The sequence below is a fragment of the Dendropsophus ebraccatus genome, chromosome 6 (genome assembly GCF_027789765.1).
Source record: "Dendropsophus ebraccatus isolate aDenEbr1 chromosome 6, aDenEbr1.pat, whole genome shotgun sequence".
Classification (NCBI taxonomy): domain Eukaryota; kingdom Metazoa; phylum Chordata; class Amphibia; order Anura; family Hylidae; genus Dendropsophus; species Dendropsophus ebraccatus.
Window position 1 is genome coordinate 14,901,934 of NC_091459.1, and position 144,179 is coordinate 15,046,112.

At 43.4% G+C, this 144,179-nt stretch overlaps 1 protein-coding gene across 1 annotated transcript; it reads left to right on the forward strand.

Moving 5' to 3' along the window:
• Positions 1 to 47,552: 47,552 nt before the first annotated feature.
• Positions 47,553 to 108,886, forward strand: TDRP (testis development related protein). The gene is made up of 4 exons (XM_069973452.1): positions 47,553 to 47,833; positions 75,366 to 75,425; positions 104,938 to 105,041; positions 107,121 to 108,886. Exons 1-4 carry the CDS (start codon positions 47,756 to 47,758, stop codon positions 107,464 to 107,466), a joined length of 588 nt encoding a protein of 195 aa, XP_069829553.1. The 5' UTR covers positions 47,553 to 47,755; the 3' UTR covers positions 107,467 to 108,886.
• Positions 108,887 to 144,179: the final 35,293 nt, after the last annotated feature.

Sequence of the window (144,179 nt, forward strand, 5' to 3'; positions counted from 1 at the left end):
TCCCCCCTCCCCTCTCCATAGGTTAGATGGGGCTTGACTGATGTAAAAGAGTTGAGATTTCCTGATAATGAGCAGTGAATGAGAGAGGAGTGGGGGGGGGACCTGGGGAAAGTCTATTTGAATGCAGATAATGGCAGATTTGCCTAATAAACCCAATTACAAAGTTTCTTAAAATCGCCTGGATTATTAGATATAGGTTATGTTCCCCCACAGTATTTTTTATCAGTATTTTGCAACCAAAACCAGGAATGGATTGAAAACACAGAAAGGCTATGTTCACACACTGTTGAAATTGAGTGGATGGCCGCCATTTAATGGCAAATAATTGCTGTTATTTCAAAACAATGGCCAATCTTTGCCATTAAATGACGGCCATCCACTCAATTTCAACAGTGTGTGAACAGATCCTTTCTGTGTTTTCAATCCACTCCTGGTTTTAGTTGCAAAATACTGAACAAAAATACTGTGTGGGAACATAGCCATAAACACAAATGGAAGCTTTGCTCAATCGATTTGTGTACAGGTATCAATAAGAAAGGTTTTAGGCTATGTTCATACAATGCAAATGAATGGGAAATCTACAGCTGTAGTTTTCAGCATTCATTTAAATTGGTTTCACACCAATTTCATTGGTGCACACTATGTAGCACACAATGGCCATTGTTCTCTAGTATACATTTTAGCCATTTTAGGTTTTAGGGAAGTTGACTTTTAAGGATCAGCAGAATGAGGAGGTGTCCGCTTTGGTTTCAAAGCCTTTGCACATAAAAATGTGTGTGTGTGTGTGTATATATATCAGATCCATGGTAGACGAATCTAACCTGCTGATATGTCCTAATTGCACAGGAGACGCCAAGGAGGAAGCTATGTCTCTTACCTTCATCCTCAGCGCCGTTCCTGTGCACTTTTTCGTTTACTCTTAGGTCCAGTACCCATAGCGCCGATCCACCATCGTCCAGCCCCTTCTAATGATTATCAATGGAGCGTTGTGGCTGAGGATAGCCGGATCAGCACTATGGGGGCGGGCAGTGCTCCTAAAGGTCTTACTGGACCATGGAGTAAACAGCTAAGTGCACAGGAAAGGCGCCAAGGAAGGTGAGAGGGACATATCAGCAGGGAATAGGGACATATCAGCAGGTAATAGGGACATATCAGCGGGGAATAGGGACATATCAGCAGGTAATAGGGACATATCAGCAGGTAAAAGGGACATATCAACAGTTAAAAGGGACATATCAGCAGGGAATAGGGACATATCAGCAGGTAATAGGGACATATCAGCAGGAAATAGGGACATATTAGCAGGTAATAAGGACATATCAGCAGGTAATAGGGACATATCAGCAGGTAACAGGGACATATCAGCAGGTAATAGGGACATATTAGCAGGTAACGGGGACATATCAGCAGGTAACAGAGACATATCAGCAGGTAATAGAGACATATCAGCAGGTAATAGGGACATATCAGCAGGTAATAGGGACATATCAGCAGGTAACATGGACATATCAGCAGGTAATAGAGACATATCAGCAGGTAATAGGGACATATCAGCAGGTAATAGGGACATATCAGCAGGTAACATGGACATATCAGCAGATTAGATTTGCTGATAGTTCCCCTTTAAAGGTTGAATAAAAAAAATTATTTTTTTTTTCTATTAGATTTATTATTTTTGTTGTTATTATATATTATTTTCTTATTTATTTTTTCCTACATTGCCAATTAAGTGTTTTTTATGCTCATCCTGCCCATGGACTGTGAACTTAATCCTATGTCAGAGCATTCAGCCTTAGTGTCCTGTTATTAGCTCTCTATGTTATAAGGAGCCCAGACTTTCATTTCCTTTTGTTTTGTAAACTTTATTGGCAGATGACTACTACTGCGGAGGTGCAGCGCTTCAGGCATGGCATTTGAAGTATTCTGCCAGCACGTAAGCCCTTCTTATTGATAACATGTGACAGCTTATGCAATTTGGTTTAGCATATGCTTTATATACAGGGAAGACATTGAGATATAAAGGGCTTAGGAGCCGAGCCGGAGAAGGTCAGAGTATGTAGCTCACACATACACGCCGCCTCCTTACTTTCTCTAGTGCTCGCTCCATGGTCGCTTAGTAAAACTTTTTTTTATTTCGATATTACAGCAAACTTTTTGGCAGTCTTTTTGTGAACATGGTATTGTGCTACCGGAGAATAACTCCTGGATACATCCGCTTATTGCAGGTAATTGTTCTCAAACTTGATGTATTGTGATCTGCATAGAATGTGATTCATCCAATAGATTCTAAATTGTTTGCAACATATCGGTGACTATGTGAAGGAATAGTAATGTTATTACCGGAATAGACTGGTAACATCTATCCAACCTCACAGCCACTTCTAGCACAAAGTCTTATTCATATACATTGTATCCTTCTTATAATGTAGAAGGTATATACTGCCGGGAGTCCCCTGCAGAGTACAGGTAAGGCTGGGTTCACACTCCGTTTTTGCAATCCGTTTTTTTTCATCCTTTTTTTGAAAAAACGGATGCATTTGTGTGCATCCGTTTTTCCATTGACTTCCATTATAAAAAAAAAAACGGATCAAACCGGATCCGTTTTTTTTTTACGGACACAAAAACGTTGCTGACACAATTTTTTTTGTCCGTTAAAAACGGATCCGTTAAACGTATGCTAAAAACGCAGTGTGAACCCAGCCTAACTGCTCAGAATCTCTATATTCTTCTCTTGACATTTTGATTTGACCCATTAAGTTTATTGTATGGCATGAAGGAGATGAGGCAGGTTCCTATCTATCATCTATGTCTTGTATTGTGGAGTCTAGTGATATATGTATTCATAAGGGAGCAGTAACATTTAGTGGAAGAGACGTGAGACGTTAATGTAAATAGGCTTGATGCGCTATTCACGGCACCTAATGCTATAGATGAAATGGGACCTTTACCTAATGATGAATGACATCTTTAAAGGGGTTTTGCAGATCAGGAAGTAGATGTCGACGAGCATTATATAGTGTCGATCCGCGGATCAGAATTGGCAGTGATCTGTGCCAGTCAGTAGACTGAAAAGACATTGCTGTTTCCGGCCTTTATAATCTTTTAATCTGGTATCACACTTGTATGTTAATGGATTATCTGAGGGCGAGACTAAAAGTAAATCAACCATGAACTTGTTTCATACTTCCAAGTGCCCATAGATTCTTCCCATAGTACCACTTCTCAGGAGTAGTTTGTATCATAATGGCCCCTTAAAGGAGAAGTCCGGTGAAAATTTTTATTAAAGTATTGTATTTCCCCCCCAAAAGTTATACAAATCCCCAATATACACTTATTATGGGAAATGCTTATAAAGTGCTTTTTTCCCTGCACTTACTACTGCATCAAGGCTTCACTTCCTGGATAACATGGTGATGTCACTTCCTGGATAACATGGTGATGTCACTTCCTGGATAACATGGTGATGTCACTTCCTGGATGACAGGGTGATGTCACTTCCTGGATAACATGGTTATGTCACTTCCTGGATAACATGGTGATGTCCCTATCCTCTCCAGCAGCCACAGGCGGCCCAGCTCTGGGAGTCAGGTTGTGACATCACCATGTTTATCCAGGAAGTGACATCACCATGTTGTCCAGGAAGTGACATCACCATGTTGTCCGGGAAGTGACATCACCATGTTATCCAGGAAGTGACATCACCATGTTATCCAGGAAGTGACATCACCATGTTTATCCAGGAAGTGACGTCACCATGTTATCCAGGAAGTGACATCACCATGTTATCCAGGAAGTGACATCACCATGTTATCCAGCAAGTGACATCACCATGTTATCCAGGAAGTGACATCAACATGTTATCCAGGAAGTGACATCACCATGTTATCCAGCAAGTGACGTCACCATGTTATCCAGGAAGTGACATCACCATGTTATCCAGGAAGTGACATCAACATGTTATCCAGGAAGTGACATCACCATGTTATCCAGGAAGTGACATCACCATGTTATCCAGGAAGTGACATCACCATGTTATCCAGGAAGTGACATCACCATGTTATCCAGCAAGTGACATCACCATGTTATCCAGGAAGTGACGTCACCATGTTATCCAGGAAGTGACATCACCATGTTATCCAGGAAGTGACATTACCATGTTATCCAGGAAGTGACATCACCATGTTATCCAGGAAGTGACATCACCATGTTATCCAGGAAGTGAAGCCTTGATGCAGTAGTAAGTGCAGGGAATAAAGCACTTTTTAAGCATTTCCCTAATAAGTGTATATTGGGGATTTGTATAACTTTTGGGGGGCAATACAATACTTTAATAAAATTTTCACCGGACTTCTTTGATGGCGGACCACGGCAGCCTGTCATTAATAGTGAGGACCTGGCAGCCAGTCCCCACATGCTATGAAGTGAGCTCAGTTCCTTAGGGGTTAAAGGGGCACTTTGTGAAACCAGTTGATTTGAAAGAATGATTTTTGCCAAAGTTATAAAGATTTGTAATTTACTTCTATTTTAAAATCTGAAGTCTTCTCCTACTTATCAGCTGCTTTATGTCCTGCAGGAAATTGTGTTTTCTTTTCAGTCTGACACAGTGCTCTCTGCTGCCACCTCTGTCCATGTCAGGAAAGGTCTTTTATGGGGATTTGCTGCTGCTCTGGACAGTTCCTGACATGGACAGAGGTGGCAGCAGAGAACACTGTGTCAGACTGAAAAGAACACACCACTTTCTGCAGGACACACAGCAGCTGATAAGTACTGAAAGACTTGAGATTTTTAAATAGAAGTAAATTACAAATCTATATAACTTTCTGACACCAGTTGATTTGAAAGAAAAAGATTTTCACTGGATAAAATGTTGTGCTTCCTCCTCCATAAGCCTTATGTTTGAGACTTAGACATATAAAGTAAAGCGTCTTAATTAGAGATGAGCGAACCTGGAGCATGCTCGAGTCGATCAGAACCCGAACGTTCGGCATTTGATTAGCGGTGGCTGCTCAAGTTGGATAAAGCCCTAAGGCTATGTGGAAATCATGGATATAGTCATTGGCTGTATCCATGTTTTCCAGACAACCTTAGAGCTTTATCCAAGTTCAGCAGCCCCCGCTAATCAAATACCGAACGTTCGGGTTCGGATGGACTCGAGCATGCTCCAGGTTCGCTCATCTCTAGTCTTAAGAGATAACCTCCATAGTGTTCTTATAATAGTAAAGAATTATTTTGTATTACGTATTATCAGCTGAAATATTCAAAACAGCAAGACATGGTGTGTACGTTCATTCCTCTTGCATATACAGCCTGAATGCTCATAAACCTACGTGTTTTTTTTTTATAATTTCATGTTGTATATATATTTAAGCACATTGGGGGAGATTTATCAAATATGGTGTAAAGTGAGACTGGCTCAGTTGCCCCTAGCAACCAATCAGATTCCACCTTTCATTTTCCAAAGAGTCTGTGAGGAATGAAAGGTGGAATCTGATTGGTTGCTAGGGGCAACTGAGCCAGTCTCACTTTACACCATATTTGATAAATCTCCCCCTATATTCATATGCAGAGTGTCATGTGATGGGTTCTCATTCTAAAACCTTTGGCTGATTCAATGTAAGACCTTAATGTTATTATTATAATTTTTTTATTTATTTCATTTAATAGATCCAGACTGCTAGGAAGATAATCATACATGGAACAGACATTCTCGTGGAACGTGTCGCCATGTTGTTGGGAGCTGGCGGAATCTGGATCTCTACTTATAGTACCCGGCAGATGATTAAATGAGATCCTAATTCACAGACTGAGAAGATCTAATGGTGCTTTGTAAATTGCATAAAAATGACAATGAAATAAGCTGAAATTACAGCTACTGACACTACAAGGCCGCATCACATCAATGGGCTAGACGTTACTACCTATTTTCTTTAAATAAAACCTCTTTTTATATTTATTTAGTTAGAATTTTGTCTAGAAATAAGGGTTTGTATAGCTGTTTGCTTAGGAAGACTCTCTACGATGGTATAAATAAAGGCAATAATGTCAGTAATGTTTGTAGGTGACTATTTCTCTGTCTCTTTCTATGAAGAACAGGAAGATATACTGAAACAATATAGAAAGTTTTATGAGCCTACATGGTGACTTCAAGGGAAATTATCATCAGAAAATGACTTATTGTGTAAATAATATTTTATGTTAAACATATTTCTTTAAAGAACTTTTGGTGACATTTTTTCTCATTTTCCATTTTTCTATATATTCTAAAATAATTCTTGCAGAGATCTTGCAGTTTTCATTCTCATCACTGGGGTTAAACTAATACTAAGCTGAGACATCCTGTTGTGTCTGTAGTTATAAAAGGAGGCTGCTGTAAAGTGTAAAGTGAAACAGCATTGCAGCGTCATGTGACACCAGTAGATAAATGAGACAATAGCAGCTCCCTGAGGAATGACCTTTTCAAAAGGTCACAGAGCGCGCTCAGTAATGTTTCACATTCATCTCAAGGGGACAGAGTCTGTCTATTGTCGTCTATTTCCATGAGTATTGTTGTAAAGCATGTCACTAAATGCTGTTAAGAACAGCCCAGACAGTATGGCAACCCCCATAACATTGTACAAAAAGTGAAATAAAAAAAATTATTCAGAAAAAAGAAACATTAGAATAAAAAAAAAAAGAAAAAAGGAACAATTTTTGCATCTGACTCTAATCAGTAAAATAAAATTTAGGTGACATATACCCTTTAACCCCTAGACGACTTAGGACGTCCTGGAAGTCTGTGCCCAGACGACCCTGGACGTACTGGTAAGTCCTGAGCTATGAAGCTCATAGCAGGTGGGAGCCTGCTGCAATCAGCAGCCGGCACCTCACCGTAAATGACAGGCTGCAGCGATCGCGCTGCAGCATGCCATTAACCCCTTAAACGCCCCTGTCACTTACTGATCGGGACCCCCCAGTGTGACTGCGGGGGTCATGATTGTTAAAACGGACCGCCGGAGGTCTCTCACCTGCCTCCGTGCGGTCCGATCGGCGATCTGTTCACTGAGCCTGCATAGGCAGGCTCAATGAGCAGAGCGGCGATGACACTGATCAATGCTATGCCTATGGCATAGCAATGATCAGTGTATAAAATGAAACTGATGTGTGTACAAGTCCCCCAAAGAGACTTACAATGTATAAAAAAAAGTTAAAATCACTAACACATTACCCCAAAACCCCTCCCCCAATAAAAGTTTAAATAACCCCCCTTTCCCATTATATAAATAAAACATATAAAAATAAATAAATAAACATATAATATACCGTAGCGTGCGTAATTGTCCGATCTATTAAAATATAACAAGTGTCATTGCGAACGGTGAATGGCGTACACGAAAAGAGGGAAAAAAGTGTGCGGATTACCGATTTTATGTTACATTATATACTTTAAAAAATTTATAAAAAGTGATCAAAACGTCCAATCTTCACAAATATGGTATTAATAAAAACTAGAGGCGGAAAAAATGACACCACATACAGCCCCGTAGGTGAAAAAATAAAACTGTTATAAGCGTCACAATAGGCCCATTTTATTAATAATTAATTGCCAAAAAAAAGGATTTCATAAAAAAAATATATATAACATTAGAGAATCTGTGTAACCTGCATATGGTTGTGTTCGGGCTGACCTATAGAATAATAGTGTCATGTCGCTTTTACCAACAATACGCAGAGTTGCTAAACGGCACTGTGTGGCTCAAGGCTCAGGTAGGGTGCTCTGCCCCACGGTCCCACACCCAGGTCCCGGAGATAACTCAAGAGGAAGGCAAGAAGTGGCACTCCGAACTTAAAGTGTACAAAACGTGGTTTTAGTTTATTCACCCAGTATGCAACGTTTCAATCTACTCAATGAGATCTTTGTCAAGCACAGAAGTGAGCAATAGGGGGCTGGTATATAACACACCATAAGACAGCCCACTAATCAAGTGACATCATATCAATCAATAATGTAAACATATATAAAAAATACATAACTGTGTAATACATAGTAACAACCATGTCCCCATGTGATGTGCACATAATAAAATACATAATGGTAATGACCGATCATTATTAAAACGTCCTGATCTTTCATGAAATAGTCCAAAGTATCATAGGATAAATTCACAGTTAATGGAGGAGGCCGGTGTCACGGCCGCGGCGGCGTCCCATGCTCCGGGCCGCCGCCGCGACCTCCCCCCATCTCATGCAGCTGCCGGGGTCCCGGTGCAGGGACCCGGCGCTGCTACATGTTCGGCCCCGGGGGGCGCCTTACCTGGTCCCGCTCCTGCCTCCGTCTGTGCCGGCCGGCGCGCGCGTCCCCGCCTCCTAGGGCGCGCGCGCGCCGGCTGTCTCAGATTTAAAGGGCCAGTCCGCACCTAATTGGCCAGTTGCACCAATCACTCCCTATTTATTCCAGCCCTGCCCCACTACAGGTGTTGGAGCCTCTACATGCTTCCCATAGCGTTTGGCCCAGCTCCCTGTTGTTCCTGTGTCCTGTCCGTTACCTGGTCCCTAGTCCCTGTTCCTGAGTCCTGTCCGTTACCTGGTCCCTAGTCCCTGTTCCTGGTTCCTGTTCCCCTGTCACTCCACCTGTTCCCGTGTCCAGCCTGTCACGTGCTCTCTCATCTGCAGACTATTGCCTGTGCCATCTCCTGCCACGCCTCGCCTGCCGACACCAGCAACCAAGCCAGGGGTAGCGACCTGGGGGTCGCCTGCCGCAGCAAGTCCATCCCGCCTTGCGGCGGGCTCTGGTGAAAACCAGCGGCCCCTTAGACTCCGCTCCCTGGTGAGGTTTGTGCCATCGCTGGTGCCGGTCCAGTGGATCCACTACTCCGGGCGTTACAGTAGGCTCCAACCATGGATCCCGGCGAGGTGCCTGATATCCGCGAGGTAGCCCGAGTGGTCGCCCTACAGGCTCAACAGATTCAACAACAGTCACAGCTGATTCAACAACTGACTGCAGCCGTTCAACAGCATACCACAGCTCAGCAGTCATCACCTCCGGCAGCCTCTTCAAAACTACGATTGGCTCTCCCAAGTAAATATGGAGGTGACCCCAAGTTGTGCAGAGGGTTCCTGACCCAATGCACTATGTACATCGAACTTTTAAGCAGTCAGTTTGCCACCGAGCGCTCTAAAGTGGCTTTCATTATCAGCCTATTGGAAGGAAGAGCTCTGGCCTGGGCCACGCCACTATGGGACCGTAATGATCCGGTTGCTGCCAATTTTCGAATCTTCCTGGACGAGTTCCGCTCTGTCTTTGAGGAACCTGCCCGTGCGTCTTCGGCTGAGACTGCTCTCCTCAATTTATCCCAAGGGACTTCCTCCGTTGGTGATTACGCCATCCAGTTCCGCACCCTGGCTGCGGAACTAGACTGGAATGAGGCCGCTCTGATTGCCACCTTTAAAAAGGGCCTGTCCAGCCAAGTGAAGGATGTGCTCGCTGCCCGGGATCTGCCTACCTCCTTGAACGATCTTATTCTACTGGCTACCAGAGTCTACACCAGGTTTTCCGAGAGAGAGGAGGAGGTCCGGCAAGGACGGCGTCTGAGTCTGCCCCGTCGCCATCCTTGGCTGGCACCGGTGTTCCAGAATCCTGTTGCTCCTATGTCCCAGTCGCTTCCAGAGGTTCCTATGCAGGTGGAACGTGTTCGCCTGACGACTGATGAGAGGAACCGTCGACTGGACCAGAATCTCTGCCTCTATTGCGGTGGCGCGGATCACTATCGACAGAGATGTCCCCAACGCCCTCAGCGTCCGGGAAACGCCCGCACCTAGGTCCGGTGGGAGAGGCCTCCCTAGGTGTGAATGCCACCTCTCCAAGGTTGACTATGCCCGTCTCCATCCAGACACCCTCTGGGCAAGTTTTCCAGACTACTGCCCTCATCGACTCTGGCTCTGCTGGCAGTTTCATCTCTGCTTCGTTGGTCCAAAGATGGCGGCTACCCGTGATCCAGCTAGCCCAACCCCGGTCTATCTCTTCGGTTACGGGGGAGGTTCTTACCGAAGCGGTGTACAGCCAGACGGCACCCCTAGTCCTCCAGGTGGGAGCCTTACATCAGGAGAAGATCTCCTTCTATGTCTTGCGCCATTCCTCTTCCAACCTCCTGCTGGGTCTTCCTTGGCTGCAATTCCATACCCCTAGGCTGGACTGGAGAACTGGGGAGGTTCTCAGCTGGGGCCAGGACTGTCATAACCGGTGTCTGAGATCCCCTCTATCCAAGTGCTCTACAAGGTCACCTGCTAATGTCAAGCCTCTATCCGGGCTACCAGAGGACTATCAAGACTTTGTCGATGTTTTCTCGGCCAAGGAGGCGGACTCACTACCACCTCATCGAGCCTATGATTGCCCTATAGACCTTCTTCCAGGGGCTTCTCCTCCACGTGGTCGAGTATACCCTCTCTCTGTGCCCGAGACTGAAGCCATGTCCTCCTACATCCAGGAGAACTTACAAAAGGGCTTCATCCGTAAATCCACGTCTCCAGCTGGCGCTGGATTTTTCTTTGTTCAGAAGAAGGACGGTTCCCTCCGCCCATGTATAGACTATCGGGGCCTGAATAAGGTGACCGTTAAGAACCGCTATCCTCTTCCGCTTATTCCTGAACTATTCGACCGTCTTCGTGGTGCTAAGATCTTCTCCAAGCTGGATCTCAGGGGAGCGTATAACTTGGTCCGTATTCGTAAAGGAGACGAATGGAAGACCGCTTTCAACACCAGAGATGGGCACTACGAATATCTGGTCATGCCATTCGGCCTATGCAATGCCCCAGCGGTCTTCCAGGAATTCGTGAACGATATCTTCCGAGACCTCCTCTATGTCTGCGTCATTGTCTATTTGGACGATATTTTGGTCTTCTCCCCGGACCAGCAGACTCATGTGGCACAAGTGCGTCAAGTCCTACGAAGACTACGGGCTAACCATCTATACGCCAAGCTAGAGAAGTGTGTTTTTCATCAGCGCAGTCTTCCATTTCTTGGCTATATCGTTTCCGACCAGGGTCTACAAATGGATCCAGCCAAGCTCGCAGCTGTCCTTCAATGGCCATGCCCTGTGGGACTTAGAGCCATCCAACGTTTCCTTGGCTTCGCCAACTATTATCGGCAATTCATCCCTCACTTCTCTACCCTGGTCGCACCCATAGTGGCTCTCACTAAAAAGAAGGCGGACCCCAGACGTTGGCCTCCAGAGGCCGAACAAGCCTTCAATAGCCTCAAGTCTGCCTTTGCCTCTGCTCCTGCCCTAGTCCGCCCGGATGTCTCCAGGCCGTTTTCTCTCGAGGTCGATGCTTCTTCTGTGGGCGCAGGAGCCGTTCTCTCGCAAAGGGACACATCAGGCAAGACCAGAACCTGTGGGTTCTTCTCTAAGACTTTCTCCCCTGCCGAGAGGAACTATACCATTGGGGACCGTGAACTCCTGGCCATTAAGTTGGCACTGGAGGAGTGGCGTCATCTATTAGAGGGGGCTAAACACCCGGTTAACATCTACACGGACCACAAGAACCTCCTCTACCTCCAATCGGCTCAACGCCTCAACCCCAGGCAGGCTCGGTGGTCCCTCTTCTTCTCTCGGTTCAACTATACCATCCACTTCCGTCCAGCCGAGAAGAACCTAAAGGCCGATGCATTATCCCGAGCATCCGATGTCATGGGGCAAGAGGAATCTCCTCGTCACATAATACCTCCCGACCGCCTAGTACCAGTTGCCACTTCTGCTCTGCAGAGACTGCCTCCCGGGAAGACTTATGTGCGCCCCGCACTCCGTAAACGCATCTTGAAGTGGGGGCATTCCTCTTTGGTAGCCGGGCATCCAGGAGCCCAAAAGACCGGGCAATTGATCTCCCGTCACTACTGGTGGCCCAATCTCCTCCAGGATGTCAAGGATTTTGTGGCTTCCTGTGCAGTCTGTGCCAGGAATAAATCTCCCCGTCTAAGACCTGCCGGCCTACTATTGCCCTTGCCAGTCCCGGATCATCCCTGGCACCACATTGGGATGGATTTCATCACTGACCTACCTCCATCTGCGGGCAATACAGTTATTTGGGTGGTGACGGACCGCTTTTCTAAAATGGCTCACTTCGTGGCCCTTCCTGGTCTGCCCTCTGCTCCTCGTCTGGCTCAGTTGTTCTTCCGACACATCTTTCGCCTGCATGGACTTCCTCTTCACATTGTGTCCGACCGAGGCTCCCAATTTGTCTCTAAATTTTGGCGTGCCCTATGCTCGCAACTCCAAGTGAAGCTGGACTTCTCATCGGCCTATCATCCTCAAACTAACGGGCAAGTGGAGAGAGTCAATCAGATTCTGGGCAACTACCTACGCCATTTTGTTTCAAGCCGCCAAGACAACTGGTCCGATCTACTCCCATGGGCAGAATTCTCATATAACCATTTGGACTCGACTTCCACAGGCAAGTCCCCTTTCTATGTGGTCTACGGGCATCATCCTCGTCCTCCTCTGCCTCTCTCTCCATCCTCTGAAGTCCCAGCCGTGGAGGAGTTGTTATCTGACCTGCAATCGATCTGGGAACAAACTCGACAGTCCTTACTCAAAGCCTCGGAACGCATGAAGGACCAGGCTGATAAGAAGAGGAGACCTGCCACGAATTTTCTCCCAGGTGACAAAGTCTGGCTCTCGGCCAAATATGTCCGACTCAAGATCCCCAGCTACAAGTTGGGTCCTCGATTCCTCGGTCCTTTCTCGGTGCTAAGACGCATCAACCCTGTCACCTACAAACTCCGCCTACCCCCCACTATGCGGATTCCGAACTCCTTCCATGTTTCCCTCTTAAAACCAGTGGTCCTGAACCGGTTCTCCGATAGATCTTCGTTCTCTACTCCTCAAGCCGTCTCTGACGACGTCTACGCTGTTAAGGACATTCTGGCCATGAAGACTGTCAGAGGGAGAAGGTTCTTCCTGGTGGACTGGAAAGGATTTGGTCCTGAGGAGAGGTCCTGGGAACCCGAGGCTAACATCCTGGACCAAGATCTCATCAAAAGGTTCCTGCAGGTTAGAAAGAGGGGGAGGCCAAAGGGGGGGGGTACTGTCACGGCCGCGGCGGCGTCCCATGCTCCGGGCCGCCGCCGCGACCTCCCCCCATCTCATGCAGCTGCCGGGGTCCCGGTGCAGGGACCCGGCGCTGCTACATGTTCGGCCCCGGGGGGCGCCTTACCTGGTCCCGCTCCTGCCTCCGTCTGTGCCGGCCGGCGCGCGCGTCCCCGCCTCCTAGGGCGTGCGCGCGCCGGCTGTCTCAGATTTAAAGGGCCAGTCCGCACCTAATTGGCCAGTTGCACCAATCACTCCCTATTTATTCCAGCCCTGCCCCACTACAGGTGTTGGAGCCTCTACATGCTTCCCATAGCGTTTGGCCCAGCTCCCTGTTGTTCCTGTGTCCTGTCCGTTACCTGGTCCCTAGTCCCTGTTCCTGAGTCCTGTCCGTTACCTGGTCCCTAGTCCCTGTTCCTGGTTCCTGTTCCCCTGTCACTCCACCTGTTCCCGTGTCCAGCCTGTCACGTGCTCTCTCATCTGCAGACTATTGCCTGTGCCATCTCCTGCCACGCCTCGCCTGCCGACACCAGCAACCAAGCCAGGGGTAGCGACCTGGGGGTCGCCTGCCGCAGCAAGTCCATCCCGCCTTGCGGCGGGCTCTGGTGAAAACCAGCGGCCCCTTAGACTCCGCTCCCTGGTGAGGTTTGTGCCATCGCTGGTGCCGGTCCAGTGGATCCACTACTCCGGGCGTTACAGCCGGACTCACCAGGATCCTAACAAGCCGCTGCTCCGTCACGTTCTCTTCCACCGTCGGTCACTTGTTTGTACACAAGCCGACTGCGCATGCGTGAGGAGCGCACCAATAGGGGGAATAGTGGGAGTGTCATAGCGTCCGATAGACCAATCGGGAAAGTCTTGGGAGGTTCATAGCTTCCAGTGGATATAGAGCAAATAGCGCATGCGGTCTGGCGTCTTGATACCCCTCGCCACCATCTTTGATGTTGGCAAAGTATCCGAACAGTACGGGAATAGCCATCCCACCTGTGTGGTATCCAAGGTTTCAGCACCTGCGCACCGCAATGTGTCTCTGCGCCATCTTTGACAAGGGAAGATAGCCCATACTTGTTTCTAGCGGCATCAGTGTGATCATACATAGAATTACCCGGGAACCCAGGGTGCTCCATCTCGGGGTCCTTCTAGGTCATCCCAGGCTGGTTCATCCTCTGGCGATCATCTTCGCCATATCTCGAGGTCTCCCAAATGAATTAGCAAAGTGAGCCGCATCTTAAAGGGGAACATCCATAAATATACTAGTCCTCAGAAGAAGTCTAAGTCGGTCGTCACGACACTCCATAATCTCCACTTAAATTAAAAAGATATAAAGACTGTATACTGGTGAGTCGTCGGCCAAGCTCCATTATCAGATCTGTAAAGAAAAGAGAAGCCCCTTATTGCTCACTTCTGTGCTTGACAAAGATCTCATTGAGTAGATTGAAACGTTGCATACTGGGTGAATAAACTAAAACCACGTTTTGTTCACTTTAAGTTCGGAGTGCCGCCTCTTGCCTTCCTCTTGATGTCACTTTTACCATATAGTGCATTACGTAGACGCAGGAACCCCCCAAACGTTACCATATTGCTCTTTTTTACGATTTCACCTATTTATATCTTTATAAATAATATTTTGGGATTCCGTCATACATGTTATGGTAAAATGAAAGACGCCATTACAAAGTACAACTATTCCTGTAACAAATAAGCCCTTACATGGCCTTGTAGATAGAAAACTGAAAGTTCTAGAGCTCTTAGAAGGGGGGGAGGGAAAACGAAAGCGCAAAGATGAAATTTTGAACGGTCCACTGGGTCATTTTGGGCCTGGTCCTCAAAGGGTTAAAGGCAGTGCATATGGAAATAACCCACTGTCAGAACGTGAGCTGGAAAGGGTAGCTAAAATGTTGAAGAAGTAAAAAAATACTAGAGGATGGGATTCTGACAGCTGATGCCTGACCGGTCTGGGCGCTACCAACATAGATTTTTTTTACACTCTAACAAGAGGTGAGAGCATTGCTGGCCAGTTATGCCATTAGGCAGTACAGTAAGAGGCTATGTTCACACGCTGTATGAGAATACAGATCTTTAGCACCGCTTAGTTCTGATGTGGGCGCATCAGAGCTCTCCACTGCACACAATGTGCACTGACAGGGTATTTCTGCGGCCGTTATTCAATGAATAGCAGATGCAAAAAACTGACATGTCAGTTGTTTGCGGCACCGCTAAGGATCCCGGCCGGAGCGCATACTATGTGTATACGCTTCGGTCGGGATTCCATAGATGGAAAGGTAACGTATATTTTCGTATTAATCACGGCCGTTGTTAAAATCAGCAACAACGGACGTACTTTTACGAAAATATACGTTGTTTGAACATGGCCAGAATCTGTGCGCATACCCAATTGTATTGGTGAAAAAGAAAGATTGCAACCTGTGGTTCTTTGTGGACTATCCGAGTCTTAAAGCCGTTATGGCATGGGACACCTATGCTAAAGGATACCTTGTTAGAGCTTGATTAACCTAATTACTTTCTACTTATTGGCAAGTGTTGGCTACTGACAATGCCAGGAAATGACCACTTTCATAACTCCTATGGGAATTTGAGTTCTTGTGCACAGGGGTGCAATTACCACTGTAGCAGCCATAGCGGCTGCTATAGGGCCCAAACACTGGGCCCCCTGAGCTTGTTCTACTACTTTAAGAAAAAAAAAAAACATCTTACTACAGTGCCATGAAGATATTTATACATCATGCTGGGCGTTATTATGGCCATAGAAATTTAAAGAAGTTCTGAGGAACTAAAAATTACAGAAAGGCAAAGGGGGCGCGGGAACATAATAAGCAAAGTATACTTACTTATCCCTCTGCCCCATAGAAGCTCACCCGAGGCTAACTGACAGCCGCCGGCCTCCTGCAGTTCCTTCAGCAGAAACGTCACATACCCAGCTGACGGATTATCCGATAAGCCAGTCAGAAAATGGGGCGGGAAAACGCCCCGGTTGCTGACTGGCCGAGCGGGCAGTTCATTAGTGGGACAGTGACGTTGCAGCTGGAGGAGCCGGTACATGGCATATCTGGATGCTGTCCAAAAATGACAGCCGGCATCTATCAGTGAGACCCAGGGGCAGCACTAGGGGGGCACAGGAACGGGTAATTACACATTGTTTATTATGTTCCAGCACCCCCTGCCTTCCTGTAATTTTTTAATTTTTATGGGACTTCACTTACAACTGTAGATGACTATGTTCGCCCACATTAAAATAAAAGCTAAATAAAACCGTAATTTTAAGTAAAAATAAAGCAATGTGTGAATGGATTTAAAAGAAATGTCATATTTTGTAAAAGCAGGTGGTAAATAATGAGCACATACAGTATTTTGTTGGTCATAATTAGAGGTGAGGAAACATTTCAAAAGGTTCGAAATTTAACAAACCGCATTAAAACATGTCCACGCTCTTCTCCGGACTTCTACGGTGAAGGCCTGCTCAGCCAATCACAGGCTAACTAGGATGGGGCAGCATGGCAGCCTGTGATTGGCTGAGCGGGCTGTGACTCCTGAAATAAGAGTGACAGTCCGATCAGCCAATCATAGGCTACGGTGCTGTCCCATCCTAATCAGCCTGTGAATGGCTGAGCCTGCTGTCTCTTGTGTTGGCAAATTATTAACGGCAAATAACAGCAGCCATTACTGTGTGTGCACTGCCAGCCAATTTCCCGTTAACTTCAATAGAGCGCATTATTATATTCAAAATACAGCTGCATTTTTTACCTCAAAATTACACCTGTATCTTACGATGGGTGAACATCTGCAAAATTTATTATAATAAATATTTTATTTAACAAGGTCAACAAAAAATGAAATATTTGACGTTCGTATCCTCTAAATGTGGAGATGAATAGATTTGTTTCTGTGGAATAGGCTGCTTATATACCGGTGATTTCTGTTTGTTCATGTTCTGTAAGATTAGATGGATAACACACAAAAACGCCATAACACGTGTCAAGTGGTGAGAGAATTGATGGTCTTTTCACTAGAATTTTGGATATAAAGCAAAATGACATCATTCTTCATGGGGAAAGCGGTTCCGAGCTGTTTATTCCTATTTCTGTACAGCATTTGCGTCAGCCATGAATGATTCACTCGCTCATGCATTTTAACCAAACAGGTTAGTGACAGCTCCGACTAATGAAATTGGTCCAACAGCTCAGTAATAAATGGATTGAGAGAACCCGGTGAGAAGTAATACTAATGTATACCTCTTCTGAACGCCGCTTTTGTTGCTGTAACCTTAGAGCTCTCTACCAGCAGCGATAAATAAGCAGAGAAGGGGAGCGGAACAGGTTTCATTCACTGCTTGCAGGATACACATTGAAGGAATGGTTCTTTAGCTTCTAAACTAACAATTAAAGGGGAACTATCAGCAGGTTAGATCAATCTAACGGGCTATGTGCCTATTGCACAGGAGACGCTGAGGACGATGGTATGTCTCTCACCTTCCTCCTTGGTGCTGTTCCGGTGCAGTAAGTAGTTTGTTCCACAGTCCAGTAAGACCATTAGGAGCACTGGCCACCCCCAAAGTGCTGATCCGCCCCCATAGCCCCGATACGCCCCTGGCCAGCTTGCCCCTCTCTAATTATAATCAATTAAGTGGGCCAGTTGGGAGCGGATCAGCACTATGGGGGCGGGCAGTGCTCCTACGGTCTTACCGGACTGTGGAGCAAACAACTGCACCGGAACGGCTCCAAGGAGGAAGATAAGAGACATATCTTCCTTTCGAGTATTGCGTTACTCGAAAGTACTCTAAACTCGAACAAGTACCATGTGGTGCCCAAATGAAATTCATAGTCTCCTCTCTGCATGTTTACGGCTTTAATTAACCAATAAACATGCGGGGAAGGGGGCTGTGAGGTCCTCCTACGTAGCAGCAGTTGGTCGGGTGTATATAGGCCCAGGTCTTCAGTTGCTTGAATTGTGAGCAGTTCCGCACCTTATATTTTTTGTATTGCACTGATAACATTTATAAATAAAGTAACTTGCACCCTCACACAACACAACAGTCCTATTTTTCAAGCGCAGTGCCCGTGTGTCCGGGGGTTGTTATCTCCACTCCTGGCCACCGTGACAAAACCACCCCAAACATCAGAAGCCCACCGGCAGCCACAACACCAGTGTACAGCAGCCTGGGCCACGGCCGATCAAGATGCAAAAGAGGTCTCCAGGTGTTCCTGTACAACAGGTGGATCTATCAGGGTTTGGATTACCTTCAGGCAGGTTCAGATTGGTGATCCCTCTCCCTTTCTAATACTGTATGTATTATTTGGAAGAGTCTACATTTTTCTTTGCTGCTGACCACCTGCTGGCTTTTCTGTCGATGCGCTATGCATTAGCACTTTGGATATTCAAGAAGAGTCTGAAATAGAAAACAAAAGCTCATCCTTGATGTATGGAAAAATGTAGAAAAACACCTGCAGTTGGCTAAGAATTTCAAAGCAAGGCCAAGGCGTCGAAAAGAGCCTTTCAAGATACATCACAACTAAGAGAACCTATGGACTACAAGATGGATGGTCTTTTGCAGAAGACTTGGGATGTGTCAGCTGCAATTCTGAAGATCCAATGACCATGTGGTGTTGCCAGGATTATCAGCAAATAAGGAAACACGGCCTTAGTATTTTACAGGTGAAAAAATTATAACCAGTGCCTCATATATCACCACAGGTGTTCTTTGTCTGGGATATTCTACAATCATGACCTGTTGGGGATACGTGAGGACATAATGGGATAAATTTATGAAGGGTCCACCTGAGGCGTACGCCAGGGAGAAGGTGCAGATTTTCCCCTTCTCCCTGGCGTACGCCTGCCGTATGCCCCGCCTCCCCGATGGGGGGCCTGGGGGAGTTTGGGGGTGCGTGACATGGCGAGGAGGAGGCCACGCCTCCTCCCGCTCCTCATTTATCATGATTTACGCCTGCTCGCAGACGTAAATCATGCTCCAAATCTACAGCTGCTGGAAGCAGGTGTTGATTTAGTACGCCGGGCGCAGGATCGGGCGTCCGGCTGAATTTACTAAGGGGAGTGCGCCTCTTAGTGAATCCTGCTGTGGAAAAGAGGGCGGGGCCTAATATAAGACCGCAATACTTGTACGCCGGTCTTTATAAATCCCTCCCAATGTATTTCTCAGGTGCTGAGATGTTAACATGGCAATTGTAAAGGACACTGGGCATGCCTTCTTAGCAATCCTAGTAAAACCCAATGAAAGGATTGCTTGTTCAAATCCCCTTGTTTTAAATATCAATGAAAAAAATAAACATAATAAATTTAGCTTGCAAAGTAAATGCCATAAAAATACTGTATGCAAGAATCTAAGTCGCCGCTGGTTTTCACCAAGGGTGGGGTAGACTTGCTGCAGCAGACGGCCCCCAGGTCTCTACCCCTGGCTTGGCTTGCTAGCGGTGGCGGGTGAGGTGCAGCTGAAGACATGTAGGCAGGCAGGACAGCAGCAGGACTCAAGGCTGGAACCAGGGCAATTGTCATGGGCAGGAACCATGGGCAAAGCTGGGACAACACATTAAGGGTATCCTGCAGAGGCTCCAACAGGAAAGCCTGGTGCATGCTGGGTTATATAAGAGTTGGCTGCAGCCAGCAGCCAATTAAGGGAGCACTGGCCCTTTAAATCCAGAGCACCTGACGTGTGCGCTCTAGGAGGCAGGGACGCGTGTGCCAGGCCATAAAGCAGGAGACCCGCGCAACGCCTGGGAGGGGCGATGAGATGGCAATGCCGGGCCCCTGGCACATGGGCTCCAGCATCCACCACAGAGTGACAGCTTCAATCATGGAGACTCCCAGAATTTAATTTATACTACATAATAGAATAGGCAAAAAAATAGTGAAATGCAATATACAATGCATGCAACAAAAAATGAAATCCACCACTAGATGGCACTAACTCCCCACAGCTAACGTTAACCAGGCTTGTATGCATTACTTCTACTAATGGAGATCATTGTTGTCTGATGGAGTCAATTAAGTGGGAGGGAATTATTCCACAAACCGAAATGCAAATACTGAAATCTGCATGAAACAGGGCTGACAACTTATTATTAAAGTGTCAGCTTCAAATAATATTACATAAATTTCTTATTAAATGGCACAATCAAAGACAAGGGCGTGAACTGTTCACTGTGTATAATATTATGCATAAAATGCTTATTTTTGGGGGATGGGTTTTCATGTAGGTAGTGTAAAATGTGTCTTTCACAAATTGCCATTTAATATGCCACTTAGTTAATCGAGTGGTACCTTTGCCTGTTGCAGGTCGGGCGCAGAAATCTACACCTGCTACAGGCACTGTGATGCACATGTAGGTCATGGTGCCTTAAAGGAATAGTCTGACCAAATTAATAAATACAGAGCCGGCAGGGGGGGTGAGGGGAACATTAAAAAAAATCTATACTTACTGGTTCCCGTGCCGCATCACAGACTCAGGACGCTGCCGGATGTTCTCTTCTCTCCATTTCTTACTACATCACAATGCGGCAGGAAAGGGTGAGAGATAGCCCGCTCAGCCAGTCAGTGACTGCAGCGGTGTTCCACGCCACTCACTCACTGGCAGGGCATCCGTCAGCCGGGTCGTGACTTAGAGGGTAGAGATGAAGAATCCTGGTGTAGTGTCCCACTATTTAGTTAGTGCCAGCTACAGGCCAGGCAGGACGTGTATATAGTTACCCAACCTTTATGGGTTGCTAGACAAGACCCTTAGGGAAACTGGAGACAAAGGAGTCTTCACCCGTGCTTACGCTGAGGATTTTACAGCTAAAACAAGACAGTCACCCGGCTTAGAGAAAAGGAAAGGATAACTCGACTGGACCTGCAGTAGAGCACAGTGCCAGAAAGCCGCTCTTCTCTACTGACAAGTCGCTCAGCTTCATATGAAGGGTTCTACAAGCCAGCTCAACCCAGGGCAGAGACCTGGGACTCACAGCTCTCCTTAGTCCTAACCAAGGTCCGGTTGCTGTGTGTTCGGGGGTGGGTGTTACCGCTCCTAGCCTCCAAAAACCAGAACCCACCAACAGTCCCAACATCAGTTCCAGCAACCGGACTTGGTATTAAACCATAGATTATTGTGTGATAGGTGCCTCTCCTATTATGATAGATGAAGTGTCGGATCCTCGGGGTAGGCAGGGACCACAGGAGCCAGAATGACAGCGCTTCACGGCTTCAGGTTTAATGAAGTAAAACGATGACATGTAGAGATGTCTCTCCTACTTGACAAAGGGGCAATTTATGCCTCGAAACGCGTTGTTTATGAGACCATTAAAATTCATCGTTTTACTTCATTAAACCTGAAGCCGTGAAGCGCCGTCATTCTGGCTCCTGTGGTCCCCGCCTACCCCGAGGATCCGACACTTCATCTACCATTCTCCATTCCCTGATCTCCTGGCTTGGGATCTCGGCATCTACCCTTGGAGCCTGGCTGCTACGGCTACTACCTCTCTCTTCACTGATACAGGTGTTGTGTTCTTAGCACAACACCATCAGGTGAGCAGTTTTATTATCAGCTTGTTCGACCTACAATCTGTTGTTTACGTTATCACCCTATGGCGCCCTTTCCACTTTTTTACCCCTCTCCTATTATGATGAAATACATACCCCCTTTTTGCTCATTATAATTGACTACATTATGCTCTGTATGTAAATTCAGTTACACTGTGGATATATGCGACCATATATGTATACCCATAACGCAAATTATATGATTTAAGTATTTTTCCTTTTGGTTTTTATGTATTTTAAATGTTTCAATAAAAGTGAATATTTTGTTGGCTATGATCTGGTAGTTTATTGGTGCAAAAAATTGTAAAGGATTCCTCTAGCGGAATCCGCCAAAAGAATTGACATGGGCAGAACGTGCATTCCGCATGGAATCCGAACGGAATTCCGAGTGGAAATTTCCACCGTATGCACCAATGCGCGGAAATATAATAGAAAACAATGGGAGCCAAGACTGCTCATTTTTTTAGGGGCAAAATTTTGAGTGGATTCTGCACGTGTTTTGGCTTGGAATCCCTTTGAAATTCTGTGAGAATCGCTCAGTGTGCACATTCCCCAGGAGAGCGCTGACCTGACAGGATAGCGCTTCCTTGTTCCTAATAGGGGCCTATTATTTTTTAGAATTTTTTATTTCCAAATATTTAATAAAGATACGCTACAAGACTAGAGATAAGCGAACCTGGAGCATGCTCGAGTCGATCCGAACCCGAACTTTCGGCATTTGATTAGCTGGGGCTGCTGAACTTGGATAAAGCCCTAAGGCTATGTGGAAAACATGGATATAGTCATTGGCTGTATCCATGTTTTCCAGACAACCTTAGAGCTTTATCCAAGTTCAGCAGCCCCAGCTAATCAAATGCTGATCATTCAGGTTCGGATCGACTCGAACCCGAACCCGGTTCGCTTATCTCTATACAAGACCTAAACGTGCTTCGTATTTCACTCGGAGTGGATTAAATAATTATAAAGCATTTGCTTCAGGAAAAAAAAACACAACAGCTGCTTAGATGACACATATATCACTGTACCAATGTTTTACTCTTTACTGCTCAATGTGGCTTTTTGTCTTTTGTAGATTGGCTGAGGGGAAGTGGTTATAAGGTGTATTTAACCTCCTTTTGATGGCTTAGCCTGCAGATGCTCAGAACTACAGGCCTCTGCAGATCTTCAGCACTAGAAGCCTGGAAAGGATGAGATTGCAGTCTGTCAGCTGCAGCACGAGCCGTAACAGCTCTAACAGACCCGTAACAAATGGTCTCCATACATGCACTGCTGGGTTTCACAGTATGAATTAATTATTATCCTTATTACCATCATTCCAGAAACATGTCATCCTGCTGAGATCACTTAAAGGTGGCCAGGGTTGATTCATTATACGGCTTATGTATGAGACTGCATCACAGACTGTATCTCCTTGGATGAAGGTGTATACAAGAAGAAGAAGAAAGCCACTGCATTGTATCTAAAGTAAGTTCTACGTTTTGTATGTCATTCTATGAAGTCAGCCAGATCTAATAGATCTTTACCGACTCCTTAATGTTGTCCTCTATCCATTCCAAAAAAATGTAACATTTTGACCCATTGAATTTACTGAAGAGGTGTGGATAAGTGGTTGCTGAAGCATACATGATGACATTGACCTTGCCCTGAGAAAACTGCAGGAATGCCGCTCTTCAATAACGCTGTCAGTTTTTCTAATGCTTTACTTAATGGGGCATAACTTTGGGAATAGATTAAGGGCCAGTTTTCCTATGTAGAGCTTAGATATCTATGAGGCTTCATGCAAACTATATATAAAGATGTTATAAGGAAGAGTGTGATAATGTAGATTGTACTGTACATGTGGTGTGAATGTAGCTGAGTGCACGTGGGCAGCAGCCTTAATGGTTAAATTGGTGGGAATTCCAAAAACCTAGTAGCAGATAAAAAAAAAAAAAAAAAAAACAGCTTGGTAGCTCAGTGGTTAGCACTATAGCCTTGCAGCGCTGGGGTCCTGGGTTCGAATCTTACCAAGGGCAACCACTGTAAAAAGTTTGTATGTTCTCCCCATGTATGTGTGGGTTTCCTCTAGGTACTCCGGTTTCCTCCCACACCCAAAAAAACATATAGGTGGGTTAATAAACAATGATGACATAGATAAACAATGATGACATAGATAAAAAGAAGAAAATATTTATAAATCTACTCTGCAATATTCTATATTATATATATTTAACCCCTTCCCGCACAAGAATGTATATATATGTGACCCCGCTCTGAACCACTACAATCCCGGCTGCTATCTGCAGCCCGGGACCGCAGCTATTAGCAGGTGTGGTCCAATCGCTGTGTCTGCTAATTAGCAATTTAAATGCCGCTGTCAAAACTGACAGCTGTGTTTAAATGGCTCTAAATAGCCATCCCTGGTGTCTAGTGGGGGGATCCCTTCATCATACCTGTTCAAAACTCAGCATTGGACTAACGCCGATCCCAGCTCGGTAATCCATAGATCTGGGCTGTAGCAGACCAGAGAAATACAGCACTGATCTAATGGATCAGTGCTGTATTATGTATACTACACTAATCTCAATGAGATATCAGTGTAGTTGTATTTGAAGTCCCCCAGGGGGACTTCTAATTATTGTTGGTGTAAAAAACGTGTTTTTGTTCATAAAAAATCTCCTCCCCTAATAAAAGTTTAAATTACCGCCCTTTTCCCGTTTTATAAATAAAAAATAAACATATTTGGTATCGCCACAAGCGTAATCACCCAAACTATTAATTTATCACATTCCTGACACGGTAAACAGCGTAAGGCCCCGTTCCCACTGAGCAAAGCTAGCGGAATTCCGCAACGAAATTGTCCGCCGCGGAATGCCGTTAGCCTCCCACTCATAATGGGAGTCTATGGGAGGCGCACGCTGCTGCTCTGTACGCGCTGAAGAATGAACATGTTCATTCTTCAGCGCGGACAGGGTAGGAGCGCGCGCCTCCCAAAGACTCCCATTATGAGCGGGAGGCTAACGGCATTCCGCGGCGGACAATTCCGTCGCGGAATTCCGCTACCTTTGCTCAGTGGGAACGGGGCCTAAGCATAGACATTCACCAAAGTGCAAAATTGCTGATTTTTTGTCACATCCAATCCAGAAATAAAATGTAAAAAAAAATTATCTAAAAGTCGTATTTACGCAAGCAAGGTACTGATAGATAGAACAGATCATGGCGCAAAAAATTACACCTCACCCAGCCCCATAGACCAAAGGATAAAAGCGTTATTTGGGAATAGAGTGATTTTAAACACATTTAGATTTAAATTTTTAAAAGCTGTCAAATTAAATAAAAGTTGTAAAAGTTGCATTGTAATCGTACTGACTTGAGGAACATCTATAACTTGTCATATAGGATGAATGGCGTAAACACGAAAACCCCCCCACAAAAAACAATTTTAATTTCACTCTGCAAATATTTTTTTTCCGGTTTTATAGTACACTTGGAAATATTAATTCGGTCATTGCAAAGTATACTTGGTGTTGCAAAAAATAAGGGCTCATGTGGGTCTGTAGGTGAAAATTAGCCCGGTCCTGAAGGGGTAAAGACTTTAAGATCAACATTTTTAAAACCATCCATGACAAACAGAGCCAATTTAAAGGGGTGCTCTGGAGAAAACTGTTTCTAAATTAACTGGTATAGAAACCCAAATCTTTCAGTACTTATCAGCTGCTGTATGTCCTGCAGGAAGTGGTGTATTCTTTGTAGTCTGACACAGTGTTCTCTGCTGCCACCTCTGTCCGTGTCTGGAACTGTCCAGAGAAGCAGAGCAGTTGATAATTATTTGAAGCAGGGCTGTGTTAACAGCTGCTGCTGCCCTAGGCAGTCTTCACTCACCAATTAGCATCAGGATTTTCTAGTTTCTGAACATCATATTGATATCTGATCAGTCTTAGGCAGCGTTCCTACATTTACTGTACGTCACCACATGCAGCAGATGCCAGACCCTCATGTGGTAACCAATAGGCGTATGGCCAATAATCCTGGTAACAGCACATGACTACTGGGGAAGAAAGAAGAGCCTAGTTTTGGCCACTTGCATTTCTCTACATGTAGAAACATTGTCTGAATTGCGTTTTTCACGGTTTTTCACTCCTTAAAACATAAACAAATTTCCACATTGAATCAATGATTAGAGTCGTCTGTATATCGTCTGATGGAATTCTCACCACAGGATTGGTAGATTGGTGGGTAATAGCACCAGGCATTACATTTACCACCAATACACCAGACCTGACTAATACCGCCATACTGTGACTCGATAACACCACCACATCAGACCTGATCAATATCACCACACTGTGACTGGATAACACCGCCATACCAGACCTGACCAATACCACCATACTGTGACTGGATAACACCGCCATACCAGACCTGACCAATACCGCCATACTGTGACTGGATAACACCGCCACACCAGACCTGACCAATACCACCATACTGTGACTGGATAACACCGCCATACCAGACCTGACCAATACCGCTATACTGTGACTGGATAACACCGCCATACTGTGACTGGATATTACCACTATACCAGACCTGACCAATACCACCATACTGTGACAGGATAACACCGCCATACCAGACCTGACCAATACCGCCATATTAGACCAATACCACCACCAAGTCTGAATGGGAGATTTAAAAAAAAAAAAAAAAGGTGTTTCCTTCCCCCTGGTGCTGCCCCCCTGCAAGGTGCTGCCCTAGGCATCGGACCACGGGTCAGCATTGTAAACAATGACAGCAGCCAATAAACAATAACTGATTTTTTTATTATTTCAAATGCACAACTATCTTTTTGAGGCTATCTTCCCACACAGTATTTTTGTCAGAATTTTTTTTTTAAACCGAAACCAGGAGTGGATTGAAAACCCAGAAAGACTATGTTTACACACTGTTAAAATTTGCCATCTAATGGCAAATAACGGCCATTGTTTAAAAAAAAAAAAAAAAAAAAAGAAATCTGATGGCGCAGTTTGGTATGCCATAGACCTGCAGCAGGGGTGTAACTAGAATTTATAAGGCCCCATAATGAAATGAGATGAGCCCCACCACCTAATTACAGGAACCTAAAACATCAGTAGGAGCAGCAGTAATTACAGGTACAGATAATGGCGCCATATAGCAAAGAATGCACATAGTGATGCTAGATGGCAGAAAGCCATTAACTTGATGGTAGTTACAGAAATTACACAACCTTTGGGCCCCGTAGCAGTGTAGCTTATATTTACACCCATGATCCTCAGGGATCCCAAACTAGTTAGCTCTACCCACCACACATGAAGGGATGTGTTTCTGTCAAGCAGGTTTTATATCCATAGCGTGTGTACAGTGATTTACACTGATATAAATAGGGGACAGGTTTTTATAAAATTTTCTTATGGATTTGATGATGGAATGCACATCGGAATATGTAATAAGATTATTTCTTATGTACATACTGGGTACCTTCATACAGTTGTACATCTCTTGTATTTGTGGATGAGCCGAGCTATGCTCATTGTCCTGATTGGTAAGGCTGGGTTCACACTACGTTTTTTTTTTTTTTTTAATATGGCTAAATTTGTGTGCATTTGTGTGCATCCATTTTGATCTGTTTTTCTATTAAAGGACAAGTGCCATGAAAAACTTTTTCCCAGTAATTGAAGCACATTACAAAGTTATATAACTCTGTAATGTGCTTCAATCACCTATCTGCCTCCCTTCCCTGTCTTTTCCCCCCTCCACCCCCCACCAAGAAGTGTCCTAACTCACACAGACCTAATGACTGTCGTCACCGTCACCAGGCAGCTCCTTCTTGTGAGGATGAGTCATCAGCAGGAGGGCTGGTCTAGGTCCTGTTATACCAGCCTCCCCCTCCCCTCCTTGTCAGGTGACTCAGCTTGCTCAGCTGCGATTGTCATTGCTTATCTTCTCTAGTGACATGACTCATTCACTCACTGAGTCCACAGCAGCAGGAGAGAGGGTATGAGGGGAGGGGGGGGGGGCTGCCTATGTGCCAGAGACAGTTGGAGGGAAGATAAGCATGACATGTGACAAGTGATGGCTTGCAGTTGTTCAGCCAATGGGAGCTGAGCAAGCTGAGTCACCTGACAAGGCAGGGGAGGGGGGAGGCTAGTGTAACAGGAGAAGGAGCTGAGAGAAGAGCTTGGTGACGGTGACGACCGTCATTAGGTCTGTGTGAGTTAGGACGCTTCCTGGTGGGGGGTGGAGGGGGGAAAAGACAGGGGAGGCAGATAGATGATTGAAGCACATTACAGAGTTATATAACTTTGTAATGTGCTTCAATTACTGGGAAAAAGTTTTTCATGGCACTTGTCCTTTAACTTCCATTATTAAAAAAATTAATCAAAAGGCATCCATTTTTTTAATGCACATAAAAACACGGTCGACTAAATTTTTGTGTGAGCTAAAAAGGGATGCGTTTTCATCTGTTTTTTAATAACGGAAGTCAATGGAAAAACGGATCTAAATGGATGCCCACAAATGCATCCGTTTATCCATCCATTTTTTGTAAAAACTGATGAAAAAAACTAAAGGTAGGTGAAGCAGCTGGAAATTCGTTTCACGAGCTTTGAGAATTTTCGGTCCAACTCGTTGAGATTCCCAAATTGGGAATTTCAACAAAACAGCCAAAAGTATAGTAGCTACAATACTGGGACTGTTACAGAATGGCGAATTTGTTAAAGCATGTTGTTGTAAAAGTGTCAAAAATTGGAAAATCACAATTTAAAAAAAAAGTCAATCGGCTAGACACTCATCCAATTTCCACCATTCCTCTCCTCTCTGTCCCTATATCACTCTGTAAGTCTCTCCCTGCTCTGCTGTAACTGCCTGCTGCCATCCTGCTCTCTCCTCCACACACAGCCGACTGGCCACCTCCGTTACCGAACCGCCTTATATAGAGGGGGAGGGGCTGACATCATACAGGGGCCTGCAGCTGATTGGATGGGCACTAGGGATTATAGTTAATCCCTTTCTCCTACCCAGTGACGCTCCAGACAGCATGTGCGGCCGCCAATTTGTTTTGTTTTTGCAAATTTCCTTAACAAATCAGCAAGAATTCGCTTTGCAGAGAAAAACGAAATGACAACGTGATTCGCATCTAATCTTGATTCGCCAGATTCGCTTAGCTCATCTCTAACCAGAGATGCTGCAGCTGTGGTGCCAGGAAGAAAGCAGAAAGAAGGAGAAGACCGAGAGCATGGAGAGGTAATGTATAACAGTTTAGAGCAAGGGCTGCACAGACATCGCTAATGATGTCTGTGCAGACCTTGCTAAACGATAAATGAGCTGTCTTTGGACGGATGACGGAATCCGCCCGTCTGATTGCCCTTTGCGTGTGTCTTTAATTAAAAAGTCCATTGAATTTAATAGTAAATATTTTGAAAGGACGGTGACAAAAGAAAAACTGTGTGTTAACAACTAAAAATATAACATCCAGTGTTTGCAAAAAAACGTCAAAAAATAATTGTCATGATCATTATTTGATGCCTGCGCAGACAACGTCCGTCATTTTATTCACTGTGTGCATTGGATGTCCGTCATCACACTGACTTCAATGAATTGCGGCAATAACGGACATCTTTTCAAAAAATTTTTTGCATTGTGTGAACATAGCCTTTATGTCCCATCATTCTTAGTTTTTGAAATGGGAGGGAGCCAAGTGAAAGAAATATATCAGTACTAGAGATGAGCGAACCGGGTTCGGGTTCGAGTCGATCCGAACCTGAACGTTCAGCATTTGATTAGCTGGGGCTGCTGAACTTGGATAAAGCCCTAAGGTTGTCTGGAAAACATGGATACAGCCAATGACTATATCCATGATTTCCACATAGCCTTAGGGCTTTATCCAACTTCAGCAGCCACCGCTAATCAAATGCCGAAAGTTCGGGTTCGGATCGACTCCAGCATGCTCCAGGTTCATCTCTAATCAGTACACCTCTACACTTCACCTGTTTTACACCTCACATTCTTAGGGTCCTATTAGACAAAGCGATTTTTAACGATTAACGATAAACGATCACAAACGATATTGTTTATCATTAACCTTAAATCGTTCACCATATTAGACAGAACGATAGTCGTTATTTAAGACCGTTACTATGATTGTTTGATCCCGGGAAATGAAGGAACGATGTGGAATTACACTGAACGATTAGTGACTGAATGCGACAAATTATTTTCATGTCAGCACCAAACGAACAATGAAAGACTTTTCATTGGTCATTTGATTCTTTCCAGCAGTTGCACTAAACGATCATTTAAATTTAAACGCTGTAACGATAATCCACACAATAATCGCCAATGTAATAGGGCCCCTAGGGCGGGTTCACACTACGGAATTCTCGCGGACAATGTCCGCGGAATTCCGTCAGCTGTCCGCCCGCACGGGCACGCGCTTTTCCGCCGGCTTCATAGACACCATTCTATGGGCCGGCGTATTCCGCGATCCGCTAAAAGAAGTGACATGACACTTCTTTCAGCGTATAGCTGAAAGAAGTGGTGTCAGAAAGTTATAAAGATTTGTAATTTACTTCTATTTAAAAATCTCCAGTCTTCCCATACTTATCAGCTACTATACTGTATGTCCTGCAGGATATGTTTTTATTTACGTTCAGACACAGTGCTCTCTGCTGCCACCTCTGTCCATGTCAGGAACTGTCCAGAGCAGGAGAGGTTTTCTATGGGAATTTGCTGCTGCTCTGGACAGTTCCTGTCTCCGCCAGAGATGTCAGCAAAGAGCACTGTTACTGAATGTAAATAAAACAACACTTCCTGCAGGACATACAGCAGCTTCTAGGTATGGGAATAATAATAATAATAATAATAATAATAATAATGCTTTTTATTTTTATAGCGCACACAGATGCCGTAGCACTTTACATAGTTTGGCCAATTATTGCTCCCTGTCCCCATTAGGGCTCACCATCTAAGTTCACCTATCTGTATGTTTTTGGTGTGGGAGGAAACCGGAATACCCGGAGGAAACTCACACAATAAAACAACACTTCCTGCAGTACATACAGCAGCTAATAAGTATGGAAAGACTTAAGATTTTTAAATAGAAGTAAATTACAAATCTATATAACTTTCTGATATCAGTTGATTTGAAAGAAAACATTTTCCGCTGGACATCCCCTTTAAAGAAATCGGCAACTTGTATCTGTCATGATGTCTATGACTTTATCAGGAGATGCAAAACACCGGTGGATATGAAGTACTGAGGTATAAGGACGCATATGGCATCCGGTGATAAATATACAGTATATACCAGTGATGTAGTGCAGTTAGATGTAATCATACCCTAAGCTACATTAGGATTTCACATAAAACCGTTTTTCCCTTCATTTTTTGTATACTTAAAGGGGAACTATCAGCAGGTTAGACGAATGTAACCGAATTACTGTTATTTTAAAACAAAAGGTTTTATTTGCCATTAAATAATAACCACCAACTAAATTCCAACAGTGTGTGAACATAGCCTTTCTGTGTTTTCAATCCACTCCTGGTTAAAAATCAATGTCCACATATATTACTAGTTATTTTTCAGTTGGTATTTTATCATTTCTGTCAGTATTCAGTATAATAATGTTAAGGGGTTAAGTGCATTAGTTTAATATTTTAAACACCACACAAACCAGTGCATGTGGATATGGGTCACAGGAATTTTAAGCCCTGCATAGATTAACTACAATCCATTCCACTGAGCATTTCCCCTCATAAAGCAAGCAGAGGGGAAAAAAAAAAACAGCATTGAGGTCGACATCAGAGTCATTTGCTGCCTCCTAAACCCTGTAGGCTATGTGTGACTGGATTAATCCAACGTGTTGTGCATTTGTCCTCGGAGAAGATCCATCCTGTACTGTGAGAAAAACAGATGGGTCTATCAGATAGAATAGGGAATCTGACTTTGCAGAAACAAATAAAGGCGTTGTGTTTTTCTTTTTTTTTTTTTCTTTTAAGAGGTAGGACCATTGCTTATGGGCGAATACTTCAGTAATACAGCTTGCAATGGTACATGTCATGGTTGGTTTTCTCATGGATTCCATACGGTATAGGAGGCATAGTGTGAGCGCATAGACTTCTATGGAAACAATTTTACACATTAGTTCAACATGGATTTATGAAATCGTCACGTGCACGGGGTCTTATGCAGAAATACAAGCTCGTCTTTCTCCCCTTCACCTGCAGTCGATTTGTATCCTTTTATAAGGATACTGCCGGGTGTAGAATTGGCCCCAATACAGTATACGGACGGGTTCACAATGTATTTTTTTCAATTACTAACGGCCGTTGTTGCAGATTGCAACACCGGCCGCTATTTATTGAAAAAAATACATTGCATTGTTTTCTACGGAATTAATTCCATGCCCCCCGCACAGAAAACTGACAGTGCAGACAATTTAAAGTCTGTCTGCAGCCGGACTTTACATTGTGTGCTATGGCTAATTGGAACGCAGGCACACTGGAATTCCAATTCGAAAGAAATGAAGTTCATCTACTGGCCGGGTTGAACTTTACAGATAGTGGCCGTTCTATGACACGGCCATGTCGCAGGACGGCCGATGTCATACATTGTGGGAATTTAGCTTACTACTGAAAACAGCTTTGAGGCTGCCCTCACACACACACACTTTTTGCCAGATGTTTTTCAGGCCAAATAAACTAAACAATGCAGAGCATGGTGTTTTTTTTTTTTTTAAGGATTCTTGACTTTATGTGCGAATGATCTTTTTTGTGGTTTAGGCGTTTTTGTGTGCTGAACTTTTTTTCACCTCTGCCATCACATGACCTAGCTGCTGGACCACAAAAGGTGACAAAAATGCCAGAAAAAAAAAATTTGAAGTCCCATTAAAGTCTATGGGAGGAAAAATTGCTGCGTTTTGGAAAAGCTATCAAAAAGCCTCAAAAACGCCAGAAAGGAAAGAAAAACAACACCCCAAAAAACAACATGGGGGAGATGTTGCTAGGGGCAACTGAGCCAGTTTCACTTTGCACCATGTTTAATAAATCTCCCTGTGTGGGTGTAAGGCCCATCTTAAACTTCCATTGACCTCCAGCTAACATCTGGCCACTGGTGTTTTTGCAAAAAAAAAAAAAAAAAAACCAAGAAGTTTTTATTGACGTTTCTCCGGGATTTTGAACTAGCGTGAAGCCAGCCTGAAAGGAAAAAACACTGTTGTCACACCAAACATCTTACCTCTAAAGCAGGGGTAGGGAACCTTGGATCTCCAGCTGTTGCAAAACTACAATTTCCATCATGCCTGGGAGGTATGATGGGAGTTGTAGTTTTGCAACAGCTGGAGATCCAAGGTTCCCTACCTCTGTACTAAAGGATTGCCATGTAACTTGTACATAACTTGTCATTTAAGCTCCCACAACACTCTACTGTCCGGTTACCATAAGATTACCTTTACATCTGAGTGGAAAAGCATTAGGGAACTCAGTTATTCAGCATACCCTCCAGCTAAATGTGGAGTAGAGTAAACTCTTGTTCACCTGGTGAGCTCCCCTGTAATTCCTAATCTGTGGACCATGGCCAATTCCTGCCTAAGTTGAAATATTTGCTGATCTATTACTGAGACACAGTCAGTGCTGCTCCATAAGTCTATGGAATGCTGTGAAATATCCCTTTAACCTTTTAAAACGATTCTTTCGGAAAGAACATTCAGTTTACTGAATACAGGTATCAATGTAAACATTTCAAGCTGCCATATTTATTTATTTTTAGATTTTATTTTTGTTTTATAGCGCCCGGGATGCTGGGGAGGAAGGTTTGTGTCCCGCGCTGTTAGTCATCTGTTAGGAGCACTGCCACGTCATTGGCCCGCTCCTTCTAATGATAATCAATGGAGCTGGGGGACCGGATGAAGCTGTGGGAGCAAGGTAGTGCATCGGAGTGTAGATTACTCTGAGGGGGCCTTAACACAGAGAGATTTATCCGACAGATTTCTGAAGCCAAAGCCAGGAATGGATTTGAAAAGAGGAGAAATCTCAGTCTAAGTCTTTCCTTAATGACCTGTTCTCTGTTTATACTCTTCCTGGCTTTGGCTTCAAAAATCTGTCAGATAAATCACGTTGTGTGAACATAGCCTTAGGGTGCGTTTACACAGAGAAAGTAAATTATTAATCACGGCCTTTGTTGCCGATTTGCAAGACGGCCGTGATTAATCCTTTACCTATATTGTGCTGCAGGCTAAGGGAATGCCGGCCGGAGAGTAAACACATAGGGGGACATTTTTCATTTGCACCTTTCTTGTGATGATTTTTATCCCTGTGCACTGGCTTATATGTTTGCAGCCTAGTAAGGTATTTATGAACATTCACATGTTGGTTCATAAATCACCTGCCATAGCTTCCCTGGCGCTGCGCATTTTACTGCAGGTATTCATGAATTGACCTTGGTTAGGAAAGTTCCGCTACCCTGGGACTGGAGTACAGATGCGAACGAAAATGCGAATATTTCTAAATTCTCACATGATAAATCACGGCTGAGAAAATTCTTACGAATAACCACGCCCACAAGAGTCAAGAAGGCAAAAAACAGGTGCAAGCTGTCATATTCACACATACACTGAGCTACACTGTTTAGTAAATCTGGGGAAGGTCTGTGCACATCACACATACGCCAAAAAATGCTAAGGAGCACAAGGTACACTCCTTGATAAATCTCCCCCATACTATACAATCCGCCCGGGATCCCTAGCGGCGCCGTAAAAAAATGACATTTCTGTTTTCTGTGGCAGCTATTCATTGAGTAGCAGCCGCAGAAAACCCTGTCAGTTCACACGCTCCATTGTGTGCAGTGGGGCATTCTGATGCGGGCGTGCATGGATGTGCCCCCATCAGATTTCAGCGGCGCTAAAGATCATAAAGCCTGTACTGCAGTACCAGCCGGGATGATGTTTTCTGACACCGGCCGTTCCGTGACCCGTGGGTGTCATACAGCGTCTGAACAAAGCCTTATAGTGTGGGACCGGCTACGAAAAGGAAGGTAAAACACAAACCTTCCTCCTCATCGTCCCAGGCGCTATAAGGGGCTATCAGCTGGTTAACCTGGCTAACCAGCTGATAATAGTTCCTCTTTAAATGTCCTTTATTTATATATGCTGCCACCGTTTGTGTCGAGAACTGCAGGTAGTGTTTCTCCAGTCACACAAATAGCGCGTAGCATATGATGCACTGAAATGTTATACTTGGGAGGAGACAACGCAGTACATTGCCTCCTCCCGCAACCATCTCCCACCCCCCACCCCAGCTCCCTCCGCGGCTCTGGTAGCAACCCAGACACTGGCCAGAGGCCTGATCGTATGTATGAGCTGTCAATGAGAAACTGACAGCTCATAGAGTTATAATGCATTCCAGCACTGATCAATGTGATGTATTATATATGTGATCGCCTGAAAAGTAATTAAAAAAAAAAAAAAAAAATTAATAAATAAAAAAAAAACGCCCGATTAACACTGTAAGAAAAATTTATAAAAAAACTAACAAAAATGACAATATTTTGTAAATCCAGCCGCCTAAAAAAACAAAGGAAAAACAAGCTATCAAAGCGTCATATGTACACAAAACGCGCACCACTGAAAACGTCAGCTTATATCGGAAAAAAAAAAAGCCTTCACATAACTCTATTGGTGAAAAACTTTTAATATGTAAGACACAAACACTTTTTATAGTATAAATGTCATAAACTATAACAAACACTATATAAAATGGAGGAGAAAAAAATTGACTAAATTGGAATATCTTCCAGAAAATAAAAATGTTTAAATTTCTCCTACACTTGCTTAAATTTCTGTGAAACACCTAAAGGGTTAATAAACTTATGAAATGTTACTTTGAATACTTTGAGGGGTGCAGTTTTTACAGTGGAGGGATTTATGGGGGTAACCAACATACAGGCCCCACAAATCCACTTCAGATCTGAACTGGTCCCTAATAAAATTAGAATTTGAAATTTTCCTGAAAATTTTAAAATTAGTTGCAAAATTTCAAAGCCCTCTAACATCCTAAAAAGTAAAAGGACGTTCACCAAATGACGTCACCATAAAGTAGACATGTTGTAGATGCTGTAGTAATAATTAGTTCATGTGGCATGACTATCTTTTTTTTTTTTTTTTTTTTTAAAGAATTTTAAATATAAAGAAACATACATTTTTCAAATTTTTATGCAAATGTTTTGGGTTTTTTTTGTTACAAAAGAGTATCAACCAAAGTATACCAAAAAACATAAAGAAAAAACTATCTCAGAATAACTGCGATTGTTAAAAGCTTAGCAGAATTATCACTACATAAAGAGAGACAGGTCAGATTTAAAAAATAGGCCCTGGCCCTAAGGCCAAAACAGGCTGAAGAGGTAAGGGGTTAAAGGGTTATAAAGAGTGCCAATAATAGCTTCTATAAAAAGTTTTTATTATTATTATTCAAAAGTATGCTTTATTAAAAGGAAACAGTTACACATTGTCATAATCACACATGAAATGTTTGAAGTGAGAAAAATGACAATGTGGATGAGTAGATAACGGAACAATAAAAACTCTAGTGCAAAGTTAAAACCAACAAAGAATCTAAACAGAAGCATTCCTCCTAGACTATTCAAAAAGATCATACAGAGTATAATTCGGGACACTGGATGATCCTGAGTTAACCCTACAGAGTCCTGATGGCAGCTGTGACAACCAGAGGCCTCAGTGAGACCTCCGATGTCATAATTAAAGGACAAGTGCCATGAGAAACCTTTTCCCAGTAATTGAAGCACATTACAAAGTTATATAACTCTGTAATATACTTCAATCACCTATCTGCCTCCTTTCCCTGTCTTTTCCCCCCTCCACCCCCCACCAGGAAGTGTCCTAACTCACACAGACCTAATTACTGTCGTCACCGTCACCAAGCTCTTCTCTCAGCTCCTTCTCCTGTTACAGCAGCCCCCCCCCCTCCCTTGTCAGGTGACTCAGCTTGCTCAGCTCCCATTGGCTGAACAACTGCAAGCCATCACTTGGACTGGGGAGGGGAGGCTGGTGTAACAGGACCTAGAGCAGCCCTCCTGCTGATGACTCATCCTCACAAGAAGGAGCTGCCTGGTGACGGTGACGACAGTCATTAGGTCTGTGTGAGGTAGGACACTTCCTGGTGGGGGGTGGAGGGGGGAAAAGACAGGGAAGGGAGGCAGATAGGTGATTGAAGCATATTACAGAGTTATATAACTTTGTAATGTGCTTCAATTACTGGGAAAAAGTTTTTCATGGCACTTGTCCTTTAAGGAAGTCTGATCTACTTTAGTGTATTATGTGTGTGATCAAAAGATCACCTAGTTAAGTCCCCAAATAGGACAGTATGAAAGTAAGAAGACACATACACATACACATACATACATGCTTTATTATTGTTACTTTTACATATTCTTCAAATTTCAAGATAAATACTGATAACAAACATACAGATAGAAATTCCAGGTGGCATTATACTAGACTTTAAAGCGGTACTGTCATTTAAAAGTCTCCAGTTTTCCTAAAACCTTTTTTTAAAAAAATCTCCAGTCTTCCAGTATTTATGAGCTGCTGTATGTCCTGCAGGAAGTGGTGTTTTGTTTTCAGTCTGACACAGTGCTCTCTGCTGCCACCTCTGTCCATGTCAGGAACTGTCCAGAACAGTAGCAAAGCCCCATAGAAAACCTCTCCTGCTCTGCAGAGTTCCCGGCACAGACAGAGGTGGCAGCAAAGAGCACTGTGTCAGACTTCAAAGAAAGCACCACTTCCTGTAGGGCATACAGCAGCTAATAAGTACTGGAAGGCTGGAGATTTTTAAATGGAAGTAAATTACAAATCTGTATAACTTCTAGCAATGCATAGGTGTCCCATCCCATAGGCCCGGTGAACTTTCACTCTAAGGCTATGTTCACATGCTGTGCAAACAACGGCCATTCTGCTGTGAACGACCATTGTTTAACTTTACCTACCATTAATTTCGTCTGTAGGTAGTATTCAACAGCGGCCGTTCACAGCGTTACGGACATTGTTTGCAGCGTGTGAGCATAGCCTGAAGCAGTTGGCACACTCTGCTGTTCTGCCTCCATATTATAGTGTATATCATTTGTGAAAGTCTAGTAGCTGGGGTCCTCATCTGTTCCTTGAACTGAGATGCCCTGTGGTTGTAGCAGAGGGGTCGTGACCCTTCAATATACTAACTGGGAAATATAGAATATTCTGTAGCTCGTTTTGGCCACATTATGTCTGCTTTACTGCTGGTGCACTGATAACCTCTGACCTCTGCACATATTCCCTTCCTACTTGATTGTGAGTTGGAGAACAGAGGTCAGAGGTTATCAGTGCAGTGAAGCAGAGATCTCTGTCTTCTGCTTGTTAACCCTTTTTATGTTACAGCATGTAAGTAAACATTGGGTCACTTACACACTGCAGTACATAAGAGGTTAAGCAGAAGGACACCGGCTCTTACCTTCTCCCCCGGGCCTCATCCTGCACGGGCCCCATAGCAACTGCCTACCCTGCCTCTATGGTAGCTACGCCACTGCTTTTAGTATGCAATCTTAATTTTAGTTGGCATGCTACCTCATTTTACATTGCTAGTATAACAAGCTCACAGAGATGCCTCATTTACAGAGTTTGATTTACCAAATAAAAAGTTCTGGGTCATTAAGCAGCTTATGACCTGTGAAGACTGATTTACAATGTTGCAGTTGGCACGTTTGTCCAGCCTTGTGTAGTCTCTAGGAGGAAAAAACATGCACAAACACGATATAATAGGGAGCAACTAATCACACATTACCTATTAGTAAGAACTAAATCAGCACAAAGCAGTTGTGCTGCACATCTAGTAACTGCATGACCGGGCTGTATACGGGTTTACTGTAAATTATTATAATATTTGTGTTACCTTAGGCTCTTCACAGACAAGCGAATTGTATACGTATATTTGTGTCTGTATTACAGACGCATGTCCGGACCTGATTGTGGGTCTCACAGCTTTCAGGTTGTTGCATCTATAATACGTACACAAGAATACACGTGTATGGGAGCATATCGCGTACAATTACTACAACTACACATAAAACTACTAAAACTACAGATACAACCACAACAACTATATATACAATTACTTCCTGGCAAAACTGTACACTGTCCATCAATGCTTTTTTGTGACATGATCACTTGCTCCATGATTATTATTTTTTTTACAGATGAAACATGGTGTTTACATGTTGGTAAATTGACTGGTTTGGCAATTACTCACAATGTTAAAGGGAATCTGTCAGCTCCCAGGCCCTAACTAAGGTGCTGGCAGTGGGCGGTAATTGGCAGTCCCCTAGTGAGCATGGTGCCTTTTAGTAATTTGTCTGTGCAGTGGATTATACACAATCTTAGGTCTCTTACTGTACTGAAGAGTCAAACAGGAGCTGTTTGTGTCGCACTCCTCACCACTCCTTTCTCCCTCTTCTTCATGAATAATCGATGCTGCCAGGCCTCCTGCTCGCTCAGCTGTCAGCAAGTGTCTCTGATTGCAGATCAGTCCTCTGTAGGCAGGTTATGTGTGAAAGAAACACCCAGATATAGTTGAATCTCTGATTCCAAATGTGATGGCGCTGTAGTCTAGGGGTAACTCACCTGTCTAGAGACCTGCCAGCAGTTCATTCTTTGGTTTAAATCCCTGTTGAAATTGAGTGGATGGCCGCCATTTAATGGCAAATAATTGCCGTTTTTTAAATAATGTCCATTATTTGCCATTAAATGGTATCAATCCACTCAATTTCAACAGTGTATAAACATAGGGGGAGATTTATCAAAGGGTGTAAAATTTAGACTGGTGCAAACTGCCCACAGCAACCAATCACAGTTCCTCTTTCCTTTCAGCACTGCCTAAAGCTGAGCTGTGATTGGTTGCTGTCGGTAGTTTGCACCAGTCTAAATTTTACACCCTTTGATAAATCTCCCCCATAGCCTTTCTGTGTTTTCAATCCACTCCTGATTTCGGTTGCAAGACACTGAGCAAAAATACATAGCCTTAAAAATAATACAAAAATGAGAAAAAAAAGGGAAAAATAAAGACCTATATTTCATTTCCATCAGAGGATTTGAAGCAAAGGATGAACTGCTGGCAGGTCACTAGACAGGTGAGTTACCCCTAGATCATAGCTCCAACACATTTGGGGTCAGAGATTCAACTATATGTGAATAGGCTGTATCCCAGTTTTCCAGGCGGTCCTCCCGCTGTATCCACCCGCTGCACGGAGCGGCCAGACAGCGGGAATCTGATGCCGAGCGTTCAGGTTCATGCGAACCCGAACCTCGGCAGGTTCAGACCATCCTTAATGGGAATGTTTCTTTCAGACATAACCTGCATACAGAGGACTGATCTGCAATCAGAGACACTGGCTGACAGCTGAGTGAGCAGGAGGCCGGGCAGCATTGATTATTCATGAAGAGGAGGGAGGAGGAAGGAGTGATAAGGCGGCCAAAGTATGGCACAAACAACTCCTCTTTGACTCTTCATTACAGTAGGAGACCTGAAATTGTGCACGGAAATTCACCATGCTCACTAGGGAAATGACAGATTATACCTGTGATCAGACAATAACACAGTAAAAACCCTATGGAAAGAGCATGAAAAAAAAAAAGTTAAAATAAAATACAAAAAAATAAATAAAGTACATACACACATAATCCCCCGATAAAATAAATGTAGAAAAAAATAAAAGTAAAAATTAACACGTTTAAAATTGTAAGTTACAGCATCACCTAACTATGACAGCATAAAGTGAGATAGGTCAGGTTTAAAGAAAAAAAAAAAAAGGGCCCTGGTCCTGAAGGGGTTAATAAACAATGTTTGCTCACTGCATACAGTGCTGGAGGTCTACATTAAATGTTTCTTCCATAGAAAGTCTGATATCTGATCTACACACAGCGCCAATTTACCTAACAGCAATTGACCTGCAGTGCGGATTTTAAAACGTTCACAGTCAATTTATGTGGTGTGGATATCCTCACTCCACTTCATGATCAATCAATAGAGAAAGTAAAACCCGCACCAAATCCGCAGCGTTTTTGCATCAAATTCACTGCACAGCCTGAATCGATTTATTGGCAGATTTGCTGAGGATTTTTCAGCAGCAAATCACTTTAGTACATACTTACTTTATGCCAAAGGATTTAGGATTGTTACTTTTAACCCCTTAAAGGGGTATTCCACTCAAACACAACTTTTGATATGTTGCTGCCCATAGTGAGACTAATAATTCCTTCCATGCTTGTTATTATCTATTTAGTCTCCTTCCCCCAGTTCTGAGCTGCAGCTTTCTGCTGAAGACACAAAAATCTGTGTGTGAGCTTTTCGCTCTGTCTCCCTCTACTCCCCCTCCCTTCTGAGACGGCTGATGTAAACAAGTCCCTGAGTGGCTTAATTTGCAACATTGTAGCTTCTTTGGATCCATTTACACAGAAAGATTATCTGCCAAAGATTTGAAGCCAAAGCAAGAAACAGACTTTAAATAGAGATCAGGTCAGAAAGGAAAGCCTGAGATTTTTCCGCTTTTCAATTTCTGGCTTTGGCTTCAAATCTTTAGCAGATAATCTGTGTAAATTGACCCTTAGTAATGCTGGGAGGGTTATTCTGAGGTCAAGTTACTAATGAGCTCACTGTGATTAACCCTCCCAGCATTACAAAGAAGCTACAAAGTTGCAGAAAAAGCCTGCCAGGAGCTTGTTTACATCCGCTGTTTTATGGTGGTTTTACACAGAGCGATAATTCGCCCAATCGCACGATTAACGATTTTGAATGAACAATTTTTTTTTTATAACGATCGGCGTTTAGACGGAACGATACATCGTACGGAATATTCGTACGCATAGGGGAAATTGTTGAAAGACTGTTTACACTGAACGATCTGCGAATTTTTTGGGAACGATCAACGACGATTTGAGAACTTGTTGAAAGATCAAAATGAACGATTTTTCACTCGTCGCTTGATCGTTCGCTGCGTTTACACGTACGATTATCGTTCCAATTCGACCGTTATTGTGCAAATTCGAACGATACATCGTTCCGTGTAAAACCACCATTAGAATGGAGGGGGGAGGAGGGGAGACAGAGAGAAAAGCTCACACACAGATTTTTGTGTCTTCAGCAGAAAGCTGCAGCTCAGAACTGGGGGAAGGAGACTAAATAGATAATAATGGAAGGAATTGTTAGTCTCACCATGGGCAACAACATATCAAAAGTTATGTTCAGTGGAGTGGAATACACCTTTAAGAGCACTGAGGATTTTGGCCTTGATCACCAGGAGCCAATTTTCATTTTTGCATTTGTATTATTTCCTCCTCCCCTTCTAAGAGCTATAACTCCTTCCTTCTCCATCTACAGAGCCATGTAAGGGCTTTCGATTTTTTCAGGAACAAGTGTACTTTGTAACGGCGCCTTTCAATCTACCATAAAATGTATGAGTGAACCCCCCAAATATTTATGGAAATTGGAAAAGAAATGCAATTTCACAAATTCTGTCAGTTTACGTAATGCACTTTATGGTAATACTGAGATGTATTTTTATTTTCTATGTCGAACACAGCGTTATGGCATAATAATATGGCATACAGGTACGGCATGGGTCGTTCCGGCACAAGCACCCATGCCGTACCCGTATGTCTAGGAGTTAGTAAGGGGTAGTGCACCAAATTTTTTTTTCTTTCAAATCAACTGCTGCCATGAAGTGCCAGAGATTTGTAATTTACTTCTATTAAAAAATCTCAATCCTTCCAGTACTTATCAGCTGCTGTATGCCCAGCAGGAAGTGGTATTATTTCCAGTCTGGAGAGCAGGAGAGGTTTTCTATGGGGATTTGCTCCTTCTCTGGACAGTTCCTGACATGGACAGAGGAGGAAACAGAGAGCACTGTGTCAGACAGGAAAGAAAACACCACTTCCTGCTGGACACACAGCAGCTGATAAGTACTGGAAGGCTTGAGATTTTTTAATAGAAGTAAATTACAAATCTCTGGCACTTCATGGCAGCAGTTGATTTGAAAGAAATTTTTTTTGGTGCACTACCCCTTTAAGGGGAAAGTTCTACAGCTGTCACTTTTAAAGAGGTGTGATCCGTAGCTGTCACTGTTACAGGGGAGTGGTCTGTAGCGGTCACTGTTATAGGGGAGTGGTCTGTAGCAGTCACTGTTATAGGGGAGTGGTCTGTAGCAGTCACTGTTATAGGGGAGTGGTCTGTAGCAGTCACTGTTATAGGGGAGTGGTCTGTAGCGGTCACTGTTATAGGGGAGTGGTCTGTAGCGGTCACTGTTATAGGGGAGCGGTCTGTAGCAGTCACTGTTATAGGGGAGTGGTCTGTAGCTGTAACTGTTATAGGGGAGTGGTCTGTAGCAGTCACTGTTATAGGGGAGTGGTCTGTAGCGGTCACTGTTATAGGAGAGTGGTCTGTAGCAGTCACTGTTATAGGGGAGTGGTCTGTAGCTGTAACTGTTATAGGGGAGTGGTCTGTAGCGGTCACTGTTATAGGGGAGTGGTCTGTAGCAGTCACTGTTATAGGGGAGTGGTCTGTAGCTGTAACTGTTATAGGGGAGTGGTCTGTAGCAGTCACTGTTATAGGGGAGTGGTCTGTAGCAGTCACTGTTATAGGGGAGTGGTCTGTAGCAGTCACTGTTATAGGGGAGTGGTCTGTAGCGGTCACTGTTATAGGGGAGTGGTCTGTAGCAGTCACTGTTATAGGGGAGTGGTCTGTAGCTGTAACTGTTATAGGGAAGTGGTCTGTAGCTGTCACTGTTATAGGGGAGTGGTCTGTAGCTGTAACTGTTATAGGGGAGTGGTCTGTAGCTGTAACTGTTATAGGGGAGTGGTCTGTAGCTGTAACTGTTATAGGGGAGTGGTCTGTAGCTGTAACTGTTATAGGGGAGTGGTCTGTAGCTGTCACCTTTTTAGAGGTGTCGTCTGTAGTAGGGATGAGCGAATCGTCCGAGGTTCGGGTTCGTATGAATATGAACTATCGGCTTCTGATTCCCGCTGTCTGCCCGCTCCGTGGAGAGGGTGGATACAACCTTGAGGACCGCCTGGAAAACTGGGATACAGCCATAGCCATAGTCTGTATCCCAGTTTTCTAGGCGGTCCTCAGGCTGTATCCACCCTCTCCACAGAGTGGGCAGACAGCGGGAATCAGAAGCCAACAGTTCAGGTTCATACAAACCCGAACCTCGGACGGTTCTCTCATCCCTACTCTGTAGCTGTCACTGTTATAGGGCAGCGGTCTGCAGTGGTCAGTTATGGTCTATAGCTGTGACCTTTATAGACGCGTGTTGTGTAGCTGTCACTGCTATAGAGGCTTGGTCTGTAGTTGTCACCACTATAGAGGGGTGGTCGTTAGCTGTCACCATTATAGAGGGTTGGTCTATAGATGTCACCTTTATAGAGACGTGGCCTATAGATGTCACCTCTATAGAGGCGTGGCCTATAGATGTCACTGTTATAGGGGTCCATAGCACCAAACGTGGGAATCGGGCCACGGTTCATAAAAAGGCATTGGCTCTCACCCCCCCCGGCACTGTTCTATGAATACCTCAAGATCTCAAATTATCCCCTATACACCGGATTCATTTATTTGGTAAGCAACCAACCTCCATTCTCAGGATGTGTACCCCACAGATCAGCTGGTTACCCCAATCCTGTGGACATGGTATAACCAGTCTTAGGTTTCCCCTTGTGGGCACACACAGGAGTCCCCATAGAGGCAGTACATTACACTGCAGGCAATGGGGATGCAGAAGGCTATTCTGCAGCAGACAGCCCCGGTGCCCATCACCCTGCTCTATATATAGCCGCCCCATTCCCAGGACCCGGTGTCATTGCACGTGTTCTTCCCTGACCCGCTCCCATCTATTACACCATGATATCGGGTAACTGGCTTGAATGGTTCAGCCTTGTGTGCACCTTTTCCTCTTCAGTCTCTCACAGCAGGCAATACAGTCTAGAATGCTTAGCATCACAATGTCTAGAATCCTCTCCTCTGATGGTATATACTCTAGCATGTTCAGCTTTCAAAGGTCTAAAATTTATCAATGTCTCTAAGCGTCTCACTGCAGGCTTAGTGTATATATATGTGTCTGTGGGGGTCTGTATACAGGGGGAGAGGACTGGTGTGTGGGTCTGTATACAGGGGGAGAGGATTGGTGTGTGGGGGTCTGTATACAGGGGTAGAGGACTGGTGTGTGGGGTCTGTATACAGGGGGAGAGGACTGGTGTGTGGGGTCTGTATACAGGGGGAGAGGACTGGTGTGTTGGGGGTCTGTATACAGGGAGAGAGGACTGGTCTGTGTGGGGTCTGTATATAGGGGGAGAGGACTGGTGTGTGGGGTCTGTATACAGGAGGAGAGGACTGGTGTGTGGGGGTCTGTATAGACCCCCCCACACACACACCAGTCTTCTCCCCCTGTATACAGACCCCCACAAACCAGTCCTCTCCCCCTGTATACAGACCCCACACACCAGTCCTCTCCCCCTGTATACAGACCCCACACACCAGTCCTCTCCCCCTGTATACAGACCCCACACACCAGTCCTCTCCCCCTGTATACAGACCCCACACACCAGTCCTCTCCCCCTGTATACAGACCCCACACACCAGTCCTCTCCCCCTGTATACAGACCCCACACACCAGTCCTCTCCCCCTGTATACAGACCCCACACACACACCACTCCTCTCCTCTCCCCTGTATACAGACCCCACACACACACCACTCCTCTCCTCTCCCCTGTATACAGACCCCACACACACCACTCCTCTCCCCCTGTATACAGACCCCACACACCAGTCCTCTCCCCTGTATACAGACCCCACACACACCAGTCCTCTCCCCCTGTATACAGACCCCACACACACCAGTCCTCTCCCCCTGTATACAGACCCCACACACACCAGTCCTCTCCCCTGTATACAGACCCCCCCACACACACCAGTTCTCTCCCCCTGTATACAGACCCCACACACCAGTCCTCTCCCCCTGTATACAGACCCCCCCACACACACCAGTTCTCTCCCCCTGTATACAGACCCCACACACCAGTCCTCTCCCCCTGTATACAGACCCCACACACCAGTCCTCTCCCCCTGTATAGACCCCACACACCAGTCCTCTCCCCTGTATACAGACCCCACACACCAGTCCTCTCCCCCTGTATACAGACCCCACACACCAGTCCTCTCCCCCTGTATACAGACCCCACACACCAGTCCTCTCCACTGTATACAGACCCCACACACCAGTCCTCTCCCCTGTATACAGACCCCCCCCACACACACCAGTCCTCTCCCCCTGTATACAGACCCCACACACCAGTCCTCTCCCCCTGTATACAGACCCCACACACCAGTCCTTTCCCCCTGTATACAGACCCCCCCACACACCAGTCCTCTCCCCCTGTATACAGACCCCCCCCCCCACACACCAGTCCTCTCCCCCTGTATACAGACCCCCCCACACACCAGTCCTCTCCCCCTGTATACAGACCCCCCCACACACCAGTCCTCTCCCCCTGTATACAGACCCCCCCACACACCAGTCCTCTCCCCCTGTATACAGACCCCCCCACACACCAGTCCTCTCCCCCTGTATACAGACCCCCCCACACACCAGTCCTCTCCCCCTGTATACAGACCCCCCCCCCACACACCAGTCCTCTCCCCCTGTATACAGACCCCCCACACACACACCAGTCCTCTCCCCCTGTATACAGACCCCCCACACACACACACCAGTCCTCTCCCCCTGTATACAGACCCCCCACACACACACCAGTCCTCTCCCCCTGTATACAGACCCCACACACCAGTCCTCTCCCCCTGTATACAGACCCCACACACCAGTCCTCTCCCCTGTATACAGACCCCACACACCAGTCCTCTCCCCCTGTATACAGACCCCCCCCCCCACACACCAGTCCTCTCCCCCTGTATACAGACCCCCCCACACACCAGTCCTCTCCCCCTGTATACAGACCCCCCCACACACCAGTCCTCTCCCCCTGTATACAGACCCCCCCACACACCAGTCCTCTCCCCCTGTATACAGACCCCCCACACACACCAGTCCTCTCCCCCTGTATACAGACCCCCCCACACACCAGTCCTCTCCCCTGTATACAGACCCCACACACCAGTCCTCTTCCCTGTATACAGACCCCCCACACACACACACACCAGTCCTCTCCCCCTGTATACAGACCCCATACACACACACATCAGTCCTCTCCCCCTGTATACAGACCCCACACACCAGTCCTCTCCCCCTGTATACAGACCCCACACACCGGTCCTCTCCCCCCTGTATACAGACCCCCACACACCAGTCCTCTCCCCCCTGTATACAGACCCCACACACCAGTCCTCTCCCCTGTATACAGACCACACACCAGTCCTCTCCCCCTGTATACAGACCCCACACACCAGTCCTCTCCCCCTGTATACAGACCCCACACACCAGTCCTCTCCCCCTGTATACAGACCCCACACACCAGTCCTCTCCCCCTGTATACAGACCCCCCCACACACCAGTCCTCTCCCCCTGTATACAGACCCCACACACCAGTCCTCTCCCCCTGTATACAGACCCCACACACCAGTCCTCTCCCCCTGTATACAGACCACACACACCAGTCCTCTCCTGTATAGTAACCCTGCAGTGAGAAGCTGAGGAGGGAGTATATACTGTAGTCACCATGCTGGCCTGTATACCCTCCAGGCTCAGCCCTCCTTCCCTGGGATTAGCCTCCCGCAGGCGCCATGTTCCCAGCAGCTCTGTGAGGTAGCAGTGACCCTCCAGCTGACTCCATGACAGCAGCTCCGGCCGGTGACGTCACGCCTCCCCCTCATCCCTTATCTCCATCCCATGGTGTGCCCTCCCCGGCCGCTCCTCCCTCTCCCCCAGCGCCGACCCTCCCCCTCCTCCTCCCGGGGATGGTAGAAGTGGAGCAGGCGCTGAAGGCTTCTTGTGTCTAGGATGGAGTTACTGCTGTGTCCTGTGTAAACTTTAACTCCAGCCAAAGTCTTATCTGCGTGTTGTGACCCGCACTGTCCCCTCTCCGCACACAGGCCCGGGACCCCCGCACCTGGCGACATGTGGAAGCTGAACAAGAGCAAAGTACTGATAGAAGATACAGCTGAGGAAGAAGGGCAGGCTCCGCCGGACCCCCAGGTAACAGCTGCAGCCATGTATATGGAGCGATAAGAGGAGGTCTGTCTGCAGTCCTGTGCAAGACCCCCAGGGACTGAGCTCTGCTACCAGCAGTCCTGTGCAAGACCCCCAGGGACTGAGCTCTGCTGCCAGCAGTCCTGTGCAAGACCCCCAGGGACTGAGCTCTGCTGCCAGCAGTCCTGTGCAAGACCCCCAGGGACTGAGCTCTGCTACCAGCAGTCCTGTGCAAGACCCCCAGGGACTGAGCTCTGCTACCAGCAGTCCTGTGCAAGACTCCCAGGTTCTGAGCTCTGCTACCAGCAGTCCTGTGCAGGACCCCCAGGTACTGAGCTCTGCTACATATGTGTACACTCCAGCTGCCTGCCTGCAGTCCTGTGCAAGACCCCCAGGTACTGAGCTCTGCTACCAGCAGTCCTGTGCAAGACCCCCAGGTACTGAGCTCTGCTACCAGCTGTCTGCCTGCAGTCCTGTGCAAGACCCCCTGGTACTGAGCTCTACTATATATGTGTACCCTCCAGCTGTCTGCCTGGTCAGTCCTGTGTAAGACTCCCAGGTACAGAGCTCTGCTACATATATGTACACACCAGAGGATGAGCTACATATGTGTACACCCCAGGTGCTTAGCTCTGCTACATATGTGTACACTCCAGCTGGCTGCCTGGTCAGTCCTGTGTAAGACCAGAGATACTCCGCTCTGTTTCATGTGTGTACACCCCAGCTGTTTGCCTAGTTAGTCCTGTGTAAGACCCCCAGGAGCTTGGCTCTGCTACATATGTGTACACTCCAGCTGGCTGCCTGGTCAGTCCTATGTAAGACCAGAGATACTCAGCTCTGCTACATGTGTGTACACCCCAGGTGCTCGGCTCTGCTGAATATGTGTGTACACTCCAGCTGTCTGCTTGGTCAGTCCTGTGTAAGACCCCCAGGTGCTTCGCTCTGCTACATATGTGTACACCTCAGGTACAGAGCTCTGCTACATATGTGTACCCCCCAGCTGTCTGCCTGGTCAGTCCTATGTAAGACCCCCAGGTGTTGAGCTGCTTTCAGCTCGGCTGTGCCTGTGTAGACAGCAGCAGTTTGGTGGGTGGCTGTTCAGACTGTGGGTCATCACTGTTTCCTATGTAAGAAGCTGTCAGCCCGGCTTGTGTAACCTAACCAGCACTGCTACAGCTCACCGCACTCCTTACTGCCCGGGGCACAGCAGGAGCTACGGATTCTACCAGTGCTTGTATCTGAGGCTGGCAGCTAAAGTGTCATCGCTGCCTAACAATCCCCAGGAGAGGATATCCACATGGCTTTACTGTCCCTGCCAGGATGGTGTCTGTAAACAGCAACAAGCAGCACCCAGCGGTAGGCACATGGCTGCCAGGCCTGCTTTATTTGCTGTACCCCTGTGGTTGTGCCCTTGGAATGGCATTATATGACAGGACGTTGCATTTTACAGCCACTTGTCCCACTTTGTGATGTCTTCCTTTGTTGCGGTTTCCTGTATGTGGACAAGGGTGAGACCACTCCAGAGGAAATACCTCTAAAGATGGAGCGGCAATGAAGTCGGGAGGTGTTTGCCATTGTTCTGCCACTTCTCAGGTCACAGTGTCTTTTTTTCAGCAGAGATCCGGTCATACCCTGTAAGGCTCCGACTAGGTTCACATTTTTGGTCTCTATCTGGATCTTTTTTTTTTTTTTTTTTTAATCAGAACTAACATATATTATGTGTTTTTTCCATTTACTTCCATTATATAAAAAAAAAAGTCTCAAAACACATCCCTTTTTTTTTTTTTCTAGCGTGCATAAAATTTAGGTCAAGTACGTTTTTGTGCACGTTAAAAAAGATGCGTTTTGATCCGTCTTTTATAAAGGAAGTCAGTGGGAGAAAAACGGATTAAAACAGATGCACACGATCTGTTTTTTTTTTTTTTTTTCTTTTTTACATTTTTTTTTTTAGCCTACACAAAAATATGTCTGACCCCATTTTTCTGTACGTTAAAACTAAAGATGAATCTGTTAAACAGAAAACAAATATGCAGTGTGAACCCAGCTTAAAGGGGAACTATCAGCGGGAAGGACAAATCTAACCTGTTGATAGCCCCCTATAATGCCCGGGGTGCTAAGGATGACGGTATGTCTTTCCTCCTCGGTGCCATTCCCGTGCTGTTCACAGTATAATCCTCATTGCAGAGCACTGCCCCACCACAGAGCGTGAGCTGGCATGCCCGCTCCATTGTTTATTATTAGGAGTGGGTCAGCTCGTGCTCTGCGGGCGGGCAGTGCTCCTAACGGTGCTCCGGATCGGGGATTACAATAACAGCACAAAGGAGGAAGGTAAGACACATACTGTACATTATGTAGTTCTGGATATTCATGAGAAGCAGGAAACTCCACCCACTAGGTGCTGATTAGCAGTTATGTATTAATACTGTGTATAGGAAGTCAGCTGTCAATCAGCAGCCGGAGGGTGGGGGAGTTGTGTGGCAACTATCCTATTCTCCTGCATACTAGGAGAACAGCTCAACAGAATGATGTGAGTAATACACCGATCTGTTCAGCATTTCTGTCACTAGTTTGTCCTAATTTAAGGTGGAATAAACCTAGTGAGAGATTCCCTTTGAGCAATAAAACCTGAGCTCTGAGCAACAAAGAAAATCTAGAGGCAACAACAATCTCTATGTTCTGGTATCTCTCCCAGATTCCCCATGCACAGACATTTCTATGGAGATGGGCAGCCAGACAGCCCAGGCGCTTGCTTATCCCTCCCAGAACAAAGACGTTGGGTGTTAAATTTCCACCATGCTTGACGCCTCTCTCCACCAACATCATCTGTCATTGAAGAATCGGGAGTCCCCCATACGCTGTTGGGCGAACCTGCTTTAGTATTACTCCCACTCAAGCACAGAATATAGTTGTTTAGGTAAAGTGCTACTGTCACCCCCCCCCCCCCCCCCCCCCTTAAAGCGAATGTACTGCTGGTACAGTCGCTTTAAGGGTCCATTCACACTACAGAATTTTTGTGGAATCTCGACTCCAGGTACATGTTAACTGAAATCGCTGTCACAAAAAAAAAAAGGCTAAAATAAAACATTGTGACAAGGTGCACTTACCTTTTAGGGTCCTTTTACATGGACAGATAAGGGGCAATAAGAACACCAGTCTACTATGTACAAGTTGATTGGCACCCAAAGCCTCTACAGCCCATTTATTGAGGGTGAACGGCCACACAAATGCTCCCTGGATTCTGTGTGTGGCCATTTACTTTACACACAGGGAGATGTGCTGCTATCACCCCCATTACTGTATATAAGGTTCTCCCCACCATCCATAAGCTTAGATGTTAGACATTTGATATATACCTGTATAAAAGTGTCAGTGTCTTCATGCGCTCCATTTCATCGACGGACAGCGTCGCCTTGCCCCAGCTGCCATGAAGCCCTGCCTAGGTGACACTGTCCACTGATGAAATAAAGCAAAAGTAAGGGTCTGTTCACACTATGAAATTTTCACATAATTTCAAGTGGAGTCCGCTTGAAGTTCCGCCTGTCCCATTGACAATTGTCAATAGGACCTCTCATGCGCACTCCGCCATCCGCCCAAAGAATTAAAATGGAGTGCGCGTGAGAGGTCCTATTGAATCAATGGTGCTCTTATTGCCCCCTATCTGTCCATATAAAAGGACCCTTAGGGTGGTATTACCTGTACCTGTGTGATAATACCTGTAAACGAGCAGCGATCTGCTAGATCGTCGCTCGTTTACTGGGCCTATTACACGGCCCGTTATCGTTACCGATATCCTTGCAGCCCTTGTTTAAACTACATACATTACCTATCCACGCTCTAGGACTGTTTCTGCGGTCCGCTTCTCCACAGGTCCCGCGCGCTCTAGCTTCAAAGTGGCCTGTCGGCTAACAGGCCGCTCAGCCAATCACAGGCCGGAACCTCCGCGGCCTGTGATTGGCCGGGCGGCCTGTCAGCTGACAAGCCACTCTGAAGCTAGAGCGAGTGGGACCCAGGGAGAAGACCGCATGAGCATCCCTGGAACGTGGATAGGTAATGTATATCGTCAGTCGCCGGCCCCACACCGCTATTACACGTAACGGTGCGTGGTCGGCACCCGACGAAATTAGGCCAGAACCTATATCAACGATCAGCCGATGATCGTTGTCAATTGGGCCGATTATCGCTCCGTGTAATAGTACCCTAAGGGTGCCTTCACACCTACCGCATCCGCTGCGGATCCAGTGCCATTCATCCCTATGAGAGTATGTGAGTTAACCCCCTGCAGCCTTCCTGCAGATTTTGAAAGTTATAATGACCGGTACACTTTAAGTATCGAAATAAAGTTAGTATCGGTATTGGGACATTACTAGTTTGCTGTTATCCAGGCCTGCATTGAACTTTACACTGAGGAATAGGCAAAGTTTTTTCTGCTTGAAATTTCCTCTTCTTGAGCTCTGTCCAGAATTCAAGCGAAAAGAGAAAATTCAAAGCCCCAATGACTTCTATGGGATTTCTCTGGCAAAATCCGCCCAAAGAATTGACACGTCAGTTCTTTGGGCGGAAAGCAGATCCGTGGTGGAACATTCTGCGCGTAAATACCACAATGTGAACAACAGAGTGAAAATCCCATTGAACACAATGGGACACTGCTCTGTACATATTTTACGTGTGGAATTTCAAACAGAATGGGGGAGATTTATCAAACATGGTGTAAAGTGAAACTGGCTCAGTTGCCCCTAGCAACCAATCAGATTCCACTTTTCATTTTCCAAAGAGTCTGTGAGGAATGAAAGGTAGAATCTGATTGGTTGCTAGGGGCAACTGAGCCAGTTTCACTTTAAACTATGTTTGATAAATCTGCCCCGTAATACGTGTAAATTTAAGAGCGAATTCTGCTTGAAATTGTTTATGAACATACACTATGGCCTAGCTATGCCATTATTATGGCCTGATAGCTGCATTTGTCTTCAGTTGGGGGTAAGAACCTCTATACAACTGTAAATATCACATGCGGTGTTGCCCCCCCCAACTAGTGTGATGGGTCGCTATGGGCAACTATACCACTATGCTAGAGTGTCCCCCTTTAAAGGGGTATTCCCCCCAAAATAATTTTTGCATTAATACGCTGCCCACCCGTAGCTTTCCATCTTTCCAATATAAAGTTATTATGGATTCTGCACAGTTTTGCTGTTATCCAGCTACATTCACCCCCACGGATTGCATAGAATCATCAGACCTCAGTCCACTCCGACACGCTACCTGCTCCTGGCCCGCACCCTCCTAGACGGCATCACGTGTCCTCCTTCTCTTTAATGGGCCGGGTAAGCGCTTCTAACCCAGCCAATCTGAAGTGAAGGAGGACGGCGGTGGCTGCTGTTAGAGAGGGAGACAGTGATCAGTGAAGCTGTCACTGTCTCCTTCTCTAACAGCAGCCACCCCAGTCACTGGTACCGTGTGTGCCCCCTTGTCACCTGCGGCTGGGTTTGCGATGCTGGGCCGCGCTGTCACTCTCGATTGGCGGCGGCATCCTCCTCCTGTCACTCGCGGCTCACTGTCCCTCCGGTTCACCTGCGGCTCCATCACCTCCGTGACCGCGGCCCCGTCAACCACCCCCCACCGGCACCTACATCTGACTGTCACCCGCAATCCGACCCCCCCCCCCCCCCCCCCCCCATCACCCGCGGCTCACTGTCCTCCCCCCCCCCCCCCCCGCCCATCACCCGCGGCTCCGTCACCTCCATGAGCGCGGCCCTGTCAGCCCCCCCACCCGTCTCTTACTGTCAGCCGCGGCCCACTAGCGTCCGCCCGCGGCGCCGCGGCTCATCTCAGCTCTACTATGCCATCACCATCTCAGCTCTGCTATGCCCTCACCATCTCAGCTCTGCTATGCCCTCACCATCTCAGCTCTGCTATGCCCTCACCATCTCAGCTCTGCTATGCCCTCACCATTTCAGCTCTGCTATGCCCTCACCATCTCAGCTCTGCTATGCCCTCACCATCTCAGCTCTGCTATGCCCTCACCATCTCAGCTCTGCTATGCCCTCACCATCTCAGCTCTGCTATGCCATCACCATCTCAGCTCTGCTATGCCATCACCATCTCAGCTCTGCAGCTATGCCATCACCATCTCAGCTCTGCAGCTATGCCATCACCATCTCAGCTCTGCAGCTATGCCATCACCATCTCAGCTCTGCAGCTATGCCATCACCATCTCAGCTCTGCAGCTATGCCATCACCATCTCAGCTCTGCAGCTCTGCTGCACCATCTCAGCTCTGCAGCTCTGCTGCACCATCTCAGCTCTGCAGCTCTGCTGCACCATCTCAGCTCTGCAGCTCTGCTGCACCATCTCAACTCTGCAGCTCTGCTGCACCATCTCAGCTCTGCAGCTCTGCTGCACCATCTCAGCTCTGCAGCTCTGCTGCACCATCTCACCATCTCATCTCTGCTATGCCATCACCATCTCAGCTCTGCTGCACCATCTCACCATCTCAGCTCTGCTACACCATCTCAGCTCTGCTACACCATCTCAGCTCTGCTGCTCTGCTGCACCATCTCATCTCTGCTATGCCATCACCATCTCAGCTTGCATGATGGGAAATGTAGTTTCCTATCTTGATTATAGACCATGTTTAAGAAAAACTTGTAACTCAAGAACGGCAGCAGCTAGGAAGATGGGAGACGGCTCAAAATACTCTGGGAGACTTGGTGAGTAAGAATAGCTAGGTTTGGGGGCATTACATCTTTTTTGCTTTTGGGGGGAATACCCCTTTAAGTTGTATTATCTGTTAATGTAGCTGACCCGCAGGCACTGTGTATGCTTACACTGATCCCGGCCTGGGTGGAATGTGAAGAGATAAGACTGGAACAGCTTGTTTCTTCTACTGTTTGGCCATTTAGCACATTTTTGAAAATAGGCCATGTGGTGTATGTTATTTATTTTTGTTGCTTATCACACATTATATCTAATACAGTAAAACAATACATCACTCCTAATCGCTAGGCCATCATTTGTCTAGCTTATTCAGATAAATATCAATGAGTAGCACCCGTACTCTTCGGCCGTGATTATTTGGCGTTCACATATTAACAAACCAGCCTGTGTAATAATTAGGGATTCTTTTACTTTAAATACAGATTTGACTCTGTATTAAAAATTCAGGTTTGGCTGGAATGTTACTCTCCCTCATTCCTATACTGTAAGGAGTCCAAGAAGCAGAGACCTAGTTCTACAGCAGAGTCCACAAAGTACATATGTATCATTCAGACAACCCTGTGGGTGTTTTTTATTATTATTATTATTATTATTTGTCAATGCCATTTCACTAAACTTTGGACATGTCCAAAATTTTGATCGGTTTGGGTCTGAGTGTTCAGACCTGTACTGATCGGGAAATAGGGCTGGGAGAAGACTGCGCTAAGCGTGATCCTCTCCCGACTCGCGTCACGTTATCAGTCAGGCTCCATTATAAGTCCGACTGGTCACATGACACAGAGCCGGGAGAGGACCACGCTTAGCGCAGTGTTCTCCTGGCCCTATCTCTCGATCGGTTTGGGTCTGAACACCCGGACCGATCAAAACTTTTGATATGTCTCTATGACCTGTCAAAAGTTTTGTTAAATGACACTTTAAAGAGGATGTACCACTCGGTACATCCTCTTGAACCTGAACCCACCTATCGATCGGCGCCGGCACTGGGAAGCCGGTGCCGCGGTCTGTTTTTCGGACTGCCGCCCGGTTCCCGAGCACGGCGCCGTTCGATCTGGCGGTACTGGCCGGTGCTGAAGCACTGGAGGTCGGCCGGCCGGTGGGAGGGAATTCCCTCCCCTGTGTGACGCGGCTTGCTTAGAATGAATGGAGCCGCGTCATACAGGGGAGGGAATTCCCTCTCACTGGGGGCGCGGCCGGCCCGCCTCCTGTGCTTCAGCATCGGCTGGTACCGCTGGATCGAACGGCGCCGTGCCCGGGAACCGGGCGGCGGTCCGAAAAATGGACCGCGGCATCGGCTCTCCCTTGCTGGCGCCTATCGATCCGTGGGTTCAGGTTAAAGAGGATGTACCGGGTGGTACATCCTCTTTAAACCCACAGATATGACAGCTTAAAGTGTTACTGTTGTATAATTTTTTTTAATTTATTTTTATTTTTGCAGAAAACAATAGTACAGACGATTTTAAGAAACTTTGCGATTGGGCATGTTTATCATGAAAAAGCAGTTTGAAGCTCTACCCCCTGTCTTCATGGTTTTTTATGGAAAGGGGAGGGGTGGAGGGAGATGAGGCACCAAAACAGGACAACAGAGTTAATTTACAGCTACATCAATGGGCTATCTCCTCTGAAGTCAGCACTGACCTCTGAATACCTCTGTGTAATCCTTTTGTTCTCTGCTGGTGACTAATCTCCCTCCTCCCCTCTCCATAGGTTACACAGGGCTCGACTGATGTAAAAGTGTCGTGATTTCCTGATAATAAGCAGTGAATATGAGAGAGAAGGGGGGGGGGACCTTGGGAAAGTCTTTTTGAATGCAGATAATGGCATATTTGCCTAATAGACCAAATTACAAAGTTTCCTAAAATCGCCTGGACTATTGATTTCTGCACAAAAAAATGTAAAAACGACAGTGACACTTAAAAGCCAAGCTGGTAGCCATGTGCCTGGTTTCTGAAATAAAATTGATATTGTAATGCCCCCTATACCCTGAGGAGGAAGGTATGTGTCTTTTCTTCCTCCACGGTAACGGTCATGCGCTTTTAGTCGCAGTAAACTCCACTCCCGTGCACCATTAAGAGCACTTCTGTGTCATTGCCCCCCCCCCCCCATTGATTATCATTAGGGTGGGCCATATGATGCGGCAGTGCTCCGGAGCAAAGTTTACCTTGTTTACAGTGTGGGAACAGCACAGAGGAGGAAGGTAACACACATGCCTTCCTCCTCAGCGTCCCCAATGCTATTGGGGGCTATCAGCAGGTTACATTCATCTAACCCGCCAAGAGTTCCCCTTTAACTATTTCAGCGCTCATGGCATCCTTATTAATGATGAAGCAGAGAGTTCCAACAAACCGTGCACAGAAAGTGTGGCTGTAGCCCAAAGGCCCTATTACACGGAATGATTATCGGCCGTTACGAATGATAATCGTTCTGTGTAATAGAAGGCAACAATCAGCCGACATGAACTGGATCTAAATATAGAAAATACACCAAAAAATTAGTCACCCTCATCGTCCATAGCACTTTCTCATTCTTTCCATCTTAAGCACCTGTTACAGTAAAACATGAGGAAATTCCGATGCAGAACACCTGACGCAGACTCTTCTCTGAATCCCACCTGCTTCAGTGTCGCACGCCTCCACTCGCCGCTCAAAGAATTAACATGTAAATTCAGAGAGTGGAGGGGCGCAACACATTACATTGAGACACTGAGAAAGACGACCAGGTTTTGTGTCCGTCAAAAGAAACGGATCCATTTTGAGCCGCTCGCTTCATTGTGTGAACTGACAGGGTTTCCTACAGACGCAATTCATTGAGTTGCGGCCACAGAAAACTGACATGTTAGTTCTTTGCGGCGCCGCATCCCATAGAAGCAGAGGCAGTGTTCCACAACGTGAAAAGTACGGCCGTACTTTTACGTAGTGTGAAAATAGCCTGAGGGTGCCTTCACACCTACAGGATCCACAGCGGATTTCACTTCTGCGGATTCGAAGCGAGAAACGCTGCGGATCCGGTACCATTCATTTCTATGATAGCACATATTCGCAGCAGGATTAACATCCCGCTGTGAATATGTGCTTTAACCCCTCGCTGTCCGCAGCCCCGCCGCCATATTAGCCCATCTTCGGCCACATCCCCCCATCTCTGGCCGCATCCCCCCATCGCCAGCCGCATCCAGCAGCCCGCCGCCGAGAGCATAAAGTACCTGCTCAAGGGCGCGGCTGCAGTGAAGCTCCCGGCTCCGGTCCCGCTAATGAGGGGCGGGGCTGCGGACAGCGAGGGGTTAAAGCACATATTCACAGCGGGATGTTAATCCCGCTGCGAATATGTGCTATCATAGAAGTGAATGGTACCGGATCCGCAGCGGTTCTCTCTTCGAATCCGCAGAAGTGAGATCCGCTGTGGATCCGGTTGGTGTAAAGGCACCCTAAATCCGTTTTTTTGCAAAAACGGATTGCAAAAACGTAGTGTGAACCCAGCCTATGGGACAGGACCAGAGCTGGGCTGGCACCCTCAAGCTTCCCTCCTCTCCGCTATGCTGTGACACAGGCTGGTACTGTACAATGCAAAAGGATAGCTTAGAGTACATCACTATAGGTGGCATATGGAGGGAGGGAGAAGGCAGTTATTGATGTACTGTGTCTGGAAAGTGGTATCATTATATAAGTAAACTGCTACTGCTGATAATAAAGGGGTGATGCTTTCAGGAGGCAACACTGTGTACATAGTAAGAACATACATATTTACACAAGGCACTGTCGTCCAGAAGTTTATCGATAATAATATACTTTACTCAATAGTAGTATTATATTATACTGCGTTCTAATGCATATCCTTGTGACCACACATCAGGGCCATGGCTGGGGCGTTAGCTGTAACCCTAGTCATAGAACATTCAGTAGTTTCCCATTACATACTGGTCTCCCTTTGGCCAAGCTTTATAGGTCTGTTATAAAAGAACCGCCAGTCTTGTGTAATCCAGCAGTTATGTATTTGTGCCTTATTTATGTTGTCTGGGTATCCGATCCCCAGATTTATTCTGTAAGATCTTTTTAGCCTTTCTCTTATCCAGTTGAGGACATTATATGAGAAACTAAGTAGAGATTTCCCTGGCTACGGGGTGTAAGAGTGATTCTAAAGGACTGGTGCACACCTGAGATTTCACAAGAGGGATTTGGTTCTATGTAACTGCGTCCTCCGCGGCTTTACTGATCTAACGCCATGTTCTCTGCCTTGGGTGCACGTTACTGGATGTGTGCATTATGATCTACATACCTATTTTGTTTTGTTTTCTCCCATGTGTGTGTGTGACTGTGTATGTATTTATTATTATTATTTTTATTATTATTATATATATATATATATATATATATATATATATATATATATATATATATAATTTTTTATTTATTTTTTTTTTTTTTAGGAAATTTAAAAATAACTATTCTGCGTCTGCCCTCCCCTGTGTTTTTTTTTTTGTTTTTTTTTAAACAAAAATATCATGCTGAGATTGTTTATTCTATAAGGCAAAATGAATTTGCTAATTCCAAATAACTATATTAAAAAAATGTAATTAAATGCAGCAAACAAGCCCTTTTTGAAAAAAAAAATAATTTTTAGGGTAGCTTCACACGTACCATATCGTAGCTGATTTTCTGCTCTGGATCCGCAGAAGATTTGACTAAATGATTGAACACAGCATCAAATCTGCTGCTGATCCGAGCAGATTTTGCAGTGCGGATTTGATGCTGTGTTCATTCATTTAGTCAAATCTGCTGCGGATCCGCAGCAGAAAATCCACTGCGATATGGTACGGGTAGCAGGGAAATTTCCCTCCACACCCTCCTTTTAATAATAAAACCGTTTAACATTTATTTTATTCTTTTCTTATCAAGATTTTTATTGACCATTTTGGAATAAAGTAACAAAGTGTTTTAATTGTTATATAAAAACATGCTTGTAAGACGAGAGGCACCAGAAGAAAGGGTGCAAAAACGAGTAACTCACAAACAAGCGTACAGTAACTTGGCCTCATTCACGCGACCTTTGCCCCGATGATTGGAGGAGAATCGCAGCACGGATCCCCCCAAAGTGCAGCCCCCCCCCCCCCCCCCCGCCGCTTGGCATCAGAGATGACAGGAGTGCAGAAGACAATTACTCGCCTACTCCCCCCCCCCCCCCATATATTCGGGCCGGATCACATGATCACCGGCAGGAGTAGTTGTCTTCTGCGTCCCTATCATCGGCGGTGCGGATCCGTGCCACAATCCGCACTAGGACATGTGCTATCTTTTCGCAGTGTGGGTTGCAGCATAGATCTTGTGAATGGACGTCTGTCTAGGGCAGGGGTGGGGAACCTTTTCTATGTCGAGGGCCAGTTGGGCATTATTAAAATAATTCGTGGGCCGCATACTGTGCGCAGCAGTTAGTAGTGTGGGTTTGCAGCACCCGGGGCAAGGCAAATGATCGTTCCTCTAGTGCAGCTGCTATTGTAGTTAACCCGCAGTGATGCCCCTGGTAGTCTAGTTAACCCTCAAGTCATGCCCCTTGTAGTCTAGTCAAACCTCCCACCCCCCAGAGATGTCCCTGGTAGCCTAGTTTAAACCCCCCCCCCCCCCCTCACCCAGTCATGTCCCTGCTAGCCCAGTGCCTGTCCCAAATAAAAAAAATAAACATCCTACTCACCTTTCCTCCGCTCCCACGGCCGCGTTACAGCCGCTCAGCCGCGATTGGCTGAGCATAACTCTGCTCAGCCAATCGCGGCTGAGCACAGTTGTGACGCGGCGGAGGGGGGGCGGCGGCAAGGACTCGGCCATCAGTCCGAAGATGACGTTTGGCACAAAATGGCGGACGGCCCTCGTCACGGATCAGGTAATGTATAATGCACTACACACTTCCGGGTACACGGACGGGGGTGGTGGGACACGGGAAGGGGGCGATTCACAGACATAACATACATTACAAAGTTGTATAACTTTGTAATGTGTGTTATTCTGTGAATAATTTTTTAGCGCCGCACTACCTCTTTAATTGCAAACCGCACCTGAACTGGAGACACCAGTAGGGGGAAAAGTGGCCAGGTTTTTGTAGCGCTGGATAACCCCTTTAACTTTCGCCTGATTGTCAGCATGACAATGGGAAGATGTGCATCCCAGGACCAATGACTTTTAATAGGGTTATCCAGGGCTACAAAAACATGGCCGCTTTTCGCCCTCTCTTGTCTCCAGGTCAGGTGTGGTTTGCAATTAGGCTCCATTTACTTCAATGGAACGAAGTTTGAAACCCATTTTTCTATCTATATTATAAAATAATTCTGAGATCTTGCAGTTTTCATTCTCACCACTGGGGCTAAAACTAAGTTGAGACTTCCTGTTGTGTCTGTGGTAAGAGGAGGCTGCTGTAAAGTGATCTGTACAGCATCGCAGCATCATGTGACACCAGTAGGTAGAGGAGACAATTGCAGCTCCCTGTAGAATGACCTTTTCATTTATGTCCATGAGGCTTGCTGTAAAACATGTTACTATATGCTGTTAACAGCAGCCCAAGCAATATGGCAGCCGCCATAACAATGTAAAAAGAAAATTGAAAGATATAAGAATAAAAGAACAAGTTCTAGTACCTGAATCTAATCAGTAAAAGAAAATTTAGGTGACACATTCCTTTTATACTCGGAAAATGGAAACAGATTTGAAAAAAACATCTGGTTGAAATATTATGTGGGAGATTTATCAAACATGGTGTAGAGTGAAACTGGCTCAGTTGCCCCTAGCAACCAATCAGATTCCACCTTTCATTCCTCACAGACTCTTTGGAAAATGAAAGGTGGAATCTGATTGGTTGCTAGGGGCAACTGAGCCAGTTTCACTTTACACCATGGTTGATAAATCTTCCCCTATGTTTATAAGGTCACCAGCATAACAATAAAATAATAATAATAAATCTCTGTCTTGGTTCCTTCAGTCATAGGTCCCAGTGGAAGAGACTGGTTAGTAAATGAAGGGCAGATAGTGATGTAGTGCTTTCCTGTAGTACGATTATGGACGGTTTTTACAGTATAAGAATACTTTCTGGTCCCCTCTGGAGTTTACGTCACCCTTAATGTTTCTATTAATTATTTACTCTTTGGTTTAATAATTTATATTGTATACTTCAGAGAGACGCTATGTGGAGGTAACTTGGTGAACTATTAGAATTTTAGATGTTATGATTGATATGGAATCTCAGTATTGTGCCAGTCATATTAGTATGTTGTCTTAATATCTTAATCAGGGACGGGGAACCTTAGGCCCTCCAGCTGTTGCAAAACTACAAGTCCCATGATGCCCGGACAGCTGAAGCTAAAGCTTCGGCTATCCGGGCATGATGGGACTTTTAGTTTTGCAACAGCTGGAGGGCCTAAGGTTCCCCGTCCCTGATTTAGATAGTGCTAAAATATTCCAAAGAGAATTTACTATTGAATTGCAGAGCCAGAACTATTGTCAGTAGTATTTCAGTGCAGCTTGGCCAGGACGCACACTGTGAAGGGGTTTGATGTGTGTGGGACCGCTGCAGTGAGAGCGGTCCCGCACACATCAGTGTCCGGACAGCTGAAGATAATGAGAGGCAGCTGTGATCCCCTTAAACGCCACGATCTATGTAGATCGCAATGTATAAGATACTCAGTGACAGACCAAGCATCTGCCACTGAGTGATCTGGAACCCCAGACGGGCGGAGATAATCCACTTACCTCCGTCCTGTTGGATTGGCCATCTATGGATAGAGTCTGCTCTCAGGCAGGCTCTATGCATAGATCTCCAATACCACTGATCTATGCTATGCTATGCTATGCCAATACATAGATCAGTATATGCAATCTGTCTTGAAGGGGTTAAATAGGTCTATAGCAGATACTGTCAGACAAAAGAGTAATGCACCGTAATCTAAACGACCAATACACCTTTAGGGTAGCTTTACACCTAGCAAATTGCAGCGGATTCCCGCTACTGTGAGTTTGAACGGGGCTACATACTGGCAGCGGAATTTTCATTCTGCTCAAAGTATGTAAATGCCCAACCCCCCCCCCCTTAATCCGCCGCCACCCGGAGCATACATTACCTGGTCCATGCTATGACTGCATCTGAGGCTCTCGGCTATCGTAGGTCCCGTTTAGCCAATTAGTGACTGCGGCAGGGCCGTGCACTGATTGGCTGAGCGGGACTTACGGGAGCCAGGAGTCTGGGCTGCAGCCGGAGTACCGACCAGGTAACATATGCTGCGGGCGACGGCTGGTTAAATGGGCCGGCATTTACATATTCGCAGCGGAATGAAAATTATGCAGCCCCACTCAAACTTACAATAGTGTAAATCGCAGCGGAACTTGCAGCACAAAGGCTATGTTCACACAACGTATGGACAACGTCCGTTGTTGCACTGAAAATTATATTGAAATCAATGCACAACCACCATAAACAATTGACATGTCAATTATTTCAACGGGCGCATCAAACAGCCGTTGTTCAATACATTGTTCAACCCATGTGCTGGTACGTCCACAACATTATTGAACGAGCGCCCCTCCATGTTTTGTATTATCAAGTACATCAAAGTATACAAAACACCGGGAGCAGGCTCTTTGTCAGCATTGCTTGAGCAGCGTGAGCTTGGGCAGCCCTGCAGTTGCAAGCATAAATGACAGCTCTGCAGAGAACAGAGGATAACTATGCAGGCTTTTAGCTGTCGGGACATTGACTGAGCATGTGTGTCCTTCAGCACTGAAATCATAAGGTGGCATGCACATTTCTATATACTTTAAAATACCAGATGACACCATACAATGTAGTTAAATCAATAAACCAAAGGCTAGAATGTCTCGGCACTACCAGTCAAGCTGTTGTCTTGCCATCCGACGGAATGGAAATACCACTTGCTCTTTACCCGTGAGTCTTGTGGTGTTGCTCAACGGTATAAGTCCATTGAAATGCTTCCCAAATAGACACCAAACTTGTAGACATGTAAAAACTTTATTCCATAACAGCAAGGTGCGGGACGCCGACAGCTGCTCACGCTCACAGTGTAGGTAAATACTATCTCATCTCTGACTTTGCTGCAGTTGTTTGATTTTTATTGCCCACCGCCCTAGGTCTGTGGCTGACTGTAATAAACTGATGGGCTTTCCTGACAAAAAACAGATGTCATACGTTTTCTATCTATGTGCCCCGCTTAGCCGGTCTAACATTAGTTACACTGAGAAAGCAAAGTAAGATTATATCTCCGCAGTGTTCTCCAATTATAGACATTACTCACATTTAGTCTTATTACTAACTAATATAAACTTGGGTGAGGATCAACAATTGTCTGTGCAGAGAGGTTGCTTCAACAAAGTAATTTTGGTCTTTAAAGGGGTTATCCAGCGCTACAAAAACATGGCCACTTTCTTCCAGAGACAGCACCGCTCTTGGTAGGTTCACGCTACGGGACCCGAGCGGAGAATTTCTGGCGGATTCCGTAGCTCGTACCCATTCACGGCCGCGCGCCCTTCCACCCGTGCCATAGACACCATTCTATGCCCGGGCGGATTCCGCCAAAAGAATTGACGTGTCAGTTCTTTGGACGGGTAGTGGAATTGGGCTGCCCATAGAATGGCGTCTATGGAGTCAGCGGAAAGGCACATGGCCGTGAACGGGTACGAGCTACGGAATCCGTTGGAAATTCTCCACTCGTGTTCCCTAGTGTGAACCAACCCTAAAGGAGTAGTCCGGCGGTTTTCAAAACCCGCCAACCTCCGGGCGGGGTGTTGGCGGGATTGATCACAATTACTAACTTACTGGAAGTAATTTTCTCCTGGGTTGTGATGATGTCACAACTGGGGATTGGGGGTGGGGGGGGCTTCCTCCTCTGTGCCATTCCTGTGGTGTTAGTAGTGTAATCCTAGGTCCGGAACACTGTTAGGAGCACGGCCCCGTCCTGGCCCAGATCACATAACATGGACTTTTAGGCTGGGTTTACATGTAGTAATTTCGGTCAGTATTTTAGCCAAAATCGGGAGTGAATCCACAACACACTTGACTTTTTTTTTTTTTTTTTCTCCTAACTCCTGGTTTTGACTAAAAATACGCATGAAACAAGCCCTTAGGCTTGTATAAGGGTACGTTCACACGTAGCAAAACTAGTGGTATGAGAAGAAGGCTAACTGCATTCCGCTAGTTTTGCTACGTGTGAACGGGGTCTAATAAAGATGCATTTGATGTATTTGTGACACAAATTGTTTTTTTTTTTAACACTGGTTGTAGAGCTGTCTCTGTAAGCTGATATCTGTCTGGTCAGCTTTGCTGTATATACAGGCAGAAGGTAATAGGTCGCATCTCCTTATCTTCCTCCCAGTAATGGGTAGATGAATAGAAGTAAGTAGCTGTTTTGTGCTGCTGGAGGCATAGATAAGGCTCTAGCAACACTATATATATATGTTATGCACACCGATAAGGCACTGTATGTATGGCCCTAATCTCTGGAGGAGAGGGCTTTACTCCATTACTATCGCTCCCTCTTGTTCCCCATATGTGTTCTCTTTTTTTTTTTTTTTTTTTTTTTTTCATCCGCTTTATGCAAAAAAAAACAAAAAAAAAAACAGGTGCATTTGTGTGCACCCATTTTTCCATTGTCTTCCATTGTTTAAAAAAAGGATCAAAATGATCCTTTTTTTTTTTTTTTAGCATACACAAAAATGTGGTTGACCGTGTTTTTATGTATGCAAATGTGTCAGTTTTTTTCATCCATTTTGTGCATTAAATGGAATATAAAAAAAAAAAAACAGCAAAAACAGCGTAAACCCATCCGTAAAGGGGTAACCCCCCCCCCCAAGAGCTAAAAAAATAAAATGCTCCCAAACCTAGCCTGGTCTTACTCACAAAGTCCCCCTGAGTATTTTGAGCCATCTCTCGTCTTTCCAGCTGCTTCCGTTGCATAGTTAAAGGTTTTTTAAAAAGCCAATCTATATCCAACATGGCGCCGGCCAGAAAACTACATGCAATGCTTATGTCTGATTGGTCCATGATGTAGCAGAGCTGATAGACACAAGATATAGCAGAGGGGAGTTGAGGGGGGTCGCAGGTGAGTGGGGGGGGGCAGCCGCACTGTGCACTGAGTTTTCATGATTCTATGCGTTTGGTGGGGGTAAATGCATGTAGATAACAGCAAAACTGTGCAGAATCCATAGTAAATTGATTTTGGAAAGATGGAAAGCTATGGGTGGGAAACGTATTAATGCAAAAAAAAAAATTTTGGGGGGGGGGAACCCCTTTAAGCCCTATTAATTGGGGCAATGTGGAGAGCAAGTGAGCGTCGACCTGTCAGGCCAGCGTTTGCTTGCTCCCTGTTCCCCTGCCCTCTGCCGGAGCTATAACATGTGTTGACAGCAAGGGAGGAGGAGCGGGTAAGAGCCGGGGAGCTGCGGGGGTGGGGGGCTGCCTGGGCGATCATCAGATTGTCCGTGCAGCCCATAGGAGACGGCGTTGGTCTGCTGCAACCGCTCCTATTATACAGCTGATCGTTAGCGTTTCAGCCTGTTGAAAGACAATGATCAGCCGACATCGTGCATGTTGGCTGATCGGTGTCTTCTATTACACAAAGCAATTATCGGCTATAACAAATCTATATAGCGTTATAAAACCAGTTGATTTGAAAGAAAGACTTTTGCCAGAGTACCCCTTTTAAAAAGGGGAATTAAAGAGGTTATCCAGCACTACAAAAACATGGCCTCTTTTCCCCTACTGTTGTCTCCAGTTCAGGTGCAGTTTGCAATTAAGCTCCATTTACTTCAATGGAACTAAGTTTCAAAACCCCACCCAAACTGGAGACAACAGTAGGGGGAAAGTGGCCATGTTTTTGTAGCGCTGGATAACCCCTTTAAAGAGGTTATCCAGGGCTACAAAAACATGGCCACTTTCTTCCAGAGACAGCACCATTCTTGTCTCCAGTTTGGGCGGGGTTTTGCTGCTCAGTTCTATTGAAGTGAATGGATCTTAATTGCAAACCGCACCTGAACTGGAGACAAGAGTCGTGTTGTCTCTGAAAGAAAATGGCCATGTTTTTGTATCACTGGATAACCCCTTTAAGGTTTAGCAATTAGGGGAAAGAGGGAAACCACCTTTGCAAGGACAGTAGGAAGCTCTTTTGCCTAGTAAGATCTATTACAGAACATCTTGTATTTGCTGTATCTAAGTAATTGGGAAGCCCAAAAAAATGTTCCAAAAATTTATAAATATAGATATAAGGAATTGTCTAAACATGGGCTTTACGTCCCAGAATAGAGGCAGAAAATGGGTTATTTTTTTTTTATTTTTTTTAAGTTCTGCAGCACGTGAGCAGCTTCTTCCTAGTTGAACGTGTTAGAAGTTCTTTGATCCCGGCAGGGTCGTACTTGGTGACTGAGGAAGTGTTGAGACACGCAGAGATGACTGAGATGCACTGACATGTTGCCCTTTCCTACAAAGAGATTGCATACATTTAAGCTTATTTAACGTACAAGCTTAGATGTACACGTTCTCTGTTTTGACTATGTCTCAGAGGAATTAAAGTAAGATACGACTCTTCCTCTGTGTGTGTGTGTGCGTGTGTATATTTATGCTAAAAATGTTGCCTTAGGACACGGAAACAGACTGTCTTTTGAACTGGAATGTAAGATCTATGAAAACATGCGGCTGAATAAATTGTTTGCCTTCTTTTTAAAACCACAGATGCTTGTGTTGCATTTTTACAACATAATATCAATACAAAAAGGAAACACAAAAATAAAGAAATGGACTCCACGGGGGTGCTTTGTGTATAATAGCCCTATCTTATGTGACTGCAAAATATTTTTAAACCTCCTTTATTGTCCGTATGTATGTATGCCGTATGGATGTATGATGCAGCCAAAGTGGGTGTGAAATAAACCTCTTTGGATGCAGTTTGAATGGTATGGTAGTGGAGAACATTTGCAGGGTAATCTGATACCCCAAGGCATTGCCTCTAAGCTCATGTACCATGGCTCCTCTTCTGACAGATTACATGTGATTTAAAGGGATATTCCCATGTTGACTAATATAGTTAAACTTGTACGGAACATCAAGTTCAATATTTTTGCAAATTTGTTAATTCAGCAGACTTATCTCCTTCTTGTGTTGTTCCCTCTATATTTTTCCCATTGTTGACAGCTTATTGTCTAGGTTTCCGACCACCACCACTCTAGCTGGTGTGTGTGTATGTATGTATATGCGTGATATATATATATATTATATATTATATTATATTATATATATATATATATATATATATATATATATATATATATATATATATATATATATATTATATATATATATTATATATTTTATATATATATATATATATATATATTTTATATATATATATTTTATATATATATATTTTATATATATATTTTATAATATATATATTATAATATAATTAATATCTCAGCTATAAGCCTTGCAGGACATGGAGGGGCAGGGGCTAAGTTGCAATCATGCTGCCTTCCCTGTGACCAAACAGAAAAGAAGCACAACTAATACTCTTAGACCAGGCTTTCACGATGAATGAAGCTTCCTTTTCTATCTTCAGGCCTCCACATGAGCCACAGGGATAGGATCCCCAGGCAGGCACAATGGCATCATATCATTGCACCTGCTAGTGTGGCCATCGTGTCCCAAAAGAAGCAAAAGCAAGAATTTTTGTTTAATAAAGACCCATGGAGAAAATGTAATTTTTATGTGTGTGCGCGCACAATAACTACAAATTAAGAGGAAAAAAACTGTTTAAAAGTGTTCCATAGCCTTTAATGGCCAGATATAAACCTGATTTACAGGAATTCCTGGCTAATATGTATTAATTACTTATCCTCTGGTTACTGCAGCTCCATTCCCAAGTGAATGGAATCTGAGCCCTAGTACCACAGCATGGCAATGTACTGGGCGGTTTGCTTCCGGATTCGTTTCATTATGCATGCCGGCACTGCATCTTTGGTTGGCTGGGGGTACTGTCCCATAGACCTTACAGTCTTCATTAAGAAAAAGAAGCGACTACCGTATGTCACACTCCAAAAATGCAAAAAATTATTAACATCCTTATTTATTGCATATCCATGGTCCCCTAGTATCGGTCCTGGTATACGGTCCCCTAGTATCGGTCCTGGTATACGGTCCCCTAGTATCGGTCCTGGTATACGGTCCCCTAGTAACGGACCTGGTATACGGTCCCCTGGTATTGGTCCTGGCATACGGTTCCCTGGTATTGGTCCTGGCATAAGGTCGCCTAGTATCGGTCCTGGCATACGGTCGCCTAGTATCGGTCCTGGCATACGGTCGCCTGGTATCGGTCCTGGCGTACGGTCGCCTAGTATCTGTCCTGGCGTACGGTCGCCTGGTATCGGTCCTGGCGTACGGTCGCCTGGTATCGGTCCTGGCATACGGTCGCCTGGTATCGGTCCTGGCATACGGTCGCCTGGTATCGGTCCTGGCATACGGTCGCCTGGTATCGGTCCTGGCATACGGTCGCCTGGTATCGGTCCTGGCATACGGTCGCCTGGTATCGGTCCTGGCATACGGTCGCCTGGTATCGGTCCTGGCATACGGTCGCCTGGTATCGGTCCTGGCATGCGGTCGCCTGGTATCGGTCCTGGCATGCGGTCGCCTGGTATCCGTCCTGGCATGCGGTCGCCTGGTATCGGTCCCGGCATAAGGTCACCTAAACCCCAGTTGTTCCGTTATGTCCCCATAACTTCATCAGGAACACCAGTTGTGCCCACAATTGTTTTCTCTTGGTTGCCATAGATACACATGTCCTGAGGATAGGGGATCAATATATTGTAGCCTGGAGGCCTCTGTAGAATATTGTTTGGCTTCCATTTTTTATATTTCCAGTATGGTTCATTAATCTCTTTTCTAACTAGCAGCATTCTTAGTATTCCTTAGGGTCCGTTTACACAGAAAGATTATCTGCCAAAGATTTAAAGCCAAAGCCAGGAATGGATTTGAAAAGAGGAGAGATTTCAGGCTTTCCTTTATGACCTGATCTCTGTTTATATTCTGTTTCTGGCTTTGGCTTCAAATCTTTGGCAGATAATCTGCCAGATAATCTTTCTGTGTAAATGGACTCTTATGGTATTAAACAGCTTTCATTTGTATTGAGCAGCATGAAACTACTAAATGTATGTGTAGAAGCTGTACGAGAAGCATGTTTAATGGAGAAAACTGGACCTAGAAATGCATGTGTTTTAGCATTAAACTAGTACTATTTTTTATTTTATTATTTTATTTTTTGTCCAGAGATATACATTCTATATACCTTTTTAAATATATAGTTTTTCAGGGGGTTATCCCCTGTCCTTAGGCGATCCAACTAGCTGATTTGTGGGGGTGCAACTGCTGGGACCTAGAAAACGTGAGAAGCAAGCTGTGATATGCCTTGCAGGGAAAAGCGCGGGCCGCAAATGTGTGGCCAACACTCCATCTGTTTAGGCCAGTTTCACACGCATCGTATCACAGTTCTGCAGCAAAATCTGCAGTGATACACTCACTGTACTGTTAGCTACTGCCAATTAATCAGCCACTGCCGGGCAAATACGTTTCCTGTCCACGCTCCCACCTTCTTCAAGAATGTAGAGCTACAGGAAATGACGGGACACCGGATCGCAGCATATTTTGCTGCAGAACTCGCAGTGAGAAATCCGCTGTGATGCGGTATGTGTTAAACTGGCCTTATGGGGTGTTCAAATACTGTCAGTGCTGAGATGAGTGGCTGTTCCAGCTGTCTACCCTCACCAGTTAGCAGGACAGGTGATTGTGAGATAAGGGCCCTATTACACGGGAATGTTATTGTGCAAAAAATCATTATACACTATATTGTTCAAATTTAAAGCGACTCTGTACCCACAATCTGACCCCCCCCCCCCCCCCCACAAGCCGCTTGTACCTTCAGATAGCTGCTTTTAATCCAAGATCTGTCCTGGGGTCTGTTCGGCAGGTGATGCAGTTATTGTCCTAAAAAACAACTTTTAATCTTGCAGCCCTGTGCACAACGGCTGTGGCTTGGAGTATCTGTGCCCTAACTTTGCACCACCCCTCCATTCCTCCTCCCCACCCTCTTCATCATTAGGAATGCCATTGGAACATTTTCTCCTGTCTGAACATTGCACAGGTGCCCTAACGATCCAGCCAATTTTCAGTATTCACACAGCTGATGAATAGGAGAAAATCTGCCTGGAGCATTCCTAATTATGAGGAGGGCGGGGAGGAGGGACAGAGAGGTTGAGCCTAATGCATACACCAGTTTTAATGTTGGGCTGCCAGTTTAAATGTTGTTTTTTAGGACAATAACTGCATCACCTGCCATACGGACTCCAGGACAGATCTTGGATTAAAAGCCGCCATCTGAAGGTACAAGTGGTTTGGGGGGGGGGGGGGGGTCAGATTGTGGATACAGAGTCGCTTTAAAAGGAGACCTGCCCGACCCCCCCCCCCCCCCTCGCTGGAGCCCCTTATACTTACCCCATCCACAAAGTCCCAGTCCCAGACACTGTCCCACCGCTGAGATATCCCTGTTGGTAGCCGTGTGTGCGCTCATCTGAGAGTCCGACGCCCATGGAGAATAATTGTTTTTTGGGTGTGCAGGCAACGATTGAAATAATCGTTTGATAAATATTCATTAAGGGTCCCAACTGACTAAGTGATTTTTTACCTATAAACAATCGCAAACAAGAGTTTTTGGGAATTACCTAAAATAGTTCACCGTAACTCACAGGACAGTAGTTGTTAGTTACAATATTTACTATGATCGTTTACTTCATCTGATCCCAGCAAAAGAACGAAAGATGTGGAATTACAATAATCGATTAACAATGATTTTATGGTCAGCTCAAAGTGACTCTGTACCCACAATCTGACCCCCCTCAAACCACTTGTACCTTCGGATAGCTGCTTTTAATCCAAGATCTGTCCTGGGGTCCGTTCGGCAGGTGATGCAGTAATTGTCCTAAAAAAACAACTTTTAAACTTGCAGCCCTGTGCCCGACGGGAGTATCTGTGCCCTAACTTGGCACCACCCCTCCGTCCCTCCTCGCCTCCTTTATCAGGTACGCTTACAAAATGTAAATGGGATTTCTATAATTTTTCGGTAGCTGAGTGTAATACTTGTTCTGTACATATTTGCAGTAGATTATACTGTGCAGCTCTGTAGCTGTAAATTAGTTTTGTAGCTGAAAGTCTTCATCCAGTCATCGCTCATTGTAAGAAACACGTTATTGTGTGAGATCATAATGTTCTCAACCTGGAATGTGTGTCCTGCAATGTGTATAAACAATAATTATTATGGATGGTCAGACAGGCACAGTTAACGTTTAACCCATTGGTCCATTCCGCACTGTATGTTTTTACTCCTATAGTTTTCCTTAAAACAGGTAATAGGAATTCCTTTCTAATGGCAGCTATTGCTGTTTCACTGCCCTTGGCTATAGGATGTTTAAGCACTTGTACATAACGTTGGCTAATTGAAGGCTTTCTCATGGAAAGCTCTGGATCAGGTTGCAAATGCTGTTCATTGTTTGGTGCTTTTTTCAGTTTTGTTTAAAATAAAACCCTGAAAGCACCGCTGTAAAGAAAAAAAAAGGGGGGGTGCTGTCCAGGCATGATGGGAGATGTAGTTTTGCAACAGCTGGAGAGCTGAAGGTTCCCCACCCCTGGTCTAGATAGAGGATAGATAGAGAAGTGTATGTAATTTAAATTTATTTTTATTTTTTTTTCAGTTTTTTTTCTTTGGCCTAAATCCCTGCTCTGTCATGCTGCCTCACACACCAGAGGTTTCTGGCAAACATGGCTATTATAGTATATAAGCGTACAGTACATTGCCAAGTTAAAAGAAATTCTAATTAGCCATAGTTCTGCCAAAGAACGGGAATAAAAATCTAGGATATACGTCTGTACAGCCTAGGAACACACCTGGACACCTTTTTATCACTGCAATTATGCCACTTTTATCAAGCCTTACTACATTTTTTTAATTTTTTTTTACGCTTACAGATTTTTCCATATGCCCCTAAGAAAAGGGACACCCTATGTTTCTTATTCACATAGGCTTGGTTCACATGCGTATTTATTCATTCATTTATGAAAAAAAAAATAAAATAAAGATTGATTAAATAAAGGATGCATTTGTGTCCATCCGTTTTGATCGGTTTTTCCGATGACTTCCATTAAAAAGGATAAATAAACGGATCAAAAGCTTCCATTTTTTGGTGTACAAAATAAGGTCATGTTCACACAACGGATATTTTAGTAAAAGTACTGCTGTTGTTGCTGATTGCAACAATGGCAGCGATTAATACGAAAATATACCTTACCTATGGAATCCCGGCCAGAGTGTATACACATAGTATACGTTCCGTCAGGGATCTCTCACGGCGGTCGCAGAAAACTGACATGTCAGTTTTCTGCAGCTGATATTCAGTGAATAGCGGCGCAAAAAACCATGTCAGTGCACACTATGGAGCGAGTGTCTCCGGCTGCAAGCTCCATAGTGTGCTGTGGGGAGTTCTGATGCAGGTGCGCACGAATGCGCCCACATCAGAACTCTGCGGCCCTAAAGATCATCCGGTCGGGTCACGGAACGGCCGATCTCTTACAGTGTTAGCCTAAATATGGTTGACTACGTTTTTTGTACGCTAAAAAAATGGGTTTTAATGAAATGCAATGTGAACCCAGCCCTAGCCAGGGTTGGCGCACAGCGTTGGTAAAGCTGGTGCATGCTAGGGCTATTTGCACACACTGAATTTTGAAACATTATTTAGGCATCTTAAGCCCCAGTTATTGTAAAAACTTTAGACCTCACAAAAGTGTTTTTTGGTAGTGTTTTCAATATTTAAACTCTTACCAATCTCTTAACTAAGTATGAAGAAGCACGTTACTGTCTCATTGCAAAAGACAAACTCCACTATAAGGGGGCATTTGCACATCCCCGAATTTGTGGACGTTATGGACAGGGAAGGAATGTTATGGAATCATTCCCCGTCCGGCATGATGTGTAAGTATCATGCTGGCAACGGGGAAACTCTTTGAATCGCTGCGGCACTGTAGTGCACCTTAGTCTGTGAAGCTCGGAGGCAGGAAAAGGAGGGGAACGCATAACTGGCTCATTCTAGAGGTCAGTGGTGATCCTAAAGGGACTATCCAGCGCTACAAAAAACATGGCTACTTTTCCCCCTCTCTTGTCTCCCGATTGGGTGAGGTTTCAAACGCTGCTCCGTTGAAGTAAATGGAGCTTAATTGCAAACCACACTTGAACTGGAGACAAGAGAGGGGGAAAAGTGGCCTTGTTTTTGTAGCGCTGGATAACCCCTTTAATACTGAGACCTCAACCAAAACGGCCCTTACACTTAAAAAAACAGCCATTTAATAAAACGTTAATCGTTTGTTGTAATTCGACATTGTTTCCCTAATCGTTCAGTGTAATGCTGCGTTTACACGGAGCGATTATCGTTCGAATTTTCGTAATAACGATTGCATTTGAGCGATAATCGTTCTGTGTAAACACAGCGAACAATCAATCGACAAGCGAGAAATCGTTAATTTTTTCTTTTAACATGTTCTCAAATCGTCGTTTGCTAAAAATTTTGCAGATCGCTTAGTGTAAACAGTCTTTCAAAGATTTACCCTTTTTTTAAAAATGGGATTAAACAATTGCAATAACTATTTTTCTTACAAATTTTCTAACTATTTATACATCTAAAAGCTGATAAAAAACAAATCGTTGCTTCAAAATCGTTCGATTGGGCGAGTTATCGCTTCGCGTAAACGCAGCATAATTCCACATCGTTCCTTCATTTGCTGGGATCAGATGGAGTAAACCATCGTAGTAACAATCGTAACTAATGACTATTGTTCTGTGTAATATGGTGAACAATTTTAGGTTAACGATAAACAATGTCGTCTGCGATCGTTAATCATTAAAACTTGATTTGTCTAATGGTATGTATACACTAAGAGATTTATCTGACAGATCTTTGAAGCCAAACCCAGGGACAGACTATAAACAGAGAACAGGTCATAAAGGAAAGACTGACATTTCTCCTCTTTTCAAATCCACTCCTGACTTTGGCTTAAAAAATCTGTCAGATAAATCGCCATATTAGGGCCCTTAATTAACATGAATTAATTGAACAGATTAGAGGGTAATTGCTTTAGGGTCCTACTACCCAGGCAGATGACGGCATGATCAGTTCTACGCTCTGCTTCCTCCCTGGTCCCGCGGCTGCAGCTTCAGAGCAGCTTGTCTGAGCTGACAGGCCGCTCAGCCAATTACTGGCCGGGACCGCATGGGTGGGGGGAAGTTTGTTTTTTGTGGTACTAGTTGCACTTTTTTGGCACTATTTTTGGGTACATATAACTGACTTTTATTCCTTTTGTGAGTATATTGTGTGGATATATATAGATATTGATATTCTGGGGCTAAAATATAGCACTAGGTACTAGTTTACTATCTATTAAGGCATCTATGTATATTTTTACAGAACCTATCAGTAACATTACGAATACCAGAGCTTTTGGCCAGTGGGGTTTAAAGGAGTTATCCAGCGCTACAAAAACATGGCCACTTTTCCCCCTCTCTTGTTTTCAGATTGGGTGAGGTTTGGAACTCTGTTCCATTAAAGTAAATGGAGCTTAATTGCAAACCACACCTGACCTGGAGACAAGAGGGGAAAAAGTAGCCATGTTTTTGTAACGCTGGATAACCCCTTTACTAGCAAGGCCATCCAAAGCAAAGTATTAGGAAATGTTCTGCTCACTGGATAATTGCTGAATATCTGTCTTTTCAGAGTAAAGACCAGTTGCTCCAGGCTGACCTGCAGTCTCCGGTGTCACAGCTTGCCACAAAGGTATGTCTCCTCATGCATATTTGTTGGTTATTTTATTCAGTTGCTGACCTCTTTGTTTAAATTGTGACTGCTGTATGCTGGTCCCAGTGGCAGCACCATGCTGTGGCAACAGTAGTTTTGACCCACATTTAGCAATTGCCACTTACTACATAGTAGAGTCATAGTAACTACCGTGTGCAGCACCGACCGTACCTAGATGGGCTGGGAGTGAATCAATGAGGTCCTGGTAGGTTGTCACAGGTACCTGCAACCATACTGACTTCATGCAGCAGGATGTGCATAGAAGAAGAACCACAGAGTGATCGTGATAATAAATTGGGTTCACATGTGGGAAATTAGGGGGCCCGGGAAATCCCCGAAAGTCTTGGTCATGCTTTTCCAACCAGTGCTGGACATTTCTGGCCATGTAGCATGTTGCATTGCCTTACTGGATGATCTCATCTGCTCCTGGGAAGACAATGGTCATGAATGGGTGTAAATGATCTGCATGGATGGATTCATACCCAGGTCAGTTGAGTGCGCCTTCCACATGGATGACTGTGTCATGAAAACATTATGCCGACCATTATGTTGGCCCCACCAGCTTGTGTTCTTCCAGCAGTGTTTGCAGGGCGATAGTCTGACGTGCCAATGTCCATCTGTTCTATGAAGCAGAAAATGTGACTCCCTGGAGAAAGTAACCCTTTGCCAATCAAGTGAGGTCCGATTCCGATACAGCTGTAAAAATGTAAAGCCTTTTCTTCTGATACAACTTTATTAGCAGAGGTGCAGTGACCATCCTTCTGCGAGTCCCATTTGCTGTAGGGTTTGCCGAACTGATGTTTTAGACTCTTGTCTAGTAGCCCCCAGTTTGTTTTGATGGTAAGCTGCTCCACTGTTGTGTGTTGTTCTGCTCCGCACCTTCACAGCCGAACTGACCACTCGCATCAGTGGTGTGTGATGCTCTGCAGCTTCCACTGAGTTTATATGCAATGTCCACCAGAGATGCATTTTAAACCACAGCAAAAAGTGAGCAGTTCACAAACAGTTGCAGAAATAGATCGTCTGGGAAGACTAGTGAAGTCGGCAACAGTCTGCTGCTATTGTTCCTATTGCACGGAATGACAAGTAGTAGACGGTCGTTGTCGTGATTGAGCCATTTTATCATGTTGAAAGACCACGATCAGCCAACATTGTGCATGTTGACTGATCGTGTTCTATTAATACATCCTATTACTCCAAACGATCATTGGCCGGAACAGCCGGTAATCGGCCAAGTACGGCCGGTAATTGTTTGGTGTAATAGGGCCTTTAGGCTTACACAGGACGGTTTTGCTTATTATCTATTTTTATTGCCATCACAACTTTTCCTTCTGTTTTAAAAGGCTTCCCTCTGAGCTGCTTCCTGTCCTCTATAAAAAAAAAAAGCAAAGACTTTAGAAGTTCCCAGACTAGCTCTGAGCATTCGAACATGTAGATCCAGCGTTTTCTGTGGCCACAAACTCTGCACATTGCACAAGCTACTTCTCTCCTCTTCCTTCTCACTCATCCCTCTTGGCCCCTACTATCTCTATAGACTATAATGGGCAGTGCAAACCCATCCTCACTTTGACTTTCTGTAATGTTGATAGTTTTACCATAATGAACAGATAAGAAGTGAAAGGGGGGGAGCACAGCCAAAGTCGTTTGAAATGAGTTACACTTCACATGAACATATCCCATATCCACAAAATAGGGTATAAGTGCAAGACTGTTGGGGTTTGCCTGCTGGCCCCCTTACAGTCTCCAGAATGGGACCCGACACCTAGTTTTAAATGTAGTGGTCGGTCGGCACACATGCCACTGCTCCATTCATTGCTGCCGGAAATGGACAACATGACAGCAAGAGTACAACACTTGGCTTTCCTTGACTGCTCCCATAGAGAATGAATAAAGAGGTTGGGCCCCATTCTGAAAATCAGCAGGTTAGGGGATAAGTTTAATATATATACACCTACTCTCCTGTGATGTCTCTTACCCCTTTTTTTGTGGATAGAAGATAAGCTAATTTAAGAAGGACTGCCCCTTTAAGGGTCTTTAATTATTATAATTTTTTTTTCTATATATATATATATATATATATATATATATATATATAATGTGTGTGTGTGTGTGTGAGACTCATTGTGACTCGATGTGTTTTCCACAAGGAGAACTAAATTCTAAACCACGGTTACTGTCATTGTTATCTTGTCCTTTCGCTTACATTAGGCATATACGCACAGGGGTGCCCTTGCATTCTTCTCGCGCTCTTGTCACATAAATTCCCTGAGAGCGATCACTAGTCCCTCTCTGTCCATTAATGATGCGGTGCTGTAGCAGTACAGTCCTGAACTTTGAGGAAACTTTTTTTTATTATTTATTTTTTATTATTATTTTAGATGTTTTTTAGCTCTTTTTAAACCAGAAACATCCTGCCTCCTAGGGCAGGGGTACTCAACAACTTTTAGTGAAGGTCCACTTACCGGGGTCTATTGTCAGGTGAAGGTCCGAGCTGAACATCAGTAGGAAACGTGTTTTGTTACTTTTCACAAAGGGTGTTGAACTATTTACATACAGAATTAATGCTTATTAGTGGGAAAACTGGCATTTTCTCTCTTACCAGCCCTTTGAATTTAGGTACAAAGGGGGTGACTCCCCCAGTAGAATATAGCCCCTCTGTGCGCTCCCCCAGTAGTATATAGCCCCTCTGTGCGCTCTCCCCCTGTGCTCTCCACCTCCCATATAGCCCCTCTGTGTGCTCTCCCAGAGTAGTATATAGCCCCTCTGTGTGCTCTCTCCCAGTAAAAAGCCCCCCCTGTGCGCTCTCCCCCAGTAGTATATAGCCCCCTGTGTGCTCTCCCTCTCCCATATAGCATAAAAAAACAAACATTTTTATACTTATACTCTTATACTAGTCCGGCGCGTCCTCTTCTCTTCCTCCTGTGGCCGCACTGCAGCAGTTAATGTAACAGGCAGAGGTGCGAACTCCGCTTGACGTTCCTTGCTGATTCCGTAGTGTGAACATATCCTTTCTCAGAAAAGAGACCAAATACAAGGATAGGTATTAATCCTCCAGGAAAGTTTCATAAAAATTTACGTATTAATTCCAGTTCAGAAACATTACTGTCTTTTTTAGCATTTTTTTGACGTCATCAGGCATCCAGTCACTTTCTATGGACGTCGGACTCATCGCTATTGATTTGCATATAGCGCGCACACAGTTTCGGGCGCTGATTTCTCTGTCCCAGGAGCGAGACTTTCTGGAAGGATAAAGTACGCGGGGCTCCACTGGGGGGGTCAGGTGGGCTCTGCTCTGGCAGCCAGTATGACAGGTTCCCTTTAAATAGTTTGAAATATTTTTTTATTTTTTTTTTTATTTTCATAAATTTGGCGCATACAAAGGGCTTGTCCCCTGTGCACAGCCCCCTTCTCCCTTAACTATATTTTGTCTGGTTTCCATTTTTTTTTTTTTTTACACAAAGTCCAGGGGTGAACAGTTGTGAGAAACGGTTTAGGACGGATATTCATTTCTGATGGAATTTCCTTCTTTGATAAGTTTACTTATTGCAAGTTAAAAGGCTTCTATTAAAAGCTCTTAAGAAAATAACAGTCGCAAATGAATGAACAGCTGAAACTTTTGTATCTTTTTTGGATGTGTGTGACTTGACCTTTATATTAAAAATATATAATAGCGACTTTTCTTTTATAAGCCATATTATTCTCAAAGGAAACTCTTGACACACCCACCCAAATTTTTTTTTTTAGTTCTTCACATAACCCGGGCAAATCCTATGGAATATGTAGATTTTCTAAGATCCTGCATACTAGGGTTAAACGTATATATGTTCTTACTGAACGCTATGGCATTGGATTGTGTAGTTTGCAATTCTAATACATGTATTTTGGGGGACACCTTTTAGCACGTATGTGCAGAGCCCTCCAGATACTGATGTGAACAGCCACTTACGATGTCCAAACTTCTGCACCACAAGTAACCTGTTAAAGTGTAAAGTCCCTTAGGGTCCTATTAGATGAAGCGATGAATGATAAACAATCTCAAACAGCCGCTTTGGCGAATGACCTGAAATCGTTCACCCAATTGCAGAGAGCGATGACTGTTACTTGCGATGGTTCTTGCGGTCATCCTGTCTTTACAGAGCTATTACACCTACAGAATCTGTGGGGTCACTGAATGACTTATTATTTCATCGAACGATTTGCGAGTAATCAGCGATGATTTTAGGTCCAGGTCTAAACTAGAGATCAATGACCTTTCGATAGTCGTTTGCCTGCAATTACACGAAACGACTGTTTTAAATCCGATAAATAACGATTTTTCGAAAGATAAAGCGTAATAGGGCCCATAGATTACCTACTACCTTGCAAGAAAATCTCCTTGTAAGAGCTACTTCATATGTTTTTTTTTTTTTTTTTTTTAAATAGCAAATGTCTCTAAACCCCAGGACTAAAGCCGAGTACAGAGACACCGGTTTGTCCTTAATTAAATAATTTCTTTAGCACAAGAGCCGCTTTAGAGAATCTCTACATTACCTTAATTGGTTAACAGTATTCTAGGTCACAGGGCAATCACATCAGATCCTTATGTTGTGGACTAGGTTGCAAGGAATTGGCTATGTAACCGCATCATTTCATATACAAATACCGGGAGACTTTAACTTAATGCAGTGTATATGGAGTATATAAACACACAAGTAACCTTTAAATAGTCCAGCATTCTGGGGTTTACAGAGGTGATAAATGTTTAACTCATATGTACACGAATATCTGTACATTGTTGCTGACGGCATGTAGAACCCTGAGGCTGTGGTTTCAGATAATTTGGACCTCGGTGGAAAAAAACTGTTTATACTGACAATTAAATATAGTGTTTTGAAGGGAACAAAATGAGTGCTTGTTTTTGACTATATTGACTTGATAGAATACCTACTATTGTGGCAGAACAATTGCCATGTAACATGTGGCCCTGCAGTAAACTGCTGTAACACCATCCCTAGGTGGAGCTCACTGCATACAGATTTATATAGTTCCCATGGTGTAAAAGGGCTCCATCTAGTGGTGGCTCCATGCAGACAGAATTTTAATTCATTTAGTCAGAAAAGACAAGCTTGGCTCCATATAACTTTTTTATGAAATTTATCCACCAAGACTTTTTGTTCTAAAAGTGGTATTAAAGGGGGTGTCCAGGGAAATCTTCTGCCTGATTTACTAACAGACATGTCATCCTAGGCAGGTGAGTATCCAGGACAATTTTTATTTTGAGTAAGGGTAGTTTCACACGTACCGTATAGCAGTGGATTTTCTGCTGCGGATCCGCAGCAGGTTGACTAAACGAATGCACACCGCATCAAATCTGCAGCAGATTTGACAGTGCGGATTTGATCCTGTTTGTTCATTTAGTTAAATGTTCTGCTGATCCGCAGCAGAAAATCCGCTGCAATACGGTACGTGTGAAGCTACCCTAATTTATTTCTTGTATTTTCTGTAATTGTTTTTGACATTTTCTGATTATTGCAATCCTGATGGTTTCCTACATGACCGGATATTAGTTTGGTGCTCACTCTGCTTGCATCTGGTATAACCTTGAAAGACAATACTCCCCATTTTCTGACAAATCCTTCTTTAAAAATAGACTTCTATACTAGAGAAAAAAAATACTGTTGACAGAGCAAACCTCTTCATGAGTGTGCAGGTTTTTTTCTTTTTTCTTATGTTTTACTAAACAAATCATCGCACTGTAAATATTTAATATTAAAGCAGATTTGGCATTTGTCACTTGAGCAAAAGAACCAGTTAGGCCCCCTTCACACGTCCAGAAAAACCGTCCGGATTTCCTATCAGAAAATCCGGACGGATTTCCGGACCCATACACTTCAATTAGTCACGGACACCCTTCCGGATTTTTCCGGAAGGGTGTCCGTTCCGGAAAATAGATCCGGAAAAAATAGGACATGTCCTATTTTTATCCGAAATTCCGGCCCGGCTCTGCTGACAGGCCATGATGGGAGTTGTAGTTCTGCAGCCTGCGGCCATCCAGGTTGCATCAAACATGACAGCTGCATCCGATTACTGGATGCAGCATTTCCCTGGTGTCTAGTGGGTGAGATCGCTCCTCTGGGACATTGTCCTGGAGGAGCGACCTCCGCTACTGAAGCCGGCCGGGGACCTCTCCAAGATGGCGCCGTCCCCGTCTCGGCACTCGTTTGTTTTCGGCTGCAGCAGCCGAAAGCAAACGAGTGCCGATCTCATTGATCTTTGCTGTATAACTATACAGCAAAGATCTCAATGAGAGATCAAAATGTATATAGGGAATAACCCTAACCCCAGGGGGAATAACCCTAACCCCAGGGGGGCTTCTAGAATATGTGTAAAAAAAAAAAAAGTATTGTTGTTAGTAAAAAGCCCCTCCCCTAATAAAAGTTTTAATCACCCCCCTTTTCCCAGGTTTTAAATAAAAGTAAATAAATAAACAAATAAACATGTTTGCTATCGCCGCGTGCGTAATTGCCCGAACTATTAATTAATCACATTACTGATCTAGTACGGTAAACTGCGTAAGCACCAAAAAATCCCAAAGTGCAAAATTACGCATTTTTGGTCGCAACAAATCCAGAAAAAATTTAATAAAAAGCGAATAAAAGGTTGTATATGCGCAATCAAGGTACCGATAGAAAGTAAACATCATGGCGCAAAAAATTACCCCTCACACGGCCCCATAGACCAAAGGATAAAAGCGCTATAAGCCTGGGAATAGAGCGATTTTAAGGAACGTATATTTGTTAACAATGGTTTGAATTTTGTACAGGCCATCAGATACAAGAAAAGTTATACATGTTATATATCGCTGTAATCATAACAACTTGAGGAACATGCACGACAAGTCAGTTTTACCCCAGGGCGAATGGCGTAAAAACACAATCCCCCCCCAAATAAACGAAATGCGTTTTTTTGGGGTTTTTTTTTTCAATTTCACCACACTTAGAATTTTTTTCTGGTTTCGCAGTGTACTTTATGCAAAAATTCAGCCCGTCATTGCAAAGTACAATTAGTGACGCAAAAAATAAGGGCTCATGTGGGTTTCTAGGTGGAAAAATGCAAGTGCTATGGCCTTTTAAACACAAGGAGGAAAAAACGAAAACGCAAAAACGAAAAGTGGCCCCGTCCTTAAAGGGTTAAAGGAGAAGTCCGGCGAAAATTTTTATTTAAGTATTGTATTGCCCCCCAAAAGTTATACAAATTACCAATATACACTTATTACGGGAAATGCTTATAAAGTGTTTTTCTCCCTGCACTTACTACTGCATCAAGGCTTCACTTCCTGGATAACATGGTGATGTCACGACCCAACTCCCAGAGTTGTGCGGCTGTGGCTGCAGGAGAGGGTGATGGCAGGGTGATGCTCAGTGTCCCTCAAGTGCCCTGTGTCCCTCAGTGTCCCTCTGCCATCATCCTCTCCAGCAGCCACAGCTCTGGAAGTCTGGTCGTGACATCACCATGTTATCCAGGAAGTGACATCACCATGTTATCCAGGAAGTGACATCACCATGTTATCCAGGAAGTGACATCACCATGTTTATCCAGGAAGTGACATCACCATGTTATCCAGGAAGTGAAGCCTTGATGCAGTAGTAAGTGCAGGAAAAAAGCACTTTATGTGCATTTCCCGTAATAAGTGTATATTGGTGATTTGCATAACTTTTGGGGGGCAATACAATACTTTATTAAAAAATTTTGCCGGACTATTCCTTTAAAGCCACAGCTTTCCTGCTCCTCCCGGCTTGCTGCCTGTGCATGTAATAGGGCCGTTTGTCTGCCTTGTTGTGCCTTTTTACAGTATAGTGCAGTTACTGCATTGCTTCTTACCTGTGCCAGGATGAGCTGCTTCTTTGGATACCAGGTGGACTACTATAAACACATCTGAAATTGTCTTAAAAGCAGCCATACACATTTAAACCTAAAGGGGTACTCTAGCGCTGAGCAATACATCAGCAATACAAAGCTATTACAAAGTTATAAAACAAAGTTACAAAACTTTGTAATAGCTTTGTATTGCTGAAGTAGCCACTATCTCTAGCTGCATCCCTGTTTTAGTCCCCACCGGAAGTTCAGATTATACTAACTTTTGATTGATGGTCGACCCCGCAGGTCTATATTCCAGCATCTTATGTCGCGGCATCATCTAATATATTCAAGCTGGGTGGGTGCACCTTTTCTTCTTCGTCTGTTCGCCTCTCTTTACCGCCTCTTAGCCGGCTTCTGATTGACTGAAGGGAGGTTATTAGCAGGAAGGATGGTTACATGGACGGGTATGAGAGAAGATGTGCAGATGTGGATAACGTGGCCGGCCAGAGCGTGCTGACGTAGTTGACGCGACCGTAGCGCACACCCTCTTCAAGAATCAGGACCTAAAGTGAATGCAGATGCCAGTACCGGGGTCTCTGGACTCCAGATAGGGCGCGATTTTGCCCTCAAAGCTTTACATCTATCAGGGTAATGCAGTCCTAGTCCTTTGGTGGCTTTTTGTTATTTTACATATAGCGCTAGAGTACCCCTTTAAGTAGGTTGATGGTTGGACAAATGATTGTGTGGTGAGCAGTTGTTTAGCCTTTGCAGCGATTCTTGTTTTAGTCCATATTGAAAGTTTCATTTGATTAAGCTGGGTCTACATGATCAGCGACCCTGGGCAAAGAATGAACAATTTGTGGATGTGTCCGGAACATTCCTTCATGGAACTATCTATCCTACACTAAAGATCTGTTGTCTGAGTATGGGACACTGAAATATCAAACATGGCAAAATTCAATATTTGTTATGGTTAAAATAATCCCTCTTTATCAGCTTTATTTATTGTTACCCTTATATTTACTAGCTGGCGGAAAAGATGGAGGAAACCAAAGTTTCATAATTGAAGTGACCGCAGGGATGCAAATCTGTTTTTAGCATATCTTTCTGAATGGCTATTTTGTTTTAAAAAATAAGAGAGATCTGCCCCACAGAAAGATTTCTTGCTTTTGAAGCTAGAATGTTTGATTCTACTGGTGGAATCATTGGTATTCTTCACAAACAGAAACACAGCGGCACTCATTCATTCACTGTAAAGAGCCCTTATTCGTCACAGTGTGTCAGTGCAGGGAGGGAGGAAGGAAGGTTATATGGCAAGTTTGCTTTATCATGTTAGTCATACTAGTTCTAGATCAGGGGTACTCAACAACTTTTAGTGAAGGTCTATTGTCATGCAAGGGTCCAAGCTGAACATCAGTAGTAAACATGTTTTGTTAAACTTTTCGCAAACATTGTTGAACTACTTACATACAGAATTGATGCTTATTAGTGGGTAAATCTAGCATTTTTTTCTCTCACCAGCCCTTATATTTCCCCCCTGTAGTATATAGCCCCCCTGTGTGCTTCCCCTAGTAGTATATAGTCCCCCCTGTGCTCCCCCAGTAGTATATAGCCCCCCTGTGCTCCCCCAGTGGTATATAGACCCCCTTGTGTGCTCCCCTCCCATATAGCCCCCCTGTGCACTTCCCTAGTAGTATGTAGACCCCCGTTTTGTGCTCCCCAGTAGTATATAACCTCCCGTGTGCTCCCCCTCCCATATAGCATATAACATTAAAAAAACACACTTTTACTCACCTGTGTCCGGCGTCTCTTCCCTCTTGTTACCCACACCACAGCGGTAACAAGACTGACTGACAGGGAGGGAGCTGATGGCTCTGTCAGTCTGGACAGCTGGCCTCCGCAGTCCGCCAGTTGAGGACCTCTGTTCTAGATCATGTTGGGGGCCAGCAGTCAGACCCCCTGCGATCATCTAGTTATACTGTAAATCAGGGCTTTTTTTTTTTTTTTTTTTTTTTTTTTTTTACATTTGCTTGGAAACTCTCAACATGCTGGGTGTCAAATATGTCTTATATGATAAACCAGGTGGCTGACCCATTAACACAGGAACTTTCAGATAACAAGTCTTGTCCTGTGAAAATACATACAGCAGAGAAATTGAGCTGGCAGTGCGGTCTACAAATAGGTGGTATATTCCCCTATATTCCTCCATGCACTCTTAGACCTGTGCATACAGAGATTGGATGGTGATTGGTTCGCCTGCCATCTTTTTCACAGTCCTCTTTATAAAATATGGCCTGACCATTGTAGAAATGACACAGTTTAGCGCCTCTGGCTTTACCTTTGTAGGTTTTAAGTTCTTGTGAGAAGTGGCCTTAGGGTCCTTTTACGTGTACAGTCAAATCGCCTAAAGTGTCACTGTCATTTGACATGTCAAAAGTTTTGATCAGCCCAGGTCTGAGTGTTCAGACCTGTACTGATCAGGAGAAGACCAGAGAGAGAGAGCTGGGAGAAGTGTGGTCCTCTCCCAGCTTTGTGACGTGATTAGTCAATCTCCGAAGTCTGATTATGCTGGCACAGAGCGAGGAGAGGATCTTCTTCTCCCGTCTCGTTCTCCCGATCGATAGGGGTGTGAACACTCAAACCCAGACCAATCAAAATTTTTGCCTTGTCTCTATGACATGTCCAAAGTTTTCTATAAAAGACAAGTGACACTTTGTGCTTGTTTAGCGAACAACTATTGATTTTTTTTTTTTTTCTTTTAAACAATAAGAATTTAGACAAGAAGATAAATGCGACCGCAGTTACGATCGTAAATATAATTGTAATTGTGTTTGTATATATCCTGTGGATTATCTTAATTGCGTTTGTATCTATAGTCCAGGGATGGGAAGCCTTCGGCCCTCCAGCTGTTACAAAAATACAGTTCCCATCATACCTGGACAGCCAAAGCTTTAGTTTGATCTTTGCCGCCTTTCCACCACATGATTCTTGCAAAAACTTGAACGATTTAAAAAAAAAAAATTGCACAAAAAAGGCTCCTTATCCCTCATGTTTAACTTACAGAATAGGTTGTCGCTATATAAATGTTATCACTGAAACCAACACCAAATAGTGCAAAATCTAAAAGAATATTGTAACATCCAAAAGAATAAAAGATGCTAAATTTGACATTTTCCTGGATATGTAGCTAATTTCAAACAACCATTAATGCAGAAAGTTGGATGTTAGAGGTTTAATACAGCGTTACACCCTCCTTTCTCTTTAGAGAGAACTTATTCGCCCATCTGTCAAAATTGGATTATTATGTAAAGTGTCTTAACGGACGGGTTTATCCCCTATCAGGCTTCAGGTTCTGTGTCGGAGATCTGAGGCTAGTCAGATCAGCTTGCCGGAGGAGATCAGATTATATGATAAAATGATTGACCTCACCTCACTGCACAGATCTGGGAATCAACAGAGTTTACTAAATGTCCTGAGGCTGTTGGCAAAAAAAAAAAAAAAAAAGTTAAAATCCTGTTTTTGCTATTTTAAGAAAAACATCTACTTTCTTACTGTTCTTTTTAAATTCCTAGAAAATTTTACAATGAAGCAGTCTTCTGAGAGCCATAGCGCTTTTATTTTTCCACCTACAAGGCTGGTTGAGGTGTCAATTTTTTGATTGTTTTTTGTTAATTTTTTTTTTTTTCTAAATCTATTTAAAAAAAAAATCAGCAATTTTTACATTTGGAAAGGAGGTAATTTTCTACTGTTACACATGCAATCATTGGATTCAATATACTGATTTATGCTATGCCATAGCATAGCATTGATCAGTAATATAGTTGATCTTCTCATAGAACCTGCCTGAGGGCAAACTCTATCAGAAAGTCGCTGATCCAACAAGACTGGTAAGGAGATCTCCTCCACTTGTTAGTGAACGTGATTGGGACCCCGCGACATGGAGGCACCCCATGGCAACAGGCTAGAGATATCTGGCTATCCCGTGTTTTGAGACTCTCAACTGAGGCTCCACCGACTCTTGTTTTGCATATTCACTTTCTTCCAGAGACAGACCCACTTTTGTCTCTCAGCTTGGGCGGGGTTTTGCTGCTCAGTTCCATTAAAGTGAATGGAGCTTAATTGCAAACCGCACCTGAACTGGAGACAAGAGTCATGTTGTCTTTTGAAAGAAAGTGGCCATGTTTTTGTAGCGCTGGATAACCCCTTTAAGGGTGAAACTGCTTATTAGACTTTTTGGTCAGACTGACAATATAGGTAATATTCTGATGACTCATTCCCTTTAAGGGATTTAACAAAAAACATTTGAACTCTGATACTTTACAGCCAAGGAAACTATTTTCTTTGACACTGCTGATCGCAGCTTCGTATCTCTGCATGAAATCATTCCGATAGAACTATGGAACAATGTGTCTGGTTAAGATTCTTATTTTAAAAACATGTCGTATTATGAAGAAAACTATTCTGATCCTCGCTAACACAGTAAGTTCTTCATATGTCCCTTCATGCGTTGTGTTCTACAAATCGCTGATCATGCTTGGTGCACTTGGTAGGGGTTTTTGACAAGTAGAGGATGTTATCCATTGCGTTTTATAGTCCGTGAATCACCAACCTCCATTAGAGGTACAGTATATAGATTTCTGCTAGTGAATGCATATTCTCTCTCCACCTGCTTTAGAGACAGAATCACCATCAAAGGAAAGAAAAAACTCGTAAAGGTTGCCTACCTGTTAACCAATGTAGAACTGTTGTGGGTGAACAAATAACAATAGAATGGGAATTTTTTTGAACAGTCCTCAAGTTGGTCTACCTAAGCTGGGTTGTGCCTGGTGTCTATATGGAACTTAGTGGCTGCTAAGCCACAACCTTTCACAAATTGCCTGACTACCCACAGTAGAGAACACCACATCCCATGATACACTATGCAGCTGGAGTATGATCGGCCTTAGATCGGTGCTTCATTACTGAGGAATTAACAAAACACAACAATCACTGAGCTCAGGGAGATCAGTGAAAAAAAATCTATACTGAGCAATTACACAGGGCAACTATGGGGCAGCAAGGGCTGCACAGACATAGTTAGCAGCTTTCATCAGCTGATCATTCTGTCTATTACACGGAGCAATAATCGGCTGAATCGACTTAATTCAGCTGATTAATATGGCCCTTAGAAAGAGGTTTTGGCTCTTTATTGTCTGCTTGCTCAACTTGCACCAATAACCAGCAACTTTACACTGGTTAAAGAGAACCAGTCAGCCCAATTGGGCTGATTTGGTTGCCATTAGCACTGAATAAAGATCCTTTGCAGCTCCCGGCATGTACCAGCTGCAGCAGCAGTTTTATACCCAAGAAAATGAAGTTTAATCCCTCCGTGAGTGGCAGGTAGTCATGAGGTTGGCTCGCCGCCTGTGTCCAGTCACTGCTCTATCCCTGTCGGCGTGCTCGGCGGGGATGAGGGACGGGAAGAGAGGCCTGTTACTTGCGCCTTTCCTTGTCAATCATCCCAACCTAGCGCACCTCTCCCTGTCGCGTGCAGGGGGATTAAACTTCATTTTCTTGTGTATAAAGCTGCTTCTGCCTGTATGTTAAGTTATGACTTTTGAGTGTTAATATTTGTGTTGTTGTGGTGTTTTTGGGAAAATCTAGTTTGCACGTGTTTGGTGAGTGTGAGGCTGGACCAGCCAACACGTTTATGGACTTGTATATATTGTACAGTTATGTTATTTTATATTGTTGGTTTGTTGTTATGTTTTATATTCTTAAATAAAAGATCTACAGTGCTGCAGGGAACCAAATCAGCCCAATTGGGCTGATTGGCTCCCTTTAACTTAAACAATAAGTAAAGTAGTCTTAGGGTAGCTTCACACATACCGGATCCGCAGCGGATTTAACGCTGCAAGTTTCATTCCACTGCAGATATGTAAGCCAGCCCCTCACCCTCCGCCGCCCAGAACATACATTACCTGCTCGGCGCCGCGGCTGTGAATTAGGCTTCCATGTGACCCATTCAACTTCACACTACCAGGATCCGCAGTGGATTTCGCTGCAAAGTCGCACATGAAATCCGCTGCTGATTCGGTATGTGTGAAGCTACCCCTCTGAACTGCATTTTTATTTAGCGCTTAGTACAATCTTTCACAACAACTTTTTATCCTTTTTTTCCTCTTGTTAAGCTAAAGTTCATAGCTTTAAAAAAAAAAAAAAAAAAAAGTTTAAAGTTTAAACTATTTGCAACTGTTTATAATCTTCCCTTGAATATCCCCCTCCCCTTCTATAATCTTTCCATTGCTGTATTTACATTGTAGTAATCTTTGCTCTGACTCTTACATAAAGCAGTTTTGCTGAAGTGCATAGTTTCATTCCTTGGATAAGGGAAATCTTTTTGCCATTTAGTCTATTTGGCAGTGCTGTATGCAAGGACACACAGTATAGTGTCTTATAGACAGGCCATACAGATAACCAGGCCCCATGTTTAGGATGTAGTCAGAGGCATCTTGAATGGGGCAGGGGGGGGGGGTGTAAGCCCTTTAAGTGTCACTGTTGTTATACCTTTCAAAGTCTAAATCAACAGTAGATGTGATATAAAGCAAGTTTGCAATTTACATTTATTATTTTTTTTTGTTATGCTGTAAAACAAAGCTAAATTACTAGAAATCCAGGTCCAGTCTCCTGAAGGCAGCTTTATAACAGCTATACTTACTGTATCCAGGTCCAGTCTCCTGAAGGCAGCTTTATAACAGCTATACTTACTGTATCCAGGTCCAGTCTCCTGAAGGCAGCTTTATAACAGCTATACTTACTGTATCCAGGTCCAGTCTCCTAAAGGCAGATTTTCTGACTTGTGCTGGTTAAAAAAAACAGACTAAACACTCAAATCCCGGCCGATACAGAGAGTCACAGACCAATGAGTCCATCAGTCACATGACTGCCTTCTCTCTGTGAGTGCTCAGATGGCCTGGGATGCACAGGACTTCCTGTTTTCTGACACTTTTTTTTTCTCAAACAGTCAGAAAACAGGAAGTACCGTGTTCTCCATGATAACTAAAAAAAAAAATAACAAATGTAAATTGCAAACTTGCTTTATATCACATCTCTGTTGGTTTAGATTTTGAATGTTATAACGACAGGTACACTTTTAGACTTTTCCTCCAACCATTCAAAAGTACACTTTATGTATAGAATATAGCCCAGTTTGACATTCAACCATTGCATCCAACTGTTTAGAGAAGGACAAAGTCTTTTGTTAGAGAAAAGGTTGATTTCCTTACTTTCTTCCTCCTTGCTACATTCACACCTTGTTTTTCTAGTATCGAGGTGCATATTACTGGTCAAAATACACATCAGAAACCATGTGAAGTGGTGGAAATTGGTGTCCAAGACACGACTCTTAAAGTTTTTTGTTCGGCAAAAGTTTTTAAGTTTTTGTTTTTATCCAACCAAATATGTCATAAAAGAAAACTACTTTCCTCCCTCTCCCTCCTGCAGCCTTCTGTGTCAGTGCCCGGTCTGCACCTCCTTATGCTGGTTTCAGCGTGAGACATTACCTTTCAGTCGATCACTGGTTGCAGAGGGTACCCTAGCTTTTTTTTTTTTTTTTTGCTTTTTTTTTTTTTTTTTTTTTAATCAGGCAGCCTGGGCATATTTATTAAGAAATACAAACTTTTTTTCCCAGACAAAGAGCATTTCCATTCTATTTCAATGTGTAGTATTAATCTAAATGTATTATTACTTTTCCGTGCCCAGGCCAAGAAAGTTGTATGTCTCTGTAAAGGATACAATGAACAAAAAAAAAACTGATTGCGGCACTAACCTTTCATCTTGCAGTTGTAGAAACATAATGGTTGTGCAGGGAAGGGAATGAAGGATGCTATTTGGACACATTAGCAGCAACGGTTGTTTCATACATAACAGTACTTCATCCGGGTTCTGGATGAAGTACTGTTATGTAGGAAACAGCTGTCACCGCAAAGCACACCAATAATGTCCTTTATTCCCTGTCCAACTATCATGTTTCTACAATAAAGCTGGACTGCAAGATAAAAGCTTAGTGCTGCAATGTTTTTTTTTCTTCTCTTCATGGCATGCTTGCTATTATCTGGTGGTTACACCATGGTGGTTAGCACAACCTACCACCAACACTTTATTGTGACTGCATGTTCTAAGACTGTGAACTGCTGCATGCTGGACTATTTTTGTGCAGTGCGAAGTGTATTTCTTCAGTTTTGCCTGAATGTTACACCCCTATGCTTAGCACACAATCTTCCTGGTTGTTACACAAAACCTCATTTATAGGCCTAAGCATTGTAAGCACAAGTCTTGGCTTTCTTAATTGTATTATTTAAAAAAAAAAAAAAAAAAAAATCATGACTTTTTTGGAATGGGTAAAGCTGTATTGCGCAGAAAGTGTTTCACCAACTGTGCTAAAAATATTGTATTAAAAAAAAAAGGCAGGGAAGAATGATGACTATATCCCTTTCCTAAAGTCATGAGAACACCAAGACATTCTTTATGTCACAAACTAAATCTCAGTGTGTTGGATATGGGAAGAAAAACAAGTGGATTGTGCTTAATAAGGCAGCGCAGCCATCCTTTCCCTCTTTGGGTCCCCATTGTGGGGTCGGTAACTTAAGAATTCAATGGAAATAATAGAGAAGATTGGAATTCATGCAGGTGCTGCTAAAAGAGTCCTTGGTTCTTTGATAGTGTTTAACGTGGCAAAGAAATTTTACCATTAAAGGGGTTGTCCCCATAAAAAAAAAAAATCTTTCCAATCAACTGATGCCAGAGATTTGTAGTTTACTTCTATAAAAAAAAAAATCTGCAGTCTTCCAGTACTTATCAGCTGCTGCATGTCCTGCAGTAAGTGGTGTGTTTTTCCAGTCTGGCACAGTGCTCTCTGCTGACACCTCTGTGTATGTAAAGAGCTGTCGAGAGAAAACCTCTCCTGCTCTCCAGACTGGAAAGAATGCCACTTACTGCAGGACATACAGAAGCTGATAAGTACTGGGAGACTAGAGAATTTTTTTTTATAGAAGTAAGGCTAGGTTCACACTGAGTTTTTGCAATCGGTTTTTTTCATCAGTTTTTTGCTGACACTACTTTTGTGTCCGTTAAAAAAAGATCCGTTTTGATCCGTTTTTTTTTTTTTTTGTTTTTTTTTTACAATGGAAGTCAATGGAGAAACGGAAAAATGCATCCGTTTTTTCCATCTGTTTTTTTATCAGTTTTTTTAAAAAACGGATTGCAAAAACGCTGTGTGAACCTAGCCTAAATTACAAATCTCTGGCATTTTCTGGCATCAGTTGATTTAAAGGAAATTTTATTTTTTGTGAACTACCCCTTTTAATAGGCAAATCTCGTCACTTATAATCATTACATTCCGAGCCAAATGTTTTAAATATTACAGTATTTTATTTACTATAAACTAGGATCAGACTTGCCCTGAAGTTCCCCTAGATGTCAGACACTTTTTTAAAACACAGCTGTGTGTATGTTTGGACCTGATGAAGAGATTAGTTTGGCATTTATGAAAAAAGTCATAGGTTTCAGTTTCATCATTTCTTTAATTTCCATTAAATTCACAAATTACCGAATACTTGTTTCTCCCTACAGGATATATGTCTGTGTGTGTGTGTGTGTGTGTGTGTGTGTGTGTGTGTGTGTGTATATATATATATATATATATATATATATATATATATATATATATATATATATATATATATATATATATATATATATATAATGTATAAATATTATTGTATATGTGTGTGCCTTGGAATATGCGCATAATTCGTTCCAGGACCGTGCTTGTAATCCAAATCCACTCTTAAACCAAGGCAAATTTTCCCATAAGAAATCAGAGAAATGCAGATTGGTTCAATTGGACAATTGGTTTCACACCCCCAAAAAAATTATTCTGAATTACATGTAAAACTAATGACACAAACATTCAGAAACAGCAGAATATGTGATATTATAAGTTACTGTACAGTAATATGAGGATGAGAAACACAAGGGCTGACAGACTGCAGGGAGCATGAAGGAATGAGCAGGACATATGTGGGCACATACATGCAGCACTCTCTGTCCGGGGAGAGAGGGGTTACAGCTATGGAGAGATTACCCCCCACAGTCCTGTCCCCTGATGCAAGCCCCAGCCTGAAGTGGATCTGCTATGATTTGGAAGGTAAGGGAGACTTCCTGGGTCAGAGTACAGGGCTGGAGATGCCACTATGCAGACCATGCCCCTCCCCCACTCCCTTTCCCACCCAGTACAGGGAGCGCTTAAACCAAAGCGATGCTCTTAAACCAAGTCATAATTTTGAAAAACTGAGAGCTCTTAAACCAAAATGTTCCTAAACCAAGGTACCACTGTATGTGTGTATATATGTATATATATGTATAATATATATATCTCAATTAGAGATGAGAGAGAAGTGAAATATTTGACTTTCGAGAATTTGGATCGAATAGGCACCAATATTCGACAATTCGAACGAATATTCAATCCCATTATAGTCCATGGGAAAAAAATTGGAGGCACTTGGAAATCCAAATTCGACCACTTGGAGGTCACCAAGTCCCCCATGAAACCTCCCTAAACGATGTCAACACCTCCGCAGTGACACTGTGACATCAGGGGGAGCATGCCTGGGTGCACCCAACACCCCAAAATCACAGTATAATGCCACTCGACGCAGTTGCAAAGGAAAGATATTTGCAAACTCTTTACGAATGTTTACGGCAATGTTCACACACTTCCTTCGTATTTTGTGCGCAGCGTCACATACATGATTCCAATGTGCGTCTGTAGAGCGTCACATTATTCGCGCGTATCATGCATTACGCTGTACGAACGCTAGGCCACAGCAGAGCAGAGATAAGGCAACTGGCACTATAGGTATCACGTGCCTTTTACTGGGCAACTGGCACAATAGGTATGACGTTTATGTGCCCTTAGTGGGCTAAACCAGGGACACTAAGTCACTTGTACACACAGGGTACTGGAATGAATACACCTGCTGCTGATGCTGTTATATCCTCTATTTCTTAGCACTGAGAACGGCTTTGGATTCAAAGATGACTTTTTCGCTGCATCTTAGCCCTGAAAAGGACTTTTGGGTTCTGTACTAATCCTGCCTAACCAAAACGCTACTAAAACCTCTCTCTCCCTGCTCCAAGATCTCTCCCTGACTAGGTTAAAAGCGCATCTGCGGTCGAGAGGCGGAAGTCAATTATTAAATATTCGAGGTCATGTGGTTCAGCCATCCAATGAGGGTAGACGCCGTTTTTGCGCTACGTGCGTACTCCCAGAGTCCCTCACGGCCTCCCCGCATGGTGACTGGATTAAAAAAAGCGCCAAGTGCGATGGGAGGGCTTTCGAATGTTTGCCCCATATTCGTCACACTACTCGATTGAATTCGAATACCGCAACATTCAATCGAACACCAATCGTATTCGCTCATCTCTAATGACAATGTATCTATTTTAATGCTATGTATCTATAATAGTATCAATGCCGCAAATGTTAACTTTTTATTTTTCAAAAAGAAAAATTAAAAGAAAAAAAATATATAGACTTTACTTAATCAATTTTACAAGTCCAATATCTGTTTCCATTCCAGCTTCACATGCTGTTACAATCTTTGGTTACATCTCCTTGTTAGACCTTGAATGTTTCCAGCCGTGTCACAGTTCACTGCCACTGTCTGCAGGATGGCTGCCTGTTACATTCTCACCTTTCAGTGCCTTCTCATCAGATAACAGGATCCTCTCATTACAGCGGCAGCATGTCACTGCGCACATCACAAGATGCTTTGCATGTTAAGTATCTTGAAATGTGAATCTTATGTTACATTTTATTGCAAAGTCCTGGCCTTTTAGGTGGGTTTGCATGCTCAGCTTTAGTAAACATTTTAGGCCACATTGACACAATATTTTTTTTTTTTTTATGCAACAATGGCCGTTTTTTTTTTTTTTTTTTTTTTATATCACAGAGGCCAATCGCATTAGCACTATGGAATCCCGCCTGGAGTCTATACACTCTGGCTGGGATTCCAAGCGGCCGCACAGAAAACTGAGGTGTATTTTGTGCGGCTGCTATTCATTGAACAGCAGCCACACAAAATAGACTGTGCAGACAATGTAAAGTGCGGCTCCAGCCATACTTTACATTGTCTGCCTGCTATGCTCAATTGCAGTGCGGGCACACCCGAATGTGCCCATATTCCAATTAAAAATAAGTGATGTTAGATGTTAACCCAGGTTGAACATCTCATATATTGGTCTTTCTGTGTCATAGAACGGCCGCTGTCTTGCTAAGTGTAGACATGGCCTTGCCGGGGTGACAGGCTCGCGACCCCCCGCTGGAGCACCCTATACTCACTTGATCCCGCCGGGTCCCGCTTCTGGAGGTGGTTGGGTGACTGAGATAAGAGCGCCCGAAGCCCGGTGTGCGCGCTCCTCAGTTGAGTCCAACGCTCATAGAGTCCGACGCCTGTCATGGACTCATCTGAGGAGCGCGCGCGCCAGGCTTCGGGCACTCATATCTCAGTCACCCGACCACCTCCAGAAGCGGGACTCGGCGGGATCAGGTGAGTATAGGGTGCTCCACTGGGGGGTCGGGAGCCTGTCACCTCTTTAAAGGGTACCTGTCTTCGAGTGATGGGGGGGGGGGAATATGCAGGCTTGTAGTACCTGCATCCTTTCTGGCAGATTATTTTCATATTCTGCCGCTCCGGGTCCCGGTATTTGCCTCTTTTTATCAGAAGACTCTCCGGAAGTTTTCAAAAATGGAAGGGGCGTTCCCTTTGCTGGTATGACACACCGCCTTACACTGCATGAGGGAAGCCCCGCCCTCACTCTCCACCCTTTACGGGGACAGGAGACGATCACAGCCCATCCCTCAATTAGAGAAGGCTGGTTACTGTTGCATTCCTGAAAGAAGGAGAGGAGGACATTAGCCGTGTGTTTGCTCCTATTTGAGGATAGTCAGAAAATATAATCCGGAAACTTTAGTAACAGCAGATCTGCATGTCCTGTCACTTTCCTCTGGCTGTTGCAAATCAACCTCCCCCTCACACACACACACAAACACACACCTACCTAAGCTCCGCCCCCGCACACCAGCTCGCTCACTGTATTGCGGAGCGGTCATCTCTACTTGCTGAATGTCTCCACCCACTGCATTCCCATGATTGTGGCGCCGCAGTTTTGCACATCTTGGCAGGATGCACAGAGCTCTGGCGCCACAATTATGGGGATGGAAGAAGCTGGCGAGCAGAGCTGACCGCTCCGGAGTACAGCGGGCGGGCAGGAGAGCTGCTGAGTGAGAGCATGCGGTGAGGGTGGCTGGTGGGAGCGGTCACAATGGTAACCTTTGTGACCCCTATCGCTACGCCCCCTGAACAAAGCTATAAAATTATAAAGAAATCATACTGAGGTCTTAACCTTTTATATAGTAGCAACTGAAGCAGAGGCAGGCATAGCATAATTTCTCAAATTTTTTTTTTTTTTTTTCCTATTACATTGTGATTTTAGGTTGGATTGCATCTTTTTTCCTTTAATGCAGCTTGATAATATTTAGTTAAACAGCGATTTATTTTTACAAGCTTCTGGAAGTAACTTATCTCTGGAATTTTTGTAGTCAAGCAACTTTAAAGGAGCCTAATCACCATACTTCCCATGTGCATCCGCAGCTTCCCTGCCTCTTTGTCTTCTCTCTCTTTTTTTTTTTTTTTTTTTTTTTTTTTTCTGCTGCGCTGGTTCCAGATCTTAAGTGGCCATTAATGACAATGCCAATGTAAACACTTTGGGTGTTAGTCTCCATAATAAGGGCTTAGTGCTTTTTTTTTTTTTCTTTTCCTTTTTATTGTCAGGTTGCCCGATTCTCCAACTACTTTTTATGTGGTTTATTTACAGAGCGGCGGATAAAAACTATCTTGTCGCCACACATTTGTAATGCATGAGAACACTACTGGCAACGGCGCTGTTGATGAATTGTATAAGTACAAAAGGGAAAATGGCCAGGACACAGATTTTAAAGTAGAGAAAGGTGTAGTGCTAGCAAAATTCATGCACGTCGACATAGAGGTCTGTAAAAAAAAAAAAAAAAAAAAAGTTTTTTTTCTTTATGCTGTTCCAACCCTAAGGGCGGGTTCACACTACGCAATGTCCGCGGAATTCCGTCAGCTGTCCGCCCGCACATCTGGGCGCCTTTCCGACGGCCCCATAGACACCATTCTGTGGGCCGCCGTATTCCACTATACGCTGAAAGAAGTGTCATGTCACTTCTTTTAGCGGATCGCGGAATACGCCGGACAGCTGACGGAATTCCGCAGACATTGTCCGCGAGAATTCCGTAGTGTGAACCCGCCCTTATCGTGAAGTACAATAACCACTTAAAGGGTTAGTTCACAAATATTTTTTCACATCAACTCGTGCCAGAAAGTGCCATAGATTTGTAGTCTTCCAGTACTTATCATCTGCTGTGTGTCCAGCAGGGAGTAGTGCATTCTTTCCAGTCTGGAGAGCAGGAGAGTTTTTCTATGGAGATTTGCTGCTGCTCTGGACAGTCCCTGACATGGACAGAGGTGGCAGCAGAGAGCAGTGTGTTAGACTGGAGAGAATACACCACTTCCTGCAGGACATACAGCAGCTGATAAGTACTGGAAGAATAGAAGTAAATTACAAATCTATATAACTTTCTAATACCAGAAGAAAAATATTTTTTCTGGAGTACGCCTATAACCTAAGAAGAATGAGGTTATCCTTCCCATTTATTTTATTGCTGTAGTATACACTGATAGTGATCTATGTCAGATGACACACTTGTGTACACGTTCTGCTCATGTCAAAAGCACACACAGTTTTTGTTTTTTATTTAATGTTTTTTTTTCAACCCCTTTCTGCAAAAGGACGTGCCGTCACTTCCTGCTGCGGGTGGGGTAATGTTCAGAGAGGGGTCGCGCTGTGACCCTTCTCTGAACCACGGCACTCCTGGCTGCTATAAGCAGCTGGCGACTGTGGCAGTTAGACGGCGCGGCAGACCACCACTCCCAGCTAATTAGCCATTTAGATGCAGCTGTCAAAACTGACCGCTGCATTTAAATGGCTTATTTCCCCCATCCCTGTTGTCAAGTGGGGGGATTGCCTCCTCCCCTCAGTGTGATGTGGTCACGAAGGGCAATCCCTTCATCTTACCCCGGCAGGCTTCAGCGTCGCACTGACACTTATCCCGGCTTGGCAATCCATAGATTGGAGCTGCAGCAGCCCAGAGCAATAGATCACTGATCTAATCGATCACTGCTGTATTAAGTATACTGCATTGATCTCCTGAACTATTAAATTATCACATTCCTGATCTTGCACGGTAAACAGCATAAGTGCAATAAATAAAGTGCAAAATTGCTGTTTTTTCACATCAAATCCAGAAAAATTGTAATAAAAAGGGATCGAAAAGTCGCATATACACAAGCAAGGTACCAATAGAAGGTACAGATCATGATGCAAAAAAAAACGACACCTCACACAGCCCCATAGACCAAAGGATGGGAATAGAGCGATTTTTAAACCCTTTTTTTATTTTAACACAATTTTTAAAAAGCTGTCAGATAAAACAAGTTACATATCATTGTAATTGCACTGACATGAGGAACGTAGATAACATGTCAGTTTTACCATAGCGCAATCGGCGTAAACACAAAACCACACGAAATTAAGAAAAAAATCTTCCCCCTTTAATTTCACAGCGCAATTTTTTTTCCGGTTTCAGGGTACAAACCCACTTGACGTATTTGCTGCGTGAATCAGTCTTAAAAATAAGCAGGCAAAACGCAGGTTGGCTTTATACAATTGTTCTGTGTTAAAATACGCAATTGCGTATTTTTGAAGCGTGAAGCTACATGCGTTTTTCGCACAGGTTGTTAACAACTGATGCTTTGCTAACAACAAGCTTCACGCTTCAAAAATACGCAATTGCGTATTTTAACGCAGAACAATTGTATAAAGCCAACCTGCGTTTTGCCTGCTTATTTTTAAGACTGATTCACGCAGCAAATACGTCAAGTGGGTTTGTACCCTCACAGTATATTTTATGGAAAAATTAAGTGTAATTTCAAAGTACAATTGGTGTCACACAAAAAAGGGCTCATGTGGGTGTAGAGGTGAAAAAATGCAAGCGTTATGGCCTTTTAAACCTGCGGGGAAAAAAAAGAGTAAATTAGCCTTTGAGGGAATGGGGTAAAAAGTATTTTCTGTTTAAACAAAAGTTTAAAAAAAAAAAGTGCTCTCTCCTAAATGAGCCATTTCAGTGTCCTCTGCCCAGAGGTGCAGTAACGTTACAAACATTGTGCAGTTCAAGCACACCATTCACGTCCCTATACATCTCCAATACACAGCCACATTCTCAGTTGTACCACAGTGCTCCTTCAGTTTACAATACTTGCTTGTTACAAGACAACTTTTATTCTTTGTATACGCTCCGGCCAGGATCCCATACACTGCAAGGTAACGTACCTTTTCATAATAATCACGGCCATTGTACAGCGGCCGTGATTTTACAAAAAGATACGTTGTCTGAACATAGCCTAATACTGCAAAAGTTTTAGGAAGCTAAATCCTGTTTAAAGAAAGTGTAAAACACCTTTTAAGTGTTAGTTCTTTAAGTTTAAGGGGTTGTTCACATTTATTTCCAAAATAACTAATTTACTTATTTAATTTATTAAAAAAAAATCTCAAGTCTTCCAGTACTTATCAGCTGCTGTACATCTGCAGGAAGTGGTGCATTCTATCCAGTCTCAAGAGCAGGAGAGGTTTTCTATGAAGATTTGTCAGACTGGAAAGAATACACTACTTTCTGCAGGACATACAGCAGCTGATAAGTACTGGAAGACAAGAGATTTTTCAATAGAAGTTCTAATCTATAAAACTTTCTGATCAACATGATTATTGTACTCTGTGTGACCTGTGCACAAAAAAACCTGATGCTGTATCTCTCACATGCTTTGTTCTTAGCTGGAGATAAGAGGGGGTTAACCAGGCACAGAGGCACAGTGAAAGCCTTGCATGATTTATACTTGCTGTTCAGCATTGGGTATGAAGGATCAGGATTGCAGAACACTACCATCAGACTGCTCTGGACAGTTCCTGACATGGACAGAGGTGGCAGCAGAGAGCACTGTGTCACACTGGAGAGAATGCACCACTTCCTGCAGGACATACAGCAGCTGATAAGTACTGGAAGACTGGAGATTTTTTTGATAGAAGTAAATTACAAATCTCTGGCACTTGCTGGGACCAGTTGAGCTGAAAGGAAAAATGAAATGGTGACCTACCCCTTTAATGGTCTCTATTTTGCATTGTAGTAGGCAACAAAAGGTTATTTCTGATTGCATAATTAGTGCTGGGTGAATTCCTGGAAAGAGATCTGGCCATCTTCATCCCTCGGCGTCCCTTTCTTCTTCCTGCCTATTGTGGGTGCTGTTTTTCACAGCATGTTATACTCAGACACTTGGCAGGAGATGTAGCGGCATGCATTATCTCAGTAGGAGTCAGTACAAGAGAGGTTTACTCCATAGAGTTAAAGAATTGTCAATGTTCCGCTGCTTTCAGGAAGTAAAGGAAGGAAGTATCCTGAGCCCACATATAACAAAGAGAGCAGCACTAGTAAGACAGACGTGCCATAGCTGACAGAAAAACATGCAATCTCTACCATTCTCCAGGGTATCCCTCTGTAATGTGTGCCTTGTTGCAGGAGGCTTTTCATTTAAGGTGTATAAATAAGAAGAACAAATGTACACATGTAACCGTTTTTGCAATCCGTTGTTTTTTGTTTTTGTTTTTTTCCTTTTTTTTAAAAAACAAACAAAAAACAGATGCATTTGTGTGCATAGGCTTGGATCCGTTTTTCCATTGACTTCCATTATTAAAAAAAAAAAAAGACATCTGTCTTTTCTTTTTTTAAGGTACACTAAAACGTAGCCGAGGCTGGGTTCACACTGCGTTTTTGCAATCCGCTTAACATATACGGTTTAAAGAAAAAAACTGATGCAATTGCGTGTCATCCGTTTGGAATCTGTTTTTCCGTTGACTTCCATTATAAAAAAAAAAAATGGATCGAAACGGATGTGTTTATTTTAACTGACAAAAAGTAATATTGACTACATTTTTCTGTTAAAAGTAAACAATTAAAAACTGATACATTGATCGTATTGTAAAAATGCAGTGTGAACCCAGCCTGACCTTACTTTCGGTATGTAAAAAAAAAAAGGATGCGTTTTGATCTGCCTTTTTTTTTTTTTTTTTTTTTTTTTTTTTTTAAATAATTGAAGTGGATGGAAAAACAGATCAAAACCTATGCACACAAATGCATTAGTTTTTCCAACTGCTTTTTGCAAAAATGGATTGCAAAAACGTAGTGTGAACCCAGCCTAATAGGCACAGGTTTCTTGTTGTGGACACAGTGCCAATCTACAGACATTCATGTGTTAACTGGAACCTGTCATCACTTTAGTGCTGCCTGAACCACAAATCAGTGGGAGATGTCTAGCAGCTTCTCTCTATCCCCCTAGCCTATATTTATAGATCGCTCCCTCTTTAAGGGCCTTTTACACGGGATGATTATAATGCAATAAATCATTAAAGGGGTTGTCCAGCGAAAATCTTTTCCTTTCAGACTGAATGGTTTCAGAAAGTTATATAGATTTGAAATTCCTTCTATTTAAAAATGTCAAATTTTTCCAATACTTATCAGCTGCTGTATGCCTTGTAGGATTTTTTTCAGTCTGGCACAGTGCTCTCTGCTGCCACCTCTGCCCACTGTCCAGAGCAGGAGATGTTTTCTTTGGGCATTTGCTCCTGCTCTGGACAGTTCCTGACATGGACAGCGGTGGCAGCAAAGAGCACTGTGTCAGACTGGAAAGAATACAACCTTTTTTGCAGGACATACAGCAGCTGATGAGTATGGGAAGACTTGAGATTTTTAAATAGAAGTAAATTACAAATCTGTAACTTTCTGAAACCAGATGATTTGAAAGAAAAAGTTTTCGCTGGATAACCCCTTTAAATCATTTGAATTGAAGTCATAATCTTCCGCTGTAAATGCAGCAACGATCAAACATGAACAAAATTTGGATTTTCACATGTCTCTGATCGCATCTTTTGAGTTACCTCTAAATTATTGTTAATCATTCTCAAGTCTTTCAGTGTAAACACTTATTGGTCGCAGTATATAGATGCTAACGCAGTTACGAATATTCACAGTATATGTATACGAATGTAATTGCGATCACATATACGACTTTTCATAGCGATTTTATCCTCTCGTCTAAATGCCTATTGTTTAAAAGAAAAAAAAACATCACTTGTCTTAATAAGCAGTCCAGCGATTTTATCTGTGCATGTAAAAGTACCCTTAGGGCCCTATTACACCAAACGATTATCCACCGTTCGACCGATAATCATTTGATGTAATAGGTCATGTTAAAAGGCCAACGATCATGCACAATGTCGGCTGATCATTGTCTCAAAACATGTTCTATTAAATGTCAATGATGGCAAGACCGCCGCTATCTTCTATGGGCTGCCCGGACTATCTAAGGAGCCCCTCCTGCAGCTCTCTATGAGGAACAAGGAGCAAGAGATTGCTGACCTGACAAGCCAGTATTAGGACCCTTAGGCCGTGGTTACACATGCAGCAATACAATGAAAACAAAATATAAATGCTTCATTTAATTGCAAAAAAATAGCCTTGGAGCATCATTTAACAGTCTTAAAACACAGGACTAGCCAGATATCCATCCAGGAAGGACACCTGGCCTTGGTTTTTCCCCTGTCATTACATTGACTTATAGGGTCACTTAATATGGTGGTTTTGGGGGTTTCCTTACAGGAGCCGCACCTTGGCTGGGTCCTTCCCGGAGGGATATCTGGGTAGCCCTGTGTTTACAGACTTTTTTTTTTTTTTTTTTTTTTTGCATATTTGTATTTTTAGGAGCAATGCACCTAGGATTTCACTGCATTGGGCGCTTTAGCCAGCAGCAGTGTTATCTTTGGCTGGTCTCCCTGAGATCAGTGATCTGTTTCCCGTATATTATTTAATTGCATTAATTGATCATCACATTGCAGTGCTGCATCCATTCAGTGCATTACTGTATCCCCTCCTTGGAGGAATTAATCATTTACCAGCTGCCCTTTGTTGTGTTACCTCAATGTATGTGCGTATAGGAAGAAAACTAGTAATCACATCTGGCGTGGCAGATAGAAGCCACTGCTGACTGCCCTGATAACTCATGATTTATGCTATACGAAATAACGTCAGGTTCCTATTTACGAGCGTGTGTGTGTGTGTGTGTGTGTGTGTGTAAACCTTAAGAATGGAAGGATCCAGAATTTTGCTTTTGGAGTCATTTACACACACCTTCTTGACTTCTCTACTTGAGACCATAATGACCATGGGGTCCTAAAAGTCTGATCACAGAAGATTAGTATGATCTGATATATAATCAATAATACTGTACTGTAATTTCTATGTCAATACTTGTCATGGTAAGACCACATTTATGTATTGTAAATGTTCACAGAAGGAATCGTTACAAAGTAAATTAAAACTTCAAATGTCATTTAAAATATTTTAGCAGAAATCAATAGTACAAGCTATTTTAAGAAACTCTGTAATAGGTTTTATTAGGCAAAAAAGCCTCTTTCTGTGCTCAAAAAGCTCTTATCCAGCCCCCCGCCCCATTACTTCTTATCAGTTCATTACAGAGGAGAAAAGTGAAGATGGTTTTGCTAAGTCCATTATAACCTATGGAGGGGGGAGGGGTCAAGGGGGACTAGTGAGCAGTAAGAGGAGACAAGCAGCTGTACAGTTATGTGTCAGCACATAAAGCACTGCATTCACAGGCCAGAAAGGCTCAGTATTTATCTGGGAGCTTGGTGAGAGAAGATTGCAGGATGTAGTATTTTGCAGGGTTGCCTTTTCTCCTCTCTGTGCTCACCCCCCTTAACCCCTCCCCTCTCCACAGAGCATAATGGACACAGAAATCCTGCTTCTTCTGAAGTGAGGGGGGAGGTAGGAAAACAGCTTTTTGAGTACAGTCGGAAACTCTTTTGCTTAATAAAACCTATTATAGAGTTTCTTAAAATCGCTTGTACTACTGATATTTATTAATTTCTGAAAATACATTTAAATGACAGTTACAAATACAAACTTAGCATCCAGCAGTTCACTCTCCACTAAACAGCACACTTACCTGCCCTCACCAGATCTCTATGCCAAGTTAATGAAGGTACATGCAACAGAAGAAGTGAACAACTGAACCTTTATCTGCCACTGTCTACATAAGTAGAGGTTTCCTCCACACTCCTTATTCTGTATTGTTCATAGAACTGGGCCAAGGTTTTAAAATTCTTCAAGGCTGTTATTGTTATCTGGAAACTGTTTCTCCAGGAGGCTATAAAACTTTAAGTGTTCCAAGCCCAGGAATAAAACCCTTAGTGTTCCTCTGTATGTTGATTCTGGAATTGAGTTGTACACAGGATTCATATTTACCATGTCAATGAGGTAGATCCACATAGAACCACCTACTGCCTGTATATTTATCTGAATGTCCAGATCATATGAATAAGCGTTTTTGTCTCGCTTCTTTTTCAGGTCCAGGGTGCCAGCTTTCGAGGTTGGAAGGATGTGACGTCGATATTTAACAAGGATGATGAACAGCAACTGCTGAAAGGATCAAAGTCTCCAAAGTCAAAAGTGTAAGAATCAATGGAGGGGAAATAGTGTGGTAATACTCTGTAATACCAGATGAAATGCTCTATTTGAGATACATGTATTCATATACTGTAGCACAGAAAATATCTTCTTCTACACCAAGCTCCATAGGGATCCAAATTGTGTAGCTTTCTTCCTTATATATTGCCTGCAATTGTACTAATGTTTAGCAAGAAAAATTGGCAGCACATCTATGACTCTGTTCACACTGCAGGTTGCACGCTGCTTGTGGCTTAAGTCCAGACAAAAAAAAAAAAAAGAAGGTGCAACAACAACCCACAGGTGCAAGGACTTACCGTATATACTCCTCCCAGTGTACACATGATAAACACCTGCTCAGTAGATATTAAAAAGTGAGGATCTTAGCTAAGATCCTAACTTTTTAATATCTACAGAGCAGGTGTTTATCGTGTGTACACTAGGAGGAGTATACATGGTAAGCGCTTGCACTTGTGGGTTGCTGTTAAACCTTCTGTTTTTTTTTAATGTTGAGCAGGTTGACATTACTTTTTCAGATCTTCGTTGCTAATCTGTGTAAAAAAAAACTAGATTTAAAAAAAAATAAAATTATTTCATGGGTGAATTTAACAGTAGATAAAACTGGTTAGTTTTGCCTATACCTTCTAGGAAAAATACACATGTCACTGCATAGAAGGCACTATTTTTATTTCAATCTTTTGTTTCTATTTGGGGTATACAGCAGCTGGGCAACTGCCGAGACCAGAGCCGCACTCGGATCCTGGCAGTTAAACCTATAAATCACAGGTGGAAAACTACAATTCCCATTGTGCCTGGACAGCTCCCCTACTGCAGATGCTGCAGTCAGTGCGATTGCAACATCTATAGGGAGAACAGAGGAAGAAATCTCCCTCTGTTCACCATCAGGGCTCTGCAATTTGCTGGTAGCTGTGACAACCTGAGGCCCCCCTGAGGTCTCCAGTGTCGTAACTACTGAAGCCGATCAGACTCTGATCAGCTATGCCTGTGACAGACTTAATACAAGGCAGTGCAGATCAGCAATCAGATAGTGAAGTCCCCTATTGGGACAGTAAAATAATATATAAAAGTGTTTAAAAAAAATGCCCATATCCCCCAACGCAAATAATATAGAAAAAAAAAATTGTACATACATTTGGTATCGCTGCATGCATGACGCTTGCAGTAAAATTATCACATGATTTATCCACAGTGACCACATAAAAAGTAAGAAAATTATAATTTTGCCCTTTTCTTTTAAATTTATTTATTTTTTTTAATGTAATGGGGGCATTTTTCACAAAAAAAAAAAACACCCGTACAGATATCTGCTAAGATTTTTCACAAGCGTAAATTACAACATGTCACAAAGAAACAATAGGGTCTAGTCTTTAAAGCAATCAGGTACAGCAATTTTATTATTATTATTTTTTTATCCTGATGCTCGCCGAATCCCACCTGCTATCTCTTTAAATGGGAGGCCGCGCGTGCCTCTGCTCTCCACGCCTCTCTGTTAGAAAAATTGCCATGTCAATTGAGTGGAGAGGTGCAAGGCCTCCCATTGAAAAAGATAGCAGTCGGGATTCAGCTCAGAGTCCGCAGGCGGGGGATCCGGGCGGACTTTTTCAACGCCGATTCCGTAGTGTGAACGGGCCCTAAAGGAGAAGTCCAGCCAGAGCCATTTTTTTTTTAATCAAGTGTTGCAGTGGGGGAGGATAAAAAGGATATTGTGATGTGTGAGTTCCACTTAGCCAGTCAGCGGCTGTAGTGGGGTCCCACCTCGGCTGCAGAGTGGACCTCACACGTCACGACCCAGGTTCCCGCTCAGACTAGGATGTGGCTGGGGACCAGAGTGGCAGGATGTGCCCATCAGCACTGGAGCAGGGGGAGTTAAGAGCTTGTTGTTTCTTTTATCCTCCTCCCCAACCCTTGCTAGAAAGAAACGGGTCTGGCCGGACTTCTCCTTTATTTCTCTACTCTACTAACCTGCCTTGACAAAGAAGTATAATGAAGGGGAGAAGGTCTGCCTTTATTTCCATAGCATTACACACCTTCGTAACCCCCTTGTGTCTTCTCCTTCTACGTAGAGCTTCTGTGAAGACAAAAGATGAAGTTAAAATCGAGAAGAAATCTGGCTTTTGGGACAGTCTGGCAATAAAACAAAATGTTCAACCAAAGAAAGCGGATGAGATTGAGGGCTGGGAGCCCCCACATATTGTGGTTGAAGACCCCCCATCCATAGTAGAAGACCCTTTAGATGACGACCATTCTTGGCAACACTGGGAAGAAGAAAGTAAAGGATCCTCTAAATATACAAATTTGGCCAGTTCCGGAAACAGTTCTAGATGGAGTATTAAGTCAGCAGGCAAACTAGTTAGTATTAGAAGGCGGAGCAAAGGTAACCTCACTGACAACTGGGAGGAGTTAGACTGACCTAGATAGATAGATCTCTCGATATGCAATATCTTTCCACAGATTTCATGTCATTTTATACCAAAATATCCAAAGTATTGTAAACCTATGTACTTTTTTGTATTTAAATGAGTCCTTCAAAAATAAATTTGCACTCGTAATCAGTTTTTTTTTTTTTATATAATACAACATGGTCTAAAATGGCTCAAAAGAAAAAAAAAATCCACCCGTAAAAATAACAGGGTGGCCTGGATTGTGCCTCGATAACAATAACTTGGATAACTGCGATGAAAGTTGGTTTTACCAAAAAGAGTAATTCTTTCGAGAATGTATACACTGGTTGTAACTTAGACTGCCTTATACTGTTACCAGTACAGGGTATCTGCCTTGCACATTAACCTGTCAAGTGCCTGTATTTCACCTTGATAATGTATTTGTGATGCACAGCTTAATTTATTGATAAATTAATTTTACATTTCGTTGCTTTTATGAGAAAAATACGTCCTGGTTTTTGTTTTTTTTTAAAGAATGGCATTTTGTGTTAAAAGAATTACGTGTTTTTTGCATAGCATTTCATTATATCAGATTATTTTTTTTCTTCCCCAGATGGTAGAGTACATTACCATTATATTATGCCTAGTTGTATAATATCTATATAGAGCTGCCCTCGTATTCTGGGCTTTATACCGTTGTGAACTACTGGACCCAGCATGCTCTGATATTTAGTGATATGTATTGGGGATCATTGACTCTAGCATTTTTAAGTTGGGTATACAGGAAAGATGTTCCTCCTTTTTGCTAAGCTGGAATCTGCTAGAGCTTAAAGGGATACTCCGGCGAAAATCTTTTTCTTTCAAATCATCTAGATTTAGAAAGTTATATAGACTGGTGAAATGTGGTACTCACCAGGAAATGCTTGCAATAAAAAAACTTTTTTAATCCATTCAGGTCATGGAAAAGTGACAGAGCAGTTCAGGCAACGGACTGTTTCACGCTTAACACATCATGCGCTTCCTCTCGGCCAGAAAGTGTGTGACGTGTTAAGCGTGAAACGACTACTGTGTCACTTTTCCATGACTTGAATGGAAAAGTTTTTTTATTGCAAGCATTTCCTGGTGAGTGCTGCATTTCATTTCTATGTGTTGGATTTGGACTCTGTTTATGTTGAGCACCACCAGTCTGTTACCAATGAGCTCCCCGCGCTACAGTGAACACGTGTATTATATTATTTGTATTATATAGATTTGTAATTTATGTCCATTTAAAAATCTTCAGGCTTCCTGTACTTTATGAGCTGCTTTATGTTATGCAAAAGTTATGTACCCTCTGCTGCCACCCCTGTCCAAGAAAGGAACTGTCCATAGCAGAAAATGTTTTCTATGGGGATTTGCTGCTGCTCTGGACAGCTGCTGTCTGAGGGTGCATGCACACTACGGAATTGCCGCGTATAACCCGCGGCGTATTCCGTTGCTCATCTCCGCACGCGGCGGTGCGCATTTCCACCCATGCCATAGACACTGTTTTGTGCACGGGCGGATTCCGCATTCCGTCAAAAGAATTGACATGTCAATTCTTTCGACGGAACGCGGAATCCGCCCGTGCATAGAATAGTGTCTATGACACCGGCGGAAAAGCGCGCCGCCGCGTGCGGGGACGAGCGACGGAATACGCCGCGGGTTATACGTGGCAATTCCGTAGTGTGCACGCAGCCTTAGGGTATGTGCACACTGAGCAATTCTAGCGGAATTATGCCCGAATTCCGCCATAAAAAGCGGGCGGAATCCGCGTGAAATTCCGCCCGTGTAAATGCAACATTGCTCCTTCCATAAAGAACAATGGGATTTCCGACTGCCCGTGCACACAGAGTAAATTTCCGTCCGGAATTCCGCGCAGAATCCGCATTCCGCCCAAAGAATGTACATGTCAATTCTTTGGGCGGATTCCGCTAGAGGAATCCTATAGAAGTCAATGAGGTTTGAATTCTGCTGGTAATTCCGCTTGCATTCCGCTCAAAGGGCCCTTGCACACTGAGCAATTCTCGAGGAATTGTAGCTGAAAGATTTCTGCTTGAAATTCCTCGCCTAGGCTATGTGCACACTGAGCAATTCTCGAGGAATTGTAGCTGAAAGTTTTCAGGCAGAATTCAAGCAGAATTTAAGCCCCCCATTGACTACTATAGGATTCCTCTAGCAGATCTACAGCAGAAAATTCTGCTCGGAAATTCTGCAGTGTGAACAACAGAGCAGAAAACCCATTGAACATAATGGGACTTTGCTCTGCACATTTTTTACGGGAGGAATTTCAAGCTGAATTTTGAGCTGAATTTCAAGCTGAATTCCTCGCCTTTTCCTCAGTGTGCACATAGCCCTATTCTGCTCTGGCAGAATTTAAGCGGAATTTGAGCAGAATTCGAGCGGAATCCGCTCGGAAATCAAGCGGAATGCAAGCGGAATTACCAGCAGAATTCAAACCTCATTGACTTCTATAGGATTCCTCTAGCGAAATCCGCCCAAAGAATTGTCATGTACATTCTTTGGGCGGAATGCGGATTCTGCGCGGAATTCCGGACGGAAATTTACTCTGTGTGCACGGGCAGTCGGAAATCCCATTGTTCTCTATGGAAGGAGCAATGTTGCATTTACACGGGCGGAATTCCACGCGGATTCCGCCCGCTTTTTATGGCGGAATTCGGGCGGAATTCCGCGAGAATTGCTCCGTGTGCACATACCCAAATTCCGCTTAAATTCTGCCAGAGCAGAATAGGCGAGGAATTTCAAGCAGAAATCTTTCAGCTACAATTCCTCGAGAATTGCTCAGTGTGCACATACCCTGAGGCTATGTGCACACTGAGGAAAAGGCGAGGAATTCAGCTTGAAATTCCTCCCGTAAAATATGTACAGAGCAAAGTCCCATTGTGTTCAATGGGTTTTCTGCTCTGTTGTTCACACTGCAGAATTTCCGAGCAGAATTTTCTGCTGTAGATCTGCTAGAGGAATCCTATAGAAGACAATGGGGGGCTTAAATTCTGCTTGAATTCTGCCTGAAAACTTTCTGCTTCAATTCCTCGAGAATTCCTCAGTGTGCACATAGCCTGAGGGTGCGTTCACACCTACAGGATCCGCAGCAGATTTGATGGTGCAGATTTGATGGTGTGTAAGGTTATTTAAATGAAATCTGCTGCGGATCCGGTAAGTGTGAACGTACCCTCAGAGATGTCAGCAGAAAGTACAGAGAGAAAACGCCACTCCCTGCAGGACATGCTGCAGCTGATATGTTTTGGAAGACTTGAGATTTTTAAATAGAAGTAAATTACAAATCTATATAACTTTCTGATACCAGTTGATTTGAAAGAAAAAGATTTTCGCCGGAGTACCCCTTTAAAAAATATAACTGTGAACAAACCTGTAGGCTGTCAGATCCTAATGGGGCGTCCTAGTTCTACAGCGGCTGTAGATTCACTGGCTGTCTACCTCTGCTGTAGACCAAAAAAAAATGGGTTCTTGTTATTTCCCTAGAAGAGGTCATTTTAAAAGGTTTCTGCATGCTAGTTTTGTTTTTAAATGATATTTTTGTATATAAAGGGAGTAAAATGTCTTTTTATGAAGCATTGCCTAGTCCAGCTCTCCTGTTGTAGACACGCATGGTTAACAGCTGAGACTTTACCAAGGTGAAATAACTTAGACTGACGGCTTAGGTCGGTCTCTCCATGCAGCGTAGCATCTGTTCTGTATGTCTCATGCATTGTTCTCTCAATGTCATTGCTAAGTAACTGAAGAATATTCTTTGTATTTTTTCATCTTGAATAAAGAATACAGTTGCACCCACACATTTAGTGGTGATTGATTTATTTAAGTGGATATTGTGAATTTGGAAATAAAATCTGCAATTTATTTTGTATACAATGGGAAGAAGACCTTGTACACCACCTCTGCTGTAAGACATGTGATATATACCTTTTAGTGTGACTTTATATTTTATAAAGAAGGCCGGCGCTAAATACTACAATATATATAATGTATATGCCTTCCAATTATATGGCAGGTTTTACATATTTGGAATTCCCTAATATATTTGAATTCCGATTATTATGCATTTAGATATATACTGTACAGTGGGGGAAGGAATGTTTTGCAAGTTTTCCCACCTACAAAGAATGGAGAGTTCTGTAAGTTTGATCGTAGGTACACTTTTAAGAGGATGCACCATCAGGTACATCCTCTTTAATCTGACCCAGGGATAGAATGGCGCCGTCATGGGGAAGACTGTGCCGCAGTCTGCCCCCAGTGCGAGGAATCGCCCTTGTATGACGCGGCTCCATTGATTCTAATGAAGCCGCGTCATAGAGGGGAGGGAATTCCCTCCCACTTTGGGCGGGCTGGCCCACCTCCTGTGCTTCAGCCCCGGCCCACGACCCGTTGATAGAACGGCGCCGTACACGGGAACCGGGTGGCGGTTCGAAAAACGGGCCTTGGCATCGGGTGGTACATCCTCTTTTAACTCTGAGAGACAGAATCTATTTTTTAAAAAATGGTTTAATTTTTAAATAATGAATTTGCATTTTATTGCATGAAATAAGTATTTGATCACCGACCAACCAGCAAAAATCCTTGCTCTCACAGATCTGTTTTTTTTTTTTTTTAAGAAGCTCCTACTCTGCACTCCTTACCTATATTAATTGCACCTGTTTGAACTTGTTTTCTGTTTTAAAAAAAATAAACTGTCCACACTCAATCAATCACACTCCCCTATTTCTAAGATCAAAGAGCTGCCTTAAGGACACCAGGGACAAAATTGTAGACCTGAACAAGGCTGGGATGGGCTACAGGGCAATCTGCAAGTAGCTTGGTGAGAAGGCAACTACTGATGGTGCAATTAATACCAAATGGAAGAAACACAAGATGATAGTTTTTATGCAAGATTTTCCTTTGTGGGGTAAGGAAAAAGGTCAGGAATCAGACCAGAACTACACAAGAGGACCTGAAGAGAGCGGAGACCACAGTCTTAAGCATTACTGTTCGTAACACACTATGCCGTCATGGATAGACTGGATAGTGGAATAGAAGGCAACGATCAGCCGACATTGTTCATGTTGGTTGATTGTTGTTGTCGTTTATCTTGAAAGACAAACGACTGTGACAGCAGCGATCTGCTGGCGTAGCTCAATGGAATAAGAGCGGCGGCAGCAGACCGCCACTACCCTTTATGGGCTGCCTGGGCGATCTAGCGATCACCCGGGCAGCCCCCCCGTAGATATGCTCCAGGGTTCCTCCTCCAGGAGCATGAACAGGTAATATATACTGTTTGTGTAATCATCGGCCGCCGGCCAAGCATCGCTATTGAATGCACGGTCGGCGCCCGATTTTAGGTTTGGGCCTAAAAAAACGATCAGCCGATGAGGCCATTTTTGGCCCGTTACTAAAAAAGTTAAAGCAGATGTACCAGCGGATAATTTTGCAATGTGTTACTGGGCTCATGATGTATTTTATCTCCCTCTATACGCACTTTTTCATGTTTCTCTTTGAGCCTGAATTCATTCGTTAATTATTCCAGAAGACCCTGCATTACTGCATCTCTAGATTCATGTAATTTAATTATTTTTATTTTTTTTACATTTAGATAAGCTCTTAACTCCATAACATTGCCGCATTTTACAATTGTAAATTAAATCTCCATGAATACCGTGATCACTTGGAAATAATAATTTTTATTTTTTTTCTCATTCCATAAGGAATTCCGCTGGAATATTTGCAACCAATTTCATTTTATTTGTACTTTACTGATGGTTTTTAGAGGTTGTGTAATGAATTGGACATGTGTCATTCATTTCCATTTGAAGGGGCTTTGCCTATTTTTAGTTTCTTTTTACCTGGAGTAAGGGTACTATTACACGGAACGATTATCAGCCGAATCGGCCCAATTTGGCCGATTATCGCTCCGTGTAATAAATACATCGATCAGCCGATGACAACGATCATCGGCTGATCGTTGATATAGGTTTGAACCTATAATTTTTGGGCGCCGATCGCGCTTTGCTACGTGTAATAGCGGTGCACGGCCGGCGACTAACGATATACATTACCTATCCAGGCAGCAGGGCTCCTATTGCGGTCTTCTCCCCAGGTCCCGCGTGCCCTAGCTTCAGAGCTGCCATAAGTCCGGGCAACTATGTACAAGAGAGACTGCAAATATCATTATTCTATGTTATATACATGCAGAGACATCCTTGTTAGAGATGTGCGAATAGTGAAATATTCGATCATTCGAAATTCGATTCGAATACCTCCCGATATTCGCATATTCAAATGAATATCGAATCCCATTATAGTCTATGGGAGAAAAATACTTGGGACCTAGAAATCAATATTTGACTACTAGGAGGAAATGATGCCAACACCTCTGGAATGCATCTGGGACACGAGGGGAAGCATGCCTGGCGTCATCTAACACTAGTGATGAGCGAACATCCCGCAGTCACAATATCCAGCTGTATACCGATGTGTAATTGTTTTTTACAGTGATAAAATAAAAGAGCCGTTCAACTCCTTTACAGGACGCAGACTGCACAAATCAGTAGTAGCAAGATAACCGGTATTATCCCACACTCACAGTATACAGCAGTATACACTTTCAGTAGGTGTCTGAACACACTGCCTGTGTCACAACAGCTTCTAAATCTCTGTTTTTTATACTTTTAGCCCTAACAAGAGCTTTTGGGGGTCCCTCCCTACGTAACTTCACCTAAAAGCTTTTTGTCCCTGGTATACAGTCTGTCCCTCTATCTCCAACCAGCAAGTGACACGAATCTGAAATCACTATTCTTATAGTCAGGTGGTGACGTAGTTTAGTCAGCCAATCACAGTTATATAGTCCTGCCTATTCCTAGTGCCTGTCCGTGCATGTTTATTGGCTGGAAAAAAGCTCCAGGGGATGTGGAAGAGCGAATCAAATTTTTACTGCGTTATCGTTCGAATATTTAAACGCAATCAAATGGCGTACTATTTGATCGAATACTATTCGCTCATCACTAATCCTTATCTGACCTATGACCTTACTATTTTAATTCTTCATTGTGTTTGTTGTTCCAGACCCATTGTTTCAACTTTCCAAGCTATTTTGTCTGGACAATTCACATGTAACTTATACAAAACTCAGGAAGTTTTACCCTTAAGTGATAACAATATCCAGGACATAAGTATAAAATGCAGGATGCCAATGATGAATGACCCCTTGAAGTGGTCTGTGACATGACTATATTACCTATTGTAGTAATTTAATATTTAGTGTCTGTATCATAACATGATTCATTCATTTATAAGGGTGAGACTTTTAAAATGTGACTGGGTTTTGGAAAAACTTTTGGTCTGAGTGTTCACACCCATACTGATCGGGAGAAGACCACATTAAGCGTGCCCTCTCCCTGCTCTGTGTCACATGATCAGTCGGGCTTAGTCTGATTCTCTATGTAAGTCTATGGCGCCCAACTGATATCACATGACACAGAGCCGGGAGAGGTCCACACTTGACGCAGTCTTCTCCCGCCTCTCTCTCCTTTTTGGTACGGGCATGAACACTCAGACCCGGATAAATCAAAACTTTTGACATGTCTCACATTATTTTTACAAACGACAGTGACACTTTAATGGCCAGACGCTAGGGGATATACATCTTACCTCTTCTGTGCCATCCAACTTACATGTGCAGCAAATGTGTAATGTGATCTCAGTGAAGCATAGTACACTGCAATGCAGAATTGTTCAAGGATTCTCTATTCCAACATAAAGAAAGCCTTTAAAAAAAAGTTTAATTTTTGAAACCTAGTAAAGCATATCAAAAACTACATACATCTCCTTACACTCCGTAAACCCAGGTGAGCTGACACAAAGGATTTTTAGACTTAAATTTCCTATATACTTAAATGTTACTTAAAATGAGTGAATCTACAGTAGCTCCTCCCCTGGAAAAAGATGGATCCACATTGTTGCCAACAGTCTCAGTTTGAAGGGGGTCGTGGTATGATGATGAAAGGGGGTAGTAGTATGATGATGGAGGAGCAGGAGGATGAAGGTGGGTAGTAGTATGATGATGAAGGGGCAGGAGGATGATGAAGGGGGTAGTAGTATGATGAAGGGGCAGGAAGATGATGAAGGGGGTAGTAGTATGATGATGGAGGGGCAGGAGGATGAAGGTGGGTAGTAGTATGATGATGATGGAGGAGCAGGAGGGTGAAGGAGTTAGTGGTATAATAATGGAGGGGCAGGAGGATGAAGAAGGGGGTAGTAGTATGATGATGATGAAGGAGCAGAAGGATGAAGGTGGGTAGTAATATAATTATGGAGGGGCAGGAGGATGAAGGTGGGTAGTAATATAATTATGGAGGGGCAGGAGGATGAAGGGGGTAGTAGTATGATGATATGGGGTGCAGCTGCATCATATGGGCACAAAATACCAGTATATACAGTCAGTCAGAGCTATCTCTGGGCCACAGCCTGTCTGCTGCTCTGAGGTTGGGTGTGTAATATACTGGGGACCTGACACTGGGGTGTGTAATATACTGCGGACCTGATACTGGGGTGTGTAATGTTCTTTTTGTGTTGTTCTGACTGAAAATTTCTAACTGGAAAATTTTGGGAGAAAAAATGGTGACAAGCCAGACCCTGCAAACCGCACCCACAATAGGCCACACCAATTTCCCAGGACTTGATGCATCTTTTCCCAACACCTGGGGAGGAGCGTCACAGAGCGGAGCAGACTTCAAAGCCCTGCAGCCCTATGAGCAGAATGCAGATAGGAACGAAGCGACTGTAAAGTCGCTCATCTCTAGTTATAACCCATAAAATTAACTTTTTTATTGCAGAGTGAATGACAAATATCTTTCAAAAACTTTCAAAAACATTATAATACATTAAATTAAATTGTGGCATTAAAAATTCAGCTTGTACCACAAAAAAAAAAAAAAAAAAAAAAAAAAAACGATGGGAAAACTCCCGATGCGTAATATCAGCCAGTATAATAGTGATGTGTGACGGGGCCTGAGTGAGGACACCTGGTGGCCGTGCTATTGTGTAGCTGAATGGCTTCCACCCTTTGCTGACACACATACTGGAAGCGACTGAGTCATCACCATCTATTTTGTTGATACTTAATAATAAGATAATACCAGTTCTATTCATTACAATCACGTTAATTGATTTATCACCATAACAGCAGCAGCCATGTTTAATCTTCCTTTTACAAGTGAAGGTAAAACCATCTGTGCTGTGTGGAGCGGCTATTGACGTCAGGCAGGCAATCTGAATGCAGCGATTTCTGTTCTTTTGTTGTCTTAGTTCTTTGGTCTTACAGTTCGGCCTCGTAACATTATCACCATCTGTCTTGTATAATACAAATCTTCCGCCGCTTTAGTCTTCATGAGGCATTTATTAGCTTAAAGGGCAACTCCGCACAGGGCGATTTTTTTTTGTAAAAGTGCATGGGAGGGGGAGGCTGAAAGAAATAACCTCTTACCTCCCTGGTTCCAGCACTGATGCCGTGTACCGCCACTTTAGTCCACCGGGTCCTTGTTTGCTTTCTGGCCCACTTAACGGGGGCCCCGCCTCGCCCGCTGACTGGCTGAGCGGACCTGACACATCACTACCCGGGTCCCCTCTCCAGGAAGCAACCGTGGAACCAGGGAGGTGCTACAGATCTGGACAGTACCTGACAATGACAGAGGTGACAGCAGAGATCACAGTGTAAGACTGGAAAGAATACACCCCTTCCTGCAGGGCACACAGCGGCTGATAAGTACTGGAAAACTGGAGATTTTTTAAATAGAAGTAATTTACAATTCAGTATAACTTTCTGACACTGGTTGATTTGAAAACAATTTTTTTTTTAAATTTGCGTACCCCTTTAAACACACTTATGTAGTCTAGAAAAGTCAGCCTCTCTTTATGTAACAACGACTTTTCTAGACCTGTGACTTTAATTATATTTATAAAAAATATATATATATTTTTTAATAGATTTTACAGCAAGTGCAAAATCTTTTGAGTTAGAATTTCTTTTCTTTCATTTCACACCATTTATAAAGCTTTATACCTGTCCCCATTGATGATAATAGGATTAGCTACATGCACTTTTATGAAATGCCAAGGACTTTTGCAAGAACAGGATTAAAATAGCTGGGACACACACTATGACCCTTTTGATGTATAACTTAGTTCATATCTGAGATTTTTTTTTGCCAACCACCAAATCCTTGCTGTTTTGACACGTTATCCTGCTCTGACCTTATTTACAATAACAAAAGCCAAATTTATGAAGCCGTGGTCCTCCGCCAATGTCCAGACCATGTTAGACTTTGCTGTTCTATTCGAGGTAGGCAATGGCAGTGATCCCATAGCGGTGCAGGTGTCATAGAGCTGATGTATGACAGCTGTAGAGAGAAATAAAAGCATTGGCGGATACTTGGTGCATTCCACCTCTGTGCCAAACCTTAGTGAAGCAGAACCACTACTCTATATGGCAACGATTTACTTCTGGCGGGATGGATTTTTATGTTGCCTCTAAAACTCACAGCTCTTAGATTATAACCAAACCATTTCCCGTTTGCACTTAATCACAATTTTTTATCATGACATCTTTTTAAAATCCAAATTCAGGGTTGAATTATTTCTTAAAGTGTCACTGTCGTTTATTTTTTTATTTTTATTTTTTGCAGAAATCAATAGTACAGGCGATTTTAAGAAACGTTGTAATTGGGTTTATTAGCCGAAAAATGCATTTTTATCATGAGAAAGCAGTTTGAAGCTCTCCCCTCTGTCTTTATTGTTCTCTTATGGAGAGGGGAGGGGTGGAGGGAGATGAGGCACCAAAACAGGACAACAAAGAGTTAATTTACAGCTACATCACTGGACTATCTCCTCTGAGGTCAGCACTGACCTCTCCGACCTCTGAATACTAGCTTTCACAAAGCTTCTGCTGTGTAATCCTTTGTTCTCTGTTCTCTGCTGCCGACTCCCTCTCCATAGAACAGACAAGGCACGTCTGATGTAACAAGACATGATTTCCTGATAATGAGCAGTGAATAAGAGAGAGGAGGGGGGGGGGGGGACCTGGGGAAAGTCATTTTGAATGCAGATAATGGCATATTTGCCTAATAAACCCAATTACAAAGTTTCTTAAAATTGTTTGTACTATTGATTACTGAAAAAAATATAAAAAAAATACAACAATGACACAGAATTCTACAGAATACAGAATTCTAAGGCTCCTATATACACATAGATTTATAAGGTAACCTGCAGTAGCCACTAATAGGAATGTGAGTGTTTACCGTCCTATTGAGAACAGTGTATGCAGTTTGCTCCTAAGCTCCCTCTAGTGGTGGTTGAAAACAGGCAGAATGTTTTAATTTACAGGGTGGGAAAAATTTATTGTGGCTAGACTGCTATTCCTCTTGGGTGACAAAGAACCACCATGCCGTCCTGCAACTCCGTCAATTATACAAGTGACTGGAGGGTGCTGCGGTCCACAAATGACAACAACCCTACAGTCGTAAAAAAATCATCCTGCGATAGTTTTTGTGACTGTGGGGTGGTACTAGCAGCTGTTTTGTGGATTGCATTGTTGCCCCCATGCAGAAGTTGCCCCATTTCCCTCTCGCAGTTATTAATCCCATAATAGTGCACCATATAGTATTTATTTGATGTACAAATAGGTAATTCCCCCAATTGTGCCACAATGTCCGGCGGGCTTAAAGGAGAAGTCCGGCCACTAGTAACAAATGTCAAACCCCAGGGGCAGGGGGCAACATAACAAACCATCCAGACTCACCTGTCTCCACGCCTCTCCAGTGCTGGATCGCTGCTCTAGGACCCCTGTCGGGCTCCGAGATCTTCTGCGCTGCCGACGTCATGACCCAGTTGATGCACAGCCCACTCAGCTAGTCAGTGACCAAGGCGGGATGCCGCTGCAGTGACTGATTGGGGGGAGCGGCCAGTCCATCACCCGGAACAGGTTTATTCATGACATCATCACAATTTAGGAAAAAATGCCTTCCGGAGGGGATCCTGGGGCTGTGAAGAATTGCACATTGCAGGTACGGGGAGAGGGAAACAATGCTTCATTGCGGTGTTCTCCCCTACCACCTGTCAAATATTAAAAATGCCTGGACTTTTCCTTTAAGGAAATCAAATGATTGCCTTGGTGGGCCAAAAACCCTGGCACCTCGGCCAGGTCAGACTTTGACATGAAGCCAGACCCTATGTAGCGGCTCGGTGCACACAGCTTGGTCACATATATGAGCCCCAACTGACTACGACAGCAGGATAAACAAGTCCTTAGAAGAACCTGGTTATACTTTAACAGCAATCTTGGAGCAAAGCTGAAGAGTTCTCTAACACTGTTATTAGTCCATAGATTAATGATGTAGTGAGAGACACCCACATCTAAACTAAAGAGAATGGAGGATAATTAGAAGAACGGCCGGTGACATTCCTGAGATAACTCGTGTTCCTGGAAGGAAACTGGGAGGGAAGAGTGGAATGAACTGTTGACCTTGTTCCTGAATTAGTAGACATGGAAAACTTTATTCTACATATAGTGACCCTTGTGCGGGGATTCTGACTGATTTGCTATGAACTATTTTATTTTGAGTAGCTATTTTAGCTTAACTGGTAACTATCAGCCGGTTAGACAAATCTATTGCGCAGGAGACATTACCTACCTCCTTGGCGCTGTTCCGCTGCAGTTAGTAGTTCGCTCCATGGTCCGGTAAGACTGTTAGGAGAACTGCCCGCCCCCCACTCCATTCATTATTGGACAAAGTGGCAGGCCGGTCGGAGGCAGATCAGCGCTATGGGGGCGGGCAGTGCTCCTAACACCCCCCCCAGTGCTCCTAATAGTCTCACCGGACCGTGGAGAACATGGCTAACTGCACCGGAACAGCGCCAAGGAGGAAGGTAAGAGACATCTCCTGTGCAATAGAGGCCAGTCTGGTTTTAGTTTTGCCATAACCACATGCTTGGTGTTTGCTCCCACCCTTCGGCTGGGCCACTTTGCAACAGATTTCCATCCCTGGCATTTGAAGGGAATGGGGCACTCACCGGAGCACCTTGACCCTTTCTAATAGCTCATTGGTGGTGCCATGAATTAGACCCTCAAGAGTCTTATTAGGCCATCACTTTAAAAGTTGTAAATATATATATTTTTTTATTCTCCCAAAATAAAAGTAGACATGGGGGAGATTTATCAAACTTGGTGTAAAGTGAGACTGGCCCAGTTGCCCCTAGCAACTAATCAGATTCCACCTTTCATTCCTCACAGACTCTTTGGAAAATGAAAGATGGAATCTGATTGGTTGCTAGGGGCAACTGAGCCAGTTTCACTTTACTCCATGTTTGATAAGTCTCCCCCATGGTGTTTTTTTGGGGTGGTGTTTTTCTCTCCTCTCCCTTTGCAGCATGCTGAGGGGGTGTTTTTTTTTTTTTCCCTTCGCTGCAAACTGTGGTGTTTGGTCTTTCATAAACTTGAATGGGATTTGTCTGGTTGTCTCACACACAGCAGTGGTGTTTTTATGGAATTTTTTTTCCTGGCGTTTCTGTCACCTTTTGTGGTCCAGCAGCTAGGTCATGTGATGGCAGAGGGGGGGGGGAAAGTTTAGCAGACAAATATGTCTAAACCACAAAAAAAAATCATTGACATATAACGTCAGAAAAAAATTCAAATGCATGGGTAATAAAAAAAACACACCATGCGTCGCATTGGAGTTTTTTCTAACTTTTTTTTTACTAAAAAACACCAGACAAAAAGCATGTATTAGGGCCCCTAACCCTGGTCCACCTTCTCTCACTGCCGGCTCCTAATAGATCCCTTGCACTGATCACTAATTTCTGCTATTGGTTCGAATTAGGGTCCATTTACACAGAAAGATTATGCGACAGATTATCTGCCAAAGATTTGAAGCCAAAGCCAGGAATAGATTTGAAAAGAGGCAGATCTTTAAAAAATTATCTAAAAAATATTCGAATACTGGTTCATAAATTATTCCTCTAAAAATAGGCGCAAAGTCCTTGATAAATGTCCCCCTGTGTGTTGCCATTTGGTGTCACTGTGAAGATTTGTGTTCTCCTTGAGAAGCAGAGGTCATGTCCTTAGGAAATGTTCTCATACTGTGATTTTAATAGTTGCAGCGTAGTGAATGATCATATCCCTTTGATGTAATTTTTGGAGTAGAGTATATATACATTGGGAACAATGAAAAACAACTTCTATAGGGTTGTAAACAGACATAACAAATGACTCAGAAAGGTAGCCAAGTTTTTAGACATGCATAGAATTCATGTTATTAGAGATGTAACTGCTCCACCTAGAGGAGGTGTCCGAGAATACACTCCCATGAATGATGGTTATATTTGAATGTTAAGATGGCAAATGATTGCAGCAACATTGAGTATTTTTAAGTGAATAATTGGATTTTTTTGCACACTTTTGGTCTAAGTTCTATTTATGAACCAGCATTCAATGAGTGAATATTTTTTAGATGCAACTTTTTAAAAAAAAAATTTGCCTGTTTTGAGTATTCACCCAAAAATTTGCAAAATTTGGGATTCGAGTCCAATTTATCATTTGCGAATTTTTAAAAAGTGGTGCAAACAGGCCTACGTCTGGTCAGTACCCGGTGAATTTGTTTGCACAATTTTTTGTGAATATTTTGAGAAAATTCTGTTCACGAATTGTTCATAAACTGAACCCCCCCCCCCCCCAACCACTTGTAACTTCGGATAACGGCTTTTAATCCTAGATCTGTCCTGGGGTCCGTTCGGCAGGTGATGCAGTTACTGTCCTAAAAAACAACTTTTAAACTTGAAGCCCCGTGCCAAACGGGAGTATCTGTGCCCTAACTTTGCACCACCCCTCTGTCCCTCCTCCCCACCCTCCTCCATGCTGAACACTGCACAGGTGATTAACATGTGCCGGGCGGCCACAGGTGGGGAATAGGAGGAAATCTGCATGGAGCATTCCTAATGATGAAGAGGGTGGGGAGGAGGGACGGAGGGGTGGTGCAAAGTTAGGGCACAGATACTCCCGTTTGGCACGGGGCTGCAGGTTTAAAAGTTGTTTTTTAGGACAGTAACTGCATCACCTGCCGAACGGAACGCAGGACAGATCTTGGAATAAAAGCAGCTATCCGAAGGTACAAGTGGTTTGGGGATCAGATTGTGGTTACAGAGTCGCTTTAAATTAGTCCTATTCGGCTGGGTAAAAAACTGAGGAGCACATTTTAGCCTGTTCTGCCAATAATCACCCCGTGTAAAAGGCCCTCGACCACTTAACGACAAGGGGTGTACATTTACGCCCCTGCAGGCTGGGCCTTAACGCAAAGGGGCGCGCTATGAAGCGAGCTTTAAGTGTAAGTGACAGGAGCATCTCCTGTTACTTACCGATCGGGATCCCGAAGCGTGTCTGCGGGGGTCCTGATCGCACTGCCTGACTGCCGGGGGTATACTCCTTACCTCCATGCAGTCCAATCTTCTGATAGCGTCTGCCACAGGCCACAGGCAGGCAGTGATCAGTGCGTGAAATCTAATGTAAAAGTTTCCTAAGGGGACTCAAACTTCATCAAAAATTTAATAAATGTCCCAAAGCCCCCTCCCTCAATAAAAGTGAAAATCCCCCCTTTTACACATAAAACCAATAAAAAATAATAAGGTTAATTAACATATAATATACCGTAGCATGCGTAATTGTCCGATCTATTAAAATAAAACAATATTGTTCCCGCACGGTTAATGGCTTGAACAAAAAGTGGTAAAAAAACGCAGAGATTGCTTTTTTTTAATTACACTTTATGTATAAAAAAAGTATAAAAACTGATAAAAAAAAATGTACTAATAAAAACTAGAGATCATGTCGCTAGATATTATGCCCCATATGACCCCGTAGGGGAAAAAATAAAAGCGTTATAAGAGTCACAATAGGGCCATTGTAATCACGCCTATTTAAAAAAGAAAAAAAAGTTTTACTACTAATAAAAATAGTAAAACGTTAGAAAACCTAGTAACCATGCATATCGCTGCGTTCAGACTGACCTATAGAATAAAAGGAAAAGTGTCAGTTTTACTATAAAGTGCATTACGTAAACATGGAAGCCCCCCAAAATTTGCAAAATCACATTTTTTGACCCAAATTTACCCCATAAGTGATATTTTGGGGGTTTCGTCGTTCATTTTATGGCAGATTGAAAGGTTCCATTACAAAGTACACCTGCTCCTGAAAAAAACAAGCCATCATATGGCCCTGTAGGTGGAAAAATAAAAGAGTTGTGGGTCTTAGAAGACGAGGAGGAAAAAAACAAAAACGCAAAAGTGACAATTGGCCCGATCCTTAAGGGGTTAAAGGGGTTGTTCAGAAAAAAAATCAAATCAACTGGTGCCAGATATTTGTAATTTACTTATATTAAAAATCTTTAGTCTTCCAGTACTTATCAGCTGCTGTATGTCCTACAGGAAGTGCTGCCACCTCTGTCTATGTCAGGAACTGTCCATGTCTAGAGCAGGGCTATGTTCACACAAAGTCAAAAATAGAGAAAAGGCTGGCGATTTTGATATTTAAAAAACGCCCATTATTGCCGCGATTTAACTGACTGCAATGGCAATGCCTTGAAGTCAATGGAAAGACGGACGTCCAATGCGCACAATGCATTGAATAACGGATGTTTTTACTGCGGATGTTAAAATAATAAACATGATCATTATTTTCGGACGTCTTTTGCAAACAGTGGATGTTTTTTATCAGTTGTTCACACACAATTTTTCTTTTGTCACCGTTCTTTCTCCGTTTTTACTATTAAAGGGGTAGTGCGGCGCTAAAAAATTATTCACAGAATAACACACCGTCCCCCCTCTGCCGCGTCATCAGCTGCTCAGCCGCGATTGGCTGAGCATAACTCAGCTCGCGGCAGAGGGGGGGCGGCGGCAGCAATCCGGCCGTCCGGCCGAAGATGACGTTTGGCACAAGATGGAGGACATCCGCGACACGGATCAGGTAATTTATAATGCACCACACTTCCGGGTACACGGGTGGGGGTGGTGGGACACAGGGAAGGGGGCGATTCACAGACATAACATACATTACAAAGTTGTATAACTATGTAATGTGTGTTATTCTGTAAATAATTTCTTAGTGCCGCACTACCCCTTTAAATTCAATGGACTTTTCAATTAAGCCACAACCAAAGGGCAATTAGTAACCAAACTAGAATAATGTGCAAACACCTGTCAGTGCACTAAGGGGAGGCCAGACAGCTAAATGACGTCTGGTATTTTAGACTCAAAATGACGGACGTCATTTTAACCCTTTGAGGACCAGGCCCAAAATGACCCAGTGAACCGCGCAAATTTTGATCTTTGCGCTTTCGTTTTTCCCTCCTCCCCTTCTAAGAGCTCCAGCACTCTCAGTTTTCTATCTACAGGGCCATGTAAGTGCTTGTTTTTTACAGGAATAGTTGTACTGTGTAATGGCGTCATTCATTTTACCATAACATGTATGATGGAATCCCAAATATATTATTTATGAAGATATAAATTGGTGAAATCGTAAAAACGAATGCAATATGGTAACGTTTGGGGGTTCCTGTGTCTACGTAATGCACTATATGGTAAAAGCGACATGATACTATTACTCTATAGGTCAGTCCGAACACAACCATATGCAGGTTACACAGATTCTCTAATGTTATAGATTTTTTTTAATGAAATCTTTTTTTTGGCAATTAAATATTAATAAAATGGGCCTATTGTGACGCTTATAACGGTTTTATTTTTTCACCTACGGGGCTGTATGGGGTGTCATTTTTTCCGCCATGATCTCTAGTTTTTATTAATACCTTATTTGTGAAGTTTTGATCACTTTTTATAATTTTTTTTTTTATATATAATGTAACATAAAATCGGTTGTTATATTTTAATAAATCGGACAATTACGCATGCTACGGTATTTTACATGTTTATTTATTTTTATATGGTTTATTTATATAATGGGAAATGGGGGTGATTTAAACTTTTATTGGGGGAGGGGCTTTGGGGTAGTGTGTTAGTGACTTTAACTACTCAGTGACCAGATCGCCGATCGGACCGCACGGAGGCAGGTGAGAGACCTCCGGCGGTCCATTTTAACTATCGGGACCCTTGCAGTCACACTGCGGGGGTCCCGATCGGTAAGTGACAGGGGACTCCCCCTGTCGCTTACACTTAAACGCTGCGGCTGCGCCGGTGTTTAAGGAGTTAATGTCACGCTGCAGCCTGTCATTAACGATGAGGTGTTGGCTGTTGATTGCAGCCAGCCCCCACCTGCTATGAAGCGTGTTCCGCTCCGGAGCGCGCGTCATAGCTCAGTACGAACGGTACGTCCTAGGTCGTCTAAACGGAGCAGGAAAAACAATGTGTGAACATAGCCCAGTAGTGAATCCCCATAGAAAACCTCTTCTTCTCTCCAAACTGGAGAGAATACACCACTTCCTGCAGGACATACAGCAGCTGATACATAATGGAAGACAAGATTTTTTTTAACAGAAGTAAATTACAAATCTCTGGCACTTTCTGGCACCAGTTGATTTGACAGAATTTTTTTTTTATTGCTTTTGCTGAACTACCCCTTTAAGACTTATCAGCTAAAAACAAAAATAATGAAAATCACTCCAAATTTTTTTTTTTTTTTTTTTTAAAGTTCTCCCACACGTTCAATTATTCCAAAAAGTTATACATAATTACAAGTGGGGGTGAAATATAACCATAAAAACTGATAAAGTAAACATGAAAGAAATATGGCGATTCTCCTGAGACGGAAAGAGGTCAGCAAAGCGCTGGTGGTGATATAGAGAGCGGAATCATTAGTCGCAGCCATTACGCCATAAATCCTCACGAAAAAGTATAAAACTGTCAGGCTGCTGGAACGTTCGCAGTGAAACAAATAGCTTTATACGCGCCTTTGTTTTGTTAATTAGCCGAAATGACATTTCTGCTCATTAAGGAGAAAAACAAAAGGATCGGAGAAAATTCAGCGTGCGAGAACAACGCGCTTGGCCTCACATAGGAAGTAGTGTTCTCAATGAGAGGAAATTATAGTCGCGATCGCCTCTTAATCCACAGAAGAAATGTAAAGTCTAAATAGTTCTGCTCCTAACACCATCCAGCAGCCAAGTGTAATGAGCGCTGCGCCAGATGTTCTATCCAAGTTCTATCCGTGTCTCTGGACGTCATTATTGTATAGAACGCTTAATTATGAAGGCTGGGGCTGTCAAAGGATTCACTGATGTTGGGGGGGTCACACATCCTCGTTGTGTCAGGAAAAAACAGAAGGTTGTCAGCAGAAGACCACTGGGTCCATCTAGTCTGCCCTGTAAGTATTTCCTGATTTATTATCTCAGGAGATATATATATATATATATATATATATATATATATATATATATATATATATTATATACCAGGCAGGTTTACATTAACTTACTGTGGATTTACCAACCAGTTCTGCTGGAAGTTTGTTCCAAGTATCTACTACTCTTTCAGTAAAGTAATATTTTCTCATGTTGCTTCTGATCTTCCCCCAGTAAGGCTGGGTTCACACTGCGTTTTTAGCATACGTTTAACGGATCCGGTTTTTTAAACGGACAAAAAAAAAATAGTGTCAGCAACGTTTTTGCGTCCGTCAAAAAAAAACGGATCCGTTTTGATCCATCTTTTTTTTATAATGGAAGTCAATGGAAAAACGGATCAAAACGGATGCACACAAATGCATCCGTTTTTCATCCGTTTTTTTTTTTTTTTTTCAAAAAACAGATGGAAAAAAACGGATTGCAGTGTGAACCAAGCCTAACCTCTCACTGTGTCCTCTTGTTCTTGAGCTCAGTTTTTTCTATTATCACTTCCCTCCTGACCCTTATTTAGTCCTGTAGCATATATAAAGGTTTCCATCCTGTTTCCCCTTTCATTTATTTCCTCCATTCTAGGAAGGCTTCACTTTTCCCCTATCCACAGGTTGTGGGGAGTCCGACCTCTGTACCCCCTGCCGATCTCTGTATTGGGCCCCCCGGCTTCTGTGCTAAGAATAGAGCCGTAAGTACAGCACGTGACCAGTGGCTCTATTCAGTCCAGAAGAGATCCGTGTGGGGTATGGAGGTCAGACCCCCCTTGACCTCCTACTTTTCCCCTATCCTGTGTATAGGGGAAAAGTGAAATTTTCCTGATATATATTATGCCTGACACCCTCCACCATTTGTGTAGCCGTCTTTGGACCCGTTCTATTTTATCAATATCCTTTCTGTAGGTGAGGTCTCCAGAACTGGACACAGTATACAGATGTGATGTCACTAGAGCTCTATACAGCGGGATCACAATCTCCCTCTTCCTACTGGTTATACCTCTACCTATACTGCCCAGCATACCATTACATATATGTATATATACAGCCGAGCAAACCATTATATATATATATGTGTTCACTTCAACCCTATACACACACAGTGCGATTAGGCACATGATTTTTTAAATTTTTAAGTCACTTCAACCTTATATACAACCGTGTTTCACATTGTATCATATTGGTTAATTTGAAGCCGAAGGCTGTGTTACAGATTTACACAAACAACGATCTGGACGACCTGTAACAGTAACAAGTGCAGCTAACTCCCGTCGTGTGTTACAACAATTCACCCGCTCACCACAGAAGTCTTTGAGACAGTGTGTCCGTGAAACTGGAGTGAGTCGCTCAAGTGTTCGGCGAATTTTGAAGACAGCAAAATGGAAGTGCTACATCCCACGATTGCTACACGCAATGAACGGGGACGACCCAGATCGTAGAATGGAGCACTGCGAGTGGTTTAACAACATGGTGCGCAACGATGGCGAGTTTGCAGAGATGGTTGTGTGGTCTGATGAGGCACAGTTCATACTGGGCCGCCGAAAATCCGAATGTCCATGTCGACAAAGCCGTGAATTTGCCAGGAGTAAATGTGTGGTGTGGGTTGATTGGGCCATTCTTCTTTGACGGCACAGTTACCGGTGAGCTGTACCTTCATAAGCTTCAGACATCCATTTTACCTGCCATCCAAGACCTGTATGGAGACGGAAGATTTTACTTTCAACAAGATGGTGCCCCACCCCACTACCAACATCGTGTTAGGGCGTATCTCGACGTAAAATCTACCAGGAAGATGGATAGGCCGTTGAGGTGCTGTGGAGTATCCACCACGTTCCCCAGACTTATCTCCTCTGGACTTTTACCTGTGGGGAACACTAAGGGCCCTATTCCACCGGACGATTATCGTTTGCATAATCGTTAACGATTAACGATCTCAAACGACCGCTATTGCGAAAGACCTGAAAACGTTCACTCATTTCCATGGAACGATAATCGTTACTTATGATCGTAATTGCGATCGTTTTTTCTTCGCTATTTATTCGCTCTTGCGTTCGTATCTATTGCGAACGACCGAACGATGTCTTATTCAATGCGAACGTTTTGCGAACGAGCAACGATAAAAATAGGTCCAGGTCTTATAAAAGAGATCAACGATTTCTCATTCGGTCGTTAATCGTTAACTGCCTATCAACCGAACGATTATCGTTTAGATTCGAACGATTTAACGATAATCTGAACGATAATCGTCCGGTGGAATAGGGCCCTAAAGGACGCCGTTTATCGACAAAAGCCACGCACATTGGCTGAACTTCGAGAATCCATCGTACATTCATGTGCAAATATTGAACTGAACACGTTGCAGTCTGTAGTTCGTGCTGCAGTTCGGCGGCATCGTTTGTGTGTGGATGTGAATGGTGACCACTTGGAACACCTACAGTGATATCTTTAACCTGGAATTTCACCAAATATAAGACAAGTTTGCAAGTTATGGACTTTTAAACAGTGAATAAATTTTTTGGGACCACTCTGTGTATATATATATACAGCCAAGCATACCATTATTTATTATATATATATATATATATATATATATATATATATATAGCCCAGCATACCATTATATATATATATATATAGCCCAGCAAACCATTATATATATATATATATATATATATATATATATATATATATACACAGCCTGGCATACGTTTTGCTTTGTACTGGTTGCGCTGGTGACTCATTTTAAGGATATCACAGCGTCCCAGAATATAAGACCCTGCACTAATTATACAACTCATTAAGGCTAAACAAAGGGTTACACATTGAATACAATAATATTATAGAATTAATGAGCACTACTGTATGTAAACTGTGGCACCATATGGCAGTCTATACAAATAGGCCAGATGGCCTTAGGTTATATACCACCCTGTGCAGAATTTTCTTTTATTGTTCCCCAACAATTAAAAGAACAAAAAAAGTCTAGAAGCCAATAGATTGTGACTGCAAAGAATACAGTACAATAAACAGCCTACAAAGTTTTTATGGGGCAAACGCAATCTTATAATCGGACAAAACTAAAAAAAACTGTGCCTGGAACCGTTTCCAACAAAATCAGTATATCGAAAATGAGGAGTAGATAAAATAAACACTTAATACTGTAATATGCTGCAAAGAGCACTTTAAAAAAAAAAATAAAAAAAATAACTACCTCATACTGTATACTGTCATACCTTCAGCAGTTTGTTATGTAAAATGGATGTATACTGTTGTATAATAATTTACAATTGCTGTTTATTCATGTTGTAATAAATCCGTATGCAAGTCTCAAATGCTCCATCTAGTGGCCGTATGCAGGAATCCCGCCACAGCCATCCCCGTGCCAACAATGATCCGTTAATGTCAAAAACTTTATGCAAAAAACTAATGTAAAAAAAGAGCAATGTACATGGTGGTACAATGGGATATTTAATTTAAAGTTAAAAAAAAAAAATAATAATAATTGTATTTACTAATGCCAAACACCAGAAAATTTACAAAAAAGTTAACAAAATTTTCGCTAAGAAAAACACAGAAATATCACAATTTTCTTTTTAGCAAATTAAAAGGTGCAAATATTTCTGACTTTTATTTACCACGCTTTTATAGTTTTTGTGGTTTTTTTTTTTTTACTACTTTTACAAAATAAAACTTTTTAATTTGTCCTTTGGTGGGTCTATGTGATTTTTTTTTTTTTTGTAAGGGCAGATATAGGTTTCTATTGCATTCAATTACATCATCCACCATTCAGTATAAATTATTTGTTTTTATTTCCTGAGTCGATATAATTACAGCAAGAGCAAATTCCTATTGTTTTTTTTTAATTTGTCATTACTTTTGCACAATAAAATTACTTTTGAAAACAATGGCCCACATAGTGGTAGAAATCTTTCTTTTACAATGACTCTTAGTACTTGTATATCCCCAGGTCGTGTTTTTTTTTTTTTTTTTTTTGCAGAAATCAATAGTACAGGTGATTTTAAGAAACTTTGTAATTGGGTTTATTAGGCAAATATGCCATTATCTGCATTCACAAAGACTTTCCCCAGCCCCCCCCCCCCTCCTCTCTCTTTCACTGCTCATTATCAGGAAATCTCCACTCTTTTACATCAGTCGGGCCCTGTGTAACCTATGGAGAGGGGAGGGGGGAGATTAGTCACCAGCAAAGAACAAAGGATTACACAGAGGGAGCTGTGTGAAAGCTGGTGATAGCCCGGTGATGTAGCTGTAAATTTGTTGTCCTGTTTTGGTGCCTCATCTCCCTCCACCCCTCCCCTCGCCATAGAGAACAATGAAGACAGAGGGGAGAACTTCAAACTGCTTTTTCATGATAAAAATGCATTTTTCGGCTAATAAACCCAATTACAAAGTTTCTTAAAATCGCCTGGACTATTGATTTCTGCAAAAAAAAATTTTTAAATGACCAGTTGGGGCAGAAAAGGGGTGACAACAAGTATGTATAAATATTCGGTGCAATCATACAAAACTGCAATCCCTATTAGATGGTAGGAACGGATGATAGTAGCCTGCAGGATGGGGGAGTACAAACACCAGGCAGAGGGCGGAGGACAATAGAGAAAACTGGACAACAATGTCTTAAACAGGAGTAGGGAACCTTGGCTCTCCGGCTGTTGCAAAACTCCAACTCCCATCATGCCTGGGCAGCCAAAGCTTTAGCTTTGGCTGCCCAGGCATGATGGGGGTTGGAGTTTTGCAGTTGGAGAGCTCAATAAGATAATAAAACCCTAAAATCCACCAAATAAAAGTAATTCTCTTCTCCAATACCAGAAAGAGAACTGTACAATATAAAGAAGACAAAACATCCCCTGGGTAGCAGTAAGACTATAAACAGAATCCAAACGCTAGTAAGTGGGTCCTTAAATAACCTGAGGAAGGACGAGTATTATCTCAAAGCCAGATCAAAGCAAATAGCGGGCATGGATCCATTACTCTAGCGTATAAACAAGGAGCACTGCCAGCCATTGGCTCCACATTATAAACAGGAGAAGATATTATAGGTGACAGGAGACAATGATAAGGTAGGTGTCCGCCTGCCATGAGTAACACTGTCACAGCATAACTGACCTGTGGTTTACACAACCTGCAAAAAACAAGATGCAGGTTACCTTATGATGTGAACATCCTATTGTCTATACTAATTAGATAACTAGATGCTTAAAGGAGAACTATCAGTGTGGTGTCCCACCATGGGTGTTACTTGTCTTTCCACCCCTCGCAAAAGCCTGTACTTCAAAGTAGTAGTGGTAATGAAGTAGTACCTAAGTTTTGCCACTAGATGTCACTAGTATGTTTATTGTATGCTTAAGTATTGCACAGCTGTAGGTGACTAAAGGGTTATTGCTTCTGTGATTTGTGCACCAATCTGTCTATCTCTATCCTTCTCTTTTTCTTGCACTCTCTTCTGACCCACTCACAGCACACGTTACAGATGCTGTAGGAAGTTGTCACATGGGGAGAGGAAGTGTAGCCACACCTTTAGGGAGTCTTACTCTGGTTTCTGTAGAGGAAGAACGCAAGCCAGAACGGTCCTTGCAGCGGTCAAGATGGGCCCAGGCTTATGCCAGGTCCCCTGTTAGAGGACGAGACCAGTGTAGTTTGAGGTGTGGTAGTGAACAGACGCACATGGGAACAGACACCCGTTTCTTAAAAGCAGCACTTCTACACACTATGCAGTGCTAAACGTTCACAGAGAGGACAAGTCAGGGATCATCTCAGCCCACGCTGTGAACAAGTCTAAAGGTGCAGCACAGTATCCTAAAGAAAGAGGAACTGATCCGGATAGAGCGAAGTTGCTAGAAGCCAACGTACTCTATCTCGCAGCGCGGGTGTAACCAGAAAATTCTGACCACTCTACTCATCCCAGGTAACAAGGTCTGGGGCTTGTGTCACCCTCATAGGACGAGTCGCCCGACACTGGGGAGCAATAGGTGGTGCAAAGTCCAAAGAGTCAAAACACGGCCACAAGTATTCTATCTACTTTCAAGTATTCTACTTCTTAAGTTCCGTCAGAGCAGAGCACTCCATTGGGTTGGGACTCTATCGACATCCTCCTCTCTACTTCTCTGAACCTCTTCTACCTCTCAGCACGCAACTCAGCCAGCACGGCTGCACTACTGTACTTCACAAGCTCTCAGCACAGATCCTATCACTAAAGTCTAAAGTGTATCGTCAAGACAGAAGTCCGCTGTATATCACTGTATCAAGTATTTCTGAAAGTAAAGAAGTTATTTATTTAAACCGGACTCAGTGGTTATTCTCTAAGCACCTACACAGCCATTGCAACACCTACATAGCCAGGAGTACCAAATAAGCCGTGTTTTGTTGTCCTTTCCTTCATTGGCTATGTTAGAGTATAGATATATGTCTGGATATTAAGGCAGGATTGTCTTTACTACATTTATACTGGCTGGAGCACATGTTGTGCCTACAGACACAAGTTCACCCATTTTTTTTTCTTTTAGATCAACTAGTCCCAGCAAGTGCCAGAGATTTGTAATTTACTTCTAAAAAAAAAAAAATCTCCAGTCTCCCAGTACTTATCAGCTGCTGTATGCTCTGCAGGATGTGGTGTATTCTCTTCAGTCTGACACAGCGCCCTCTGCTGCCACCTCTGGAACTGACAAAGCAGGAGCAAATCCCCATAGAATACCTCTCCTGCTCAAGGACAGAGGTGGCAGAGAGTACTGGAAGTCCTGGAATTTTTTTTTATTTTATTGAAGTAAATTCCAAATCTCTGGCACTTTCTGGCACCAGCTGAGTTGAAATTTTTTTTTTTTGTGAACTACCCCTTTAAATAAAATCGATGAAGTTTCTGACTAAATTTGATGAAGTTTCTGACTAAATTTGACGAAGTTTCTGACTAAATTAGACTGAGTTTCTGACTACACATTATTGAAGTAAATTCCAAATCTCTGGCACTTTCTGGCACCAGCTGATTTGAAATTTTTTTTTTGTGAACTACCCCTTTAAATAAAATCGATGAAGTTTCTGACTAAATTTGACTGAGTTTCTGACTAAATTTGATGAAGTTTCTGACTAAATTTGGCGAAGTTTCTGACTAAATTAGACTGAGTTTCTGACTAGGAATCACACAGGAGTTTTATAATGTCCTCAGGTATATATGACTGGTTTCTCTCACTATCTAAATGTGATTGATGTTTCCTAAATTCGTGCTTTCCCAGATCCTCGTTGATAATTCACCTGTAAATGTTTGAAATAATAATTATAGACTTTTCCTTTAATGTTAGGAATCAAAAGGACTTAAAGCGTTCACACTGTACTGGGAGGAAAAAACATGAAAGACGAGATTTGGAACATTAATTACTGATAAAGAGAAACTTTAAACGTGCCTTGAAATGAACAGATCTTAAAGGGCCCACGTTGTCTCTCATGTCTTTATTCTTCTATTATTCTCCAGGTTTTTTTTAAAAATGTAGATATTTCCAAAAAGGTAAGCACACTTAAAGGGGTTATTCACCATTTTTTGCTTTTAAATCAACTGCTGCCAGAAAGTGATATAGATTTGTAATTGACTTTAATTAGAAAATGTCAAGTTTTCAAGCACTTATCAGCTGCTGTATGTCCTGCAGGAAGTGGTGTATTCGTTCCAGTCTGGAGAGCAGGCGAGGTTTTCTATGGGGATTTACTACTGCTCTGGACAGTTCCTGACATGGACAGAGGTGGCAGCAGAGAGCACTGTGTCAGACTAGACAGAATACACCACTTCCGGCAGGACATACAGCAGCTGATAAGTACTAGAAGACTTGATATTTTTTACTAGAAGTAAATTGTAAATCTGTGGCACTTGCTGGGACCAGTTGATCTGTAAGAAAAAAAAATTGGGTGAACAACCCCTTTAACCCCTTTCCGCATCAGCACGTAACTGTACGTCCTGATGCCGGTGGGGGGTTTCAGAGAGGGGTCACCTGGCGACCCCGCTCTGAACCGCCTTGATCCTGGGGGCTATGTGTAGCCCGGGACCACAGCTATTAGCGGGCACGGCAATTGGCTAATCATACATTTAAATGCAGCAGTCAAAACTGACAGCTGCATTTAAATGTATTGTATTCCCCTTTCCCTGGTGTCTAGTGGGGGGATCTCATCTCATCGGGGGGTGGATCCCTTCTCCTTACCGAGCCGGGACTCAGCATTGCTCTGACGCTGATCCCGGCTCGGCAATCTATCTGTCTAGTTTCCTGCAGACCAGAGTAATAGAGCAATGATCTGATCGATCATTGTAGTAAGTAGTAAGTATAGTGCAGTGATCTCTATGGGAGATCACTGCAGTAATACTGAAAGTCCCCCAGGGGGACTCAAAGTTAAAGTATAGAGTGAAAAAAAAAGTGTTTTTATTAATAAAAAGTCCTCTCCCCTAATAAAAGTTTAAATCACCCCCCAATTTATAAATAAAAATAAATAAACATATTTGGTATCGCCGTGTGCGTAATCGCCCAAACTATAAAGTTATGATATTTCTGATCCCACATGGTAAAAAGGCGTAAGCGCAAAAAAAAAACCGCGGGAAAAAAAGTGCAAAATTGCGCATTTTCTGTCACATTAAATCCAGAAAAACTGTAAAAAAAAGTGATCAAAAAGTTGCATATACACAAGCAAGGTACAGATAGCAAGGTACACATCATGGCGGAAAAATGACACCTGACACAGCCCCATAGACCAAAGGATAAAAGCGCTATAAGCCTGGGAATAGAGCGATTTTAAACACATCTAGTTTTTTTAAGTTTTTAATTTTTTAAAAGTCATATAAATAACATATCATTGGAATCGTACCGACTTAAGAAACATATATAACTTGTCAGTTTTACCATAGGGCGAATGGTGTAAACACGAAACACCCCAAAATGAAAGCAAATTCCTTTTTTTTTTTTTTTCAATTCCACCGTGCATATAATTTTTTTTTCTGGTTTCACAGCATATTTTATAGAAAAATTAAGTCTACCATTGTAAAGTACAATTAGTGGCGCAAAAATGAGGGCTCATGTGGGTCTGTAGGTGAAAAAATGCAAGTGCTATTGAAGACATATATTGAGCACCTCCCTATACTATTATATAACGGACAGGAGGCTGTTACCGTGAACTATTGATTTATTACAACCTTGTGCTTGACTAACATTGGGATGAGAGAGCAATGATGGCCTTCAACACTATCCTGTCACTTCTTATCATCAAGGGACCAATTGCCACGATCCCTTATTGATCCTTGCTGCAGTCAATCATTATTAACTGACTGACTGTAGTTTAGACCTCATTCACATTATGCTTTGTGCTTTCAATCTTGCTGTTTATTGACATCCTGTCAAAGAGGGCTGTCCACATCCACCTAGAGGTGTTGCCAATGGGCCTATAGACTTCAATGAGCTGAATATTGTCTAATTGTTCTTCCAGTACTCATCAGCTGCTGTATGTCCTGCAGGAAGTGGTGTACTCTCTCCAGTCTGACACAGTGCTCTCTGCTGCCACCTCTTTCCATGTCAGGAACTGTCCAGAGCAGCAGCAAATCTCCACAGAAAACCTCTCCTGCTCTCCAGACTGGAAAGAATACACCACTTCCTGCAGGACATACAGCAACTGATAAGTACTGGAAGATGTGAGATTTTTTTTTAATAGAAGTAAATTACAAATCTCTGGCACTTTCTGGCACCAGTTGATTTAAAAGAAAACATTTTGGAGTGAACTACCCCTTTAAACTCTAAGTTCACTTGGAGGTGCTGTCTCTTTGTGGTTTTCTGGACTATTTGATTCCTTGTTTCCCAATATATAATCATCAGCTCTGGCGTTTGGCATTATTTTATTATTATATTACTTTATATTGTAATAGTGTGGACAATTCCACATGCAGCAATATGAAATTAGGCTTCATTGTCCCTGTGTATAATATTTACCCCAAGATGAGCCTGGCATTCTCCTGTGCATATCAATGGGAACAGTGTGTACATTGTGTAATGAACGGAGAGGAGAGATCCCACCTTTGTTTTTCGTTATTACCAACCTCAGCTTATACACGGCCGCTGATCGGAGCAATGTACAGTATAGTCTGCCTGACCGGAATGTTAATAACTTAGGATTTATCTGACAGATTTTTGAAGCCAAAGCCAGGAATGGATTTGAAAAAAGGAAAAAAGAAATCCCAGTCTTTCCTTTATGACCTGTTCTCTGTTTATAGTCCATTCCTGGCTTTGGCTTCCAAGATCTGTCAGATAAATCTGTCTGTGTAAACGCACCATAAAACATCAATGGGGGGCTGGTTTTAAGCACCCCTATAGATCAGCTGTTTGAAGGGGCTACTAATGCCTTGGCCACTTAAAGGAGTACTCCGGTGAAAATCTTTTTCTTTCAAATCAACTGGTTTCAGAAAGTCATACAAATTGGTAATTTACTTCTATTTAAAAATCTCAAGTCTTACAGTACTTATCAGCTGTTGTATGTCCTGCAGGAAGTGGTGTATTCTTTCCAGTCTGACACAGTGCTCTCTGCTGCCACCTCTGTCCATGTCAGGAACTGTCCAGAGCAGTAGCAAATCCCCATAGAAAACCTCTCCTGCTCTGGACAGTTCCTGACATGGACAGAGGTGGCAGCAGAGAGCACTGTGTCAGTCTGGAAAGAAAACACCATTTCCTGCAGGACATACAGTAGCTGATAAATACAGGAAGACTTCAGATTTTTAAATAGAAGTAAATTACAAACATATATAACTTTCAGAAACCAGTTGATCTGAAAGAAAAATATTTTTTGCCGGAGTACCCCATTAACCCCTTAACGACACAGGCCGTATATTTACGCCCTGTGGCTGCCTCGGGGAGTTCAGAGGGGGGCCGTGCGGCGACCCCGCTCTGAACTGCCGCAGCCCTGGGTGCTGCATGTAGCCCGGGACTACGGCTATTAGCGGGCACGGTCCGATCGCCGTGCCCGCTAATAAAGTAATCAGATGCAGCTGTCAAAGTTGACAGCTGCACCTGATTACTTATGAAGCCCGATCCGTGGTGTCTAGTGGCGGAGACGTAATGGCGCTGATCTCGGCTCGTCATTTGGTTGCTTCCGGCTGCAGCAGCTAAAAGGAATCGAGTGCCTATCTCATTGATCTATGCTGTATAACTATATCAATATATATTGCCAAGGGGTGCCTCCTAGTGGGGAGAGCACCAAACCACCCTGATATATAGTCCCTTAGGTCCCAAAGCTCGCAACAGAGTGAGGACCTGAGGGACTACGTATCAGGGTGGTTTGGTGCTCTCCCCACTAGGAGGCACCCCTTGGCAATGGGCTTCCTTCTCTGGAGAGAGGGATATCTGGCTATTCCTGTGTTCTGAGACTCGTAACTGAGGCTCCACGGACACCTTTTTTGCATATTCAAATTTTGTATGGGACAATCAATGGAGACTCATAATTGAGTACTCCATTGGAATTTTTCACTGTTCTCCCTGAGTTCAGTGATTGTTGTGTTTTGTTGGTCTATTTATCATTGCCCCAGTAGCCAGAATCCTGCTCCACACTGATGAGGGGCAAATACCCCGAAACTGCAGTCTGTGGATGGATGCCTAGCCTTGGTAACCCTTCTCTTATGTCGTTATACTCGCCACAGAGTTAGATTTTGACTTACAGGTGCCACCTTGGTGTTCCCCAGGGGGAATAGCCCTAACCCCAGGGGGAATAACCCTAATCCCAGGGGGAATAACCCTAACCCCAGGAGGCTTCTAGTATAAGTGTAAAAGTAAAAAAAAAAAAAAAAAGTGTTTATATTAGTAAAAAAAAAAACCTAATAAAAGTCTGAATCACCCCCCTTTTACCAGGTTATAAATAAAAATAAATAAATAAACATGTTTGCTATCGCTGCGTGCGTAATCGCCCAAACTATTAACTAATCACATTACTGATCTCGCACGGTAAACGGCGTAAGCGCAAAAAAATCCCAAAGTGCAAATTTGCACATTTTTTGGTTGCATCAAAAACTGTAATAAAAAGTGATCAAAAAGTCGTATATGCGCAATCAAGGTACCAATAGAAAGTACAGATCATCGCGCAAAAAATGACACCTGACCCAGCCCCATAGACCAAAGGATAAAAGTGCTATAAGCCTGGGAATAGAGCGATTTTAAGGAACGTATATTTGTTAACAATGGTTTGAATTTTTTACAGGCCATCAGTAGTGACAGTGCAGGGTACTGCAGTCTTGTCCCATTCAATTATCCCAGAAAACCACTTTAATGCCTCAGCGTGTGACAACCATGCAAACAGCATTTGCATCTATTATTATTATTTTTTTTATATTTTAATAAGTATTTTTGCCCAAAACCCAGAGTGGAAATGAGAGATAGAAAAATTATAATGGGAAAATTTGCACCTTGTTCTCTTTTTTTATTAAAACAAAAAGTTTTAGTTTGTGCTAAGTTAAAGTAAGTACATATCCATTGTTTTCAATAGGATGCTCTTACTACTGTAACAAAGCGATACATACTATAGCCTAGGCCTAAGAATTCATGTTCTCTCACTTACTCACTAGATGGCGCTGTGTACCCTAGTTTGAATGCTGATCACGCATAACTGCCTATTTAAAAGTCTAAACGTTTTGAACATTATTGTCATTTTTTTTCGCAATGCTCTCAAATATTTCTTCAAAACATGGGAAAAAGTGCATGTTTTCATGCGAATAAGCAATTGCTCATAAATTTGTGACAATTATACATTAAAACCTACACGAAATTGTTGATGAATTCTCCCATTGTATTAACTGTAGTTATAAGGAAGAATAGTCAGTCAGTTAGTGATTAGTTGTTTTTATCCTTCATCAGGTCATGTTTACACAATGTAAGTAAAGTATTAATCATGGCCGTTGTTGCCGATTTGCCGAGGGAATCCCAGCCGTAGTGTACACACATAGTATACACTCCGTCTGGGATTGCTGGTGGCCCCCCAAAAAACTGACATGTCAGTTTTCTGCGGCCACTATTCATTGAATAGCGGATGCAGAGAACCTGTTAGTTCACACAATGGAGCGTGTGGCTGCGGTCGCATGCTCCATTGTGTGCGGTGGTGAATTGGGTGCGGGCGCATCTCAATTAATCAGAAATTAAGATCATCCGGCTGGTACTGCAGTATCGGCCAGGATGGTTTTCAGTAACACGGGCCGTTCTGTGACCCGCAAGGTCACAGAGCGGCCGGTGTTATACGTTGTGTGAACATGGCCTAAGACTGCCACTTTAAACATACCTTGTAGGGACGGTGCGAATCTGCCGAGGTTCGGGTTCGTATGAACCCGAATGCTTGGCATAAGATTCCCGCTGTCTGCCCGCTCCGTGCAGCAGGTGGATACAGCGGGAGGAACGCCTGGAAAACTGGGATACAGCCTATGGTTATGGCTGTATCCCAGTTTCCCAGGCGGTCCTCCCGCTGTATCCACCCGCTGCACGGAGCCGGCAGACAGCGGGAATCATTACGGAGGGTCCGGGTTTGTATGAACCCGAACCAGGTTCGGACCATCCCTAATACCATGAACAAAGAGTTATTATAAATTTACCCCATGGCCAATATACAAGCTACGGTCACTGTCAGGTTACTGTAATACTGTCTATTAAAACTAGGTCCACTTAGTCTTAGTCCCTTCCCTCCTGTGCTAATTTTCGCTTTTGCGCTTTCATTTTTTCCTTCTCAGGTTTAAAAGACCATAGCTCTCGCATTTTTTCACCAACAGATCCACATGATCCCTTATTTTTTGTGAAACCAATTGTATTCTGCAATGACAGACCTCATTTTTCCATAAAGTATGCTTTCTATGGGGATTTACTAATGCTCTGGACAGTTCCTGACATGGACAGAGGTGGCAGCAGAGAGCACCGTGTCAGTCTGGAGAGAATACAACACTTCCTGTAAGACATGCAGCAGCTGGTGAGTACTTTTTTTTATTTTTTATTTTTTTTATAGAAGTTAATTACAAATCTCTGGTACTTTTCTGGCACCAGTTGATCTGAAAGTTAAAAAAAAAAATGGCGGACAACCCCTTTAATTGTGAGCATATATACAATCTGCATGCTCCTCAGCTTCCAGAAGACTATAACTCTTGTTTCCCTGTCTAGTATAACAGATTGAATACTAGACAGGGAGGAGGGGCTGTATCTGCAGTCTCTCTGTCTCTATATTTCAGTGTAACACTGAGGGCACAGCAATCTAACCTGGAAGGGCCCGCTTAGCAATCAGAAAGCGAGAAAATGTACAATTACAGGAGGCAGCAGAGGGAAGAAAGAGACCTGGAATATTCCGTATGAACCATAAAGAAGAATGCTGCAATTTCACATAAAACCAAGTCCCATTAAGGGCGGTTTCATCACAGAAGTTGAAGTCTGGGATTGACTATAACCCCCCCCCCCCTAAAAAGAAGAAAAACATAGCGTAGGTCAGGGGTAGGGAACCTTGGCCCTACAGCTGTTGCAAAACTACAACTCCCATCATGCCTGGGCAGCCTGTGTATCAATCTGTCATTTACTCAGTTTCATGCTTATTGTGTTCGTGTTACATATTTTAACCTTTCGGAAACGTGTCTTTGGCTTTAAAGTGTAACTGTCATTTAAAATATTTTTTTTGCAGAGGATTTTAACCTCCTCCCTCCTCTGGGCAGTTAATTAATGCCTGATGCTGCAGCGACATTAATTAACGATCCGGGATGACACAAGCGCAGGAGCTGTGCCTGTGTCATCCGAGGCTGGGCGCACGCCCGTGAGCTCTGCCCCTTCCCCTCTCTCCCCTGCTGCTGTCACAAGATTGTAACAGCGGCAGGGGACAGAGGAGAGGGGGCAGAGATAGGGACATTAGCTTATGGGATCATTATGATCCCATAAGCTGATGTCCAAACACGACCTGGGCTTTGAGGTATCAATGACCCCAGGTTGTTAAAGGGTTAAAAGAAACTGTGTAATAGGTTTTATTAGGCAAAAAAGCCTCTTTCTGTACTCAAAAAGCAGTTAGCCAGCCCCCCCTCAATTCTTATCTGTGCATTATCAGGCAAAGCTGTCTTCATTACAGAGGAGCAAAGTGAAGACGGGTTCTGCTGCGTCCATTATAACCTATGGAGGGGGGAGGGGCCGAGGGGGATGAGTGAGCAGGGAGAGCAGAGAAGCAGCTGCACAGTTTGGAGACTGTCTGGGCACATAAAATGCTGTATTCACAGGTCAGAGAGGTCACTGCTTATCTGGGAACTTGGTGAGAGAAGATTGCAGGATGTAGTGTTTTGCAGGGCTGCCTTTTCTCCTCTCTGTGCTCCCTCATCCCTCTCGGCCCCTCCCCTCACCATAGACCATAATGGACACAGAAATCCTGCTTCTTCTGAAGTGAGGGGGGAAGGTAGCTTTTTGAGCACAGAAGGAAACTCTTTTGCTTAATAAAACCGATTACAGAGTTTCTCAAAATCGCTTGTACTATAGATATTCATTGATTTCCGAAAACTCACATTTAAATGACAGTTACACTTTAAGGAAGGTTGCTGTACATGTAGTTCACAGTACTGCAGTTAGTTTATTAAAAGGGGACAAGAGCGGTGTGGTCTCTGGATGAAAGAGTTATACCACTCGGAAGGCAATAATGAAAAAAAAAGAGGTCTTGGGCAGTAAGACCCAAAATTTATAGTGGGGGAAGGGGATAATAATAATTATAATAGAGAAGCATGTGCAGGCCTTTCTGCAAGCCCAGTTAAAGAAACAGTCATACAATATGAATCTTATGATGTCATATACTAAGTCATGTACTTTCTCACACATTAAAGGGGTTGTTCACCAAAGATTTACTTCTGTTAAAAAATATCAAGTCTTTCAGTACTTATCAGATGCTGTATGTCCTGCAGGAAGTGGTGTTTTCTCTCCAGTCTGACACAATGATCTCTACTGCCATGACTGTCTATGTCAGGAACTGTCCAGATCAGTAGAAAATCCCCAAAGTAAACCTCTCCTGCTCTCCAAACTAGAAAGAATACCACTTCCTGTAGGACATACAGCAGCTGATAAGTACTGGAAGACTTGAGATTTTTTAATAGAAGTAAGTTACAAATCTCTGGCACTTTCTGGCACCAGTTGATATGAAAGAAAAAAAATGGTGAACTGTCCCTTTAATACCTGTTAATTTTACACAGTCACTTTTTTATTTCATCAGTCAGCAATGAGAATAATACCTACAACCTGTGAAGCAAGCATTGGCACACCACACCGCACCACACCGCACCACACCGCACACTCATGTGTTGACAGAAAAACAAAGCCTACGGTATCCAAAGGCAAACAAAGGAGTTGGCTACTCAAAGTGTGAGGTTTGTGGATGGGGCATATTTGTGAGAAGCATAACAGCCAATAAGACAATTGCTTCCATTGTCTAATTCTCTCTAGTGAAATTATAAATGTTTTGTGCACAGGTGCACTGTGTATGGGAAACCTACTCTACCTTAACCCTTTCATGACCTGGGGTCATTGATGCCTCAATGCCCAGGTCGTGATTTGACATCAGCTTATGGGATCATAATGATCCCATAAGCTGATGTCTGCCCCCTCTCCTCTGTCCCCTGCCACTGTTAATATCTTGTGACAGCGGCAAAGGAGAGAAGGGAGGGGGCAGAGGTCATGGCCTGTAGGGTTAACTCTCAGCACCGAAGTGCAGCTCCGGTGCTGAGAGTTGTGGCGGGTCTCAGTGATAGCCGGGACCCGCCATGGATGACACAGGTGCAGCTCCTGCGCCTGTGTCATCCTGGATCATTAATCAACGTCGCTGTAGCATCAGGCATAGGCTGCAGCGCCATTAATTAACTGTGGAGCGGCGGGAGGGGGTTAATGGAGCTATTTAAAGGGATTCGCTTTTTTCACATGTTGGTTGGATTTTGAGGAGTTTTCATTTTAAAGCACAAGAAAAACTGACCCTTTTACCAAAAGCATGATATCAAAAGTTTTCTCTTCTTAAAATAGTTTGGAAAGCCAAGCATGGCAATTGTCTATTAGAATGTTTCCTGACCAAAGATGTTATTCCTCTATCACCCAGTATAGTATTAAATGGGTAGCTCACAAAAAATTCAAATCAACTGGTGCCAGAGATTTGTAATTTACTCCAATAAAAAAAAAAAAAAAATCGCAAGTCTTCCAGTACTTATCAGCTGCTGTATGTCTTGCAGGAAGTGGTGGTTTTTTTTCCAGTCTGGAGAGCAGGAAAGGTTTTCTATGAGGATTCGCTACTACTCTGGACAGTTCCAGACATGGAAAGAGATGGGGGAAGAGAGCACCTGGAAAGAATACACC

Coding starts and splice junctions, on each gene's coding strand:
- TDRP (XM_069973452.1), top strand. CDS start 47,756: ATGTGGAAGCTGAACAAGAGCAAAGTACTGATAGAAGATACAGCTGAG. Junction 47,834..75,365: donor AGGCTCCGCCGGACCCCCAG/GTAACAGCTGCA, acceptor CTGTCTTTTCAG/AGTAAAGACCAGTTGCTCCA. Junction 105,042..107,120: donor AAGTCTCCAAAGTCAAAAGT/GTAAGAATCAAT, acceptor CCTTCTACGTAG/AGCTTCTGTGAAGACAAAAG.